At 35.8% G+C, this 140,784-nt stretch overlaps 17 protein-coding genes, 1 long non-coding RNA gene and 1 pseudogene across 30 annotated transcripts in view; 13 read left to right on the forward strand and 6 right to left on the reverse strand.

The window, feature by feature from the left end:
* Window positions 1–2,190: 2,190 nt before the first annotated feature.
* On the forward strand, window positions 2,191–4,803 carry LOC100263814 (RING-H2 finger protein ATL48-like). Its single transcript, XM_002283332.4, has 2 exons — window positions 2,191–2,388; window positions 4,279–4,803. The coding sequence occupies exons 1-2, from the start codon at window positions 2,313–2,315 to the stop codon at window positions 4,437–4,439; spliced, it is 237 nt and encodes a 78-aa protein (XP_002283368.1). The 5' UTR covers window positions 2,191–2,312; the 3' UTR covers window positions 4,440–4,803.
* Window positions 4,804–6,573: 1,770 nt separating this feature from the next.
* Window positions 6,574–8,616, reverse strand: LOC100258709 (WAT1-related protein At5g07050-like). The gene is made up of 8 exons (XM_059733962.1): window positions 8,426–8,616; window positions 8,265–8,327; window positions 8,045–8,161; window positions 7,555–7,628; window positions 7,408–7,478; window positions 7,139–7,225; window positions 6,895–7,043; window positions 6,574–6,787 (listed from the first exon to the last, which is right to left on the reverse strand). The coding sequence occupies exons 1-8, from the start codon at window positions 8,614–8,616 to the stop codon at window positions 6,574–6,576; spliced, it is 966 nt and encodes a 321-aa protein (XP_059589945.1).
* Window positions 8,617–8,689: 73 nt separating this feature from the next.
* Window positions 8,690–14,121, reverse strand: LOC100241594 (dehydration-responsive element-binding protein 1D). Its single transcript, XM_019226450.2, has 2 exons — window positions 13,691–14,121; window positions 8,690–8,733 (listed from the first exon to the last, which is right to left on the reverse strand). Exons 1-2 carry the CDS (start codon window positions 14,109–14,111, stop codon window positions 8,690–8,692), a joined length of 465 nt encoding a protein of 154 aa, XP_019081995.2. The 5' UTR covers window positions 14,112–14,121.
* An 11,971-nt stretch (window positions 14,122–26,092) lies between these two features.
* On the forward strand, window positions 26,093–28,308 carry LOC100241544 (protein RICE SALT SENSITIVE 3). 5 transcript variants are annotated; one of them, XM_059734130.1, is made up of 7 exons: window positions 26,094–26,387; window positions 26,514–26,564; window positions 26,645–26,819; window positions 26,905–27,010; window positions 27,107–27,148; window positions 27,527–27,583; window positions 27,698–28,308. In XM_059734130.1, the coding sequence occupies exons 1-7, from the start codon at window positions 26,321–26,323 to the stop codon at window positions 28,106–28,108; spliced, it is 909 nt and encodes a 302-aa protein (XP_059590113.1). In that variant the 5' UTR covers window positions 26,094–26,320; the 3' UTR covers window positions 28,109–28,308. The 5 variants fall into 5 exon arrangements, with proteins under 5 accessions (XP_010663201.1, XP_059590113.1, XP_010663202.1 ...); XM_010664900.3 differs by having other exon boundaries at window positions 26,655–26,819; window positions 27,098–27,148; XM_002283298.4 differs by having other exon boundaries at window positions 26,095–26,387; window positions 26,655–26,819.
* Window positions 28,309–38,666: 10,358 nt separating this feature from the next.
* On the forward strand, window positions 38,667–39,947 carry LOC104882395 (uncharacterized). Its single transcript, XM_010665548.1, has one exon. The coding sequence runs from the start codon at window positions 38,667–38,669 to the stop codon at window positions 39,945–39,947; it is 1,281 nt and encodes a 426-aa protein (XP_010663850.1).
* A 1,375-nt stretch (window positions 39,948–41,322) lies between these two features.
* Window positions 41,323–42,753, forward strand: LOC104882394 (uncharacterized). The gene is made up of 2 exons (XM_010665547.1): window positions 41,323–41,998; window positions 42,086–42,753. Exons 1-2 carry the CDS (start codon window positions 41,323–41,325, stop codon window positions 42,751–42,753), a joined length of 1,344 nt encoding a protein of 447 aa, XP_010663849.1.
* Window positions 42,754–49,780: 7,027 nt separating this feature from the next.
* On the forward strand, window positions 49,781–54,394 carry LOC132252828 (uncharacterized). Of its 2 annotated transcripts, XM_059734161.1 has the most exons (7): window positions 49,781–50,191; window positions 50,693–51,245; window positions 51,338–51,607; window positions 51,718–52,638; window positions 52,728–52,858; window positions 52,942–53,017; window positions 53,109–54,394. In XM_059734161.1, the coding sequence occupies exons 2-7, from the start codon at window positions 50,696–50,698 to the stop codon at window positions 54,326–54,328; spliced, it is 3,168 nt and encodes a 1,055-aa protein (XP_059590144.1). In that variant the 5' UTR covers window positions 49,781–50,191; window positions 50,693–50,695; the 3' UTR covers window positions 54,329–54,394. The 2 variants fall into 2 exon arrangements, with proteins under 2 accessions (XP_059590144.1, XP_059590143.1); XM_059734160.1 differs by lacking the exon at window positions 49,781–50,191 and having other exon boundaries at window positions 50,426–51,245.
* Window positions 54,395–55,350: 956 nt separating this feature from the next.
* Window positions 55,351–74,750, forward strand: LOC100250088 (ubiquitin-conjugating enzyme E2-23 kDa). Of its 7 annotated transcripts, none has more exons than XM_019226473.2 (8): window positions 55,351–55,549; window positions 62,402–62,507; window positions 62,608–62,678; window positions 65,319–65,398; window positions 72,823–72,937; window positions 73,265–73,317; window positions 73,549–73,677; window positions 74,320–74,750. In XM_019226473.2, the coding sequence occupies exons 3-8, from the start codon at window positions 62,635–62,637 to the stop codon at window positions 74,451–74,453; spliced, it is 555 nt and encodes a 184-aa protein (XP_019082018.1). In that variant the 5' UTR covers window positions 55,351–55,549; window positions 62,402–62,507; window positions 62,608–62,634; the 3' UTR covers window positions 74,454–74,750. The 7 variants fall into 7 exon arrangements, with proteins under 7 accessions (XP_019082018.1, XP_003634294.1, XP_010663198.1 ...); XM_003634246.4 differs by having other exon boundaries at window positions 55,353–55,549; window positions 62,402–62,479; XM_010664894.3 differs by having other exon boundaries at window positions 55,354–55,578; window positions 62,402–62,479.
* A 69-nt stretch (window positions 74,751–74,819) lies between these two features.
* LOC100255249 (probable inactive receptor kinase At2g26730) lies at window positions 74,820–77,942 on the forward strand. The gene is made up of 2 exons (XM_010664893.3): window positions 74,820–76,552; window positions 77,080–77,942. Exons 1-2 carry the CDS (start codon window positions 75,256–75,258, stop codon window positions 77,655–77,657), a joined length of 1,875 nt encoding a protein of 624 aa, XP_010663195.1. The 5' UTR covers window positions 74,820–75,255; the 3' UTR covers window positions 77,658–77,942.
* Window positions 77,943–78,022: 80 nt separating this feature from the next.
* LOC104882287 (RING-H2 finger protein ATL46) lies at window positions 78,023–80,892 on the forward strand. The gene has a single exon (XM_010664892.3). It carries the CDS (start codon window positions 79,683–79,685, stop codon window positions 80,775–80,777), a length of 1,095 nt encoding a protein of 364 aa, XP_010663194.1. The 5' UTR covers window positions 78,023–79,682; the 3' UTR covers window positions 80,778–80,892.
* A 327-nt stretch (window positions 80,893–81,219) lies between these two features.
* Window positions 81,220–90,539, forward strand: LOC100260325 (RNA-dependent RNA polymerase 2). Its single transcript, XM_002280063.4, has 4 exons — window positions 81,220–81,820; window positions 86,567–88,467; window positions 89,217–89,367; window positions 89,460–90,539. The coding sequence occupies exons 1-4, from the start codon at window positions 81,287–81,289 to the stop codon at window positions 90,255–90,257; spliced, it is 3,384 nt and encodes a 1,127-aa protein (XP_002280099.1). The 5' UTR covers window positions 81,220–81,286; the 3' UTR covers window positions 90,258–90,539.
* On the forward strand, window positions 81,830–85,911 carry LOC132252825 (uncharacterized). Its single transcript, XR_009464628.1, has 2 exons — window positions 81,830–85,616; window positions 85,727–85,911. It is a non-coding gene; the product is annotated as an uncharacterized LOC132252825 (long non-coding RNA).
* Window positions 90,324–91,213, reverse strand: LOC100246674 (uncharacterized). Its single transcript, XM_002283221.4, has one exon. It carries the CDS (start codon window positions 91,211–91,213, stop codon window positions 90,722–90,724), a length of 492 nt encoding a protein of 163 aa, XP_002283257.1. The 3' UTR covers window positions 90,324–90,721.
* A 3,266-nt stretch (window positions 91,214–94,479) lies between these two features.
* Window positions 94,480–95,817, reverse strand: NFD2 (nuclear fusion defective 2 protein / ribonuclease III). Its single transcript, XM_002280042.4, has 3 exons — window positions 95,673–95,817; window positions 95,381–95,469; window positions 94,480–95,119 (listed from the first exon to the last, which is right to left on the reverse strand). The coding sequence occupies exons 1-3, from the start codon at window positions 95,772–95,774 to the stop codon at window positions 94,714–94,716; spliced, it is 597 nt and encodes a 198-aa protein (XP_002280078.2). The 5' UTR covers window positions 95,775–95,817; the 3' UTR covers window positions 94,480–94,713.
* Window positions 95,818–96,311: 494 nt separating this feature from the next.
* Window positions 96,312–102,457, reverse strand: LOC100251811 (probable alpha,alpha-trehalose-phosphate synthase [UDP-forming] 9). Its single transcript, XM_002283179.5, has 4 exons — window positions 102,098–102,457; window positions 97,589–99,709; window positions 97,130–97,403; window positions 96,312–97,038 (listed from the first exon to the last, which is right to left on the reverse strand). Exons 2-4 carry the CDS (start codon window positions 99,577–99,579, stop codon window positions 96,715–96,717), a joined length of 2,589 nt encoding a protein of 862 aa, XP_002283215.1. The 5' UTR covers window positions 99,580–99,709; window positions 102,098–102,457; the 3' UTR covers window positions 96,312–96,714.
* A 4,001-nt stretch (window positions 102,458–106,458) lies between these two features.
* Window positions 106,459–110,316, forward strand: LOC100256944 (uncharacterized). 2 transcript variants are annotated; one of them, XM_002283163.4, is made up of 4 exons: window positions 106,459–107,745; window positions 108,553–108,633; window positions 109,509–109,648; window positions 109,773–110,316. In XM_002283163.4, the coding sequence occupies exons 1-4, from the start codon at window positions 107,431–107,433 to the stop codon at window positions 110,023–110,025; spliced, it is 789 nt and encodes a 262-aa protein (XP_002283199.1). In that variant the 5' UTR covers window positions 106,459–107,430; the 3' UTR covers window positions 110,026–110,316. The 2 variants fall into 2 exon arrangements, with proteins under 2 accessions (XP_002283199.1, XP_010663192.1); XM_010664890.3 differs by lacking the exon at window positions 108,553–108,633 and having other exon boundaries at window positions 107,279–107,745.
* A 38-nt stretch (window positions 110,317–110,354) lies between these two features.
* LOC100243226 (spermidine synthase 2) lies at window positions 110,355–114,215 on the reverse strand. Its single transcript, XM_002280025.4, has 9 exons — window positions 113,862–114,215; window positions 112,050–112,126; window positions 111,821–111,943; window positions 111,599–111,703; window positions 111,424–111,496; window positions 111,278–111,349; window positions 110,988–111,186; window positions 110,758–110,887; window positions 110,355–110,655 (listed from the first exon to the last, which is right to left on the reverse strand). Exons 1-9 carry the CDS (start codon window positions 114,145–114,147, stop codon window positions 110,596–110,598), a joined length of 1,125 nt encoding a protein of 374 aa, XP_002280061.1. The 5' UTR covers window positions 114,148–114,215; the 3' UTR covers window positions 110,355–110,595.
* A 9,750-nt stretch (window positions 114,216–123,965) lies between these two features.
* LOC100248354 (probable cyclic nucleotide-gated ion channel 16) lies at window positions 123,966–130,489 on the forward strand (annotated as a pseudogene).
* A 5,180-nt stretch (window positions 130,490–135,669) lies between these two features.
* LOC100253469 (cyclic nucleotide-gated ion channel 18) overlaps window positions 135,670–140,784 on the forward strand; it is a 7,109-nt gene continuing 1,994 nt past the window's right edge. The window contains exons 1-5 of the mRNA XM_010664889.2: window positions 135,670–136,153; window positions 137,516–137,728; window positions 137,883–138,193; window positions 139,276–139,387; window positions 140,659–140,784. The exon at window positions 140,659–140,784 is cut by the window's right edge and continues 111 nt beyond it. Of these exons, the coding sequence (XP_010663191.1) occupies window positions 135,752–136,153; window positions 137,516–137,728; window positions 137,883–138,193; window positions 139,276–139,387; window positions 140,659–140,784 (1,164 nt within the window). The 5' untranslated portion in view covers window positions 135,670–135,751. The remainder of the gene's footprint in view (window positions 136,154–137,515; window positions 137,729–137,882; window positions 138,194–139,275; window positions 139,388–140,658) is intronic.

Consider the following 140,784-nt stretch of genomic DNA (forward strand, 5'->3'; position numbering starts at 1 on the left):
ATTGGAGTTAGTGTATGTCAATTGATCACATAATAAGTGAGATCTACAACTCAAGGATTGTATAGGTAATTTTGATAGGTGATAACATTATCTTGTTAGATTATAGACATCAATTTATGAGGAGTTTAACTACAATGAATAAAAATTAGAGTCTAGTTAATTCTTTGTAGTGTGATGTTAAATCAACTTCAAAATTTGATTTCGAAGGAACAGGTACTGTCCTATGGGTCCCAATGGTACCCGTTTGAACTCATATACCTTAATGATATAGTTTATGAGGGTTGAATAAGCTCTAAGTTCTCTTATGTACATAAAGGTATTTTGATAATTACATAAAGTTGTACAAGGTCAATGAATGACATATTTGAATTAGGTTAAATGATTAATTAGATAGTCATATTGGATTAGATTAAGTGATCCAAATCCATGTAAGCTTAAGTTAAGTTACTTAAGCCCAATGGGAACCCTATAAATATCCCGTTAGAGGTTAGGGTTCCTATTAGTCGTCTTCCTATTTAAAAAGATTATATATATATTAACCCTATAAAAAGATTATATATTATAACCATGCGTCTTGATGTGAACACATTGAATTTAAATGTATGATGAAGTCTCTAAAATTGCTTAGCAAATTAAAAAATTCAAACCATTCTAAAGCTTTAAATAATAAAACCATTCTAGCAATGAAAATGCGTTATTGATGCCTAAATTGATATTTTGAATTATTCCATTATTTGAATAATATTTTTTTTCTCAAAATCAAATGTTAGATTTTTTTTTTTCAATACTTTCTTGAAACCAAATATAGTCTACACCATTAACACACCATGATTAATGCAAAATAGTAAGGAAAAAATGAAAAAGTTTTAGTAATTAGAAATTAATAATAGGTAATATACTAAGAAAACATTTGTTTTTTTAGCTTTTTGTTTAAAATAATTTGTTTTCAAACTTTTAAGTTATTTATTTTTCTATTTTTTCATGACTTATTATAAACTTTTTGTTGAATTTAAAAAAAAACAAAATATTTGCCTTTTTCTAACTGAAAATATTAACATGTTGGTTTTTTTTTTAATGTTTAATAGAAATAAAGTATTAATTTTTTTTTTTGATAAATACTATTAAACATTAAAGTTCTATTTAGAAGGAAGTAATAATAATAATAATAATAAACACCACATAAGTGATATATGATAGGAAATAAAAAATAAATAAATTCTTAAAAGGATTATGTGAATGCATTTTTAGTATTGAAAGAAGAAAATAATCATAAAAATTAATGATAATAATAAATGACATAATAAAAAGATTCAATGGTGAAAACAATGACAAATTAATTATTAAAAAAAGGTGTTGAATATAAGGTATGATTAAAAGAAAAAAGAAATAAGGTTTTAAATACGAAATACTTTGGATATTATATTAAATAGATAAGACATTATAAGATAGTATATATAATAAAATATATTACCTAATACTTATATTTAATTTGTAAAATAAATAAAAAGTGAAATATTATATATAATATTTACTATTAAAAAACTATGAAATTTCTCTTAAAATTTCATATATATAATATTTACATATATTAATATTATTTTATAATTCTTCTTTTAAACCGCAAAGTTAATTTTTTTAATCAAAATTTTTAATTTTAAAAAATTGATAAAAAAAAAATTAGAATTTGAAGATTATAATTTAAAAAGGTGGTGAATAGGAAGAAATGTTAAATATGGAAGAAGTAAATGTATGTTTGGATATAAAAGGAAAAAAATAGGAATATGAGAATAATATTTTAGGTAAAAAAAATTATGTAAACTCCTTACAAATAATTTTTCTAGAAATATTTGGTTAAATTGGATACAATAATTTTTAAATTATGAATTTAAATTTTCTTATATTTTCTTTAAAATAATTCATTTTTAACATAAATATCATTGATCATTTTAATTATTTATATATATATATTTTAAACAAAAAATTATTTTTATAAGAAAATAATGAGCATATTTTTGTCAAAATGAGATAAAAAAAGAAAAAAAGATTAAATTTTAAATTTTGGGTTTTTATTACTCTTCTAATCAAATAACTCTTTTATCTAAAGGCCACATAAAAAAATTTTAATTTAAAAGCCATTAAAAATTGAGTCTATTTTTATTTATTTATTTTTTAAAAATAAAAATCCAACAAAAAGGCTTGGCTGGCAGCGTGTTACTGGTTTTCCAAAAGACAGAGCACATGCCCAAAACAAATTTGGTTTAAGCTTGGTTTCGGTTGGGTGAATTGTAATACAGAAGAAGAAGAAGAAGAAGATGAGTACGTCGGAACCCCATATGGAGAATTTATTGAATCAGAAGAAGCGTATCAAGAACCCTCTCGTTCCCGTTGGTACTTAAGACTACCCACCTCACCTTGTATAAAATTTTCCATCTTGAAGCTTTTTGGTGAATTTATTTGTTGGTTTCTGTTCAATTTTATGCATTTCTTGGAAATTGATGGCTTCTGGAAATTAGGTTTCATTTTGAGAATAGAAATGGGTGTTGAATGAGCTTCAATTCGAGTATGCCCATATGCTGGTTTTGAGTTGATTTGATACATTTCTTGGAAATTTAGGTCATTTTGTTTTATCAAATTGGGTTTTGTTTGAAAGAAGGGAATGTGAATTGATGAACTTTAATTCAAGTGTGCCCATATGCTGGTTTCTGTGGAATTGGTCCTTTCTTGCAAAATTATACTCCATTTATGGTATCATCAAATTAGGCTTTCTCTTTGAAAAAAGAAATGGAAAATTGGATGAAGCTCAATCCAAGTGTGCCCATATGGTGAATATTTTGATTATTTTTGTAGGTCATATGAGATGATGTTTTAGGGTCCCAAATCACATAATCTATTTATGCTCTGTTTGGAGTTTGGAAAGGAAAATGTTATTCAAAATACTTCGTCTCTATCATGTTTGCAGCACATAAATGTTCTCGTTTTATTTGATGACAATTCTACACTTTTCCTCAAGACAAATGGAGGGTTGTTTCATGTCTCTTGGCTCATCCATGGTTAATAATATGCACCCTTGCTAAAGACACATAGATTCAGTTCTGTTCCTGTTGTGTTCTCTGCAGACAAAAATTAAGTTCTTTTAGATTTTGATGAGCGAATTTATTGGAATTGACATACAAAGATGGAAAATTTTGCTCATTGTTTGTGTTTGTTACATGTGCAAATGATACTCTTGTTTAAAAATTGGTTTTTGCATATAGGATGAATTTTTTTGTTAGATCATATGTCATGTTCTCTATATTGACAAACTTGGCCAAAATTTTCTATTCAGTTTTCCCCTTGTTCTCTTTCCCTCTATTTTAGTAGAAAAACTTTTGTAAGAGTTGGGAATAAAAGTGAAAATTTTCACTGATATTGTTTTGGCTGAAGAAGTAAACATATCCAGCATGAAGTTGCAATATACATCAGCGTCACCATAGCTGATGCAACTCATGGTGATTTCTCCTTAACTACTATATATATATATATAAAAGGAGTCCTAAAGAAGTATTATTTTCTAGAGGTGGCAGGATTTAATCTGGTCCTGCTGTAAGCAGCCCAAACCCTTTAAACAAATAAGTTTCAGTTAACCCATATAATAAACAGGTTGAGTTTCGGTCACTTGAATCCAAGCCAATTATAAATGCCCTGGAGTTGGGGCTAGGTCCCTAATTTAGCCTATCTAGAACCAACCTAGTTTGTATTTCTTTTTAAAAAGTTCATACATTTTATTGAATTGTTAGGTTTCAGGTTGAGCATTTCTTGATTTGACCTCATTCCAGTATAACATCCAATTAAACGTTATCCATTTCTAGCTCTGTTATATTTTGATATTATTAATGACTCTTCTTTCAGCATCTTGACTATTTACAAATCAGTTATATCTCCGTGTAATACTTGTTTCATACTTCTTTTGGCTTGTGGAGTTCCTGCAATCTGCTTTTAGATCATCATCTCTCAATTTATGTATTATCATATTTTTATATTTTTAGTTACTTATCCATTTACTGTATAGGTTATGTAACATTATCCTTGTCCGTTGCATTTTAGCTGTTGCCAAAGATATGTTTTCCTTCACCTTTCTGGAATAAAATACACAGATACTGAATTCCATTGTAGCTGTTGCACTTTACCTTATTCTTGGATTACAGACTCTGATTCTTCTATTTCTTTTAATTATCTTTGGTGAATCAAATTTCTGTTCAGAACTCAATTTCAGTTTACTTGATGGTTGCAATTTTTCAGGTGCACTTATGACTGCAGGAGTGCTGACAGCTGGCCTAGTTAGTTTCAGACAAGGGAATTCTCGGTTAGGTCAGCTTCTCATGAGAGCCCGTGTGGTTGTCCAAGGTGCTACAGTTGCACTCATGGTTGGCACTGCTTACTATTATGGGGAAAAGATGTAATGGTTGTGGGCAGTTGAGATAACGACTGTAAAAATGTTCTCCTGTTTCTTTTTTGGTCTTGCTCCATTATTTAATAGGTGGCTCTTAGATGGTAAAGTATCATACTCCTTATCAGGAAATTTGGATGTGACTTTTGCAACTTCATTTTAAGCAAATGTTTATTGCGCCTGTTGGAGCTCCAAACACCCATGCATATTTATTTGCTTTAATCCCATTGTTTTGCTATGGAAACGAAGATAGAATGAAGCAGAGTTTAAAAGGTACTGTGTACCAGGATTGATTGGTATGGATAAGAGTCCTTATTGTTATACTCCAACATATAGATCTTATTGTTCTGCTGAATAAATTGCTTGCTTTCTTGTTACTCTGGATATGCTCTTGTCCTTTATTTAAAGAAATACGAAGAAACATTGTTCTCTCAAATATGGGATTTCCTTTAGCAGGTCCAATTGTGCATGCTTTTACCATGATATTCAAGGATGATTGTTAAACTTTTGTTTTAGACTGCTAACGATGCTCTGGTTACCAGCAGAACCTTCATTCATAAGGCTGTAAATATGTTTGAGATGCCTTGTATAAAGTAGGTCAGTGATGATCGGTGCTGGTTGTGTTTGTGAAATGTATTGGATATTAAGTTCAAATTGTGATAGATGCTTACTATCTATCTACACAGGCACATAAATCTTCTTCTTCTTCTTTTTTCATGGCATTTCAAATGCGCCTACTTTGTTTCTTTCATTTGATGGGATATTAAGAAAAGAAGGATTTATGTGTTCCAAGCATTATAGGAAACAAAATGATAGTCTCCTCTGTGTGATGTCCAAATGAGGAATGTCTCGGGCCTCCTGAACATTAGGTGGTTTTCCAGTTTACAAATACTCCTACAGGTGCAGGTTTGGCCTGATTGGGTTCTTTTTTTTGGTTGTGCCTGAGCACTGGAAATCTAGAACTCGAACCTAGCTCTACCGGGTGATGCTTGGTAGGAACTAAGTTTGTGATTCTCTAATGTGAATGAAGTTATACAAGCTGTTATTCATATTCTCTAGGAATGTTACACAATCATATTTTCCAATATTAATTGAACCTTAAGATATCTATGTTTCATTTTGATTGTTTAGCCATTTTGAATTCCAAGTTTTCATGTGACTTTTTGATACACATAGATGTTGACATTGTTGGGATATATGTCCCCTAATGTGGCAACCAGCATCCTGAGATGATGACAGTAAATCTTTCTGGGTAAAGATCCATCAGAAAATGCCAAACCATGGAGGTTCATTCGAATATGGAGGAGAGAGTGACATTGCGGTGACACATCAAGACTAAAGTGAGTTGTCTTGTGTCAGAAACCATCCATTGTTCTGATGACCCACATCCACCATTGAATGAGGCTTAATTGAAGTTGAAGACCTGATCTTCCAACAGGAATAGGAGAAGAAAATCATGTGAAACTGTTAAGTTTGACGCCCACCATACAGCTGGCTCAATGAACCTGATCTCTCTAGGCCAGGCAGAGGAGAAAATCTCTCAATTCAAATGGTGTTGGACCACAGAAAATCATGTAAAACTTTAACTTTCATAATATATATATATATATATATATATATATCTTAGCAAGATATCAAAATAAAATTTTAATAAATAAATTAATTTTAATTATTTTACTTTTAAATTTTATTTAATTGATTGCTAAGAAGATAGCAAATGCAACTCATAATAATTCTTTAACACATTTTTCTTTATGTCTTTTGCATATTAATTAAATATAAAAGAAATAAAAATATTTTTAAAAAATTATTCATATATCATAATTTCTTTTACATAATTGAATACAATTAAATTACATAGATCATTATTTTAATACTAAATATATTCTCAAGTTTTACATATTATAATCAATTATTAAAAATTTTGTAATAAATATATTATTTTCTTGAATAATTTTTTAAAATATTTATATTTTATTTTATCATTTTTAAAAAAATTTCTAATATTTCTATAACTTTTGATTAATTTTCATCCTATATTCCAATGTATTTTTAAAAATCAGATAAATAAATCAGATGAAAATATCCTTCAATGATACAATGTGCCAAAGCATTTGGAGGGTAGAAGGGTAAAATCCAATTATCATTTATGTTACAGAATAAACAGGATTATATTCCTTGTATCCACAGTGAAACCCATCAAATTGGCTCATGCTTCCCTCTGGCTCATCCAACATTGGGGCCTTCTCAAAGGTTGAAGGCAGCATGACAACTTCACAGACTTTACTCTCTTCCTCTTCTCTGTATTGTAGCCATGCCACTACATAACAGCCTGTGGCAATTATAATTGCTCCTATAACACTACAAAAATTATTTGAAATTGTCAGCCATTTCTCAGGTGGTTTCATCCTATCCCAAGCAAGTCCTTTCCCATGGCAGAAACAGGAGGGTATGAGAGGAGAGATTACCTTCCAATGTGGAGTGTTTCGCCAAGGAAGATGACACCTATTATGGCAGCAATTCCCATGCCCAAGGGTTTGAACATTGACGCAAAAACAGGCCCTTTCCTCCTTATGCACCAATTTTGTACAAAAAATGCTACCACACCAATAATAGCCTGCCCATTAAGAAAAGGTTGCATAATTAAGGTCAGCAAAGCTTATTTCATGATATTGGTGCAACCCAGGAAAATGCAGATGCAAGTGTTCTTACTGAGTAGATTATAGAGATGAGTTCAATATCAGGCCTTAGTTTCCAAGCATTTGAGTCTCTCACGGCAATCAGAGAAACTGCTGTACTCTGAATCGCCCCAAACAATGTGATAAAGGAAATTACGGTGATATTTGATGGGTAGCAGCTTGACAGAATTGGTGCCTTTGACTAAGGTATGAACGTAGATCAGTCCCAAGTTCACCAAGTTTAAGGTAAAAATGAAAACATATGTTTGGAGTAAGTTTGTGATTGGTGCATGTATATACTACCTGGCAAGTGTTCCATGCTGAAAGTGAAAGACAAGCAGCTGCAAAAAAAAGGCCTCCAATGACCCAATTGTCTGCAGTTTTCAGAAGATGGTTGTTGGAGGATATTGAACCACCACCAATAATAGGAGGGCCCTATTAAAGGGTTACAATCAATGCTCCTGAGATCGATATCAGGGTGCCTAGGAGTTTTATCTGGCTTCTTGAGCTTCTCAAATCCAAATCTTCAAGTCTATAAGATAAAAAGCACGATACCTGAGTTTATTCGAGTGATTTAGTTCATGGTGAGAGATTTCACTAAGATTAAAACATAAGGATACTCATTTTCCGGATATTTGGTACTTTGAGAAAATGAAGGAAAGAGAAGGAAATGAAAGTTGAAGTTCTATGTTTCTGCTGTTGACTCAAGCAAATAACAATGAAAAGCAAAGATTTCGCCTCTCTCTCTACTATCTTTTCCTTTTTCAGTTTCTGAGCAATCAGACAGAACAAAGTACAAGAAACGATTAGAGCGATGACAACATTCAGTTTTGATACAGATGGTGTCTAAAAGGTAGAAAGACACCATGATTTTATTTACATTTGCCCAATCCCTCAATTAGCTGAAGGGTAGACACAATCTCTCTCCATTAATGTTTACCTGATAGCAACAGCAAGCAAGAAAGTGAAAGCAGGGATCAAGTTGCTCATAGCATAACAAAGTGTGGGTGAACTGTAACTTACGCCTGTGAATACCCAGTTCTGCATCACTGTAATCCTGCACAAAACCCACAAAAATTAACCAACTTCCACCACAAAAGAAAGTAAATCCACTTCAGAACCAACAAGGAGAAGCTGTATATATGGATAGAGTAACTGACCCAGGAAGTCCGAGAAGGAAGAATTTACAGAAGTGAGAGAAAGTGAGAGGGGGCCTCTTTGTTCTGCAAATCCAAAAGAAAGAGCTGAGAGTAATACCAAAAAAGAGAACTTAGTTTTGTTTCTTGCTTGGACAGAGATAGAGAGAGAAAGACAGAGAGACCTGTGGAAGATGAAGGAAAGAAGAAAGAAGATGAGGGAGGCAAGAGCGTTGTAGTAGACAACAAAGACAAAGTGATTCATTCCTCTGGACATGGCTGCTTTGCTGAGAGTGACCAACCCCACATCAAGACACTCCATCATCACCATAGCTGCAATTGGCACTATTCCTGACAACCATGCCTTCATCCCCATCTCTCTCTCTATTTTCGCTGGTCTTTTGGATTCCATTGATTTGTGATATTTCCTTAATTCTTTGATCAGATGATTAAGTGAACCCACGTTCCTGCTGCTTCTGCAATTCAACATTTTCTGTAAAAGAGAACAATAAAAATGGCATTAGGTCAAAGATAGTGCCCTTTTTTATTGCATGACATGCCACTCACGTAATATTTTTATATTGGTTGACTTGTTTTAATTATGGGGAAAAAGTGGGATGACGCCTAACAGAACTTTAGCTTTAGCCAAGCCAAAGCCAAAAACAAATTGGTTTGAGTTTTGCTTGGTTTTGTTTAGGGTGAATTGGAATACAGATTGAGAAAAAAAATATGAGTATGGTCGAACCCAATTTGGAGGGCTTCTTGAATCAGAAGAAGCAGGTCAAGAACCATTACTTCCCATTGGTACTCACCACGCGTTTCTCCTTGTACAAAAATTTTCTATCTCGAAGCTTTGCTGTGAATTTATTTGCTCGTTTCAGTTGAATTTTATGCATGGAAATTGTTGGCCTTATGACATTGGATTTCTTGTTGAGCATCGAAATGGGTATTGCATGAACTTCAAGTCAAGTATGCCCACATGCTGGTTTTGAGTTGATTTAATACATCTCGTAGCAATTTAGGCCATTTTGTTTCATCAAATTGGGTTTTCTTCAAAAAAAAAAAAAGTTTTTGTTAGGTCATATGCCATCTTGTCTATATTCAGAAACTGGATCAACTTTTTCTGTTCAGCCTTACTCTTGTTATCTTTCCCACTGTTTTAGTAGATTTGTGTCTTTGTGTAACCTCTAGGGATAAAAGTGAATTTTTCATTGATAAACATTTTCAGCATGAAGATGCAATTTGCATTAGCATCACCATAACTCAAACCAAATGTCCATATCAACAAAAGGAGTTGTAAAAGTAACACAAAAATGTATAATAGAATTCTTCTATCAATCCCTATAATCGAGGAATACAAATCCTATCTAGGGAAACTCTTATCTATCAATCCCTATAATCGAGGGATTTGACTCTATCATAATAAATACATCATATACAGCTTGTACACAACTCAATTTTCTTATAGAAAATACCGCAATTTCCAACACTCCCACTTAGGCTTATGAATAGATATTATCCATTCCCAACTTGTCTACTATGACATGAAACGCTAAGCCATTCAATCCCTTTGTGAGAACATTTGCTAGTTGATTGTTTGTAGAAATATAGGGGGCACATATCAAACTCACCCTCCAACTTTTCTTTTATGAAGGGCTTATCAATTCCAACATGCTTGGTTCGATCGCGTTGTATTGGATCATATACAATACTAATGGTTGACTTATTTATCACAATAGAGTCTCATAGGATTATCTCATTTAATTATGAGATCTCCAAGAATTTTCTTTATCCACAACAACTCATAGATGTTGTGTACCATAGCTCTAAATTCTACTTTTAAGCTTGATCATGCCACCACATTTTGCATCTTCTTCCTCCAAGTCACTAAGTTTCCTCCAAGAAAGGTACAATATCCTATTGTAGACCTTTTCTCCATAATCAATCCTACACAATGAGCATCATTATAGACCTCTAGCCTCATTTCATGGCCTTTTTTGAACAAAATTCCCTTACTCGGAGTACCCTTAAGGTAGTGAAGAATCCGATTGACAACTTGAAGTGAATCTCCTTTGAATTGTGCATAAACTAACTAACCAGATTGCTAGCATAAGCAATGTTTAGTCTTGTGTGCAACAGGTAAATCAACCTCCTAACTAACTATTGATACATCCCTCGATCTATATTCTTATCATTTGTTGCCTCTCTAAGCTTGTGATTATGTTCAATGGGATTTTCAACTACATTACAACCAATCTTTCTAGTTTCCTTGAGCAAGTCTAACCCTTTTTTTCTGATAAATAAATATCCCCTCCTTGGATCATGTTATCTTTATTCCTAAGAAATATTTCAAGTTACCCAATTCTTTTGTCTCCGTTTACTAAATACCACTGAAGCCTCTCATTTACTCTTAAATTATTACCTATCACAATTATATCAACATAAACCAACAAGATTATGACTCATCTTGAAGCTAAATGTTTTATAAACAATGTGTGATCTTCTTGACTTTGCTTGTTACTTTATCTCTATCATTGCTTCAGTAAACACTACAAAAAAATAGGTTTTTAATGACGAATCTTTAGTCACGGCCAGAGTAAAATTGTGACTTATGTGTTAATCAATGGTGGTGGGAAAAAAAAACATGTTTAGTCACGGAGATTTTATGAACCGTCACTAAAAGGATTGATGAGAGGGTATTTTAGTGACGGATTTATTTGAATCCGTGACTATTTGTAAATTTAGGGAGGGAAATTTTGGCGCCAATACTTTTAGTCACGGTAATTTTATCATTCGTGACAAAAAGTGTAACAAATGATGTTTTAATCACGGTTTTTGGTGAAACTGTCACTATATATATATATATATATATATATATATATATATTGTGATTTTTAATCACGCTATTAATTGACCGTGACTGTATGTGAACTTATAGTCACAAATTTCACATTGATCGTGACCAAATACATGGAGAAATATTTTGAACTTATGGTCATGGGGTTCACACAATCATGACCAAAGTCTATTATTTATTTTAAACCATTTTTGGGTTACCTATTATAATTTTTTAGATAATATTATATATATATATATATATATATATATATATATATATATATAATAGATATTATTATTAATAGTAATAATAATAGTTCTTATTAATTATAAAAAGTTTAAAGTTATATTATTATTATTATTATTATTATTATTATTATTTTAAGTTAAAGAAACAAATTAGTGTGTTACCTATTTTTCCTTAGTTAAAATTATTTAATTTCCTTGTTATAATTAATGTTTTAATGAGAAGTAAAATAAAGTTTAATATAATAGTGTGGACCCTGCATTTCAGCTCATGCGTTTCCCACTCGATGGCAAAACTCACTTTTTGTTTGAAAAATGATTTTATTGATTAGGAAAAATGACTTGGAGTAGCCACTTATTTTTGTTTTATTTTTAAAGGGCAAACAAAATAAGAAAGAAAACTCTAAGTGTGACTCCTTATTTTGGAAAAGGTGGTCTGCGAAAAACCGGATCGGGTTTGGGGGTCAGGTTACTTATTAGGAAGGTACGGTAAGGACCGTAACACCCCTCTAAGTCCCTAAAGTGGGTCTCTACTAATAAAATGAAACTGACGCGGCGATCAACGAGAAAGTCAATGGATACTCACTTAAAGCATGCATAATATGAGAATCAAAACACGCAATAGAGATTGACTAGAATGAGAGTGGATGCGTACCTCGGTCACGAGCCACAATGCGCTATCAAGAAACGAGATTAGTGCACAATTAATGAATACAAAGTATAACCCATGCATATTGGAGTGCAAAACGAAGCTCAAGCAAAATATATTAAGCACGACAATTGACAGTTAAAAGGGATCAAACATAGGACCCCCAACAAAGCCAATTTATTGTTCATGAGCTAATCTCACAAATCCCGTGTTTTAGAATTATGAAGGAATCATTATTGCTTATGTAAAATCAAGAAGATCAGAAGATTATTTAGGAACTGAAATAAGATTAAAACTATTCGAGTGAAAACTGGATTCTTGGAGTTTATTTGAAAATTGGAGTATTTGGAATTAAATTTAAAATATTAGAGCTCCGGTAATTAAATTGAAATTTGTTAAAGAAAATGAGAAATGGACTTTAGGAAATTGAATTGCGAGAACATAGACTTTTGAAAGTTGAATTTGTAATAATAATGATCATAAGATTTTGAAAGTTTGAATTGATAATAATAATAATAATAATAAGATTTTAAAAGTTTGAATTAATAATAATAATAATAATAATAATAATAATAATAATAATAATAAGATTAATAATAATAATAAGATTTGGAAAGTTGAATTAATAATAATAATAATAATAAGAATAATAATAATAAGATTTTGAAAGTGTTTTGGTTCCATCCCCATCACAAGCCCAAGTCTATGAGCCCAAGTCCATTCATTAAAAGAGCTTTGGCTCCATTCATTAAAAGAGCCTTGGGCTCCATTTCCATCAAGCCCATCCTAGGAGGCCCAAACAAACATTACCCATCCGGCCCAAACTAAAAGAAAAGGGCTTAAGGCCCACATGAACCTACTTAAGCCCACAAGTCAATGTCTTCCCAAAACCTACTTAAGCCCACCAACAAAACCCATTGCCTAAAATATCCACCCAAAAATCAAAAGATGGTTTCACTTTTTTTATAAAAAAAAAATTCCGGGTTGAAGATTGATGGTGGCAGGTTGGCGGTGAAGATGGTAGAACAAAGCTCCAAATATAAGAACCTAAATAAACTCATATCATCTTCACCCTATATGTCCATCAATGAGCTTAGAAAAGAAGTTAAAAAAAACAAGCATGGAGTGGAGAAAAGAAAGTACCCGGAGATGGAAAACAAAGAGAGAGGACGAGAGGTTGAAGAAAGGTCTATTTGGTGCCCGGTTTCCTCTCTTATCCCCAGATTTTTTTTCTTTCTTCAATGCATGTGCTGCCCAAAATCTCCTCCAATGCATGTGTTGCCCGTTTTTCCTCTCCAATCATAGTTCAAAGTCGCGGTATCGGTTATTGACTCGGGAGGTCTTGAGGCACATCTGTCTCGGTATCTCGGATTGGTATCGGGTGATACGCAAAAAATTCTAATTTAAGAGCTTAAAATAATTTTAAAAAATTATAAAAATTATTTTAAAAATTAAATACAAATAAGTAGAGTGAAAAATTAATAAATAAACTTCTATTATATTAAAATAATTCAAATTATAATAAAAGCATACTTTTGGGATGATTTAAAATAATATTAAAAATCTCTAAAAATATTTTAATTTAATCACTTGATAATATTTCTTGTTGAAGATGAAAATAATAAAAAGTAATTTTTTTTTATAAAAAATTGTTTAAATTAAATATTTTGAATTTTTAAAAAAATATTTTTAACTATTAAAAAAATAAAACCATGATTCATCTTTAAAAAAATAAATATAATTTTTCTTATAAAACTCCACGCAGAGTCAGCAAAATTCAAACAGGCCTTCCGGCCCCTAAACGCTAATGCAGCAACATCATGCGCCCGGGCAGCCATCTCGGCAGTTGGATACGTCCCCAGCCATATTCTCGACTTCTTATTGGGCTCCCGCAACTCGCACACCCACTTGTTCCCATTCCTCCTCCTCACTCCCCTGTACATCGGGTGCTGTGTCTCCTTAAACTTCCTCCTACCAGCGCGCTTCTTAGGCCGATTCGATGCCCGCAGAACTTCCTCGTCGGATTGGATGGTCCTCCGGGTCTGCCAGTCCGACGCTGAAGAACTCTCTGGGCTGCTGACAGAATGGGAATCCAACGAAAATGGATACGAATTACAAAATTGATTGAAGAAGTCCATTTGAATTTGCAGTGAGAGAAAGAAGTGTTGGTTATCCAACTCGGGTATCGGTCCGATACCGGCCATGGTCGAGGCGGATACGACTCGGCCGAGTCGTACCGGTATCGATCGAGATTTTGAACCCTGTCTCCAATGCATGTGCTGCCCGGTTTTCTTCTTCTCCCCTAGCTGCTGCCTATTTTCTCTCTTCAAGATCTTCTTTCCCATATTTTTTTTTTCCTACCCAAAAACCCCTCCTATCTCCCAGCTGCTCCCGTCCTCTCCATCATTTCCAATCTCACCCACTCCCCTAAAAAAAAACAATATTTTCTTCATCCCTCTCCAACCAACAAGGGGGTCTACAAATAGTTTAAAAATATAATAGTTCAATTTGATATTATTTGATAAAAAATTTAAATGCAAGTGACATTTACTCCCCAAGACTATGAGTTTAGCTTTAAAAAACCAAAACCAAAATCTTAACTTAGTCTGAGAAGGTGGGGGAGGGGCCTAATCTCTACTTAGCTGCATTTGACCTAACTTTTTTATTGGAAATGTAGAGGATAATATTGTTTATTGAGTGAATCCCCCCGTGGCCCATTTCTTTCCCATTAAATAAAATTGCCATGTTTTGGTGAACCCAACGACCCAATGCCAAAATAAATATTATTATTATTATTATTATTTGCTTCATTTTCCAATCTAGGTAAACTTCGGCCACCTCACCTACCCTTTAACTTTAATCCCTTCAAGCAAATTGTAACATAGCCCTTAACTTTGACCCTTTATCAATTATCGGACTTTTGATAAGAGTACGACAGTTTTTAAAAATAATGCCTAAATTATCGTGGTAAAAAAAATAATTCCAAATCTACGTAGTTTTGTCCAGCGAGGAGAGAGAAGAAATTTGTAAGTGAGAAATTGTCTCTTCAACAGACGATTTTCACAAAAAAAAAAAAAAAAAAAAAAAAAAGTGAGAAATTCTCACTTAAAAAAAAAAAACAAAACCTTAAAATTTTTTGTTCATTCTTTATTTTTATTTAATAAATAAAATTAATTAATTTTATAATATATATTTTTAATAATTGTATTATTAAAAACTATATATATATATATATATATAGCTTTATTAAAAGACGTTTTTAATCTATGATGTGGACACAGTTTATGCTTGGCCACAATTTAAGATCTTGAGAAATTTTTTTAATTCCTTTTGATGCCACTTTTCCTTGGCTGCTACTTAATCTATGAGTGGACATAGCTTATGCTTGGCCGCAATTAAGGTCTTGAGTTTTATTTTATTTTATTTTAATATTTTAATTAAAATTCTCATTGCATGAAGAGATGTTGCTGAATTTTCTAGCATATATTTTCTATTATATATAAAACTTTATTTGAAGCAACAAAATTTTAATCTCTAATAATATATATATCCAAACTATATATTCCAAAAATATATAAAACATATTTATATACATATCCAAATTGGATAATCTGATAATAATCCCCAATACAAAGTTTTTTTAATTTTTTTTAATTTGATAAATTATTTTACACGCTTCTTTAAACTCAATTCACTTATATGATAATGATTTAATATCTATTAAAAAATAAAATAAGACTAAAAATTTATTTTACAATGGTTTTAAAAAGCGTTTTTAATTTAAAAAGTATTTGATAAAATTTTAAAATATAATATTAAAAAATCACTTATAATGTTTTTTTAAAAAAATGCTTTTACTCGAAAAGCACCTCCAGTAAAAAGATTTTGAATAGAAACACTCCAATAAAAATATCACGTGTTTTTCTCACCATCTAATCATCGTTTCACCGTCACAGACGCTCCGGCACCGTCCCAACCACGCCTTTTTTCTTTCTCCGGTAGAATTCTACAACCGAGTATCACTCGCTGAAGCTACTGATCTGTTAACGGCAGAAGCTACTGAATTTTTTAGATATTTCGTTACTAGAAATTACTTGTCTCCGAGGTTTAAACCTTCTAAACTACACCGTAGAAGGACCATACAAATCTTTCTTTAACTTGGACACTTTATTTTTGCCTAAACCTATATTAAGACATAGTGATGTTTCCATATAAATTTCTTCTTCAAGATTTCCATGTAAAAACTCATTCTTTGCATCAAATTGTTACAAAACCCAATTAAATATGGTAGCTAAAGACAACAAAATTCTTATAGTATTCATTGTGGTCATTGGTGCAAATGTTTCTTGATAGTCAACACCATATGTCTATGTATACTCTTTTGCAATAAGTCTTACCTTATATGTTTCAAGTGAACCATCTGCCTTGTACTTCACCATGAACACCCACTTACAACCAATGTGTTTCGTCCCTCTTGGTAACTCCACAATCCCCCACATCCCATTTTTCTCCTACACCTCCATCTCAACTCTCATAGCCCGTTTCCAGTTCCCATCTCTTGGTACCTCAAACAAGGTTTGTGGAATGGTAATAGTGTTAAGTTGGGTGAGGAAGGCTTAATGAGAAGGTGAAAATCTATTAAAAACCACAAAATTGGAGAAAGGATGTCTAGTAAAAAATCTTATAGCTTTTCTAATAGCAAGGGGTAAATCAAGGTCAATATAACCTTGATATTCAAGTAAATCAATGTTAGTATAACCTTGAGATTCAGGTAAAGAAGAAGATGAAGCATTGATTACCTCATTACTTGGAGACAGATCGAACTCTTGAACTTGCACAGGATTAATTATGGTAGTTTTCCTCCTTCAATACATCGGCTATGGCTTTGTAGTTGCGGGTTCTGAAGAGTCTACTCCCATTGACTCTCTAAGGAATTTGGCTTCAGGGGACTCAAGTTCAAGTTCAAGAGGAACATTTACTATTTTAGGAGTTTCACCATACAAGGAAGAATAAGATGAAGAAGACAAAGACAGATCAAGCAAAAACACACTCTTATCTTCCATAGATGATGTCTCTCCTTGAAGATAAAGGCTAGAAAAATAACTTTCATTTTCAAAAAAGGTCACATTTGTCGAGACAAAAAATGTCCCAATAAAGCACTTGTACCCTTTTTGAGTGGAAGAATACCCAACAAAAACACATTTAATAGCTCTAGGATCCAACTTACTATGACTATAAGTATGAACATGAACAAATGATACACAACCAAAGACTCGAGAAGTAAATTTGTTTGAGATATAGAAGTTGAGAAAAAAATTCTAAAAAACATTACATTAGACTTTTCATTGCTAAGACTCTAGAACGTACCCTGTTTATGAGATGTGCATCAATAAGAACTACTTCCCCCCAAAAAGATTTTGGAACATTTTTCTAAAACAAAAGGGCTTAGGTAATGGCTAACAAGTGACCATTTTTTCATTCAACAATCTCATTTTGTTGAGGTGTGTCAATATAAAAGGACTCATGTATAATTCATTTTTCTCTTAAACAAGGGTGACAAAACCTTATTGCAGTATTTCTTAGCATTGTTAGTTCTAATTTTTTTAGCCTAATCCCAAACTGGTTTTTGATCATACTGAAAAAGGTTGGAAAAATTGTAATTACATCAAATTTTTGCTTCATCAAGTAAATCCATGATACTCGAGTGCAATTATCGATAAAAAAAACAAGTCACCGTGCACCAAAAATATTAGAGAAGAGATGGTCCCCAAATGTCACTATAAATTAATTTGAAAGAAAATGATGATTTTTTATTACTCAAAGGAAATGACACATGTTGATGTTTTGAAAATTCACACACATCACAATGAAAATTGTTCTCATCAACATTTTGAAATAAACTTGGAAATATAACTCTAAGAATACTAAAAGGAGGATGACCAAAACAAAAATGACAAAGCTAAATTTGGTCCTTATTTGAGGAGTTTTCAGAGAAAAATGACATAGGAACTCAGTTCCCACTACTTGTCTAAATATTTGGTGCTACAAGGTAGTAAAGTCTATGTTTTTCTCTAGCAAGTCCAATCACCTTCCTTGTATGCCTGCCCTGAAATAAACAAATACATAGTGAAAAAGGTTACATTACAATGTAGATCTCTTGCTAGTTGATTGATGGAAATAAGGTTGGTAGACAACTTTGGAACATGTAAGACATTTTTAATTTTAAGGTAGGGGGCACACTTATTTCTCCTTGACCAACCACTGAGGCCAGAGATCCATCTACAATTGTAATCTTTTTGCTGCAAGGACATGGGTTATAGGTAGAGAATTTATGAAAATAATAGGTCATATGGTCTGTAACCCCTAAATCAATAATCTAGGAGCTAGAAAAAGAAATATTAGAGGCACTTAAAGCATGAGAAATAGAAGTCATCCCTGATTGTGCTAAAGAACACATACCAGAGGGTTTTTTAGAGTCTCCGACAGGCTCTTCAACCTGCCAATGTCTTATTGGCTAAACTAAGTCTTTTCACCGCTAATGATCTCGTTAGAAGAGGTTTGACCATTAGATAAATGTGCTTGTACATGATGTTGTCCATTCCTGAAGCCTCCATTCTAGTTGTGTCCTTGTGACTGATTAGGATTTGGTGGTCTCCCATGGAGTTTGTGGCAAGTTTGCCTAGTATGTCATGGTTTCTTACAGTAGTTACACCATACAATGGGTTTTGAGCATTTAAAGAAACCTCTAGGCTCACTCTCATTACCTACTATTTGTCCATCATCGTTGGATTTAGCTTCTTTTCCACCTGTATTGATAGAAATCATTGTTGAGCCTTCTTCTGATTGTGGTTCAAGCATAACTACCCTCCTACTTTCTTCCACTTGGATGATAGATATGGTCTTGTTCATAGCTGACAACTCTTCTTTTCCAAGAACTTGGACTATAAATCAAATTCAACATTAAGGCCAACAAAAAACCAAACAATCCTTTCCCTCTCAACAAACCTTTGAAGCATGTCAGCATCTTCACTGCACTTCATTTGTATACTTGGATAATGATCCATCTCTTGCCAAATACTTTTTACAGTATTGGCATATTCAGTAACTGAACGTGAACCTTGTTTTGTGGCAGCAATTTTGGTCTTGATCTCATAACAGAGGCAACATCACGCATCTTAGAGTATGTTTGTCTTATATCCTCCTATATTTCATGAGCAGAATTCAGAAACATGCAGGTTCCCGCAATATTTGGTTCTGTAGAATTCCAAAGCTAGGACATAATCATCGAGTCTTCTCATTCTAGCTAGTGAATTTTCACTTGAATCCGGTCCTCCACCAATCAAATGGATAAGTCCTCACTAATTGGGACCATTGCAGGTAATTCTTTTCATTCAACCTATATACTGCCGATATGTTTTGAAACTCCCCTGAAGGATGATTCTACTTTGTTTCTATAGTAGAACCTTTTAGATTTTCTTGAGATACTTCAGACATCTCAAAGGAAGAAAAAAAACAAATAGGGAAAAGGGAAATTCTAAGATTTCCAACAAAAAGAAGTACTATTTTCTAGAGGTGACAGGTTGTAATCTAGGCTTCTAAGTAGCCCAAACTATTTAAACGAATGGACTTTGGTTAACCCATATAATAAAAGGTTTGGGTTTTGGTCACTTGAATCCAAGTCAATTATAAATGCTTCGGAGTTGGAGCTAGGTCCATATCCAACCTAATTTATGTTTCTTCTAAAAATATTAAACATTCTCTTCCATATATTTTTCTGAATTGTTTTAATGCAATTTGATAGGTAGGTTTGAGGTTGGGCGTTCTTGGTTTGAAATTCCAATATAATATGAACTCAATTTGTTAGAAAGTGTCACAAATTCCTAACTAGTGAAAATTCCTTTTTTGTAAAGAATATTACATGGAATATTTTCTAAGTTGATATATTAGTGTGATATTAAATTTCCTTATAAAATAAGGAAAGTTAGTTGGAATATCTCTAAATATTCCAAGTCATAAGGGAAAAAAGTTATGAGATGAAAATGTGTTTGTAGATATTATACAAGCTAGATAGAGATACGAGGAAGAATAGGAGACACCCAATGGAGCGAGGGGCTCGTAGTTCAAGGAGTAGGGAAATAGGATGTTTCAAAAATTCAATAATTGTATCTGGTTCTGTCCTCTGTAATATTCTCTGCAGTATAGTAAAATGATTCTCTTTCATCCATGTTGTAGTCATGGTTAGCCAAACAACGTTAAAACCTCATGTACCGATTGTTTAATCTTCGTGTTCTTTAACTAACATGTTTGCATTAAAGTTTCTGCTGGCACAACCCAATTAAACATGACCGATTGCTAGTTTTGCTATCTTTTGACTTTGTCCTCCAATGACTCTTCTTTCTGTGTCTTGACTATTTAACAAACCCGTTATATCTCTCTGTTATGCTTGCTTCATACCTTTCTTGGCTTGTGGAGTTCTTGCAATCTGCTCTTAATCTTTTAGTTTTCAGATTGTTGTCTTTTTATTTATTTATAATTTTTCATATTTTTACTTATTTGTTTATTGTAGAAGTTATGTAACATTATTATCTTCTGTAGCATTTCAGCTGTGTCAAACTAATAGATTTGTTTCCTTCTCCTCCTTCCTGTAATAGAAAGCAGTGATCTTGAATTGCATGTAGGGGTTATCTTGTGCTTTGATTACTCTCCTCTTCATAAGAGACTGATATTTCTATTTTTTTTTATTATATTTAGTGAATCAAATTTTTGTTCAGAACTCAATTTCAGTTTCCTTAATGGTCGCAATATTTCAACTACACTTACAAATGCAGGTAAGAGTGCTAGCAGCTGGCATAATCAGTTTCAGACAAGGGAATTCTCATTTTCAGATGCTAATGAGAGCCCATGTTGATGTCTAAGGCGCTACACTTGCCACTAATGGTTGGCACTGCTTAATATTACAGGGAGAAATTCTAATGGCTGCGGGTAGTTGAGATAGAGACTGTAAAAATGTTCTCCTGTTTCTTTTTAGTTCTTGGTTTATTATTTGATAAGTGGTTCTTAGAAGGTGAAGGATCATATTCTTTGTCAGCAAACTTTGATTTGACTTTTGCAACTTCATTTTAGGCAAATGTTTATTGTGCCTTTTGGAGCTCCAAGCACCTACATATTTATGTGCTTTAATCCCATTATTTGCTATAGAAGTGAAGACAAAATAAAGCATAGTTTAAAAGGTTCTGCTTACAAGGATTTGTAATGCAAAGGTTTGAGGATTGATTGAAATGGATCAGAGTCCTCATTGTTATACTCCAACTCCTAGATCTTATTGTTCTTCTGAATAAGTTGCCTGCTTGATATTCTTGATTCTCTTTAGCAGGTTCAAATGTGGATGACTACTAAATAGTTGTTTCAAACTCCTGACAATGTTATAGTTACCAGCAGAATGTTTATTTAGAAGGCCATAACTATGTTTGTAATCCCTTGTATAAAGCAGGGCAATGATGAACAGTATTGGTTGTATTTATGAGATGTAATGGATATTAAGTTCACATTGTGAGATATACTACTTATCACTATCTACACAGACATTTAAATCTCTCTCTCTCTCTCTCTCTCGGCATTTGAAATGGGTCTGTTGAGGCCTCGCGTCCCTAGTGATCCATGTAGTTGTCAAATGGATGGACGCACGATCTCAACCAATATAGATTCTTGATTCAATCGTACTACCTGCAAAAGGCGTCAGGACGGGGTGTCCGGACGCACCCTCCGATGGTTTTGTCAACCATGATAAGAGAGATAAGTCAGTTGACCTTTTACTAGGTGCAGCAAGCTTACCTTCTTCTTTGTGTGAAGGTTCATATATATATATAGTATCAGAAGCTTTGTTTCTCTCTTTAATGGTAGGGAGATATTTTGTGTTGTCATGATGACACTAGGTGGTGGCAGAGCCATCATCACCCTACGGGCGGCTGACAAAGATCGTGATAGGTGCTGCAACTGTCAGAAATCGTGATAGGTGATCGTGGGAAGTGATCGTAGGAAGTGACTTGCCGTCACTTCATTCTTGTCCTTTCACCCTGTAGGTGGCGGAACGTGGGTCATGACAGGCTGTTGTGATAACGTGTAAGACTTGCTTACTTCAGTCAATGATCCAGATAAACATACCCGGATAGTGTATGTCGGTCGTCCGGATGCGCTGTGGCAGTCGTCCGGATGTTATGTTTGTGAATGTCGTGTGCCTCTCCTTGAGGGAGTCCGGATAGGAGAAGCGCGCCACGTGTACTCTTGGGGAAATCCGAATGAGGCTAATCCGGATGAGAATGTGTGTCATGTGTCCTTAGGAGATGTGTGCCACGTGTGGGGAGGGGTCCCTACAGGGCCTACTTCGTTTCTTCCATTTCTTAGGATTTTAAGAAAAGAAGGATTTATGCCTCCCAAGCATTATAGAAAACAAAATCATCATCCCCTCTCCGTGTGATGTCCAAATTAGGAGTGACTGGGACTTCCTGAATATTAGATGGTTTTCCAGTTCACAAATATTCCTACAGGGGGCCAGGTTTGGCCTCATTGGGTGCCTTTTTGGTCTGGAAGCGACCACCAGATGTCTAGAATTCAAACCTTGCCCTACTGCTTGGTAAATATTAACTTCGTGATTATCTAATGTCATCCAGTTTAAATTTTGATTAGTTTAAATTCCAATATTTCAATTAACTTTTGATATACATTCAATGATGTTAAAAACGATTCAAATCCCCGATGTTGACATTGTTGGGATATATTCTGTGATGTATCAACCAGCACAGTGAGATGATCACAGAAAACTGGGTAACAGTCCATCAGATAATGGAAAATCATGGAGGTTCATGCAGATATGGAGAGAGGGTGATATTTCAATGACACGTCAGGATATGGATAATAAAGCAAAGCTAAAGTGAGTCTTGTATTCGAGACTACTGGACTCCACTGTTCTGTGACCCACATGCATAGTTGGAGGAGACCATGCCATGGTACAAGCACCATTGAATGAGGATTCAGGGCCTTATCTTTGAATAAGAATAGGAGAAGAAAATCATGTGAATGTATAAGTTTGATTCCCGCCATACAGTTTGCTAATCAATAATGATGGGTTGGATCAATGAACCTGATTTCTGGGTCAGGCAGAAGGAGAATACTACTCAATTCAAATGGCATTGGACAATAGAAATTCTAAGCCTCCTGGTTCTAGACAAATACCTCTCGGATATAAATGCATCTCATCTGAACTGCTAGGCTATGACATAGTGGGAAATTCTTTCTTTGAAAAGAATTGAAATACCAATGTACTGGTTTGACCTGAGAAGACATGGTTTGGATGAAAGTAGAAAAGGACAAGCTCCTAAAAACAGGGGCTACTTAGTTAGGGATGTAGTGGCCCCAAGAGTCAGAAGCCCTTTATTTTGAAGGTTTTGCTGGGATTTCACTTTCATGTTCTTTAGAGTCCTAATCTGAACTAGGGAAATCCACTTGTTCAGAGGCCTTGACCACCTTCGTTGGTGCTTGGTTTCAGTTGCATGAGAAATAAACCCCTGCTATGTAATGAGTTTAGTAAAGAGAAGCCACTAAAGATGACCCTGGCTTCTTATCTTTTTTGGCTTTATTTGAAAAAGAAATGATGGGATTAGGAAAAATGATGCTCTTTCCAAACTAGTTGTCTGAGTTGCTTCTACAGCATGCACAGCAAGCCCCATAATAAATAACATTTAGATATTATGTGTTGTCAAAGGATATACTTAGAGAAGCTAGCGTTACTCCCCATTGTTACTCCACAAGTTCCAGCTGAGCTGCAGGATTCTTGAACGTTTTATTATGTTCTCTCAAGAACTTAAATAATATTCTTGGTAGAACATAGTAAGGATTAGTGTGCATAATATGTGCAGTTTCTTTATGTTTTGGTTCTAAATCTTGGTCACTAACAAGAAACTTTCTTGGAATAACTGGTTTGATTTGGTTGCTAGCTGCAACTCAAACCCTATAACTGAATCTTTTTGCACCGACTGAATACGTGCCTAGAGTGAAAATGTGGTACTCAGGAATTTCTTCCTTTCATACCATTTTTGGATTATCAATTGGATTCTTGATGGGTTAAAGCACCAAAAAAAAAAACTGTACTTTTTATAATTATGAAGAGATTAAACTAATAAGTACATTTATGCCCAAAAACAATCTAGGGTTTACCATCTGTCTCATCATTCTACCTTCTCTATCCTTAAATTATTTCCAAAGCTGCCAAAGTTCCAACTGGTGTTATAGGAGACAAACCTGTTGGCCTAGTCGCTGACACTTCTGATAGATTTCATTCAATGGTTCAGAGAATCTTTTTTGGACCCTATCTTCTCACCTGCTTCCCCTTGTATTGTGCTTTAGAGTCATGCCATTCAGAACTAACATATATATGTATATATATATATATATATATTTATCAGACATTCAGAACTAACATATAACAAGGTACCTTCTGCAATTGTGGTATTTGATGTTTACTAGTGAAGGAGGTAAAGGATTATACCACTTATTTTTGCTAAATGGGGTTGATGATTGCATTGGGTGTGACTTGCTGGTCCATCCCCTAGTTTCCAATGGACATTTACTTCCTTGAGAATGTTAAATCAAAGGCTAGTATAAAGTTCATCACAAATGCATGCAAGCATGGTAAGAAGTGCTTAAGCTGGGGTTCTGTAGGTACAAAGAATCATTCCCCTCCTTTATCGGGAAACGTGATTCCTTCTCACCTATGTTAGGAAAGAAAGTGCAGGAAGTCCAGTCCTACTGGTACCAAATTCAATTCTGTTTACCACAAATTTTCTAGTGCCCCATAAGACTGAAATTTATCTTTTATGTTAGATTTCAAATGTATTTATTTCAATTTCCCAAAGCTCCACAAGATGCTGAAAGTTATATTGCATGTCATCCTGTTTATAAGCAAATCCCATTCATGGCTCTGTTGGATTTTCAGCAGAAAAGGAATGGTTTGTATCTTGTTTCCATGTCTCTTGTGACATGTTACATTTGTTCAAGCCTCTCCAGATGCAGTTGCCATGTCGAACAAAATGGACTAGTTTGACAAAATCTATTGAGGATCTTTTTGGCACATTTCTCAGTATTAGGTATTCCATGTTCTTTTTCTGATTTTGACTTTTGGTATGCTTGATTTGCTAAATAGAACTGGTTTCTTCTTTTCTATGTCTCTGTTTTTCTCCAATGTTAGCATGGCAAGCACACTAGAAAGCTTCTTTCAACCAGAAACACCTTTACTTCAATTGTAAAAGGCTAAAAACATAGTACTAAGCCCATCTAGTGCCTCTTTATATAGCAGTAAAAAAAACTAGAGAATCATAATTTTCAAATGCATCTCTGGGAGAAAGGGGTGAGCCCTTGAACAACCTACTATCTTGACTAAAACTATTGGCATCCTTTTCCCACCTCACCAGCTTGTGTAGTGGGGAAACTGCCCTGCTTTTAATCCAAGTAAAATGCTTAGGTGGTTACCTCATCAGGACATATGCTCGATCATTTAAAAATCAGTAAGGTTGAGAGCAAATCTCTATGAGCTTTTCTGATGTGGCTGCCACTATGTGTGACAGTTTCTATATATCCTGAACATATTCTGGCTCTTCTGCTCCCCCACCACTACCTCCATCAAGATCACTGCCACATCCACAGCTCATATAACTGCAGCCCTATACACTTCTGTTTACATCAGCAATTAATACTACAAATCTATGGGGGATTTCAATCTAAGTGAATCAATCACTAATAGAATATGATCAAGACAAGGAATACAGAAGCATATCCTATCAAACCCGTTCTCTCTCTCAGACGCACATACATGTGCGATTCTTTCTATATTAGGAAGAAGCCAAAGGGCAAAAATAATGATGATGCAATGCCTGTCACTGTCTCAACATGAAGACAAATGCAAAGTAGAAAAAGAATGGTAAATTTAGTTTAGTAGGGGCCTTTTACATACAAATTTTACTTTGTCCTATATTTTTCTTGGGGAGGATTTGGTTAAAAGTGAATTGTAACGATCTTTCAACCTATCCTAGTGTCAGGGTAAAGAAAGCCTACACACCAAGCTCTCTTATAGGCCATCAATCTCACCTCTGAAAGGTCCTCACCATCATGTGTAGAGGTGTGAAAGTGTGGAACTTCCTTCTTAGTGGCCTCAAAGTAAGTTATTAAATACCGCTTGTCCCTTAATATATCTAAAGATAGAGGCCTGTGTTTTAATCTCATCGACTGATGGAGGAACACTTCAACTCAATACCTGCTATTCATCTCCTTCAACATACCTTAAGAAGCTTGTGTATTCATGAAGACTCCCTGTGGGTATATGCAGTTTTTTGGAGAATCTTACCTAGAAACTATCCACCACCAAAGTAAGTATGATCATGACCAACAGTGATTGTTTTTGGCTCCAATAAGTAAAGGAGCCCATGATTTTAATTCCAAGTTAGGCAGATGTTTTCTTTTGCTGTGCTTTTAACTTCCTGAGTTTCTAACAGTTGGGATTTCCAAGGAGCTTTTGACAGGTCAAGAGGAAACAGGAGGAATTGGTATTCACTAGGAAGTTTCATTTTTCTAGTTTTCTGCACTCCCCAAGCTTTATTTCACTTGAATGGTCTTTCATGGTTAGTATGTCCCAGGATACTGGTATGGGAGGATGGCTTCTGCAACTTCATTCCTTCAACCACTGAGATTAATCCTGGAGCAGGATCCTCAGTTCACAGAAACTCTGAAGTTAGACTCCTCGAACTGCAACCAGAGCTATTTTTCAAGATGTCACATGAAATCTACAAATATGGAGAGGAGTAAGTAGAAGCTACCAGATGTTATTCATATGACTCGGGACTAAAACTGATTTCAAACTTAAACAAATGATTTGGTCTTTGGCAGCTTGATTGGAAAAGTTGCTGCAGATCATAGTCATAAATGGATTTACAAAGAACATAGTGATCCAGAAAACAATCTTTTCTCTGCATGGCAAAACTTGGGAGACCTTGTAAGTACTGCATATGCCAACATCATATTTTTTTTCTTTCCATTTGATCTGGTCTCGCTACTGTCTGCCTGTTTTTCTTTGAATTACTATTTGCAGCATCCAAGGACATGGAGGGCTCAGTTTCAGTCCGGCATAAAGGTTCATTACAAGAATCACTGTTTCTTGCTACTTTTCTTTGCTTAAAACTTCCAAGACCTAATTAATTCTTGTTTGAGTGTATAACACAAAGCAATCTTTTGCACCAACTGTTAAGTGAAGTTTAAACCATTTTTTTGTTAAGTGAAGTACTTTTTATTTTTATTTTGGAGAGGTGTGTTCTAAAATTTCCAGTAATCATCTTCTTGGAACAACAGTTGCAGGTATTTGATACCTATATGCAATCTGGAGGTTAAAAGCTAAGTGTCTAGTTTAATTTTCACAAAGTGGTCATGGGAAGTTTGATCCTCTTAAGTTTGTTCCTGAAGCAAGACCTATGGTCCAACAACTAATGGTTCTTTTTTTCAAACAAAATTGCAGACAATAGCTTTGATTGCAGTGAAGGAAGGCGTTCTTCAATTGGGATCTGTTAAAAAGGTCCAATGTCTCTTCTCTCCGAACATTGATTATATATAGATGTTTTATCATTTATGCATGTATATGTTGGACCTCTGTTTCTTCACCCACTAAATACTCTTCATAGTATTTTAGGTGACAGAAGACCTCAATTATGTTACTATCCTACAAAAGAAATTCACTCATCTCCTTAGTATCCCCGGTTTCCTCCTACCTCATCCAGCATCATGGTCATCGTCATCAATTCCATCCAAGACTAATTGTGGCAGTGACAACATTGTGTCCAACACCTGTCCTTTCCAAGCAGCTTGCCCTCCCCTGACAGCAATGAATTTCTATGATCATGCCAATCAGCCAATGGTTATCACTCCATCTATGAGCAGCCTTGAGGCACTCCTCTCAAAGCTCCCATCCGTTGAGCCAACACCGTCCACACCTTTGTCTGGCTACCATGAGACACCACCAAGGCTAATATCCATCCAAAAGCCACTGGAACTGGATATCGAGGTGGTAGCAATGGAGATAAATGAAAGGAAAGAACATTAGTGAGACTAGCAGTTTCATGTACTGGTATCATTACTGCTGGCTATGTAAGATGATATAAGATCAGGTGAGGTACCTTCTAACCTGTCAATTTTCAGTATGTCCCATTATTGATTTATCCTGTCACTGGTATATCATATGCAGTTGTCCCAGGTAGAATTTGACTGTGTTTGACTATTCTATGTGAAAAATTCTCATCTCTAGTCATTTTTCTACAATTACTTTCCTAGAAAAACAGGGCAAAACAAGTAGGGGTCTGTATTAAACCAGGAATCTGCTTAATTCCAATTGGGAAAAACAGGGCTGTGTATCCTAGAGGTCCATTTACATATCAAAGGTTTTGTGTATCCTCAATCTTCCCAGACCCCAGTTGGGTAAAACAAGGTGGAGATTTGTTTGGTAGCCAAAGCTCTACTCATGTAACTCGATGGAAACACGAAGAAAACACAAGAAAGATGCACGGTTTGGAGACTGATATATGGTAAAAGGATGTCCATTAAGGTTCCCACTATAGCCATACATCTTCCAGATATTTTGATGGTGAAAACATGTGACTGAAACGTGAAAAAAAAAATATGTAGTCCGGAGAGGGCCAGGATGTCTGTATGAGCCCTCTTCCTCCATTAAGGTTCCCAGATTTGTCTTGGAGATATTTTGCCACTGATTCGGGTAACAGTAGACAGGTAAATTGAGTGGCTCAAATACTAGAAAGCAAAGCCCCTGACAAGGTAATTACATCAGTCTTAATATTTGATTCCATCCGAGATATATTAAAAAGAAGTGACACCGAAGCGGCTGGCTCACTCGGCCCACTTAAGTGAGCCTGGGTCCAACCCTTTAATGGACCATGGCCCAAGGTCCAAGCCTGTATAGGCCGGACAAGGGTGACCACTGTGCCGGACACTGAATCGAAATAGAAAGAAGCTTGGCTAGAGGAAAGCCCACTACTTCAAAACCCGAGCACCAATGCCAAACTATGATCCATTTACTAGGCCAAGGCAGGATGCATTCTCTTATGCCATGAATACCTCTTAACATTGCCTAGTTTTGTTGACCTAAGTAATGAGTCCACCCAAAGGTAACATGAGGGGAATCAAGGAGTTGACTTGTAGGATTAACAAGAGACCCTTTCGATAGTTTGTCAATTGCCACATGGTCAAACTTGACAAGACAATAGCGATCGAATACAGTAGTCATGATGTCATCTAAAAGGGTAAGTTTGACTAGCCAATAACGACTTAACTCTTTTTTCATGAGGCATTCCAAACAATAGTTTAAAATGATAGGGTTGACTAATCAATAGTAGCTCGATTCTATTTTTGTACGATCATCCAAGTAATAGCTTGAGCAAGCAAAAGTGATAGAGGGAATTTGGGAGCTTACTTATACCCCTTGGACACTCTCAATCATTTGTCAATTACCACATGGGTAGATTGATAAGACGGTGGCGACCAAGATATATTAGTCATGGTGTTGTTGTCTGGAAGGTTAAGGTTGACCAGTCAATAACGACTCAATTCTATTTTCATAAAACAGTCCAAACAATACTTTAAAAAGCTAAGGTTGATGAGCCAATTGCAACTTAGTTCTATTTTTGTAAGGTCATCCGAGTAATAGTCAACCAAAATTTGGTTGACTATGGGTATACATGGATGACTTAGTTCCAAAAAAAACAAACTTGTTTTTGCCCATTAGATCCCTAATTCATTTCTCATACTCATCTTGCCAGTTATAGTGTATTTAATGGTGTTTTTAATAGAAATATTTATTTAAAAATGTTTTTAGGATAATCACTTATCAAGTGTTTCTTTAGAAAATATTATAAATGATTTTTCAAATTTTTATTTCATAAATTTTTTCAAACATATTTAAAAAAAAAAACACACACACACATATTTTAAGTTAAAAACACTTCATAAAATTACTGTCAAAGTACATTTGATAATAATTATAGAAAATATTTCTAATATTTCTAACACTCGAAAATTATTATTTTTTAAGAATTTAAAAAGTTAAAAATACTTTAAAAAATCACTATAAATACACTTTTAGAACTTGTTTGATACTAGAAAATTTTTATTACTTAATTATTAAAAATATTTAAAATGCTTTGTAGAATCCCTGGCATGTTTAGTCTTAAAATTGAGCTACTAACTTTGACCCAATCATTTGATGCAAACCTTTTTTGTGCAACTTCGCTAGTAACTTTGGACCAATCATTGTGTAAATTTGTACCAACCTGGTCGTTGGAGAGGCACACTCGAGAATTCCTTGATTACCCTTGCTAGCTTGTAGGAATTTGTGTTAGTGGAGTACCTGTTACTTGCTCGATCATTCATCAGACAGGGGGGCAAGGTTGTTTTTGGACTTGCCCATTTACCGACCCGCATTAATTAGAAGCACCTACTCCAACATGTTACAAGAGAAAATCCAGTAAGCATCAGCAATGTTTTGCTTAGTGAGTTCAAACTGCACCCAGAGGACACGTAAGATAATGCCTTCTACGTAACCTCCATGAATCAATATACAAACAGGGGGATGATGTATATCACAAATATTGCTATAGAAAATGACTGGTGGTACCATAAATTCCCCCTTGCTTCTCCCCAAAAGGAGGGATAAGGTCTAGTAATAGCAAAGGACGTGAGTAGGCCACCGACGCCTTTATATGGTGGTGGTCTGCCTTATCTCCATATCCCCATATGCTTGGTTGCAGGCAGCAGAAAGATATTTTGCTAAAGCGAAGGAAAAGCCAGAATACCTGTGGATGAATTTGTAAAAGCCACATGCGTTAACAGTAACTAAGCCCTTCTGAAACACACGGAATCATCACGTGTATACATCCACACCTGGGGCTGGGGCTCTTGATCTTTTAGGCCAAAAGCATGATTTGTCAGCCACGTACTGCCTTTGCTTTTGGTTTGCCAGCTAACTAACCAAACTAAGCCCTTCTGAAACACACGGAATCATCACATGTATACATCCACACCTGGGGCTCTTGATCTTTTAGGCCAAAAGCATGATTTGTCAGCCACGTACTGCCTTTGCTTTTGGTTTGCCAGCTAACTAACCAGTACTCTTCCCGGCAATGGAAATTAAGATCAGGATCTGACGTGGAGATCAAATAGAGGACGGGAGTTGGACAGCTGTCAGGATTCGAGGATTACGAGGACAGATATTGTCCAGATGCCAAAACTAGTGGCTAGAATGAGGGTGCGAGAGCTGTCAGGGCTGGTTGAAAGCCATTGGACTGATCATGAGTCACAGACTCACAGACTCAGAGACTCACAGGACTCACAGCCACCAGTGTTGGATAGCAGCAAATAATGGTACCTGTTCACACAGATTTCTCTCCACAAGTCTTAAGCCCACAAGGACAAAGCTAGCTAGCTAGCTAGCAAACATCACAACATGCTTACTCTCTTGACTACTCTTCTCATTTATATTATACTCCAAACCAACACAACCCACTACTCTTATCTCGGCTTTCTCTATTTCTCTCCATTCTTACATCATGGGTTCATACAAAAATGTATGTCTTCAAAAGAATACAAGGAGGAGGGGAGCGCCAAGAAAGGTTCTAATGAAGTTCCAGAAGCTCCAGAGGCTAGTGCCTGGTGGACATGGGCTGCAGCCGGACCAGCTTTTCCTGCAGACTGCTGATTACATTCTGCATTTGAAGTTGCAAGTTAATGTACTGGAAGCCATTCTCAAGCTGCATGGGCCATGAGTCACTGCATTTTTCCTACATATTATTCTCTGTGTGTAGTACCACAAATATGAGTTTTTCATGGTTTTTGTGCACTAGATTCAAATCGAAGTTGCCTTCTTGTAAATTGAATGATTTGTGTGTGTTATATATATAGCCTGGATATGACTCTTCTCTATGTTTATTTTTCCTCTAATTTTTCAACAATGGGAGGCATATTTTTGTGGCTATGAAGCAGGAATAGTGAAGATAAGGCTAGCTAAATGTCACAGTTTGACTAATAATATTACTCAAAAAGAACAAAATCTCAGTCCATTTGCACAGTTGTATGACACCTTATCCTACAGCCAAGAAACAGGTCATTTATTGAGAGAGTGAGACTAGGTTGAAATTCAACCCATTAGGGGGTGTTGAGCTGTTGAAGAAGAGGATACTGAAAGAGGTTAAGGCATGCATGTTCTTCTACCAGGCCATGGCACCTAATTTCATAATTAGTTTTGGTAGATCTGTTGGGGATGAGGAAACAATTAAGTACTGTATCCTGTACATCATGGGATTGCTGGCCAGAGTAGAATACGTAGCTACTGTTTCTGTGTGAGAAATGGGAAGCCTCAGCTCTTCACATGATCCCATGGCTTTCATGAAAATCTGAGGTAAAATCCAAGGCAAGGAAAATATAGAAGAAAATTAAAAAATAAATAAATAATAAAAAATAGATTTAAAGTTAATAAATTATTTTTATATGGTAATTCAAATTTATTTAACTCATTTTAACTTTCTGATATAAAAATTAAATAATATGAAAACCTATTAGTTTTTAACTAATTTTAATTATAATTATTATTATTATTATTTTTATATTTTTCATAATATAATTAAACATGAAAAAAAATATTTTTTTAATATTTTGTTCTTTACTTAGTACTTTTCGAAAACTAAACATAATCTTATGATATTTGAAATTAGTTTTTCATATGTATCTTATACACTTATCTATATTAATCTAAGCTTGAAAACTATCATGCATGTATGTAATATCCCTTACTCAGAAGGTTAAGGGTGTCAAAGGCAATTCACAGTTGAAAGGCCTAAACCTTCAAATTCACTACTACAAAAATAATTTATGATATCACTTTTAAAATAATGACACCATATGACTTAAAACTCATAAAGATGACACATCATATAAAAATTTTCAATTAAGATAATTAATATTAATTTTAAGTTTATAGTGTCAGTTTTTGAAAAGTAACTATATAAAATAAAAATTTTAAAATACTATAACTTAATGGGCCCACTTTGAGAATAATAATAGTATATAAAAAACTTATTGTTTCCACATACCCACTATCCAAAAAAATCTCATTCCATAACCCTAACCATAATTTTCTTATACCTCTTCTCACACCCATAATTAACACACAACTGCTATTCTCTATTTCGTGGACTCTGAGGTAACCCAAAATCTCTTAAATCTATCATTTTTTTTTTTATTAATGTCAAAATCTTTATTAGTACAATTGATTTATATTCATTGAAAATCTCATTCCATAACCTAACCATAATTTTTTGTCTACCTCTTCTCACACCCATAGTTAACACACAACTGTTCTTCTCTATTTCATGAATTCTCAGGTAACCCAAAATCTCTTAGATCTATCATTTTCATTTTTTTTTAAATTAATGTCAAAATCTTTATTAACATAATTGATTTATATTCATTGATTTGGTATATTTGTAATGTGTATTGTGTAAATAGTGTTTTTTTATTAAGTTATAGGAAAGTAAAAATTAGGTTTAACATTCCACCATATCTTCTGTTTTATTGTTAAACCCATAAACCCCAAAATGAATGAAAATAAGATGAAGGAATGATTTTTTTAATATCTTTCACACTCAAAATGAGGGATAAACATTTTATAGTATGGAATTTTCTTTTGATCTTACAAGAAATTTCCTTTGATGGGACTTTCTGTTTGTTTTCTAATAATATTATAGTATATTATGATGAGGATATGTATTGGTGATATTTGAAAAATAATTTTTTAAAAAGTTATTCTTAATATTGTCATCTCCCACAAAAGGAAAAATGAAACAATTTTCATATCATGTTGGAGTTGGTTTGGAATGTTGGAATTAACAATGAAAAATTAATTTGATTTTTTATTTATTAATGTAAATGAATTGTTTTTTTAAATTTAAATAGGAATGAAAATTTTTACAATTATAAAAATGATCAAATCTTATATTTTGAATTTTTTTTTTTATTCTTTTACATGGTATTATGGTTAATATCTCATCTTATTCTATTCATTTTTTTTTTATTCTTAAAATATGTTTTTTGTTTTTTGTTTTTTGTTTTTACCTTCTTTTCTTATTGTTTTTATATGCATTGACCAAAATTTAGAATTTCTCTTTCAAGGTTAGAAAATTTCTATAAAATCCTTTTATTACATAAATTTTTTCACTTCCTTCCATAAAACTCTTTTTTTTTTCTTTTTTTTTTAAGAAGATGTTTTATAATTTTCTTTTGATTTTCTATGAAATTTCTTTTAATCAGGCTGTTTGTTTATTTTCTAAGAATATTATAGTATGTTATGATGAAGATATTGGTTAGTCATATTTGAAAAATAATTTTTGAGAAAATTATTCTCAATATTGTCATCTCCCACAAAAGGATTCTAAAAATATGTTTTATTTTTGTCTTTCTTTTCTTATTGTTTTTATATGCATTGACCAAACTTTGGAGTAATTTGAAATTGATGATGAAATTTTCCTTTCAAGGTTAGGAAATTTATATAAAATCCTTTTATTACCAAATTTTTTCCAATTCCTTCCATAAAGCTCTTCCTTTTTGTCATTTTTTTTATGAAAAAAATGTTTGATAATTTATTGATCTAAAGAATATTAAAAGTAAAAAATTTAAAATATTGAATATATTTTCCTTTGATGTTTTTAATTTTTTATTATTTTTATTTGAACATATTTTTCTCATCCAAATTTTTTTATTAATTGTTTTAATTAGAAAAAAGAAATATCAATTGGAGTTATGGCAAAAAAATCAATAATTTTTATGAAAAGTTCTTTAATTCTTTCTCATACTATTTTTTCTCTTAACATTTGTCAATAATGATTTAGGTTTTTTGTCTCAATTTCATGCTTGTTATAATATCATGTCCTATCATATTAGTAGTTGAAAACATTTTTATATTTTGTTACTAAAATTTTATTTTATATAATTGAGATGAAATTTAATGGACATTGTTATTTCACAAAATGAACATTAAAAGAATATTGAAATTAAGAAAATCCTTCCAAGAAATAAAAAATATATATAAAAAGAATCAAATGTTAAAAATGATTTTTAAAAGCATAATGAAATATTAAAAAAATAAATTTAAAAAGTGCAGATTTTAAGTGGAAGAGTAGTATTTTTTAAAATTTTAGATTTATATTTTGATTTTATACTTTTGATTTATTTTTTTATTTTCTTAAATTGTTTTTATTTGAGTTCAAATGTAACTGCTTTGATATGAGATTCATTAAAGAGATAATTATTGATTCTACAGTTATTACATTAAAGGTTTTACTTATTTAATGAATTGTACATAGTTTCATACTTCCAATTATTGTGATATTAATGTTATTCTCATTTGATTTTAGTTTGATGATAAAAAAAAAAAAAAAAAAAAAAACATATTCTTAAGTAAAATTTGACGAAATTAGAGAAGAATTGACTACTTTTGTATTATAACGTACTAATCATGAATCATGTTGATGTATTGTGATCATGCATGGTGAGTCCCTTAGTTGTTATATGAATTTTCTATTAGTATTGTATGACATTACTTATTCTTTACGAACTATTTTTATATCAAAATGAGGAAAAGAAAAAAGAAAACATTAGTACTTAGCTTTGTTTATTTTTTATAACATTAATTAATTTTTATTTTCAATAACTCATCAAACTATGAAATGCAGGATACACTATTGGGAGGATAGTATGAAGAATAAAAAGAAAAGAGAAAGAGGCAACAAGATTTTGGGTTTTTAGATATGACTCTTATGTTATACATTATAGGACATAAACGTTACTTTATTTGGTATTGAGAATTTTTGGTTTTTGGATGCAACTCTTGTATCATTTTATGGTTAGCCAGTTTTAAACATATGACATGCAGAGGTATACATGAATGTTGGGATGCTTAACATTTCTAAATTGTGTTTTAGTGTGCATTCACATTTCTTTATTAGTTTTGGTGGGTTTGATATACTATCGTTTTGTGAACATTTGATATACAAATATTACTGGATGATGTAATGTTTTACAGGCTAATCCATAAGCATTACGAAAATATAAGTTAAATGTGATATGATTATTATATTTATGGACAAAATATGCACAGGTTGATCTTATTTATTAATAGGCTAATCAACCAAAAACAACCATATCTTCCATAATAATTTACAATGGTGCAACACCATAACTCAAAGGTGATGCATTTAACATGACACCATAACTCAAAGGTGATGCATTTAATATGACACCTTATATATCTCACACAACTCTATATCAAATTAAGCATCACTAAAAATATATGGTGTCGCTTCTAAATGTGTCACCATTTATCTGCTTTGGTGTTACTTCCAAATACGTTGCCAATTAATTGGTACCCTCTAAGGTGTTAGCGGATAAAGTGACACTATGTTGTAGTGACACCCTATGTTTATAGTGACTCATTATAAATATCACCATATATCTTTTTCCTTGTAATGTCAGAAAATCTATAATAAAAATTTTTGGATTCTTATGCATAAAAAACAACATACGTTTGTTTGTACCGAAGCCATGGTCTCGTGGATAACATTTTGGCTATGTTTGATTCTTGGAAAATTTGAAGAAAAATATGAGGAAAAATAAAATAAAAGAAAAAGTGAAGAAAAATAAAAAATAAATTAAAAATCGATAAATTATTTTTATATACTCCAAATTCATTTCACTTATTTTCCTCATTTATTTAAAGATTAAATCATTTTAAAATACATAAAATTTTAACCAATTTTAATTATTTAATTTCCTTAAGTGAGAATTTATACAACCAATTTCCTATTTGTTTTATTATAAGATAAGACAAAGATTTAAGCCTACCTACATGTATATGTTAGGAATTCCTTCCTTCAATACTAAGAATTTATTTGACAGTGATTTTAGGAAACATTTATAGTATTTTTATGACTTGAAAGTAATTCCTTTGATAAACAAAATTAAAGCCTTCTTTTAGAAACACTAACAAATGATGTTTAATTAATTAGAATAGGGGTGTAAATATATAGACTTAAGATTTCTAGTATTTTTATTTTTATTATTTATTTATTTGTCTTTCTTTATTTTTATTTTTATTTTTATTTTTAACAAAGTTCTCATTTTAGGTTTGAGATATTAAAATTTTTGCATTTTTAAGTTTCTATGTAATAAGGGAAATCATGAGAACGATACACAAAATGAAAATAATGGGGGAAGACACATAATGACATAAGAGAATTAAAATAATTAAGAAGAAAATGGAATCAAGTATATAATAAAAAGAATTCATTCGGATGGATATTTCTATAAATCATGGACGATCAAATATTAATAATATTGTATTCTCTTATGTGGTACTTGTAAGGACCCCTCCCCTACCCCTGATGACACGTGGCGCGCCTCGCTGTCCGGAGCGACTCCATCCGGACTCCCCAAAGAGGGACACGTGGCGCGCTCCCCTATCTGGACTTTCTCAGGAAGAGGCACATGGCACTCGCAAGCATCACGTCCGGACGATAGCATATCCTATCCGGATATGATGTCCGGATTGTTGACTAAAGTAAGTAAGTCTTACTATGTCATTTCGATAGCTTGCTACAGCCCATGTTCCGCCACCTGCAGAATGAAAGGACAGGAATGATGGCAAGTCACCTCCCACGATCTTTGACAACCGCGATGCCTCCCACAATCTCTAACAGCCGCCCGTAGAGTGATGATGGCCCTGCCACTACCTAGAAGCATCATGACGAGCCAAAAAGTCTCCCTATCATTAAAGAGGGAAGTAGAGCTCCTGATACTATATATATGGACCTTCACACAAGGAGAAAGGTAAGATTGTTATACCTAGTAAAAGGCCAACTGCTTAATCTCTCTAACCATGGCTGACAAAACCATCGGAGGGTGTGTCCGGACACCCTGTCCGGACATCTTTTGCAGGGACAACTAAACCAGAACTCTATCTTGGTTGAAAGCGTGCATCCATTTGGCAGCTACGTGGATCATCGGGACGCAAGGCCTTAACATTGGTGCCGTCTGTGGGAAGTTCGCTGATTCAGCCACCGGAAAAGATGGCCACACCTTCCAGAAGTCGCTCGTCTGCTAGGGAAGAGGAAGATAATTCTGAATGGCGCCAAGCCATCGAGAGAAGACAGTTGGCAAGCGAGCGACAAGTGCAAGCTCTCCTCTAGGAGACAGCGAGATTGAGAGAAGAAAACGTTGTGCTGCGCATCCAGGCTTCATCGACGGGGCCTCCCCGTCGTCAGCCTTCAAGAGGCCAGGTAGCAAACTCAAGGCCTGACCCAGAGTCAATATACCCTGGGACAGTAGGAACAATCCCCGAAACATGCAACGTTAGACCACATGAGCGACACACGCCCACGCACCAAGCTCCCCATGAGGAAAGCTCATACTCTACTCATTTCTCAGTAAAAAGACAACGCGACAAAAAACCCCAATTGTCAGACGCAATGTGCGCGAGGCTAGGCCCACACGAGACTGGGAGGCCAAGGTCGCCAATAGTCACAACCTAGGGAGCGCACCTTAACCCCATGGTCACCCCTATGGTGCAAAACGTTCCCTCGCACCCTGACCCTATGGTTAGACCTATGGTGCAGAACGTTCCCCCGCACCAAGCGGTACGACAAGTTGGGAGAAACCTCCCAAATGAGCCACCTAGTGGCTCCATCAGCAAAAGGTTGGACGACATGCTCTCCACGTTTTTTTGCTCTCATATTATTCATTACGAGCCCCCAAGGGGATTCCTCGTGCCTAAATTCTCCACATACGATGAGTCCAGCGACCCCTTCGACCATATCATGCATTATCGACAGCTCATGACTCTTGATATAGGAAACGACGCGCTGTTATGCAAAGTATCCCCCGCCAACCTACAAGGGCAGGCCCTCTCATGGTTTCACCGCCTACCTCCCAACTCTGTGGACAATTTCAAGGACCTGTCGGAAGCCTTCGTAGGACAATACTTATGCTCCGCTCGGCATAAGCAGAACATCAACACTCTGCAAAACATAAAAATGCAGGATAACGAGTCCTTAAGGGAGTTCGTGAAGTGGTTTGGTCAAGCCGTGCTACAGGTAGAGGCTTACAGCATGGATGTTGTCCTGCAGATCTTCAAGCGAAGCATCTGTCCAGACACCCCATTTTTTGAATCACTCGTTAAAAAGCCTCCTACGACGATGGACGACTTGTTTCGGTGTGCGAGCAAATACTCAATGCTCAAAGATGACGTGCGAGCAACCACCCAGCAAATCTTGGTTGCTGGACAAGCATCCAAAAGTGGTGCGGAAAGAAGTGTCAAACTTTCGGACTGGCCAAGGCCGTCCGATCAAAGGCAGGAAGGGCCAAGTTGCCCAGAAATGCCGCCCCTCACACTCCTCTTCATATCCTACGAGAAGCTCCTCCCTATGATCCAAGACCTGTCCAATTTCAGGTGGCCCAGACCCATCAGAACGGACCCGGCCCAAAGGGATCATAGTAAGAAGTGTGTCTACCATAAGGAGCACGGCCACACTACGGAGACATGCAGGAGCCTCCATTACTTCGTTGAAAAGCTCATAAAGGCAGGACATTTGAAGCAATACCTCCGCTCAAAGGCCAGAGGTAGAGACGCCTCCCGAAATCACAACTCTGGAACCCCCAGGGCTCCAGCCGCCCCCAAAGTCATTATAAACTATATTAACGGAGGCCTATTTGACGAGGAGTACGACTCCAAACGAAAGAGACAGAAGTTGTTACGGGTAGCATTGGTGCGTGAGCGTGTCAACTCCGTCCGGCCTGGGATAACTGGGGGGGAGCCCTCGCCCCATAGATGAGACAATCATTTTTCCACCAGTAGACCCCACACGGATATTGCGGCCGTACCGCGACGCCCTCATCCTGTCCCTAAAAATAGGAGACTTCGACGTGAGACGCATCCTAGTTGACCCGGACAGCTCGACCGATCTTGTACAAGCATCGATCATTAGCCACATGGGGCGTAGTCTCACAGGCCTCAAAAACCCTAGGCAAATCTTGCCCGGATTTAACGGCGCATCAACTACTTCCTTGGGAGATATTGTATTGTCGGTCCAAGCTGACCCAGTCACTCTCAACATACAATTTTCGGTGGTACAAGATTTATCACCCTTCAATGTCATCTTGGGGCGCACATGGTTGCACTACATGAAAGTCATCCCCTATACGTATCATCAAATGGTAAGCTTTCTTACCAAGGATGGACAAGTCGACCTATACGGCAGCCAATTAGTCGCTCGCCAATGTTACCAGATAGCACGAGAAGCAGGGACCAGCCAGGAGGATACACCCCTCCCTGAGTCCAGCCATGCACTTGACCAATAGCAATTATTGAGTCCGACGGACAAAGATCCCTCGGCAACGGATCCCTTGCAGGTGATCCAAATTTCGGAAGAAGGTACTCACCTTACATATATCAGTTCCCTTCTAACACCAGAAGAGACCCAGAACATTCAGAACGCCCTCCGACAAAGCCATGACGTCTTCGCATGGGCACATTCTGATATGAATGGAATTCATCCCTCCATCGCCTCTCATAGGCTTAACGTCTTGCCAACAGCAAGACCCGTCTAACAGAAGGTTAGACGTTTTCACCCGGACAGACAAGAGATTATGTGGGATGAGGTTGACAAGTTGCTAGAAATCGGATTCATCAGAGAAGTGGAGTACCCGGACTGGTTGGCAAATGTAGTGGTGGTACCCAAAAAGGAAGGCAAATGGCGAGTGTGCGTCGATTACACCAACCTCAATAATGCATGCCTAAAAGACAATTTCCCTTTGTCACGGATAGATCAAATTGTGGATTCCACTACTGGGTAAGGGATGCTCTCCTTCTTAGACGCCTTTTCCGGATACCACCAAATCCCCATGTCCCCGGCTGACGAAGAAAAGACAGCCTTCATAACGCCACACGGTCTTTATTGCTACAAAGTCATGTCATTCAGACTCAAAAATGTTGGCGCCTCTTATCAGAGACTGATGACGAAGATCTTCAAACCTCTGGTCGCCCGCACAGTAGAGGTATATATTGACGATATCGTGGTTAAAAGCAAAACCCGGGAGGAACATGTCCTCCACTTGCAAGAAGTCTTCCACCTTTTAAGGAAGTATGACATGAAGTTGAATCCTTCTAAATGCGTCTTTGGCGTAAGTGCTGGCAAATTCCTGGGATTTATGGTCAGCCAAAGAAGGATAGAGGTTAACCCAGATCAAGTGAAGGCAGTCATAGAAACACCACCCCCTAGGAGCAAAAAGGAATTACAGAGCCTTACAGGCAAGCTCGTCGCGCTAGGACGCTTTATAGCCCGTTTCACTGATAAACTGCGACCCTTCTTCTTGGCAATACGAAAAGCTGGAGCGAGCGGATGGATAGACAACTGTCAGAGCGCTTTTGAAAAAATTAAACATTGCCTCATGCAACCTCCCATCCTGAGCAGCCCCCTCTCTGAGGAAAAATTGTATATGTATCTGACCATATCGGAGTGGGCAATTAGCGTTGTTCTGTTCCGTTGCCCCTCACCCAAGGAGCAAAAACCTATTTACTACGTCAGTAGAGCGTTGGCGGACGTAGAAACTAGGTATTCAAAGATGGAGCTAACGACTTTGGCTCTTCGAAGTGCCGCCCAGAAGCTCCGCCCTTACTTCCAAGCCCACCCGGTGGTCGTGCTAACTGACCAACCCCTTTGCAACATCCTGCACAAATCGGACTTAACCGAAAGAATGCTTCAATGGGCCATAGAGTTAAGCGAATACGGAATCGAGTTCCAACCCAGGTTGTCCATGAAAGGTCAAGTGATGGCTGACTTCGTGCTAGAATACTCCCGAAAGCCTATCCAGCGCAAGGAACCAAGTGAAAAAGAGTGGTGGACTTTGCGGGTCGATGGAGCCTCCCAGTCATCAGGATCCGGAGTAGGGCTCCTGTTGTAGTCCCCAACAGGACAACATCTGGAGCAAGCCATCCGACTGGGGTTCCCCGCCTCTAACAATGAAGCAGAGTATGAGGCCATCCTATCCGGATTGGACCTCGCCCTGGCTCTATCAGTTTCCAGGCTCCGGGTCTATAGTGATTCCCAACTTGTGGTAAGGCACGTCCAGAAGGAATACGAAGCTAAGGATGCACGCATGGCGCGATATCTGACTAAAGTAAGGGACACCTTACAACGGTTCACCGAATGGACAATCGAACAAATTAGACGAACTGAAAATGGATGTGCCGACGCCCTAACAAGCATAGCTGCTTCCCTCCCCATCAAAGAAGCCATATTATTGTCTATACATGTGCAAGCCAACCCTTCCGTCGCGGAAGCCTCCACTTGCAATACCATTGAGGCAAGTCAAGCAGACGACCAAGAGTGGACGAAAGACATTATAAGGTACCTCCGGACAGGCACTCTGCCTGAAGAGCCCAAGCAGGCACACAAGATCCGGGTGCAAGAAGCCTGTTTCACCCTGATCGGGGGGCACTTGTACAAATGGTCCTTTACAGGTCCCTATCTCAGGTGCCTAAACCACTCAGAGGCCTTGTATGTTTTAGCTGAGTTGCATGAGGGGGTATGTGGGAACCATTCTAGAGGTCGGTCTCTGGCGCACAGGGCCCATTCGTAAGGATATTACTGGCCCGTGATGAAAAAGGATGCGGCAACCTATGTCAAAAAATGTTACAAATGTCAAAGGCATGCCCCCATACCACATATGTCGTCGGAGACGTTGAAACCAATTTTAGGCCTCTAGCCCTTCTCGTAGTGGGGCATGGACATAGTAGGACCCCTACCAACCGCAGCCGCCCAGAAAAAATTTCTGCTCGTCGCCACGGATTACTTCAGTAAATGGGTGGAAGCTGAAGCATACGCTAGCATCAAAAACAAAGATGTCACCAAGTTCATATGGAAGAACATCATCTGCCACTTCGAAATCCCCTAAACCATTATAGCTGACAACGGTCCACAGTTTGATAGCATCGCTTTCCGAAATTTTTGTTCGGAACTAAACATCCGGAATTCATACTCCACACCACGTTATCCTCAAAGTAATGGGCAAGTAGAGGCCACAAACAAGACCCTAATAAACGCCTTAAAGAAGAGGCTAAAGCAAGCCAAAGAGAAGTGAGTGGAGGAGCTACTCAGCGTCCTATGGGCTTATCGAACTACACCCGGACGTCCGACAGAAAACACTCCCTTCGCCCTCGCATACGGTATGGACGCAGTCATTCTTATTGAAATAGGGCTACCCACTATCCGGACCGAGGCAGGAAGGCAGGATGATGCAAATGTGGAGTTAGGAAGAAACTTGGACTAGACAGACGAAGTAAGAGAGACAGCATCCATCCGGATGGCAGACTATCAACAAAGAGCATCTGCTCACTACAATCGCAAGGTAAGACCCAAGAGTTTTAAAAATGGAACGGTGGTTCTTAGAAAGGTTTTCGAAAACACTGCTGAGACAGGAGCAGGAAAGTTTCATATAGTGTCCAAGACAAGTGAAAGTGAAGTCTATCATCTACAGAAGCTAGATGGAACCCCATTGCTCCGACCATGGAATATATCCAATCTAAAGCAGTATTACCAATGAAAGAAAGATACAAGTACAATGTGAATGAGTATGTTTTATTAATACTTGTGAAATTGTATACAAAAAGGTTCTTCGGACTACTAATACAGAAAGAAATAGCAGTAAAAGTTACAAAAAGAAAAGCTCTCATTGGGAGGGCTTGCGGCGCAAATTTTCTTCTTCGCCCGGGGGAATCGAAGGGACATCCCACTTGATACCATGCTTCTTCATGCAGCAACGGTAGCCAAAGAGATACATCTTGTCTACCTGCTTCTGGTAGTCCGTCTCGAGTTTCTCCTTTTTAGTAGCAAACTCAGCATCCAACTCTTCTTTTTGTGATGATAAGCGCAACTGCAAATCCTCTTTCTGTTTTTTCTCAATTGACACCTCTGTCCGGAGTTGCCTCACTTCCCCCCTCAGCTTGGCCGTCTCGTTTTCCACCTCATGCAGGCGGGCATCTGTAGCTTCCTCCCGGCTCTTTGCTTCTGCTAGCTCTATCCGGAAAGCCTCGTTGTCATCATAGGACTTCTTCAAGGCTTCAGCACTCTCTTCAGAGGCTCTCCGGGCAGCGGATAAGTTGGCTTCAGCCTGCTCCAATCTCGAGCGCAATTCCTCTTCACCGCTCATGAGTTGGGAGACGAAGGCCTTCATGTGATCATAAATCCGCAACAGGTCTATAAAAAGATCGTGTTGTCGAACCATGCCGCGAAAACCGCTCACCAGCTGCAGAAAAACCCACAACAAGAAGTTCAAATTACAAGCCATGTAAAAAGCACACCAGTATGGCAAGAAAAATCAAAGGAGGATAAGTTATACCATTTCCGTCGCTTCAAACATTTTCACTGAAGGCGCATCAACATCTGAGCCGGATGGAATCCTTTTCAACATCTCTCCCAACTCCGCATAGCTGAAAGGGCTAGCGGAAGTGCAAGCTGCATCATCAATGGGACTCCTCCCTGACAAGGCACTAGGTTGTGACTCCTCCCTCGGCTCCAGGCCCCCATCATTCACGGTCGGCTGGATCTCTCCAGGCGAACCCTCATCCGGGACCAGCACCGGGTCGGTTGGGTTCTCTTCCGCCATCTCCGTGTCACTCTCCTCCTTATGATCCTCCTAGGCGGATGAGCAGCTAACTTCGATGGTTTCCAGAAGAATATCCTGAACCCGCCCGCTGATGCCAGACTTTAAATCACGGGCCGGGCGAGACCTCCTCGTGGCTGGCCCTTTCACCGGCACAAAGGCAAGGGAGCTCGACTCACAAGGGGGCAAACCCTGCCTCTCAACCCCTGTTTCTTCCATTGGAGGCGTCGTAGGAGGCAACGCTTCAACACAAGAGGCCCCATCTACATCCGCGTCCAGAGGGGAAGAACCCGGTTGATATACTGAGGTTGCTTCCTCAGCCAAAAGAGCCAGTTGTTCAGCCGCTGGCATTGAAGGCCCCGATCCGTTTAGACACGCGATATGTCCGGAACCGTTTGAAACAGAAGGCAAGCCGGAGGGAGCTAGAGATTTTATTATTATTCCCTTCACAGGAGTTGGCGATTTTATTACTACTCCCTTTGTGGGAGTTGGAGCTTTTATTACTTTTCCATTTGTGGGAACCTTCTTCTTCTTTCCCGTTGGGGCGCCAGCAGGAGGAGAGGGTGCGGAGCATTTACCACTAGGGGCTCTTCGCAAAGTTCCCTCTTGCTTTTTTTCCTCCTGTTCGTTGAGAAGAGCTTTACGTGCCTGGGCGTCTATCTTACGCGCCTCTGTGTAGAATGGGAGATCTTTGAGAACGAAATGCTCCCCAAACACTATCTTTTTTGGCAACTTCCTAGGGAGAATATTGATGACGTACGCCTAGGGCTCCCGGACAACGGCCAGCAAGTTTCGCGCAATAAGCAGCGTTTGATGATGCCTCTCAGCGGCAGTAATCTCAAATAGCTTATTTAGTCGGTCGAAGGACGCTTTTTCCACCCACTCGACTACACGACCCCTCTTGTCCGGACCTGCATTATCAGCAACCAAAGATGTTAGCCATCTGATAACCCCAAAATAAGAAAAGCAAACAGACGAACACCGGACAAACCCCACAAGCTGCCTTACCCGGAAGCACCAGCGAACGGTTTGGGGAAAACGGTCTCTCCGAATGCTCCAATAGCCCAGCCCAGACACCCCGGACTAATACATGTCTCTTAGCTCCTCCCTTCGTCGAATCTGGAAGCTTAGTCACCAATTGGAGAGAAGGCAGGTGGGCAGCCAGGCTGAAAATGTCATTTTTTCCCTTCTTGAGAGAATAGATGAAAAGAACCTCCAGCAGCGAAAGGTCCAGGTTGAACAGCATGCTCAGAATGCTGCACCCCATCAATACCCGGACCATGTTGGGATGGATGTAGGCTAGGGGGATCTGAGTGAAGTGGAGAAATTCTTTGAATAGCAATGGGAGGGGGAACCGGAGCCTAGCATTAAATTGCTCCTTAGTAAAGTAGATAGCATTGTCCGCGGATTCCTCAGTTGATACGGCCTCTCCGTCCACAAGCTGAACGGACACGCCATTCAGAATGCAGAAGCATTTGCAAAACTCCCGCACGTTCAGCTTGTCCACGGATTTTTCCGTAGAAACCTCTTCGAATGCATCTTTGCTGCTCTGTCCGGCCGCGCTAGACGAAGCAGCGTCCTTGTTCGTAGACATTTTTTAGAGTGGGGCTGAAACTGAACCTGCACAGCAGAATGCCAACAATAAAAAACAAGGACCCGACCCCATAACCCTAACGGCAAAAACGCTTAGAAAACCTAACATCACCAGCATCCCCATCCCAACCCTTGGCTCTACCACAAACAAGAATCGGTAGCCCACAAAAGGCGTAGGGGGGCAACAGAAACCCTAACTCACCCAAAACACGATCAAAACCCCCAAAACAGCCCTAAAAACCAAGATCGACCCTCAATCGCAAATAGCTTGCCCAACAAGCAAACACAACGAGAAGGTAGGAATAGAGAACGTACCGAGTGTAAACTGGCAAAATGGAGATGAAGTCCGCGGTGCAATCACCGTCACTAATTGAGTATTGCTAGCAGAAATTAGTTCTCACTCACAGACGAAGATACACAGAAGGTTGAAGAAAAAGCACTACCAGTAGAAAATACAGAAGAAAAAATGCAAGTGTGAGGGACTCAGTCTGCTATTTAAAATGAGAGACAGCCCCTCGGTATTCTAACCGCTCAGTCGCGCCATTATTGAAAAGACACGCTGCTTGAGAAATCCCAGAGACGGCGGCTCATCATAAATGTTCTTGTTCCTCTTTGCCTCCGCGCACCACATGGCCCAATGAGCACAAAAAGTAACCTCAGTTTCAAAAAACAATCATTTTTAACCCGCCCATTCTGCCTAGGCAAAATCGGTAAGTTAAAAGGGGGGCATTGTAGGGACCCCTCCCCTCCCCCTGATGACACGTGGCGCGCCTTGCTGTCCGGAGCAACTCCATCCGGACTCCCTAAAGAGGGACACATGGTGCGCTCCCCTATCCGGACTTCCTCAGGAAGAGACACATGGCACTCGCAAGCATCACGTCCGGACGATAGCATATCCTATCTGGATATGATGTCCGGATCGTTGACTAAAGTAAGTAAGTCTTACTACGTCATTCCGACAGCCTGCCACAGCCCACATTCTGCCACCTGCAGAGCGAAAGGACAGGAATGATGGCAAGTCACCTCCCACGATTTCTGATAGTCGCGGCGCCTCCCACAATCTCTAACAGCCGCCCGTAGAGTGATGATGGCCCTGCCACCACCTAGAGGCATCATGATGAGCCAAAAAGTCTCCCTACCATTAAAGAGGGAAGCAGAGCTCCTAATACTATATATATATATATGGACCTTCACACAAGGAGGAAGGTAAGCTTGCTATACCTAGTAAAATGTCAACTGCTTAATCTCTCTAATCATGGCTAACAAAACCATCAGAGGGTGTGTTCGGACACCCTGTCCGGACATCTTTTGCAGGGACAACTGAACCAGAACTCTATCTTGGTTGAAAACGTGCGTCCATTTGGCAGCTACGTGGATCATCGGGACGCAAGGCCTCAACAATACTTGTTTTTTTAACTTAATACTAAATGTAATATGCTTTCAAATTTTAAATTATTTGTTTTCAACTTTTTTCTTTTTATTTTTTTTACTTAAAGCTTTTTTTTTTTAAATATTTTGATTGAATAAAAAATGTCAAAATATTTGATTTTTTAATGAATGCTAAAAATAAATTTTTAAAACAATCAAAACACAACTTTCACCCTATTAATACTTAATATTTAATATAAAAAAATGAATAACTTAATATTTAATATTATTAAGTTTTATTTAGAGTTAAATTAAATTAAATTCTATTTAGATTTAAATATAAAAACAAATTACACCTTAATATATAAAATATTTGTTTTTCTTAATTTTAAGATATTTATTATTTCTTTCTTTCTTTCTTTGTATAACTCAAATCAAACTCTTGTATAAACTTTTGAAAAGAAATAATAAAACTCGACTATTGAATTTCACTTCCCTTACCTCTTTTAATATTTATACATATTAAATATCACGGTGAAATTCCTTTATTTATTTATTTATTTTTAAATGTTATAATTATTCAGAAGGCCTTTTGATTGATGTTTCCCATTTAGTTTTCTCCTACATGACTTAGATGGCATTTGAAATATTGTTAAACCCAAGGGTGGATAAATTAAGTTAGATCTCATAGATATATCTTTGTGAGTTCAATTCAAAATTAGTAATAAAAAAGTTTAAAATTGAAATTTGATGCAATTTGAATGTTTTACATAATACCCTTTATTATTTTAAAGTCATGAATAGAATGTACCTTACTTGGGATTTTCTAATTGCATAGTGTCAAATCCTTACCTAGAAAGTTATATATGTCAATTAGAAAAAATTGAAATGTCAAAAATATAGTTAGACAAATATTAAATAGGAAACATTATTTATGATTAATTTGCACCCAATCATGTAGATATCATTTTTTTTTTTTACCTGAAATGACCCTTACATCTTTAAAACGTGTTTATGGGGTTAAAGAGACTCATATTTATACAATGTCAAAACTTCTCTTATCCGATGTAGGATATTACAAACACCATCATGCAAATACAATGTCCTCATTGTGTCCCATGAAATTGTGAGGGTCAAATATATAGACACTCCGCCAAACAAACTCTCACATCGGGATTGGGGATTGAGTCTTGATACCATTTACAATAATCTACACTCAATCGTATAGATATTGTCTGTTTTTTATTCAAATAAGTCATTGCAGTTTTAAAACATGTTTATAGGGTTAAGAAGAATTCATACTTATATAGCACAAATTTTCCTATCTGATGTGAAATATCACGTCATTGAGGTGTAATAATATAACTCTTAAATTTGAAAATTAATTACCCAAATGATGACTTTTAAAATAGGTCTCATATCTTAGAATTCGTCTATAAGACATGACATTCAATATCATAAAAGATTTAATTTATCCTTATAAATACTAATTGATTTTCAAATGAAATTGTCAAAATCCAATGCGACATGAAATTTGAAAACCACCAAGATTATAGACTTATAAATTAAGATATATTCGTTACATCCTCTAAATTGATAATTATAAAAATCATATTATTTCAATGAATTTCTACCACTTTTAATGATAAATATTATTTTCTCATAGGTGTTTATTTGCCACAATTAATGTTGTTACCATGCCACAATCGACACAATACAATAAAAGGATGGAGAACATGTCCTCCAAGCATGGATTGAAAAATCGGAAAATGTCGCCGATATTTCGGAGAAATATCGGTTATCGGGCGGCATCGAAACGATAATCGGCACCGATTATCGATTGACGGAAAAATCGGCCAAAAATCGGCAAAATCGCCGATATATCGACGAAATATCGGTGGAGGACCGAAAAATCGGCGAAACATCGGCGAGTGGAGCCACGCGCGGCGAAGACGACAGAGGACAGCAAAAAATCGGCGATTAATCGGTAAAATCGGCGATTTTTTGCCGATAAAATCGCGATAAATAGGCGATTTTTTGAAAAAATCGGCGATTTTTTTGAAGATTCCCTGCTTTTGATCTGACGGCCAATTTTGAATTTTTGAGGATCTGATGGCCCAGATTTCACCCGTGTATGTAAAGGCCTCCAACGGTCAGATTTGTGATCCAATGGTGGAAAATCAATCTTGACTTTATCCAAGGGCTATGGAGTGTTTCCAACGGTTATATGAAGATCTAATGGTGAAATTTGAACCAAATTTTGATCCAACGGTTAAAATTAATTTATAACGGCTAGTTTGACCATCCAACGGCTAGTTTGACCAAAAAAATTCCTATAAATACCCACATTCCATTTCATTTCATACATCAAAATTCTTATATGATCTAGCAAAAATTTTTTATTTTGAAAATTTGGTGGTGAAGGGGATTAACTCCAAGTCAAAGGCTAATTAAGGTATGTCTTACCTTTTATAAAATTTATTTTATTATGCATAATTAAATTTTATTTGTTATATATAGTTTAATTGATATTTTCTAATTCATATGGAAATGTAATTGTAATGTTTATCTATTTCATATATGCATAATTCAATTTTAATTTTTATTAGTAATGATTCTTATCAATTTCATGAATATGCAAATTTAATTTATTTTAATTTAATTTAATTCTTATCAAAATTTTATTGTAATGTTTATCTATTTCATATATGCATAATTCATTTTTAATTTTAATTTTTATTAGTAGTGATTCTTATCAATTTCATGAATATGCAAATTTAATTTATTTTAATTCTTATCAAAATTTTATTGTAATGTTTATCTATTTCATATATGCATAATTCAATTTTAATTTCAATTTTTATTAGTTCTTATCAATTTCATGCATATTAAATTTCTTACATGTTTTATCTTTAATAATTTTAAATTTGATATTAGTTTCATAATTCAATTTTAGAAAATGGCTAGTGAAAGCGGTACCATGGGTCGAGATCCTTGTTGGAAATATTGTACACCTATGGAAGGGAACAAAAATGGAACAATATGCAATTACTGTGGGTTGGCAATAAAGAGTGGTGGGATTACTCGTTTTAAATTTCACCTATCACATACAGACCCTAATTCAAATACAAAAAAGTGTCCTAACGTGCCTCCAGAAGTGAAACAAGAAATAAGACGACTTATAGAGCAAAGAAATAAGGCAAAAGCGAAGAAAGCTGTTGATATAGAAGAGATTCGAGCAGAACTGCGAGACACAATGGGAAGAAGACATAGGCATTTAATTGATGAGGACGATGAGGAGAACCTTGGTGGTGATGGTGGTGGTGATGATGGTGGTGGTGGTGGTGGTGGTGATGATGATGATGATGGAGATGATGATGTGTATATGTATCCGGCTGACATGCACCCTGATGAGCGACATGCTTATAGAGAGGCAGTTCGAGCATCAAAAGCTGCTGAATGGAATCGACAACAACAAGAACATTTTATAAAAGGCAAAAGAAAAACAGGTATAATATTAATTTGAATTATTACTGTTTCTTATCAACTTTATCAATAATATTAAATTAACATATATGTTTAATTTTAATAATTATAATAGGCGAGTCTTCACATCCAACCAATCCAACAACAAGGCAAATGCGAAAATCGCAAAGTGTTCGATATTCAGATGCATCACTGCCTGATGCACCCTCATTGTACAAATCTTCAGCAGCAAGACAGAAAACTGTAAAAAATCTTTTCAAAGGTGGTGCCATCAAGGAAACCATGGGACGTTTGATCAGTAAGTTCTTCATATATGAGAGTGTTCCGCCAAGTAAAGCAGACTCTCACCACTTCAAGAACATGATTGTTGGTGCACAACAAGCAGGTAATTACTATAATTTTAAAAGTTGTATTTATTTGAACAATATCATTACTATTTATATAGTATGATTGACACAAATGTTCTTATATGTTTTAATTATATATGGATGGTAGGTATGGGTATAGAACCGCCGTCTCCTTATGAAATCAAACACAAGTATTTGGATATGGAGTACAAAGACATGGAAGCTTATGTCAATATTCAAAGAGAAAAGTGGAAGACTTATGGATGCACGATTATGTCTGACGGATGGACTGGGCCCACGAAATTAAGCATAATTAATTTCATGGTATATTCAAAAGGTAGCACAATCTTCCTCAAATCCGTTGATGCATCAAATAATATAAAGGACAACAAATACATATATGGTTTGTTGAAGGATGTGATCAAGGAAGTTGGCAAACAAAATGTGGTCCAAATAGTTACAGATAATGGGTCGGCATTCGTGAAGGCGGGGAAGTTGTTAATGAAGAAATACAATCTTTATTGGACTCCGTGTGCAGCACATTGCATCGACTTAATGTTCGAAGACATCGGTAAAAGGACGAGTGTTGCAGATCTGATTACAAAGGCTCGAAAGATAACCAACTTCATTTATAACCATAGTTGGTTGCTTGCACAGATGCGGAAGGTGTGTGGTGGAGACATAGTTCGTCCTGGAGCAACAAGATTTGCAACCAATTATATAGCCCTTGACAGTCTTTTGAAAAAGAAAGCAAACTTGAAGAAAGTGTTTATCAGTGATGAATGGGCACAACACAACTTAAGTCGCACATTAATCGGCAAAGAGGTTGAATCACTTATGTTTGACCATGCGTACTGGGAAAGAGTGGGAAAGTTAGTGTCAATATATGAGGCGCTATACACAGTTCTTCGCATTGTCGATTCAGAAGTTGTTCCTACAATGCCATTTGTGTACGAATTGATTCGAGTTATGAAAGAGAACCTCATTCGACTTAATGCTAAAGAATGGGTGTTAGAAATAATTGCAGATCGTTGGGATAGAACTCTTAAACATCCTCTTCATGCAGCAGGTAAGTATTATTCATCTTTGAAATTTATTGGTATTTAATATGTTTCTTTCATAAAATTCTAATTTTACATTTCTACTTTACTATTGTAGCATTCTTTCTTAATCCAAGATTTCAATATAAACGTGGAGTTGGTACTGATCCTGATCTACTTCAAGCTGTTCATGAAGTCTTTGCGAAATTAGATCCTACATCAGAAGGTCTTAGTCAATTTGGAAATGAGGTAAATTATTAGAGTTATAATATAAATTAAATAATTGAATTTCATTTACTCAACTTTTTCACTTTCAATTATTTAATATGTAGATTATACTATTCCGAGATGCAAAAAGAGGATTCGGTGATCGAGCAGCGATTGCTTCGAGGTCAGAAATGGTTCCCGGTGAGTATTATTTGTGAAATAATAATTCATTTCATTAGCATATTATTGTAACTTTCCAATATAAGTATTGATATCATTTATTTGGTTGTAGCTGAATGGTGGTTCATGTATGGACATCACGCTCCTACATTAAGAAGGTTGGCCATCAAGGTTTTATCGCAAACTGCATCATCTTCAGCTTGTGAGAGAAATTGGAGCACGTTTGCCTTAATTCATACAAAACAAAGAAATCGGCTTGCTTACCCGATGCTCCAACAATTAGTTTTCTGTTATTATAACATGAAACTAAAGATACGTGACATGGAAGCAGAACAAGACAAAGTTGCAGAGAAAGATTACCTCGATTTACTTGACATTGCAACTGAGGTTGGTGAAGAAGAAGATAACCAATTGTTTCAATGGGTTAGACCTCTTCATCTAGATGATGAAGATGGAAATCCCGACCCACGAATTGCCGCACATGTCCGAGAAGCAGGTGTTGATGTTGATCGAGTGTTATCCGAAGAAGTTCATACTGATAGTTTCAGCCAAGACACGAGAGATTCATTTCAACAAGGAATTTCTCAGCCGGCAGTCACTTCTCGACCTTCTTTTGACTCCACGAGTGTTGAACATAGTAGTAGACCTAGTGCTACTGGTACTTCTGCTTCCGGTTATGATGGTTCAAGAGGAGAGGGGACCAATGATGGTAGCGACCCTGGAAATGATGAAGGGGATGTTAGACAACAACAACAAAGTGGACAACCATTGGCATTTACTTGTGAAGATGATTTCACACATTGTACTCAAGATGAAGACCACGGCTCTAGAAGAGCCGGTCCAGGTGTTGGAGCCATTGGAAAGCCATATAGAGGAAGACAACGAAGGATGATGCCATACAACGAGGACTCATTGTCGGCCAGTTTTGAGTCGATGAGTGTAGAGACTCAATTCAGTGATTCATCAAACGAAGCCAACATTTATGCCCCTTATGCAATGAGTTATGGTCAGCCTCCTCAAAATCTTTCAAGTTCCACTGATGAAGAGTATGAAAGGTATAACTATCCTTCTTCCACACAAATGCCATACTACCTTCCACATCAGCTGCAACAACAAGGATTTCAAACGAGCACATGGGAAAACCCTGGATTTCCTATCCATGGACAAGTTGTTGGTAGGACTCAAGAAATTTATGCATGGCATGTTCGTACATACAATCAATACTATCGAAACTCCATGTCCTGGTATGAATATTGTCTTCAACAAGATGGGCTCCCTTCATCTAACAATAACAATATGATGGAACCACATCGATCTTCATTTTGGTATTAAGGACCATTGCAATGTCATATGTATTATGTTTATGTGTAAATTGTTTTCATTTAATGAAATCAAATATTTCTTAACTCAATTCTAACTTTCTAAGTGTACAATTCCAAATTTCATATTTTTTATTCTTCAAATCCAAGTATCGTAAACTATTTACCGATATTTTTTTCTTTGACCATATTTATGTCAATTACACTTATAAAATAACTTTAACATGCATATTCTTGCTTATTTTATCATTCTTTGGCTTTTTTTAAGCATTCCCATCAATTTTGGATAATTTTTGTCTCACCGATATTTGATGAAAAATATCCACCGATATTTCTCCGATATTTCCGATATATCCGTAAAATCCAAGTACCGATATATCCGTGTTTACCGATATTTCAATCCTTGCCTCCAAGGGGTTTTGGGTCTGGCTATGAAGTATGGGCATTTTATGATGATAAATGCTAAAAATCTTATCCTATCCATCTCTTTATTACCTCAAAATCAAAGAGGATTTCAAATCCACCAAATTTCAACTAAAAAATCAATTATAAAAAATAAAAAATAATGTTAAAACATCTCCATTGAAACATCAAATATTATTATTTTAATATAAAATTTATTAAATAAAATTTACTTGTTAGGTAATCTAATTGGTCAAGATGAATATTGAGAACAGTGATTTCGCTAAATGACATATCGTCATAGATTTGAATCATATTATTGGTAATACTTTACATTTACCTCCTGATTGATGTAGGAGGATCAGCATATCGAGGTTTAGGTCTCCATAAAAAGTCTTAAGAACTTGGCATGAAAGTTTACTCATTTATAAATAAATAAATAGATAAAAAGAAAAAGAAAATTGTTAAACAAAATTTAAAATTGTGAGATTTTAAACTCATACAAAAGATAATTACTTCAAATAAGAGAAAATAAATTCAAAATATGTCGTGCCACGTAGCAATACTATCATTTCAACACGTACTCGTAAGAATGTCGACATTATCTCTACCCTATATATATTTCTCTGTGCTGAGATCGCCTTCTCATTTTCTTCTCCGCATTTTCTTCTCCTTTCTTTTTCTGTTTGGACATTGGGATTTCCCGATCGGACAAAAAACCAGGGTTTCTTTATAAGATAAAAACAAGTGAAGCATCGATCTAGGAAATTTGAGTGGCAATTGTGAGATTCCTAGGTTTCAATTGTTTCATTTTCTCGGCGGTCAAACCGGGGTGATTGTTTTATTTACTCGTTGATTTTGGTTTGCTTTCTCAAGCTGTAGACTCTGAAATGATTAAATTGATAAAGAAATGCTATGTTTTTTTTTGGAGTTTTTGAAATTGGATGGTGCTATGATGGATTTTGTATTGGTGCTTCCCCTTCTGTTTTGTTATGTAATGCGATAAGGAAATTGGTGGAAAAGGATAAGAGGACAGAAAAAATTGAAATTTTAGACTGTACAACTGATTGGGAATGGAATTGTTGTTGCAAGATTTCACATTTTTTTTTATCTCTTTTGTCGTCGATTGGATGCAATGTGCTGCTTTTTCTAACATATGATCGAGTACTCATTTGGTGCAATTGCTTTAACAGGAAGATAGAAGATAGTAGTTGTTGAATTTCTTCAATTTAAAATTATTTAGTTTGAATCGGTGTTCATATATTAATTGGGATTATATTTTGTACTTAGTGCCCTTCTCCGTTTCATTGGAAAATTTAGCATTGAATAAATTTTCTTCCAATTTTATGTGACATTTGAGATTTTGACTGCAATCTCCTATCATCCGAAACTTACAAATTGAATAGCTGTTGGTGAAATCATAGTATTATTTACTTCTGCAATATGGTATGGGAAAAGGTAGATACAATATGAATTGTTGTATTTATATACATGCCAATTTTTACCCAAATCTACAAAGCTATGATTGTAGTGGGTTTTATGCCCATGTAGTATTCATAATTTAATTTTGCTTAAGTAATAGGTGAATGAAAAATCAGGTCTAATGTAGATCCAAATTCTTTTGTGGAAACTTTCAGCAGGAATAAGAAAAGGTGTTTTATCACATCATTTATGGTTAAGTAAACGATATTTCCTGTTAGGATTTAGGATATGATTCCTTTGTAGAAAACAAAAAAAGCACCCCCTACATGTTTAGGGAAATAAGTGTTTTGGCTTAACAAGTTTTTTGATGGGAGCACATCTTACTTTAAAAGTGAAGTACTTTTAGTTGAGTCATTGCAGTGAGGCTAACAAAAACCATCAAAATAAAAGTTTACTCTTACCATTGCTATTATATGTACCATGTTGTGGCCTTACTCTATCTCAATTCTCATTGCTCCCTACACTTCTTCCGGGATTCACTTTATCTCATGTGGTGATATTGAAGTTTTTCTTTGAGTTGTTAGTTTTCCTATACTTAAGTGGTGACCACTTGAGAATGGTACTATGTTAGTTCAATCATTACCATGGGTCATAAATTCACAAATCCTGTAGTTATCATGGAAATATGTGGTAAAGTTAATTGGGATCATATATACATGTTTTGCAACAAAAAAAAGTTTTTTGTGTCATTATTTGTAAATTTTGTCATATAGGTTTAGATAAAAAATTTCATTTGTTTTTTTTCTTTAACTTCAGGTGCTTTATGAGAATGACTTTTTGATTCTCATTACTACAGTATACATAGGATCTACAATCATATTTATAGATACAATGGTTTAAATCTATTTAAGGGAATAAAATATCCTAATTTCCATCATTGAATCTCCCAATTTTTAGTAGCGAATCTGAACAATCTTTCCACACTCCCCCTCAAGCTGGCTTGAAAATGTCTTTCATACTTAGCTTACAAGTTATGCTATCGAGCTGCCCCTTGTGTAGTCCCTTGGTAAAAACATCTGCAAATTGCTTGATTGTAGGGATATAAAGCATGCAAATCAGTCCACCATCTAACTTCTCTTTGATAAAGTGTTGGTCAACTTCTATGTGCTTGGTTCTATGATGTTGGAATGGATTATGTGTTATATTGATCCTTGGTTTATTGTCACAATAGAGCTTCATAGGCTGAGGTCTTCAAGTAAATTTTTTCGCCATAAAAGTTCACAAATCCCATGAGCTACTGCTCTAAATTCAGCCTCTGCACTGCTTCTAGCTACCATGATTTGCTTCTTGCTTCTCCAAGTCACTTGGTTGCCTCTAATAAATGTATAGTAGCTTGATGTGGACCGTCGATCTGTCATGCTTCTTGCCCAATCAGCATCGATGTGAGCTTCGATTCGTTAGTAGCCATGATTCTCAAATGGTAAATCCACTCCTGGTTTCCCTTTTAAATACTTGAGAATTCGATCGATTCCTTTAAAATGTTCTTCCCCTGGTGAGTGCATAAGTTGACTCACAGCACTTACAGCAAACGCTATGTTCGATTGAGTATGAGCTAGATAAATGAATCTCCTAACTAACCTTTGAAACTGTTCCTGATTCACCACCTTATTTGCACTTGCTAGTTGTAGCCTAAAATTGGGCTCCATTAGGGGTTTCCACTGGTTTGCAACCAAGTAAATTGGTCTCTTCAAGTAAGTCAAGTACAAACTTTCTTTGTGTCACAAATATTCCCTTCTTAGACCTTGCAAACTCCATGCCAAGGTCTTTTACTTCTAATTCTCTTGCATGGAACTTCTTCAAGACCTTTAGTTCCCCTTCATCATCACCGGTAAAGATAATATCATCCACATATACAATGAGTATGACTATCTTACCCGTTGTTGAGTGCTTGTGGAACAACGTATGATCAGCTTGACTTTGTCAATATACACCTTTTGATAGCCTTGGTGAATTGATCAAACCAAACTCTAGTGATTGTTTTAGTCTATAGAGAGAGTTCTTGAACTTAAATACTTTTCCAGCTCCAAGCACGCTTCCTAAACACGATGGTAGGTCCATGAAAACCTGCTCCTCTAGCTCTCCATTTAGAAAAACAGTCTTCACATTGAGTTGATGCATCAACCATCTCAAATTTGTAATAAGAGATAGTAGTACTTGAATTGAATTAATCTTTGCAATAGGGGCAAAGGTTTCTTGGGAGTCAATTCAATTGCCCTCCACTTACCCTCCACTTACTTGGGGATGTCGTTGGGTGCTCCCTTCAAGTTTGTGGTAGCTTGGGATGAAGTGGAGGAGAGATTCCCTAAGATATTGGCTATGTGGAAATGTCAATATATTTATAAGGGAGGAAGAATTACCTTGATTAGAAGCACATTGTCTAACTTGCCTATTTATTTCATGTCTATTCTACAATTGCCAAGAGAGGTCAGATTAAGGATGAAGCAGATTCAAAGAGGTTTCCTGTGGGGAGGTGAGGCCTTAGGACAGAGAGCTTACTTAGTAAGATGGGCAACAGTGTGTCTTAAGAGCCTTTTTGTGCTCAATAAGGCCCTCCTTTGCACATAGAGTTGGCGGTTTGCGAATGAGAGAGGGGTTTTATGGAACCAAGTAATTAGGGGGAAATATGGGGAGGAAAAAGGAGGGTGGTGTTCTTGGGATGTTAGAGAAGGGTATGGTGTAGGGTTGTGGAAAGCAATTAGGAAGCTTGGGCACATCGTTAGCAGTAGACTCCTTTGTGGTGGGGAATGACCAAAGGGTGAGTTTTTGGAAGGATATTTGGTGTGGGGCTACACCTTTATGTGCTTCTTTCCCTTCCTTATTTGCCTTAGTTGATCCCAAAGAAGCTTGAGTGAAGGATGTTTGGACCAGGACAGTAGAGGGGAAGGTCTTCTAATACGCTTGTGTGGTCAGAAGGTGATCGTGGAAAAGGTGGATAGGGTGCAGTGAATGGAAAGAAATGATGGAATTTTCTTGACAAAGTCGCTTTACAAGGCCTTAGAGACAAACGCTTTAGTTTTGTTTCCAATGAAGATCATTTGGAAATCATGTGTACATCCAAAAGTAAGTTTCTTTGCATAGGAAGCATCATAAGGCAAAGTTTTAACCTTGGACCAAGTTAAAAAGAGGGGATGGGCCTTAGCAAATAGATGCTATTTTTGTCAAGCGGATGAGGAATTCATTGACCACCTCCTTCTCTGTTGTGAAAATACAAGGACATTGTGGGAGATGCATTTCACTCTTTTTGGGGTGTCTTTGGTGTTTCCTTTTCGGTTAGGGAAACCCTCTTGGGTTGGAATGGATTCTTTGTGGGGAAAAAACGCAAGATAGTTTGGAGAGCGGGTCCTCTTTGCATTTTTTGAACAGTTTGGAAGACAAGGAATAAAATCGCTTTTGAAGATGTGTGGACATCCAATGGCTAAAAACTTCTTTTTTTAACTCACTTTGATCGGAGACTAAATTGTCTACAAAAGATGGTCCATCAACCTTTTTTAAGTTCATTGATTAGGTGGGTTCCCATTGAGGGAGGGGTTGTTTTTTGTATATCTTTGTAGACGGTTTTTTTTTGTTTCAGATGTTAGGGAGTGAGTGTTTCCCTTTCTGTTCTGTACATCTTGAGTCGCTATTTTAGCACCTCTTCACAATACAATACTTTTTCTTATCAAAAAAATAATTTTGGGTGAATCCTTTGGCTGCAAGCCTTGCCTTGTACCTATGAATGCTTCCATTTGCCTGGTATTTAATCGTGAACACCTGCTTACAACCCACAATCCTTTTATCTTTTGACGATTTAATAATTTCCCTGAGTATCATTCTTCTTAATAGCATTCATCTCTTCCATGATTGTTGTCCTCCATTTAGTGTGACTTAAGGCTTCCTGTATAGTTTTAGGCAATGCAACATTAGAGAGAGTAAACGTAAAGGTTCTATAGTTCTGAGAAAGTCTATGGAATGAGACATACTTTGCAATAGGATGCATAGTGTAGGAACGTGCGCCCTTTCTAAGTGCAATGGGAACATTAAAGTCATGTGAAGCACCCTCTAAACTACTAGATTTAGGAATTGAACACGGGTTTGGCAAAGAGATACTTGTTTCATCTAAAGGGCCATCATTTGGAGGAGTTTCTTGGCTTATGTTCGACTGTGACTCTCTATTTCGATTATTTTTACTTCAAGAGTAGGACACAACTTAGTTTGACTTTGTTTCTATGGTGGTTATGCTAGTGAATTAGAATCTATAATGTTTGGTCCATTGGGTAAAGGCTGGACAATGGATAAAGGCTCAATAAGTAACACTTCTAAATGGGATTTTTGTGGGTGACATGATAATGACATGGGTAAGGGTTCCATCACTTCCCAAAAAGGATCTTTTCTCTCAATACTCTCTCCTTGATGATGATTTTTGGTGAAATAAGGTTGGTTTTCGAAAAATGTCACATCCATAGTCATAACAAGTTTATTTGAAATAGGATTCTAACATTTGTACTATTTTTGTTTAGGAGAATACCCAACAAATACACACTTTTTTGATTGAGAATCAAGTTTAGAAGGGTTTTGTTTATGGATGTGGACAAATGCAGTGCAACCAAAGATTTTCAAAGGTAGAGAAGTAAAGATGCAAATATGTGGGAAGATGACCAGTAATCTATTTGGAGGAGTGCCAAATTTCAAGACTCTAGTGGGCATCCTATTGATTGAGTAAGATGCCATGGGAAAAGCCTCACCCCACAAGTATTTTGGAAAACCCATATAGCGAACATTATAGACATAGCCACCTCAAGTAAATGATGGTTTTTCTCTCAACTATATTATTTTCAAAGCATGTGGATTGGTGGGTAATGCCTTTTTCTTTAATGTATCTACCAAGAATAGAGTTGAAATATTCCTCTCTATTGTTAGTTCTAGAGACTTGTATTCAAGTGTGGAACTAGGTTTTAATCATGAAATAGAAGTCTTTAAACATTTCCTCGGCATCAAATTTTTTTTTTTAAGAGATACACCCAATAGACTCTAGTATGACCATCAATGAATGTAATTAATCACTTGGTTTCGCTTATATTTGTGACTCAAGAAGGTCCCATATATAATTGTGAATTTGGTAAAATGGTTTGGATTCTTGATAAGGATGAGGCGAAAAATGAACATGGTGATATTTAGATAACTGGCAAACTTCACATTGAAATATCAAAGGATTCAAATTTTTTAATAGAATTGGACATAATTGTTTCAAATAAGAAAAGTTAGGATGACCTAACCTGTTGTGTTATACCATTATTTCATCTTTAACAAGAATAAAAATCACACTACTACTCGCAGCTTGAGCTTTTCCACCTTTGAGGAAGTTGTTATCAAAATAATAGAGTACATTAGCCTTCCTAGCATTACCAATCATCCTCCTTGAATGTTGGTCGTGGAATTCACAATTAGAGTCACAAAATTTTGCAAAACAGTTAGAATTTTTGGCTATTTTGCTAACTGACAAAAGATTGTAAGAAAGATTAGGAACATGGAGAACACATTTGAGAAATAGATTTTCTGAAATAAATATAGAACCTTTCCCTGCAACCAGAGACAAGCTACCATCCGCAATTCTAATTTTTAAGTGACCATAACATGGAGAATAAGTGGTAAATACATAGGATATCTTCAACTTCAGGTGGTTTCTTTATGATATTTGAACACAAAGACAAATTGAGAATGAATTTTTTATTCTCATTACTACAATGTACATAGGATCTACAATCATATTTATAGACACAATGGTCTAAATCTATTTAAGGGAATAACCTATTTACAGGACATAATTAAAATTCAAATTCAAATTCAAAGAATAAAATATTCTAAAATATTCAAAGAATAAAATATTGTAAAATTTCTAAATATGGACAATACTTCGTAATTTTCAGCAGTGAATCTGAACCAGTCTTTCCACAATATCTTTATCATGTATGCTTCTAGTGTGGAAATCTATCTTACTTGAAAGTTTTAGAAGAGGGACATGCATTAGGTTTGTACAAAAAATCCATTACAGTTTAAAGCTGTTGAAGATTTTTAGATGTGACAATTTTCTATTCTTTTTATTACATGGCTTGCATAAGCTGAACTTCTGTTTGAAGTTGCAATGTTGTGCATGATCTTGTTATTCAATGTCTTGCTTTTCTGATATTGTTCTTTCCGACTGATATATGCAATAACCTGTTTCTAGTTTTGGACATTAAAAACTGAGGCTATCTACTTCACCATCTCGGATCATCACATAATCTTGTGGATCTCTTTGAGGACAGTATGTTGTTGTTTCTCTAATCCCATATGTTGGTTTCTTTTATGCTCAACCATTATATTTCTAATTTCACATGAAATTTAGGGGAATATAGTGTTCTGAAAATTTTGATTTCTTTGATGGATTTGTAGCTGGTTGGGAAAATTTTAAGGATAAAAATGTCTTCTCCAAGCAAGAGGAGAGAAATGGATGTCATGAAGTTGTAAGCTTCTTATTGCTGTTTATATCTCCACTTTAAGTCATTTTTCATTGTTGTTACTATTTTAGTTTCTTTTTACATGTTTGATGACATTTGGTTGGAAGGAAGTTTGGTGATAACTTTCAATTGTTTTGGACACTTGACTAGGCCCTAATGTGGGGAGGTTCAAATGGATTGCCTTAGTCTTAGGGCAATAGAAAATTAGTGGGGCAGAGATGCCTAAGTCAAGTGCCTCACTAGCTTTGGAGAAAAAAAGAAAAAAGGCTAGGAAGTGGTCATAAATTGTATACATATCGTCTTTTAGTTTCACTAAGTTAGTCTGTCTATGAGTTTTGTAAAAGGAGAACTTATGTCCAAGCACATCTCGTGTATTAAAGGAAGGACCATCACTCATGCATCTGTTTTTTCCCCTTAATTGGTTAGGGTTTTGGGCTCCAATGACCAAAGAGAAGGAGGTAGAGGATATGATGAACAAAGAGGAGAAGGGGGGAGGTGGAGAAGTCTCATCAGTCATTATCCTGTTGATATATATTTTTTATTTTTTGACATGGGTTTGGGTGGTGCAAGTACATGTCTAGGTGTCGAATCCTTTGCATCCTAAAATCTTAGGACATGAGAATTCAAGTGAAAATGATTTCAACTATGGTTGCAAGTCCTCGGATATGACATTAATGAAAAGTGAATTAACACTAAATACAAGTATAGTAAGATAATAATTCATTTGTAATGCTATACCATCAATTGCAATTGGAGAATATATTTATTATGTCTTTTATATTTTAATAAGATTTGATGGTACATGAGAAAAATATTTAAGACTAATATAATTTTGATTAGTTTAAAATTTTAAAATTTTATGTTGAGTTTGTAATACAAATTTTCTAACAAATTAAATATTAAAAAATATAATCCATATTTAATTTTCTTATTATATGAATTTTTTTTGACTTTTTTTGTATTAATTATTATAATTTATCTATAGATTTTTTTTAAGATATTAATTTTGATATTTGTCTGTAATGTTATATAATGTTAATTATTACATTTATTTTAAAATTTGAGAAAAAGATAAAGGAACTATTAATTATTATATTTATGTTAAAATTTTATCTAGTATAATTTTTAAAAATTAAGAAAGATAAAAAGAGAAATAAATGTATTTGAACCAATACAAACATAATTTTAAAAAAATTAAAAGAAATAATGCAGTTCAAACTTCTGGTATTAGTTAAAGATGAGATAATGTTATATTATTATCTAGCATAACTTTTAAAAAATTTAGAGAGAAAATATAATTTAAAAAAAATTAAAGAGATAATAATGCAGCTGTATCTCCATATCATCTGGCTACATCGTTTGACTTGGGTATTTCAATTGAAATGAAAGTGTCCGTGTATTATAACCTACTACCATGGAATGACCAAAAGCTTTTTTTCATATCTTTTTTCACAAGAGTTTCTGTTTTGCTCGTCTTTATGTTTTGTCTTTTTACCTCCTACATCACCGCCCTAACCCCTTACCACTTGAGCTAAGCCTCAAGCGTGCATGTTTCCTTACTTCTTTCACTTCTTTGGCAATGTAACTCTCATTTTCTTACTTCTGTCTTTGCCCCTTATTTACCATATTAACCCACATTCTTGTTCAATCAATTGTTATTTTCAGGAACACTTTCTCTTCATAGCCAATTCTATGGGGCTTAAATACCATTTATTTTATTGTGCAGTATATTCTATCTTTAGTTTCCAATTACTACAGACTTGTTTTGTTTTAAACAAGTGGATAGGGTGAAACTTTTACATGCATATTGAAATAATAATAATAATAATGGAGAGTTAAATATTGGCAGGAAGCCAAAAAATATATTTTTGATTAAACTACAGAAAAAAATATCATATGACATGGGACACATTACTTTGTATATTTGGAGTGAAGAGAAACTGGACAATATGAGCCTTTTAAGGAGGAACCACGAGTGAGGCAAGCATAAAAAGGGATCAAACACTCATATATTGGTCTTCTGGTTTTATCTAGTAGAGATAAGATTTAGTTTTTACATTATAGAGAGCTTTAAAGTGATGATTGAGGCAATCAGACAATATGTTTGGTCATGAAGCCTCAATGTTACCATGAATTTGGAGTTCTACTCTGAACTTTGATCATCAATCCACTCCTGCCGGGCAAAATGTGTTATGATTTTTGTTTTCTGAACCCTCAGACCTTGTGACCTCCATGTTATAGCATGACACTCCAACCAGGCTATGATGCATTTCAAATATTGAAATTGTTTAATTTTATATTTTTGCAAACTATTTTTATAAGTTACCACACTGCTTTACTATGAGTGTCTTGCACATTAGGTAATATGTAACCATTGTGCCTCATTTATAGTGCCTATTTGCATTTAAATATTCTGAAATTGCATTCCTCCATTTGGTTTGCTAAGAGATTTTTATGGCTCTTAGTGGCACTATCATATCAAACTTATATTACTTTGTGTATCATACTTTTTTCCCATTCTTATTTTTGCAGGATATTTAGTTCCTTTAATCTAGATTTTGAGACTTACTTTGAGATATTGAAGCTGCATCAGTTCAAAATTATCTTCCTTGTGGCTCATATTACCACTTTTGTTATGTTAATTAGGATGATGAGTGATTACAACGTGGAGACGATAAATGATGGACTCAATGAATTCAATGTGGAATTCCATGGACCAAAAGAAAGTACTGTCTTTACCCTTCCACTTCTCTAGCATATAGTTTTAGTGTCTTTTTTTCCTTATCTTTGTTTTTATTAAATACTAAAAGACAATAAAATTCATTAGATTCATCTTGTTAAGTACAATGAATGCAGCGAAGGATGAAATTTTTTTTCAAGATTTACAAAGAAACTGAAAAAGAGCATTTATGTCTATGCCAAAGCAAAGTAAACTAAATATCTTATGAAGAAAACCGAAATAATGTACAAGCTAAGAGAATTATGCATGTCAAGCAGGTACAAAATCCCTGAGTCACCAAGGATGCCAAGTGTCTAGGCCCTCACTTGGCTAAGTGATCTGTTTCTTAGTAACATGCAGAATCTGTAGTTTTAGGGCAGCTTTCCATTTGTTTTGATGGATACAATCTGTATTTGAGATTGTACATTTGCACATATGTGTCTGTTAATATATTTGCTTATCCAAGAGTTGGTGGAATGGTGAGGAATTTGGGATAGATTTATTTGAGGACATCGTTTCACTTTGGCTGATTGAGTTATATTGATTAAGAAATTTGAAATTTTCAAATTTTTACCTAGCATACCAACAAAAAAAGAAATGTTATGAACTTTTTTTTTTCATCTTTCTTTTGGGGGGTGGCCTTGGTTGATCTTTTGTTTTTTATTTTTCTTTTCTTTAGGCTTTGGATGTTAGTCCAGACCAAATTGAGAGCTATGGTTTTGAATCATATGGACCCAATAGATTGTTGGTTTTCCAAATCTTTAGGTTACCTTTGTCAAGTTGAGTTGGAAAGAGCACAAATAGCTTGTTCTTCCTTCCCCTTCCTTTTCCTGTGGTTCATCATGAAGAGTTTTCAGTTAATTTTCCCCTCGTCTTCCATTCATTATTGATAGAAATATTTTTTGTGGACAAGTTATTCTAGCTAATCACTTATTTCTCTTAGTCAAATTTATTAGGTCACATTTCCTGAATGCTTCAGGAAATCAAACGGTAGGTATAAATTATTCCTTTGCCTTTTTATCAAAATTTTCCCTTCGATTGGAGTGGGTGCATTTACTTCTTGTGCGATGTTCATATCCTTCAGTTTCTGGTTACATCTCAATATTTTCTGGGCCACTAGATTCATGACTATGATTTTCTACAACTTATTACATTAAATGTTAAACTGCTAGATTTAAGGAGAGCCACATTTTGGTTAGTTTTTATCTGTTGTCCTGTGGCTGTGCAGAGATTGTTTGGACCAGCTAGTATCTTCTGGGTCAACCCTCACCCCTCAAATTCATCACAGACACAAGAAACTCAGATGTTATTATAAATGTGCCAGATTTGAAATTGTTGGGTGGTTTGTGGTTGGTGTCAGCACATTTTCCAAATTTCTTTTGATCAGACATTTACCACATATTTGGAGCTATGGTTCTTGAATATCAGGGAAAACATATTCTATGAGAAGCCAAATTTTTATATCTGTTGTGTTTAATACTCCTACTTGTGGAATAATGTAATTAGGAAAGATTATAAGTATATAATTTTCTAATAAGGAGAGGATCAAGACAATCCCATAATGAAGGGGATTTGATAGAATTAGGTGAGGAAAATTTCTATTTTTTGTGTTAGGAGTATTTGTATAAATATGTGGGATGTACAAATTGAAATGGAGGAAGAAATTTATTTTCATTTACCTTCCGATTCTTCTTATTCTACATGGTATCAAAGCCTTAGGCTCTTAAATTTGGAAAGAATTTTTTTGGCCTTCATTGCTAAATTGAACATCATAGTTGGCCTTCATTGTCAACTTGACGGTTTCCTTCTCATTTGAGTCAACCTTCATTGTTGACCTTAAGGTTTCCCTCTCGTCTAAGTTATGCCATTGCTGCAAACACAATCTCGGTACTCGCACTGCAAACCCAGATCATGAACTCAACAACCGGAGACCTCAGTCGTTGTCCTCATGCCGTTGTCCTCACGCTAACACCCTTGTTCACAAAATCAAAATCATGCCCTCGACTTCGCACTAGTATAGATCTTCCTTCTTGCAAGCCTCACGCTCCTTGTGATCAAATTTAGTAGCACTCTTACTAGCCCTATCCACCTCGGCTTTGCTCGTCTTCTTCGGCATCATTGATCTCTCTCACAAGTTTTCTAAGGCTCTGCCAATGATGACAATCCTCCTTGCACTACTGGAAACAACAAAGGATAGCGTCTGCTATCATTCACCGTCGAGGAGATCATGCTGCCAGCCCTTGCCATCAGCTTTGTCTTTGCCTTGTGTTGCTGTCGGCGTTGCCGTTGTCGTTGCCCTAGGATCTAGTTGTTGCCATCAGCTTTGCCTCTACCCCACGACAACACCTCTGATTGCCAATGAGGGCTCTAATAGGAGTATTTAAAGTTTGGCTATTATACTAGTTAAGTGTTTAGATTAGGTTATTTAAGCCTTATAGTAAAATAACAAAATAATAATAACTAAACAAAAAACAAAAAAAAAAAAAAAAGAAGGAAAAAGAGATATGTTAAAGGTATTAGAAACCACTGCTCAATTTGAAAAAATGACAACTGGTTGCAATGGAGGGCAACCAAAGGATATTGGACAAGCACACTTGTCTTTTGTTCAACCAATTGAAGAAAGATCCTTGAAACAAGGCAAATTCAACCAGGAGGAGATTGAAAAACTAAGAACTTTGTTGAGAACTCTTGAGAAACCTTTGCGGACCTCATCACCGATACTTTCAGGTAAGTTTCCTATTTCCATTGGATTAAAAGCTTTAGATGTGGTTTGAGGCCGCTTCGGGAATGAGAATTAACTTGGATAAGAGTGAACTTATTCCAGTAGGGAGGGTTGTGGATATTGATGATCTTGCCTTGGACTTTGGATGTAAAGTGGGTAGTCTCCCGTCCACGTATTTGGGTCTTCCTTTGGGCGCTCCGTTTAAGTCAATGGCAATGTGGGATGGAGTGGAAGAGCGGTTCCGCAAAAGATTGACTATGTGGAAGAGACAATACTTATCCAAGGGAGGAAGAGCAACCTTGATCCGAAGTACTTTGTCAAACCTTCCCATTTACTATATGTCTGTTCTAAGTTTACCAAGTTCAGTTAGAAGAAGACTAGAACAAATCCAAAGGGATTTTCTTTGGGGTGGTGGCAGTTTGGAGCGTAAACCACATTTAGTAAGATGGAAGGTGGTGTGCTTAAGCAAGAAGAAAGGGGGTTTAGGGATCAAATGCCTTTCCAATCTCAATAAGGCACTCCTTTCTAAATGGAATTGGCGTTTTGCAAACGAGAGAGAGGCTTTGTGGAATCAAGTGATTAGAGGGAAGTATGGGGAAGATAGAGGGGGTTGGCGCACGCGGGAAGTGAGGGAGGCGCATGGCATGGGGCTCTGGAAAGGGATAAGGATGGACTGGGATTTGGTGGGTGCGCGGATATCTTTTAGTGTTGGCAATGGGAGGAGGGTGAGCTTTTGGAGGGATAGATGGTGTGGGGATGCCCCTCTGTGCGATTCGTTTCCTTCCATTTATGCCTTATCGATTGAAAAGGAAGCTTGGGTGGCGGATGTTTGGGATCCCTTGGTGCAAGGGGGTAGGGGGGGTTGGAACCCTTGTTTTTCAAGAGCTCTAAACGATTGGGAGGTGGAGGAGGCGGAATTATTTTTGGGGTGTCTTCACGGGAAGAGAGTCATTGGAGATGTAGATGATAAGGTAGTTTGGACTGAAACAAAGAGTGGCATTTTCTCGGCTAAGTCTCTATACCTTGCTCTAGAAGCGGACTGCCCTAGTTGTTTCCCATCTAGCTGCATTTGGAAGGTGTGGGTACAACCCAAAATCAACTTTTTTGCGTGGGAGGCCGCATGGGGTAAGGCGCTTACCCTAGATCTTGTTCAGAGAAGAGGATGGTCATTGGCTAATAGATGTTACATGTGTATGGAAAAGGAGGAGACCATAGATCATCTGCTTCTCCACTACTCCAAAACAAGGGTCTTATGGGAGTTGCTTTTTTCTTTGTTTGGGGTGTCTTGGGTGATGCCGTGTTCAGTTAGAGAGACTTTGCTTAGTTGGCAGACTTCTTCTGTGGGCAAGAAACACAGGAAAGTGTGGAAGGCGGCGCCCTTGCATATTTTTTGGACGGTTTGGAAGGCGAGAAATCGTTTAGCCTTCAAGGATGATGATATATTAATACAGTGGTTGAAATATTCCTTTTTATGCTCGCTTTGGTCTGAGGCAAAGCTGTTTATAGTAGAATGCCCTCAAACTTTGGTGAATTTTATAGATTGGGTGAGATCATTGTAAGGTTTTGGGCCTTTTGGTTGGTGGGTCTCTTATATGTTTTTGGTCTCTTTTGGTGGCGGGTGTATAGGTTTGTATACCTTCCATAGGCTGTATACCTTGAGTCGCTCTTTTGGCGTCTCTTTATAAATGAATTTTCTTTACTTATCAAAAAAAGCCTTAGATGAAACCTTTGTTAATTCATGGGTTATAGATTCAGATATCATAGATCATATGACTCATTCGACACACCAATTTCACAATTATAACCCTTGTCCAAGCATTAGGAAAATAACCACAACTGATGGTTCATTAACCACCATTGTAGGTGTAGGAGATCTCCACATTAGTTCTACACTCACATTTAGAAAAGTGTTTCATGTTCCAAAGATATCTACTAATCTTGTCTCTATACAAAAGGTTACAAAAGATATGGGTTGTAATGTGATTTTTTACCATGCTCACTATGTATTTCAAGACTAGAATTTAAGGAAGATAACTAGACTTGCTAAGGAACGGAATGGGCTATACTACCTTGAGACACCAAGCAAATCAGAGGTGTTGTGAGTGTAGAACTAATGTGGATATCTTTATGCATATTCACAGTCCAAAAAAGGGAAAATTGGACCCAGGAGTAGTCAAATATGTTTTTGTGGGATATTCGTAAACTGAAAAGGGATATAAGTGTTACCATCCACCATCCAAATTTTATTTTTTTTGTCTCAACTGATGTTACTTTCAATGAAAGTGAGTATTATTTTCCCACTTCTTATATTTAGGAAGAGAATTCCATCGAGAAGACAAGGATCAAGACTTCTGTTTTAGTGATGCCTTTCTCATCGACCTTACTGACCTTCCTAAAGCGTCCGATCCAATATCTATACCATCCTTTGAACCCGAGTCATCCATTGAGCTTGCTCTTGAGAATCAAATGATTGGCAAAGCGTACTCAAGGAAGAAAGCTACAGTTCCTCGACTTATACGAGTCCAGAAATCTAAACCAACTTTTAGAAATGAGGTAACAATCTTTCATCCTCCCTTACAAATTAAGTTAGAACTTCAGTCTGAAAAACCCATAGACTAAAACCTCCCTATTGCCATCAGGAAGGGAATGAGAGAATGTACTAAACATCCTTTGTATCCACGTTCCCATATTGTATCATTCAAAAGGTTGTCTCCTCCCATAAGAGTTTTCTTACAAGTTTGAAAAATATTTATATTCTTACCGCTCTGTCTGAGACTTTATTTAATGAAAATTGGAGACAAGTCATGAATGTAGAAATGGAGGCCTTGGAGAAAAATTAAACTTGGGAGTTGGTAGATTTGCGTGCAAGAAAAAGACCAGTGAGACATAAGTGGGTCTATACTATTAAGTATAGAGCAGATGAGACATTAGAGAGGTGCAAGACAAGATTGGTGGCTAAAGGATATAGAGATTGGTGGTTAAAGGATATACTCATACATATGGCGTGGATTATCTGAAGACATTTGCCCCAATTGTCAAGATGAACACAGTTATAGTTTTGTTATCATTGGCAGCAAATTATAACTGGTATCTACAATAGTTCAATGTCAAAAAGGCATTTCTGAATGGAGATATGGAAAAAGAGATTTATATGGAAGTCCTTGTTGGATTTGGAAGTGATCTAGCCACTAAAAAGCTGTGTTAATTGAAGAAAGCTCTATACAGGCTGAAATAGTTTTCAAAGGTCTGGTTTGAAAGGTTTGCTAAAATAATGAAAAACATGGGATAGAGACAAAGTCAAGGAAATCATATGTTGTTCATCAAACATTCAGATTCAAGGGGAGTTATAGCTCTTCTAGTATATGTGGACAACATCATTGTGACAAGAAATGATGAAAAAGAGAGATAGACTTTGAGGCAATGCTTGACTAAGGAGTTTGAGATTAAAGAGTTAGGAAAGTTGAGATGCTTCTTAGGAATTGAAGTTGCACATTCTAAGTAGGGAATCTTAATTTCTCGATAGAATTATGTAACGGATCTTCTCAAGGAAATAGGGAAGTTGACATGTAAACCAACAAGTACACCAATAGATTCTAATCATAAGCTTAGAGAGGCTAAGGAAGATGTTATAGTAGATAGAGAGATGTATCAACATCTAGTAGAAAGACTCATTTATTTTTCTTACACAAGACCTAATGTGGTATATGCTATGAGTGTGATTAACTAGTTCACGCACAATCCAAAAGAGGTTCATCTGCAAGCTGCTAATTAAGTGCTACAGTACCATAAGGGGTCTCCAAGAAAAGGCATTCTATTTAAACAAAACTCAGGACTAGTACTTAAAGCATACACAGATGCAGGTTATGTTAGATCTGTTGTTGACAAAAGATCAACAATTGGGTATTGCACCTTTCTTGGTGGGAATCTAGTAACATGGAAAAGTAAGAAATAGAGTTTGGTGGCGAGGTCTAGTGCAAAAACAGAATTCCATGCAATGGCTCAAGGAGTTTGTGAACTCCTATGGTTAAAGATTACTTTGGAAGATTTGAAGATTAAATGGGATGGCCCAATGAGACTTTACTATGATAATAAACCTGAAATTAGTATTGCACATGATCCAGTGCAACATGATCAAACAAAGCACATAGAGATAGACAAACATTTTATTAAGGAGAAACTAGATAGTGAGTTGATTTGTACTCCTTATGTATCTACGGGTTGCCAACTTGCAAATATTCTTACCAAAGGTTTAAGTAGTATAGAGTTTCAAGCAAGTGTATCCAAACTGGGAATGGAAAACATCTATTCACCAGCTTGAGGAGGAGTGTGGAAAAATGTAAGTAGGAAAGATTATAGCTGTATATTTTTTGTAATTAAGGCGAGGATTAGGACAATCCTGTAATCAAGGGGATTTGATAGAATTGGTAGGGAAGTTTCTATTATTGTGTTAGGAGTATTTGTATAAATATGTGGGATGTACAGATTAAAATGGAGGAAGAAATTTATTCCATTTACCTTCCAATTCTTCTTATTTTACACTACTTTATTTATTTTTTTATACTTGGCATTTGATATATGACTGAGAAAACCTTGTAGGAAATTTGAATTTCTATGACAGCACTTTTCTTTTCAGAAAGGCCACTTGGCTGTTTAAGGTTATATTCTTTTGTATTTGATATTTAACTGTGATCTGGCTGTGATGGCTGCAGGCCTCTATGAGGGTGGGGTGTGGAAAATTCGTGTTGAACTCCCAGATGCTTATCCTTACAAGTCTCCTTCTATTGGGTTTGTCAACAAGATTTTCCATCCAAATGTTGATGAGTTGTGAGCATTCTTGCACCCTTAGAAAGCAGATTCATCTCTGATTTCAGTATACTAAAATTTTCTGCTTTTGGAACTCCAAGCCATGGAGAATTAATTTCCAGAAATTGATCCCCAAAAAATTGAACTTTTACTTTGTTTTGTTCTTCAAAATATTGTAATTGGCTCTCTCAGAGAATATTTTTTGTTTGTGATGAGAGTATATAATTGGTTTATTGAAATCTCTTTACGCTGTCAGATTTGACGACTTTGTTTCCATTTTTAATTTTTTTTTTGAAGTAGTTGGCAAGTCCCAGCTAAACTGGTTGCATATTTTTTTATGAACTGCAGGTCAGGTTCTGTATGCTTGGATGTCATTAACCAATCATGGAGTCCAATGTTTGGTCAGTATTGCTTGTTAGTCCTCCATAAAAATTTTGAGTATCATATGATTGCAAAATATGTGCACATGTCTTCTTATATTTCCATGTCTTCATGTTCACTTATGCACAATTACAGTCTCAGATCTTTTAATCTGAGTCAGCCAAGACTTCTTTTTTTTTAATATTTTTTTTGTTTTATATCTTTCAGTTTCTGGGCATTATTTATCTAATTATGTTTCCTGCTTGTCACAGATCTTTTAAACGTCTTTGAAGTCTTTCTTCCACAGCTCTTGCTTTATCCAAATGCTTCAGACCCACTTAATGGTGATGCAGCATCAATGATGATGAAGAACAAAGATCAATATGAGAAAAAAGTAAAAGGTAAAAGTTTTTCACACATATAAATATGGATGCATCTAGGAGAGTATAACAACTTGAATTAGAACTTCACCGAAACTTTCCATTTGATTGGAAGTCTATCAGCACATCACTGCTCTTACAGTACTTGGACAAACTGTTTAGCAGGGGACCCATATAACATATAAATATGGAGTACTTTTGATTGGCAAGATAATTTGGGCCAAGTCTTCATACAAAATCCAATAATTTTGAAACCAAAAGTCTTTTGGGCAAGGCTAATTGGAGACGGGTCCACAAATGAACTTGAGGTGTTTAACAGTTACTGTGCTCAGGGATCCATGCCCTGCTAAAGGCTCAGATATGAGATGCTTCCCTAGAATTTTAGTTGACCAAACCAGCTCTGCTATGAAATTATTTGCACTAGAAGTGGATAGCATCTACTTCCTTTTCTTGTTAGTAGGAGCATCTACTTCAGAGGAGCTTTAATATTTTAAAATTTTGGTTATTATTGTATGTTATTGAAACCCATTCTTCCATGAGATTGTTTCTCACAATACCCTTAGGCCTTAAAGTCTGAAAGAAGTAGGGAACATGTGTGGATACTGAGCAAGTTTGGGTTAAGGATACTGAATTTAAGTTTTGCCATTTTATGTGTGGAAACAGAGTACTGCGAGCGATATGCAAAGAAGGAGAACATTACCAATGAAAGACTTGAAGAGGACAGTGAAGATGAGGACTTCAGTGATGGAAAAAGCGCATCAAGCGACGAAGATATTGCCGGACATGCAGATCCATGAGAACATTCTTGGGGGATTTGTCATCTTGGCACAAATACCCCACATGAACACCTGTTTGTCCTTCCCATGATTGTATTACAATTTACAATTTCTCATTTGCCTGTAAAATCACAACTGTTTAAGAATTATGCCCTGGTATACTTGGTACAGGGGATCAAATGAAAATTTGAAAGAACAGGAAAATCCATAAGTAATTTCAGTGATAAGTAAAATCAATTACTTGTAGTTTTACCTACATGTAAAACTGTAAGAAATTAATGACTAAATTCAGTAATATATGTTGTCTTGTATTTCTAATTTTTCAAATTTTATTTAATCTCCTCTAAGCTTGTTTTTCATTTTCTCCATTTGTATGTACTTGTCAGAGAAAAATGCATGCTTGAATTAACTGATGAAGAATTTTGGATGGAAGATGGACAACCACTTTCCCGGCCGGCCAAATCTTGACCTTCCAATCTATCTTCAAATTTGTATTTTGTGGCCGCCTGTTGGAAAGGTCTGAATCAATCCGCAAATTCTCAGTATTAGTATAATGTTCTTGGAACCACCAAACACTCAATCTGCTTGGATTTGGTCCTGTTCTATCTGCCGGCGCATAATATTTAAATGCTGGTTTCTGCCTTTTGGGCCTATTTCTCTATTCACAAGTTACAAACCGTCATTGTAAAATCAGCCAAATGGCATTCAAAACTGATGAAGAAATCATATCAACAATGCTGGTTCCTTCTTGTTCCACAGTTCCAATGATTCAAGTCTACCTCATATACAAGAGCTCTGCAGAAACTGATCTCATTTACGGGAAATGGATCGAATTCCCATCTGGGTTCTTTCTGGTTTGGTTTTACTTCTCCTCCCAGTGGGAAACTCAGAAGAAGATGAGGTTAACCGGTCTTTGATTCAATTCATGACAAACATTTCACCTGGAAATGCAGGAAGAGGCTCGAATTGGGGTTGGAATATGAACTCAGACCCCTGCACTGACAAATGGGAGGGGGTGACATGTGACTCCCAGTCGAAATTTGTGAGGAAAGTAATTCTTGATGGACTCAATCTCGATGGAATTCTTGATGCAAAGTCTCTATGCAAAGTGAAAACACTTGCAGTATTGAGCCTGAACAACAACAGTGTTGTTGGAAAGTTATCCGAAGGGATATCAAGCTGCAAGCGATTGACCCACTTGTATGCAAGTGGAAACCATTTCTCAGGCGAGCTTCCCCAGAGTCTTTCCCGGTTGAGTAACTTGAAAAGGCTTCACATATCCAACAATAACTTCTCCGGCGTGCTGCCAGATTTGCCACGAATTTCAGGCTTAATATCATTCCTTGCTCAGAACAATCAACTCAGTGGGGAAATACCAAAATTTGATTTCTCCAACCTCCAGCAATTCAACGTCTCCAACAACAATTTCAGTGGTCCTATTCCAGATGTCGATGGACGTTTCTCTGCCAGCAGCTTCTCTGGTAATCCAGGATTATGTGGACCACCGCTTTCAAACACATGCCCACCATCTCTACCTTCTAAAAATGGATCAAAAGGTTTCTCCAGCAAGCAGCTTCTCACCTACTCAGGGTATATAATCCTTGGCCTGATTATTGTGCTCTTCCTTTTCTACAAATTGTTCAGAAAAAAGAGGCCGAAAGGTGAAAAGGTTGAGGTTATAAAGAAGGGAGTGAGCATGGAGTCTAGTAGCAACAAGCCCAGCAGTGTTTCCAGCCAGCTAAAAACCAGTGACAATAGATCGGAGTATTCAATAACATCTGCTGAAGCTGGAATGACTTCATCATCGCTTACAGTTCTTTCAAGTCCGGTGATAAATGGGTTGAGATTTGAGGATTTGCTCCGAGCTCCTGCTGAATTGATTGGGAGAGGAAAGCATGGAAGCCTCTACAAGGTTGTGCTGGAGAACAAGATGGTCTTGGCTGTGAAGAGGATCAAAGATTGGGGGATTTCTAGTCAGGATTTCAAGAGGAGAATGCAGAAGATAGATCAAGTGAAGCATCCAAATGTATTGCCTCCCCTCGCTTTTTATTGTTCCAAGCAGGAGAAGCTCCTTGTGTATGAATATCAGCAAAATGGCAGCCTCTTCAAGCTTCTCTATGGTAACTTCATTTCCACTATGTTCATTGTAGAATTTCATCACAGCTTACTTTCTGGTACTAAAAAGCAATCTTAGGGGGCCTGAGAGAGGGTTCAAACAAAATGGAAATAAAAGTTGAAAAGGAGAACTAGAAAACAAGGCTTTTCAGAAATCATACTTTTGTGGTTATGTCCACCGTCATGAATGATGCTGAAGCGCTTGTACTAGAAAAATGACCCAGTAAGTAATCATGAGCAGAAGCATATACAGTCTAGAACTGAAGTCATTAAACTCAAACCCCACAACTGGCTAGCTGAAAAACCTAATTGATTTCTATGTTGGGGAAAAACAAATTACCCAACACAAAAATTTGTCCCAGAACTTTGAATATTCCCCATATTTGAGTTATCAGTACTGCTCCACTCCCTTGATCTGCCCTTTTTCCTTTTTGATTTTTTCCTTCTTCTATCCTTTTTTTTATCCAAGTGTCTAAACATTCGAATGTAAAGGAGATAATAGCACAAGTATCCTAATGCATCTTAATTTCAGGAACCCAAAATGGCGAAGTATTTGAATGGGGAAGCAGACTAGGTGTTGCAGCTAGCATTGCTGAGGCATTGGCATTCATGTACAGTGAGCTCCATGACGATGGAATTGCTCATGGAAACCTAAAATCCACAAACATCTTGCTGGGAAAGGACATGGATCCATGTATCAGCGAATATGGGCTAATGGTGGTTGAAGACCAAGACCAACAATTCCTTGCCCAAGCTGAGAATCTCAAATCCAATGGTCCAAGTGGATACACTGCATATAGCACCTTCAAGGTAGATGTTTATGGTTTTGGAGTGATTCTTCTTGAACTGCTGACAGGGAAGCTTGTCCAGAACAGTGGCTTTGATTTAGCTAGATGGGTGCATTCAGTGCTTAGAGAGGAATGGACAGCGGAAGTTTTTGACAAGGCCCTGATTTTGGAAGGTGCAAGTGAAGAGAGGATGGTGAACTTGTTACAGGTTGCACTGAAGTGCATAAATCCTTCTCCCGGAGAGAGGCCAACCATAAATCAAGTTGCTGGAATGATAAACACAATAAAAGAGGAAGAAGAAAGATCCATAGTCTCCATATGATGAAGACTTCAGCCATATGCTTTAAAGAAACAGAGAATATGAAAACGCCGGTTATAGAAAATACTTCACCACTGATCCATTTGTATCTGGCAATACAGTTGGTTTATCAAACACAATTTTTTTTCCCAAGATTATCATTGAATTATTGTATTTTTCTTTGATGTATCCTACATCTTTCATCTTAGGTATCCTGCACTCTTTTCTTGTAATCCTACCACATTCCTCATGAATGTGTGGTCGCTCACTCACCTAATTGGGAAAGATATCTGCTCCAAAATTTGTCAAGTTTCTATTAGAAAAGTCTCATGAGAACATTTCTAGCAGTGTGTCCACTTGGAAGGGAAAAAAGAGAACAAAAAAAGAGAAGTCACAAAAAAGAAAGGAAAAAAGGTGATAGGAATCACGAATATCGTTCCCTACTTTCCTTCAAATTCAAGCAAAATGGACTGGTTTTATTTTCTATGGAAAGTTAAAGCAGGCTCTAAAAGATGTCACTGGATCCAACTCTGTTCATTTGGAGAAAGGATAAGATGGTTCCAACTTCACTTTTATACAGCTAATGTGCATTTCCACATTGTAATGATCCCTTTTGTGCTCCACAGAGAACAGTTAGGAGATTGCACTGTACAGAGAACAGATTCACACTTGCCTCTTTGGAAGTAACCTATTGGGAAGGAATGCATTTTTCACTTGGAGCTTACTGCTGATTTCTTGTTATGTAAGTAGACATCAACAACAACATTAGTTCACAATGAAAACAAAAGTGGGGTTGAATTTTGGAGCAGTACATTTTGTTTGATGTGAAGAAGAGAGAACATCAAAATCCAAAGAAACAGAGGAACTTTCCAACTTCCTTCTTGGTTGGGCATTAACAAACATCACTGCAACCAGGATAAACTGTCAGCCACTACAAGCATGAGGCTAAAAGTGGGCACAATCATCGGTTTAATGAGGCGCCATGCGCTGTACAGGGAAAGGAGAATGGGCCTACCATTAGGTTTTGTCTACCTCATGGATTTCTCTTCTGTCATCATATCTACGCGTCGGCGTCCACTTCATGTATGATATATGAAGGGAGGCACTAGTGTCTCTAGTGCTCACACTCGAAACTGCCAAGAGTTTAAACATTTGACAGTCTAGCTAGCTTGACATATACTGCGCCACTGGATTTGTAGACTTTGGTTTCATTTCTCATCCATGGATTTTTGACTAGCATAAACAATGGAAACTGCCCGTACCCGAGATTGATGGAAAGTTTCAGGGATTATTAGTAGGTAATGTTGTGGAAAGTCATCATGGGTAGACAATTATTTTGATAAATCCTGATGAATAAAGAAGTCACAGACACACAACTGTAGACAGTCACACACACACAACTGTAGACAGTCACATTGTCTATGGTGGGGGGCCTCTTAATCATTTCTCATTTTCTTTGTGGTCTCCTCCCTCTTATTTTTTCTCTTGAGAGGTGTTTGAATTCAAAGCCTATAGATTAAAGGATCCACATGAGATACAGCTCAACCACCTTACACCTTTCATACTACATAACAGAAATTGAAAATCCTTTTAAGAAGGCTGCTTTATTTGGGGTGAAGAGAACTTAAAAGCAGAACCAATCATCATCATCAACCAAACACATTGGGATTCTGTCAATGGTGTCATTGAACTGAGAGGTAGGTAATCTGCAGTTCAGTATCTCTGAATCTCCTAGCTCATCCTCTTCTTTAGTCTTGCACAATTGATCACCAAGCTTTCATGTCAAAGCAACGAAACTCAGAAGTGAACATTTTCTAGTACAGAATCACCTTCTTAAAGCAAAGGCTTTTCTCATACATGTAAGGAGAATTTTACATTTATTCAGCTATCAAACTCAATTCCCAAAGAGAAAAAAGACTGATTCTTTCCTCTTTAAGCCAGCAAGATAGGATGCCTTTCAGAGGGCATGTAGTAACTCCTGAATGAAGGAGTGTTTGATCTCATAAAGCTGATGAAAAGATGTGTTGTTGAGCATACTCATCTTCTAAAATGTCTAGAATTCCATCTCAACTCAAGCAAAAAGATGATATATTGATCCACCCACCCCCTCTATCTCCTGTCTCTTCATTCTCATACCCCTATAGTAGCACTATCTATGAAAAAGGATCAACCCCATCACCATCATCATCTGTTAGCAGAATTAGTCCAACACTTCTTCTGATTATAGTGATTCTAGCTATCATATTTTTCATCTCTGGCCTTCTCCATCTCCTTGTTAGATTTCTCATGAAGAGGCCATCTTCATTACTTTATCAATCTGGTAGGTACATAGAAACCTCTGGGTCTAATGCTTTCCAAAGACAACTGCAGCAACTCTTTCGCTTACATGACAGAGGTCTAGACCAAGCCTTCATAGATGCTCTACCTGTATTCACCTACAAGGATATTGTGGGCTTGAAAGAGCCATTTGATTGTGCAGTCTGTCTAAGTGAGTTTTCAGAAAATGATCAGCTGAGATTGCTTGTGATGTGTAGCCATGCTTTCCACATCAACTGCATAGACACGTGGCTCCTATCAAACTCTACATGTCCTCTATGTAGAGGGACTCTTTTAAGCTCTGGCCTTCCTCTTGAAAATCCGGTGCAGAATGGAGATGATCCCAGAGAAGCATCAAACACGTTTCCTAGTGAAGGAGATCATGAAGGGTGTTCCTCTAGTCAGAAGCCAGTGACTATGGAAGAAACTGGCAGCCAGAGGAGGGTCTTCCCTGTGAGACTTGGTAAGTTTAGAAGCTTGAATAATGAAGGAACACAAAGTGGGGAGAGAGAACAAGAGGGGACTAGCAGCTCCTATTTGGATGCCAGAAGATGCTACTCAATGGGGCCATGCCAGTATGTGGTTGGCGACTCAAACCTTCAAGTGGCTTTGTCTCATGACAATGGTGCTAGCAGTGAGGAGAAGCATGCCAAAGCAAGAGACCAACATGGGAATTGTTCAACTGATCATGAGGATGCGGAAGGGAAGAAAATCAGCAGTAGGATCAGAGGTGAGAGTTTCTCAGTCTCCAAGATCTGGCTCTGGCCCAAGAAGAACAAGGTCCCAAGCTCTTCAGACCCCCATATGAGTCTTCCATTTGCCCCATAAATATGGGTTTGCCCATGTGATGAAAACTCTCTGTATTCTTTAGATCAATCAATGCATAAATTAATTACCAAAATCTGTTGATGTTTTTGATAGTTGAATTCAGGAAATCTGTGTCTTTTAAGTCCCCTGTCAGCACATCCACAAAATGAATTATGTCGAAGAGACTTTCACTATATTCTTAAAATAAAAGATAAAAAATAAAATAAAATAAAATAAAAATTTTCATTGACACAAACAAATTTTCGAACTTAAGAAAGCTCAAATCTAAATATCTTTTAACCCCATTAATTTTAAGAAATTTTTGTTGATGCCCTGTTGAGTTCTATGAATTTATTCCAATTTTAGGTAAATATTAATGTTTAAGATAATCGATAATAAAATAATAATAAAAATAAAAATCTCAGGGTAAAAAGGAAAGAAATAAAAAGGCGAAACTTTTCTTTTTCAACTAAACCCTCATACAAAATTTCATGTCCAAATCATAATACTCCTTTCTTTTTCCCTCAACAATGGCCGTAGGGGAGAGACCCACAGTGAAGGTCTCAAACATCCCTAAAACAGCAATAGCCAAGGAGCTCTGGAGCTTCCTGGAGTCCAAGCTGGGACCCAATACAATCTACGCTTTGGAAATCGCCACTGAGCACAAAAACTGGAAGTCCAGAGGCTTCGGCAGAGTTCAGTTCGAGACCCTCCAAGCCAAGCGCGCTGCCGACCTCCTTTCTCTGCAAGGGGACCTCGTTTTCCGGGGCTCAAGCCTCTCCATCTCTGCCACCTTCGATGACATTATTGTTCGACCCGTTGAGCCCAGAAACCAAGTCGACTCGGGGGTTCTCCATGTGGGCTTCTTAGTTGAAGACGATTGCATGTTGGTTTTGGAGTCGTGGGAGGGTGTGAAAACTTTGGTTATGCCTGAGAGGAATAGGGTGGAGTTTTGGGTGGACAAGGATGGGGAGCGGTACAAGTTGGAGGTTCCATTTGACGATGTGTTGGAGAGCTCTGCATGTTGTTTGGGAGGTGGGAAAGTTAATGCGCTGCTTTTGAAGGTATACTTTCTTATCATGGTTGCTTGATTTTGATGGGAAATAGGAAGTAAAGCCCTGTGTTTTGAACTATTGATCAAAAACCCTTGGTTCGTCCAAGGTAAGCTACTATTGGGTTTCTAGTTATGTGTGGAGGGTTTCTCTCCACTTGTACTCCCCAAATCAAAAACCCTTGGTCCGTCCAAGGTAAGCTGATGATCCGTCTGAGATCAATCCGTCTAAACCGAAACAAGCTCGGTCTGGCGCAAGAGAAGAGAGATTTCCTTCTCTCTGAATGCCAAACAGAATGGACAAACCAAACCAACTGGGATTTCGAAACGGACCAATCAACACAGCTGGAGATTCCAGACATTAAACAAATGGATAATTACACTTAGTGCCTGAACGATGGTTTAGACAACAACATTTGCGCCTAAAAGTCAATGTCTAGTAATTGCTATGTGCAATTCGGGACATTGACAAACGTAAATGCATAGTCAACTACATGGTCTAAGACTCTTGCTCGACAACTAGTAAATGGCACTAGTCAACGGATTTTTTTTGTTGTGATTGCCCAATCCGCGCAGAGATGATGACATTGACTCTCTTGCTAAGACTTGATTTCCGCCCTAATGGCAATCATCATTACAAAAAAGGCATGAATGCACCATCAGCGCTATGGCGATGGTGTCATTTGCTCTATAAAAACCCCTCGAGAAGCATGAAAAAGGTACGCTCGTACAGAACCATTCGAAATAATTGGATTCATTCTCATTACTTTCTGACTTAAGCTTCGGAGGAGCGTGCCCGGACCACTTGTCCGGACATCCTTTTGTGTAGGGAAGAAGTTTGTCTGACTCTAGGGGAGCTAGACTAACCCAAATCCGGTTGGCACTACACCAACATTGGCGCCATCTGTGGAAACCGAAGAAACTAAGGATGTCAACACCCTCCAGAAGCCAATCATCAGCTATGGGTGGCAAGGATTATTTTGTATGGCGTAAAAGGATGGAGAGACGTCAACGAGAAAATGATCGGCAGATATAGACTCTGCTCTGTCAAATGAAATGACTCAAAGAAGAGAATGAAGAATTGCGGGCTCAAGTATCAACAGTGGGTCCATCTCAAAGTTGGCACACTCAAAGTCGACAAATTACCTCGAGACAGATTGTTGAGGCATCTTACCCCGGGGACACAAAGTTCTCCTCTGGCAATTATTCAAGACAATCCAAGGAGGAAACTTTGCTAGGTCACCAACTGCAATCGGAGCTTGCCTCAATGTCCCTTCCTGACGTTTTCTCTCCCAATCCTCTAGACGAGCCTGGCGTGCCTCAAAATCTGCTAAACGAGCAATCTCATAGAAAAGCAAATCCTTCAGCACGAAGTGTTCACTAAGCACTAGAGACGGAGGAGCTAGCCGGGGAAATACGAGGATGATAAACGGTTTAGGATTGTTGATCAGCGCTAGCAAGTTCTTGTCCGATAAAAAAACCTTGTAAGCTCGTTCGACTGTGTCTATCTCGAATAGCTTGTTGAGTCAAGCGAATGAAGCTTTTTCCACCCACTCTACAAGGTGTTCCCGCCTCTTCTTGCCTATATTGGACAAACAGAAAGATCATGAGTAAATTTACAGCAAGGAAGAAATGACAGTAAGATATAAAGAAAGTGACAAACTCCTTGCTTATATTACACAAACAAAAAGATCGTGAGTAAATTTACAGCAAAGAAGAAATGATAGCAAGATATAAAGAAAGTGACAGAAACGTGGCCTACTCGGAATCTCCAACAAACGTTGTGGAGAAAAAACTCCATCCGGTCCCTCGGATGAACCACTCCAAGGACGGGATACTAGAACATGCCCCTTGGCCCAGCTTTTGCATGAATTTGGAAGACCAATCATCAGTTGGAGGGAAGGAATATAGGTAGATAAGCTGAACCTTTCTTTCTGGCTCATCTTGATAGTATAAATGAACAAGACTTCCAGTAGGGAAAGATCCAGCTAGAAGAGCATGTCCAACACATTACACCCCATTAACACCCAGACAACATTTGGATGAAGAAAAGCTAGAGGGATTTATGTGAAATGAAGGAATTGTTTGAAGAAAGAAGGGATAGGTAAATGGAGCCCAACAGCGAATTGCTCCTTGGTAAAATACATCATGTTACTGGTAAAGTCAGCAAAGGATAGAGCCTCGTCATCTGTTAGTTGAATTGGGATATTGTCCGAAATATGAAAACGGGTCTAGAATTCCCTTTCAGATAGGACACCAACTGGACGCTCTGATCTGAGGCGCCCGACTCTAGTGTTTTTCCATCCACTTTGTTGAGGTTTTCGCTAGTAGACGCGACTCCTCTTCTTGCCATTATGCTAAGTGGATTTGGGTCATGTGGAAACCTGTGCAGGTCAACGCAGTTATCAGGACCAATCACCTGACCCATCCACCGTTTAGTGTTGCCTCAGCAATACAAAAATGAACCTAAATGGACCACAAGCCCGAAACTAGACAGATTTGGCTATCAAAACTTGCAGAGCAAGTCTCTTAGCCAATGACTAAGGAAGAATTGCTCCCACCGCCCCAATGCAATGACAACGAAAAACATGAACCAACGACAAAAACACAAATGCACTAACAACACAAGAACAAAAGAGGAAACCGAAAAGCCCTAAATCCGGCCGTTGGCACATCCATCCTCTTTCAAACAAAGCACCCAGAACAAGCAAAGACATTGAGAAACCCTAAATCTGGACGCCAAGGTGTCCATTTTCTCTCTAACCAAACAACCGTCGACACGGTCCAAAGAAGAACAACAAGCATTGCAAAAGGAAAAGTGAGCGATGGAAAACTTACCAGAGTCAGGAATGAACACTCTCTAGTGGGAAAGAAATCCACCGGAAGCAAGTCTAAGGCCGGTGAGAGCAGCGACCGATGGGGCGGCGGAGGTGCAACGCAGGTAGGAAAACTCCAAAGCAGGAAAAGGCCAAAAGGTGACCCAAAAAGTATGGAGCTCCGCTATTTATAGGGATCCAAAAACCTAGGTATTCCAAAGGACAAGCCACTTGGAAACGTTTTCCAAAGCCAAATGAAGAGACATGCTACCTCACAACCAACCTTGATTGATGTGACCCATCATTGCAGCCCCAAATGACACGTGTTCCTAGGCACCTAGATAACTTGAAGAAACAAATAATCTGTTCTACTTCAACCTGCTAGCTACCCGACCGGATAGAAGCAGACAGATTAAGGGGGCATTGTGGGGGGTTTCCCTTCACATGTCCTCCCCTAAATCAAAAACCCTTGGTCCGTCCAAGGTAAGCTAATGATCCTTCTGAGATCAATCTGTCTAAATTGAAATAAGCTTTGTCTAGATCAAGAGGAGATAGATTTTCTTCTTTCTAAATGTCAGACGAAATGGACAAACTAAGCCAACTGGGATTTCCAAACGGACCAACCAACACAGTCGGAGATTCCAGACATTGAATAAATTGATAATCACACCTAGTGCCTGAGTGACGACATTTGCACCTAAAAGTCAATGTCTAGTAATTGTTACGCGCAATCAGCGACATTGACAAATGTAAATGCATAGTCAATCACATGGTTCAAGACTCTTGTTCGACAGCCAACAAATGACACCAATCTGCGGATTTTGTTTGGTGTGATTGCCCAATCGCGCAGAGATGATGGCATTGATTCTCTTTCTAAGGTTTGATTTCCACCTTGATGGCAATCATCATCACAAAAAAGGCATGAATGCACCATCAGCGCTATGGCAATGGTGCCATCCACTCTATAAAAACCCCTTGAGAAGCAAGAAAAAGGTACGCGCATACAGAGCCATTCAAAATAATTGGATTCGTCCTTATTACTTTATGACTTAAGCTTCGAAAGGGCATGCCCGGACCACTTATTCGGACATCCTTATGTGCAGGGAAGAAGTCCATCTGACTTTAGGGAAGCTAAACAGACCCAAATCCGATTGGCACTGCACCAACAATGTGCTAATATTTTTCCTATGTATGAAATTTTTATTTGTTAGTTCTTATCTGGGATCATGTTTTGGAGGTATTTGTGTTTTTTGGAAAGTGAGAAAAGTCAATGTAGTTCCTTCTTCTTCTTGATAATTTTTGTCTAGAATTAAGGGGGAAAAGAAAGAAAGCTGTGTTATTTGAACTATTGGGCTGTCTTCTTTTCATTACATTTGTATCTTATCTTCTTCTATGTCTCAGTCTTGTTTGAATTCTAGGTCTTGATCTGATAATATTGATATTTACTTTGGGCTGGTTGCTAAGAAACTGCCCTCCACTAAGCCAAATAGTTCTATTTGCCTCAACTCATTGGGATTCAAAAAAATCCCTTTTTGATTTATGGGAATCACACTCACTTAAGCCAGGCCACAGGACGACAGAAGCTTATAAGTTTTATGTTGAATTATTCACTTAGGAAATATTAAATTGGTATCCATGTCATCCTTGCTCCATGGCAAACTCATCTGATGTCATGAAAATGAAGGACACATTGTTATTTAGATAGTATATAATGAATCTTCTGAATCAATGTTATTCTCCTTCACCCGGGTCGAAAATAATGGGAAATGAAAAATTAGAGTGAAAGGATAAAGCTGCATATAAGATATGGCATTGGGGTGAAACTTACAAGTTTATGTGATTTTTTTTTTTTTTTTTTTAAAGAGTTAGGCTTTGGATCTTATTTATTTGTTTGGACTAGATCTTATCTGAAAATTATCTCACATTAAACTGTTGTGTTCCAGCTCAAGTATGCACCAAAGATCTTCCAAAAATTTGCAGGCCCTAATATAGCTTCAAAGTTCAGTGCTGACCGGTACCATATCTCTAAGGAAGATGCTGAGTTCCTTTGGCTACGGACGACAGATTTTTCGAGTATAAAGTCACTTGGACAGTCAACTTCATTTTGTTGGGAAATTAAAGAAGGATTTCCAGCTTTAGATATTTTTGCTAGTTTTCCATATTATAAAGATCTGACTGAGCTAACTTTAGAACAAGGGGAAGGATTTTGTTCAGATTCTGGGCTAGTTCCTCTTGTGAAATGTGAATCAGGTCCTAAGTTAGCTTATGAAATCCTTTTCCAGCTCAACTCCCTTGTCCATGCTCAAAAGATTAGCCTTGCTGCAGTTGACACTGATTTGATTGAGATACTTAGCAATTTACCTGTAGACACTGCTATTATGATTCTTCAGAAGTTGCATAAACGGAAGTCTACTCGTTATGATCCCATATCATTTATTAAGGCTCAGGCACATATCATCAACATGAACATTAAGAATCTTCCACCATCATCTCACAGCAGGTTAACAAACAATAATGTAATGAGTTGCCATAGAGTCCTTGTTACCCCGTCAAAGATTTATTGCTTGGGTCCTGAGCTTGAGTCTTCTAACTATGTTGTAAAGCACTATGCAGCATATGCTTCAGATTTCGTGAGAGTTTCTTTTGTTGAAGAAGATTGGAGTAAACTTCCTTCAAATGCCCTTTCCATGAGTATTCGTAAAGCTTTCTTTGCCGACCCTTTCAGAACTGAAATATATCATCGAATATTATCTATTCTCCGTGAGGGAATTGTAATTGGAGCTAAAAGATTTCAGTTTCTTGCATTCTCTGCTAGTCAACTCCGTTCGAATTCTGTTTGGATGTTTGCTTCTAATGACAAAGTAAGAGTAGATGATATTAGAGAATGGATGGGCTGCTTCAAAAAGATCCGCAGTGTGTCAAAATGTGCAGCAAGGATGGGTCAATTGTTCAGTTCTTCTGTACAAACACTCCCTGTCCCGGTACAAGATGTTGAGGTTATTCCTGATATTGAAGTTACCTCTGATGGTTTTGGCTACTGCTTCTCAGATGGAATCGGAAAAATTTCACTCTCTTTTGCTAAGCAAGTTGCTCAGAAGTGTGGGTTGCATCAAACACCTTCAGCATTCCAAATTCGATATGGTGGTTATAAAGGTGTTATAGCTGTTGACCGGAATTCCTTCCGGAAGCTCTCTCTACGCAGTAGTATGTTAAAATTTGAATCACAAAACAGGATGCTTAATGTCACTAAGTGGAGTGAGTCTACGCCTTGCTATTTGAACCGGGAGATTGTTTCCCTCTTGTCTACCCTGGGAGTGGAGGATGAAAATTTTGAAGCATTGCTAAATGAACAAATGCATCTTCTGGACAAAATGCTGACAAATAGGCAGGCCGCTCTGGATGTTTTAGAGAGCATGGGTGGGATTGATAATAAAAACATTCTAGCAAAGATGCTGCTTCAGGGTTACGAGCCAAATGTGGAGCCTTACCTTTCAATGATGCTTCAAGCTTATCGTGAGAGCCAATTGTCTGATATAAGAACTAGATGCCGGATTTTTGTCCCAAAGGCCCGTGTTCTAATTGGATGCTTGGACGAGACAGGAATTTTAAATTATGGCCAAGTTTATGTCCGAGTAACCATGACAAAAGCAGAGCACAAATGCCGAAATCAGAGTTTTTTCCAGAAGGTGGATGACACGACCTCTGTAGTAATAGGGAAGGTGATTGTAACCAAAAACCCATGTCTTCATCCAGGAGATATCAGAGTTCTTGATGCAGTTTATGAGGTAGAATTGGAGGAGAAAGGTTTGGTGGATTGTATCCTTTTTCCTCAGAAAGGGGAAAGGTATGAAGCACATCTCCCTCTCTGCCTCTGTCCCACACACCTCACTTTATACACACACACACTACATCTTTTCAGTGAAATATTTTCATCAAGGATTGAAGGATATAATTTATGCTTGGATGATTAGACAAGAATTATATGATGAGTCATTCTATTGTACTGCATTGGAGCCATAGCTCCCAATTCAAGTTGAACAATTAAGGACTCATTATAGGTTCTGATATTTCAAATTTTGTTCTTTTACTTTCTCAACAGATGAAATTGATTTTTCAAACATACAACAAATGAATAATACTGATTCGGTAACTTAGAATTTTTCCTTACAGGGCTCATTGCATTTCTCTGCATATTTTCCTTCCTTCCCCAACATGATATGAGATGCTTGTCAAATTCAAATTATCCAATTAATAGATCCATAATATGAGATCTTTCCCTGAATGATTTGATTAGATAGTGAAAAGAAAAAGAGAGTTTATTTCATGTTTTATCATATAGGCTAAGTTTTCTAATGTATTATTACTGCTACTGCTATTGATTGATGGAGAGCAGAGTGCTCAAATATGTCTCGTATATTTGAATTCAATGATATGCCCTTTTTTGCCTTCTGAGTAGTCTGGCTTCAGCATTCTCTGTTCAAGAACTCTAATATTTCATACCGAGAAATAGATGCTTCTTCTAGTTCATTCACCGATTTTCTGCATTTACCATTTCTGTTTTGAATAGTAACAATGATAATCACAAATCTATAGGCCTCATCCAAATGAGTGTTCTGGTGGCGATCTCGATGGAGATCAATTTTTCATATGCTGGGATGAAGGTCTCATCCCAAGCCAAACTGAGGCCCCCATGGACTACACCAGCAGAAGACCTCGCATAATGGATCATGATGTGACCTTAGAGGTAATTTTAACTGAACCCATTTTCTACCAGTGTGGAACTGAGAAGAACCCCATAATATGTTGTGAAAAGTGTTTGTTTGCTGAAATTTGCAGGAAATCCAAAAGTTTTTTGTTGATTACATGATCAATGACACTCTGGGTGTCATCTCTACTGCACATTTGGTACATGCAGATCGCGAACCAGAGAAAGCCCGGAGTAAAAAATGTCTTGAGCTGGCAACCCTTCACTCCATGGCCGTGGACTTTGCAAAGACGGGAGCCCCAGCAGAGATGCCTAGGGTTTTAAAACCAAAGGAATTTCCGGATTTCATGGAGAGAGTAGACAAACCCATGTACATCTCCAATGGAGCACTGGGGAAGCTCTACCGTGCCACCATTGCCTCAAGAGTGAATGAAAAGTCCAGCTTTGTTTGGTCAGGGACGATCCCAGGCGCTGCCTATGATCATGATCTTGAAGTGGACGGCTTCGAAACCTTTCTCGAAATTGCAAAACTTCACAAGGAGATGTATGCAGAGAAAATGGCCACATTAATGAATTTCTATGGGGCGGAGAGTGAGGATGAAATGCTGACAGGTAATCTGCGAAACAAGTTGATGTATCTGCAGCGGGATAACAGGAGATTCACAGAAATGAAGGATCGAATACTGATATCAGTTAAGAGCCTACAGAAAGAAGCCAAAGAATGGTTGTATGGTAGCTGCAAGCCACACCAACATCAGAAAATGGCCTCAGCTTGGTACCATGTCACTTATCACTCTACTTTCTCTTCACAGACCCCTAATTTCTTGAGCTTCCCTTGGATTGTGGGAGAGGTTTTGCTGGTCATTAAGTCTGCAAATAGCAGAAAAGCTGAAACTTCGAAAGATAATTGTATTCAGCAGAATATGTAAATTGGATGTTATTTACTAAGAAAAGAGAATTGATGAAGAAAACAGCTCATATAGAGAGAGAGAATATGCTTCCAATATGTGTTTCCACTGATTTCAAAACCAATTTGTATACCACCAAAGGTCCTTATTACCAAGCAAACAAAAAACAAATATTTTAATACGAAAAGCCAACCTACACCCTTTGCTTCTAAAGGATTCTTCTATTCGATGATTCGCCACTGTTTTGTACACCACAGCTGCTTTCGGAAAACAAACAAAACGACTATATATTTTTTTATTTTTTTTTAAAAAAAAAAATGGAACAGAAACTTGTTATGATGAGTGATGACTGGGATCAAAAGCCTGTTCACGTCACAAAGTCAAGCTTTCAGCTCATACACGATTCATGACGTTGACGCTCCTCCCCCACCACATCGACCTACCGGCGCTCCTTAGCCCCACGCAGCCTCCTCCGCCCAATCCGGTCACGTGAGTGTGATTGCATCCTTATCTTCCATTGACGACTTTGACGATAATGATACTGAGGCGTACCGGGCGGTAAATTCGTAGCCACGATCGTCGTCCGAACTACCGTTGTGTCCTGCGCCTTCGTCGAAGTTCAGAGAGTAACTGAGCGGATCGTACTGGAATTTCCCGTGCCTGGCCCCTCCGCTTCTGGTCTTGTTGAATCGCCGGATAAAAGTCTTCCATCTAGGCCCGGCAGCAAGCTCCGACCACTCCCGGACTTTCTTGAAACTTCTCAGGCTCCGTCCCCACCAGGTGTCTTCGTTCTGGGCCGTCCGCATCTTCTCCCACCACGCCAGTCCGACGGTGGATGATCGGCTGGAGCCGAAGCAGGGGATGCAGAAGCAGCAGCTTCTACTAGAAAAGAGACCGGTGGTAGCGTCCATAGGTGACTCCGCTTCCGCTTGCGCTTCCACTTCTTTGTGAGCCATGTTTGAATCCTCCGTCGGCATCGGAGAATTGAGTTCCGTGGTTCACCGGAAAACAAACCCTAATTCTCTTCGATCTCCATAACTTCCAGTACCACGCGTATATATATACAAGGAAATTTGGATGATGGTAACGGAAACTAAGAAGAGAGAGAGAGAGAGAGAGAGAGTGATATGTAGTGTGGTGACCGGATAATCCCGGTAAATTTAGGCATTATTCACCGGTTGGCCCCGGTAATAAACATTTGCATAGTCGGGGGAGAGGGGTGATGTGGGAAATTAACATGGCGTATGAGCCGTTGCTAGCAGGTAGGTGGTGGGTCAGGGCCTACTTGGAATCCATCTAATAAAAATATAAATAAATGAGGGAGATTATGCCAGGCTGGGAAAACCCTCATCAGATGTTATATGATTCTTCTTTTTATTGGGTGATTTCATTGAGGAAGTGGTAACACCCTCTGTTCGAGTGAAATCCACAAAATTTTCTCACCAAATTTTCTGTGTAAACAAACAAGGAAATGCATTTGGCTTTTTATTATGTGTATAGCTGTGAGTGGTTGAACCAAGTGGCAAGTGGTGGGCAACAAGTTGATCCAAAATCTAGATTGGGGATTGACCAAACCATTCAAGATACCTAGTTTTGGTGAGTTCAAATTGACCAAACTTGTTCTCCTAATTGAAAATGACAAATGTTTCCAAAATTTATTACCAACTTCACTCCTCCACTCAACACTCAAGACTCAATCCACACTACCACAATATTGGTACTCAATTGCCCCATCCCATGAAAAGTCAATTAGGCTTGGATAATGTCAATACAATTCAAATTTCATCTTATAATTGAATCAAGGATTCAAATCTTTAGGGAAATACCAAAAATATCTAACGAAAATTTGAAAGAAAAAAAAAATGGACATTCAAATGTTAGAAAAACGGGAAAATATGATAAGATAAGCAATAATCTATTTATTGAAATGATTCGATTTCATTAAATATTAACATTTTCTATAAATTATATTATCTCTAGAAAATTTTGGGAGAACCAAAAAATATTTTGGAGCAATTGTGAGTCAAGGAATCGTTCTAATGAATGTTGGATCAAGCTACATGAAAATGAAATATTTATAAGGAAACTTTGAACGGTATAAAACATTTATGACTATTAGATTGTATCCATATTTAAATCTAACCATTGAATTGAATTTTAGAAAATGTTTCTAATAAGTGTTTTTAGCTGTTTAAAGATAAGCAATCGATTATCTCCCAAAATCCACTATTTATCACCAAAATATCATGATAAATTGAGGTGACACTCTCTTGTGTCCTTCCATCCTTTCCCCCATATGTTAAAGATTTTTTTTTTTTTTTTTTTTTGTGAAATGAATGATTTTCCATCTTTACCTCCATTATTCCTTTCCCTTCCCTGGCCAGCTTTATTTAATTTTAAATTAAATTGTTTTTAAGTTGTTAATTTATTACTTATTTTTTATTTTAAGTATTAAGATTTTTCAATAAAATTAACTTAAAATTTATTATAAATTATTAAATTAACATATTTACCCATTAATTGTCATTAAGGTTTATTATTAAAAAATTAATTAATATTTATTTTCATTAATTTTAAGTAATAATTTCATTCATTAAACATATTTTGTAAGATAACATTAAAATATTTACTACAAAAATTGAGTAATGGATTTGGAGTCAAATTGTTAAATATATTGTGGACAAAAAATAAATAAATAAAATAATTATTTTAACAAATAAAAAATAAATTAGTTAATTATAATTATTTTAACAAATAAAATATTTATTATAATTATTTTCAATAAGATAAAAAAAATAAAAAATAAAACCAATATAATCATTTTGACTTAATACTTAAAATCATATTTAACTTCAATTTGTACTAATAATTTATTTTAACAAACTTGTTTAATATACTTAATAACTTAAATTATTAAATTAGTTTAAGTTATTAAGTTGATACATCAAACACCCTCTTAGTTAGCTTCTTGTCCAATAGAAGTTGAAATAAAGAATAACTAAAGCTACTTATTCATGGAAAATATAAAGACAAAAAATTTTAAATTTTGCTTGTCATGTTTTAAAAATGTATTCACTAGAGACAAAGGACAATTGTGGCATTTTGAAAAATTAAATTAAATTCAAATTCACTTCCAAGTGTTGAAGAGATTTGAAGCATAAATAAATCACTTTAAATTACTTGAAAACTATGTGGCATCCTTTTAAGCAAATCTCCTTCTAGGAGGGAAAAATGGGTTTTGACTCGTTGATGCAAACAGTAAAGCTCTCATTAGTTTGGGCAGTCAACCAGGATTGGCAGTTTGGGGCTTCCCTGGAGGCCAGCCCAGTTGGGTTCAGAGGCCCCCTGTTTCTGTTGTGTGGTCCAGTCTTGCAGCACCCGTGGCTACTGCCTCCCATGGGTCAACCAGGCTCTTTCTTGCCAACTGGCCTTAGTCTGAAATTCCAGGCAAACCATGCCCTTTTGAGTATGTAAGATTAAATTTTTGTTAATATTCAGGGCCAATCGAGCTGGAGTTCTGACTGTTTGGAATTGTTTAATGCACTTCATTTTACCCCTTTGGGATTGTTTGACACTATTTCTCTCAGTTTGAGCTCCATTTAGAGACTAAGAAACTCAAGAGAAATTCTTCCTAACATTAAATACTTTTGAGAGCTATTAAAAACCCCCCTACCCAACATTCCAAACTTAGATTTCAATAACATTCTTTCAGGGAACTTTCTTAAGCCATTGTGCATTAATTGCATCATTGTAGAAGAGTGAGGATCTGAAGTTTGATAAGAGTTATTCTTCATCAACAAGGTGCTAAGGATAGGTAGCAAATAGTTGATAGCTTCTAAGGAAAGTCATTCCCATTTTGGTTTGTGAGCTTGTGCTATAAGCTCTAGTGGGTTTAGTTCTCTTGTTTAGTTCTTCACAATTGTGGGTAAACCAGGAAACCCTATTTTGACTTGTAGATGGCATCAGAAAGGACATCAGGAGGGGATGTATGATTGACACAAACCCTTGAACATATGTTCATAACTTGCAATTGTGAAGACATTGTTGTTATCAATGGACTTGATTGATCTTTGGTTAGTTGATTCTTTTGTACTTGGTGTAAAGACAATCGTTAACACAAAATAATGATGAAAAGTCATATCCACCTCCCTCTACATAGTATGCTACAATCTTAAATATCCTTGAGACAATTTCAATCCACAAGCACCATAAGACAAGAAATCAATTAAAAACCTCAGCAAAATACAAACCAAATCAACAGACTTCCATTACAATATTCCCCAAACATAGCACTACAAAGACTTGATGCAGTCTCACAGAGACATGTTCCCAAGGATCGGTTTGTTTTAGAATAACCATAGGCAATATATAGAGGTATTTACTATAGAATAACATAAGCAATAAACAGACAGTTCCTGCAGCTAGAAGTGAGTCTAAAGCACAGGTCATCTAATGCTAGATAAACTAAACTACTGACTTACAGTGCAGCAGCTCCTCCAACCTCACTACCATGGACACTCCAGAAAACCTTTCCTGCATCATCCGATTTCCCGGTATCCATTGCGATGGCACCAAAGATTGCTCTAAAAGCACCACAAACCACTGCAGGGGTTGAAGCATTGGTCTTGGGGGAAACTCTGATCACCTTCTGCAACCCCAACCGCATTGCATCAACAGCACAAGAGGATTCCACTTGGGAAATCTCTGAAATGCGGCGGTTCAAATCTTTTGCAGAAGCTTCAATGTCTTTCTTTAGATATTGGAGAGAAACCGAAGTTTCAATAGTGCTGGCACCCAGAATGCTTAATGCTTTGTTGTTTTCTTCGGAGAATGAGGAGTGAGTCATTGCCCGGCGAAGAAGACCAATGCTCTGAAAAGTATAGCTGGAGATAAGAGAAAAAAAAAGACACACACACAATTAGCATCCATTTGGATGGTAGGAAAACTGAGGAAAAGAAAGAAACGAAGAGAAATTCCATAGCAGCATATGTTTTAGGTTGATTTGGATTGCAGAAGATGAAAACCCAATTTAATCAAACAAGTAACAAAAGCCCAATATTTCAAAACTTTATATTCCTTTCTTTTCCTTCCTTTTCTCAGCAACCAAGCAGAGTCGGTGCGAGAGAGAGAAAGAGAGAGCTTGCCCGATTTGTTTCTGCAGGGTTTCAAGAGCCAACGAAAATGGCGACGAGGGTTTGAGGATCGGATCACGAACTTCGTTTCCTGCGTGTGCCTGCGCTAAACCAGCAACATAAACACAGAATGAAAACGTGAACTCCACCCACCCTCTGCTTGGTAGCAAAGAAAACAATATCATCTTTTCTGCACTGTTTACCATCAAAACTTACATTTTCTTTCCTTTTTTTCCTACATTTTCTCAGCAACCAAATCGGGATTTACAGTTTAAATTTTATAAATAAATAAATAATGACCTACCTGAAAAGCTGAAAATTTTGCTAGAAGGAAAAGGGTGAGAATAATGAAGCGACCCATTTCTTTCTTCTTTTTTCCTCTGTGTTTCTCTGATGAGAATATCATCAGATCACTTTACTTAGGAGTGAAGGTTGCGTCCATGGGTCAACGACCAGTTCAACCCACATATTGTGGGCTAGTTCAACTGGGCCCAAGTGAACTCAGTTTTTGTTTTTGGGTCCTCGACAAAGCCCACTCAGGCCCAGGCCCCAGGGATGATAATTAAGCCATTTAAACAAGCTTGGCAACACGACTTCAAGAATCAAAATGACAACCTCGAGTTTAATTTATTCATTTAATGTGTTAAAACGAGTCCTCTGTTACCCATTTAAATTTATTAATTTTATATCTTCAAAAATTAAAATTAAAATGTATAAATTTTTAGCTAATTTCTATGGGATTTTCTTTTTCTGGGCACAAGTAAACATAATTCCCACCCTAGGGGGCTAATGCCTTTGTTGGCATCTGTCTGACCATATGAAAAGAAGAAAAAGGAAGAAACGATTTCATAGAAGAAATAAGAGTAAGTTCCCTGTAAGAGCTTAGAAGTGTACAAACCAATGATGCCCACGTATATATCAGTAAGAGTGTGGAGTATAAACATGAGAAAATCTGGAGTTCTAATATTAATCTGCTCCAAAACAAGATGACATTTACATGCAGTGCAACCAAGGAATTGATTGATATATAAGTGAACCACTTTCATTTTTCCATCAGATTTCGAAAAAGAAAAAACAAATGTGTTGTAACTTGTACGTACCCTCCACTCCACTTCTTTCCTTTGCCAAACTCACCCCCAGTCCCCACTGTGTCCACCACCTACCTTTCCATCAGCCAGGCCCCCACATGTATTTGAATGCGTTAATATCAGTGAACAAAAAAGTTAATCCCACTTCCTGAAAGAGAATTTTTCTGTAGAAAAACTATCCAACCATGTATCTAGTTTCCATCAGGGCGTTCTGTTTTTCAACTCTACTTCGATTCAAAGAAAGACCAGTGCTGCATCTCAAGCAACACTTTCAAAGGAGAACTGTATTTGTGTGCTACACTTGGGCTTCATACTAGAAGCTCTGGCCAGGCCCTGGAGCAGTTTCAAAACATCTGCAGAATCATCAAGGTAGTACCTAGCTTTGCTTGGTTTTTGGCCGACCGTGCATGCAAAGATCTCTGGGGGTGCAGGCAGTGATGGACTATAAATGGTGCTTGATATGCTCTCAAACATGTCCTCATCTGACCTATCGTCCCCAATGCACATCACAAAATCTGGTGGTTTCCCATCACTGATCATTGTGGAAAGAATTTTCTCTGTAACCTGACCTTTACTGACTCCCTGCATGTTATCATGCAACTATGAGGCCCAGCCCCCTTGACCACAATAACATCAGAAGTGTAAAAGAAGAGCAGAAAGAAAGCATGTATACCTGTGGCTTAACCTCAACAATATGATGGCCCCTCTTAACTTCCACAGGTTCATTTGCAAGAACATTCTCAAGATGATCCAGCAACTCCATTGCCTGGCAGGATCCAAAATCAGGGTCAGCATCTTGGTGGTGCCATACCAAGGCACTCTCCTTAGTCTCTATGTAGGAGCCATCAGTTGCCTCAGTATATAATTGCATTACAGGATCTGCAATTCTTTTCCAGTCAAAGTCCATGAGTAAAGGTCTTGATTCCCAATTGGAACTCTGACTCCACCTGCACGAAGAATCAAAGCAACCCTTATTTCATGTGGAATTAATTAAATTTACAGCCACTTATAGACAAGGAAAGGCAGCATTTTTAAAATTTCTCTCTTTCAATTCACAAGGAGTCTCATTATCACAAAGACCAGCTGCAATACCAGTGGTCAAGAAAATATTAAGCATTAGACAAGAACATACCTAATGAAGTATCCATGCTCAGCTGCTATTCCCAAATTCTGACATTGAGCGAACCAGTCACTCAGAGAGTTTTTCCCCCTGCCACTAACAATAAACACAGTGTTCTTAGGGTCATTGCAAAGGTCATTTAGAATAGAGATAACCTCAGGGCTAGGAGTTTTAACAATGGAAGATTGCGGAACCACTGTTCCATCATAATCCAAAAATATCGCCCTTCTATTCGCCCTCTTATATGCTTTGACAATATGGTCAAGGGAAAGTTTCCTAAAATTGGGAGAAAGAGCAACAATTCTGAAACTCAGACCAAAACCAATGCTCCAGCAACGTTTACTGTAGTGATCTTTGCATGCCCGCTCCAAATCCTGCATAAAACTGCATGCCCAATATGCCACATCATGAGAGCTGACGTACCGATAGTGCTTCTCATGCCGCAACTGCTTCTCTAAACCAGGCATTGTGATGGCTATGTTTAGTGCATCAGCCACAGCATCAATATCCCATGGGTTGACTCTTATTGCACCACTAAGTGACGGTGAGCAACCTATGAATTCTGAGACAACAAGTGTACTAGTACGAGAGGACCCAGAGGTAATTCCCAAAGCTTCATCTATTTTTGGAGTCCCCTGCCTGCAAACTATGTAATTGTATGGCATTAAGTTCATTCCATCCCTCACAGCATTTACTATGCAACATTCAGCCAAAGCATAATAGGCAGTCTTCTCATAGAAAGGCACAGGATGATCAATCAGGACCACCGGTTCATAGCCTGGAAAACCAAAATTTGCATTTATCCTTTCGGTAATAGCATATGTCTCCCTTTTTGCTTCCTGAACATCTTTACCTGTGCTCCTTGCAGGATTTACAATTTGAACCAAGACTAGTTCACCCCGCAACTCTTCATAATGCTGCAGAAGGTGTTCCATGGCTAGTAATTTTAGACTTAGTCCTTTAAATATGTCCATATCATCAACACCCAGAATAATCTTTTTTCCCTTGAATTGTTCTTGGATTTCTTTGACCTTGATGGATGTAGAGGGGAGATTTAGTGCGGATTCAAGTTGGCCCATATGAATTCCCACAGGCAAAATTTTGACATAAACCGTGCGGCCAAAATACTCAAGTCCAATGTGACCTCTCTTGGATTCATAGTTCAGGCCTAGCATTCTACTGCAACAAGACAAAAAGTGGCGAGCATAATCAAATGTATGAAAACCAACTAAGTCTGCATTCAGCAATGCTTTTAGAATATCATCTCTGACTGGCAGAGTTCGGTAGATTTCTGATGAGGGGAATGGACTGTGGAGGAAGAATCCAAGCTTAACTCGATAGAAGCGCTTTCTTAAAAAAGTAGGGAGAATCATAAGGTGATAGTCATGAATCCATACATAATCTTCTTCAGGATTGATCACCTCCATGACCTTATCTGCAAATATTTTATTGGCTGAAACATAGGCCTGCCAAAGAAACCTATCAAAGCGATTGCAGTGCTCTGGTGACATGGGGAGCATATAATGGAAGAGAGGCCACAGATATTGTTTGCAGAACCCATGATAAAACTTTTTCTGAAGGTCAGGAGGAAGAAAAGTAGGCACACAATTAAATTCTGCTAGTAGTCTCTCAGCAACTTCTTCTTGCTCACTGGTATCTACATCAACCTTCAGAGATCCCACATAAACAACATCAGTTTCAGATGAGAAACCATCCTTCATTTGTAACAAAAGCGCATCTTCATCAAAACTGAAGCACCATCTGCCGGTGTTTAAATCTTTTTGAGCAAGCAGAGGAAGAAAATTTGCCACTATAATTTTCTTCTCACGACATTTGGATGAGAAAATGTCTGAATCCTCATCGTTACTTCCGTTTCCATCACCATCAGAAATAATTCCTGGAACTGTCATCACCCTTGGGAGGGTTCTAGGTGTTTGAGGGAAATTCAACAGGTCCCCAGATGCCGCATCCAAGAAACTTGTATATGATGATCTTGACACCATCACTACCAAGAAGAGTTTGTATAGACGCTTATCAAATTATACGAGGACAAAATGATGTACCACCAACTCCCTTCGTACCAAAAAAAAAAATGTCTTGAAGGGATGCTCTCAAGTAAAGGTAACCAACTACCTGTAGAAAAGGCAAAATTAGCTGTCATGTCTGGGGAGGGCAAAAAAAATTCTATTATGAAAAATTCAAAGGATAATGCAGACACAAAAATATGGGCATATCTAAGGTTCATCCCCATGGATCATGGATTTTTTTGTTTCCGATTCAGTTAAGACCCTAAATCCTAATACAGGAGTAAATGTTTGCGCTATAGATAAATAGAGGAAAAATGAAAAAAGAGGGAAAAAATCAAAATGATCTTTTGAAGTTTCACTTGCTACCCCTATGACTTTGAAAAGTGAATTCTCCAAGTGGCACTTGAAGAGTGCAATTCATTGGAAACAAAGTGCCTCAGTGATATATTTAACAAGTTAATACATACTCTTTCATCCTTTCTAGATAGATCTTACCACCAATCCGGGGTAGATGCAGAAAAACCTAAGAAGAAGGACTCTGTCCACATGTAAATAGGACCGTCAAAATCTTGTCCATCACATCCTTTATTCCAAACATAAAGGATTTTGTTTATTCATTGATATTAGAAATCATCTTCAATTCAACATGATATATATTCTAAAAAATTCTAGGAAGAAAAAGAAAGTGCTTGCTTTTATATGTTTAACAAAACCAATGTCTAATTAAAAATAAAAATAATCACATCAACAGAAAAGGAAAATATCATAAACATATCAGGATAGCAACAGTAAGCAACTGCATGAACCAAACATTAACAAGCAGGTAAAAGTTACCATGAAGAAGCCATTGTTCTCAATATGAAGATAATAAATGATCATTCTAAAGAAAAATGATGGGATCATCAAGGCCCATTGAACCTCAAGCAATTTATATGTTGAGGCATATTCACAAGTTGCCCCATCTATTCTAACCTAATTCTTTGGTCATCTAATATTAACCATGTAAAGAAATTTAAAAGTCACTTACAGAATCATGATAATAATATTAGCGATAAGAAAACAGAATAAAATGAGCAGCACCCGGCACGCCCTTTTTAGTTTTCACAAGCCACAATGAAAATGAGGCTATGTGAAGGCAAGTGTGTGTGTGATGGATTACAAAGAGCTATATCAAGAAGTGAACCATGAACAGCACTACTATTAGTGCATGCCTACCCAAGTACCAAGGAACTTAGCTGGCCTGGAAACATGTGATTAAAAATGCTTTAGGGATTTTCATTACTGCATGCCTTTTATAGGCAACTGATATATGAATGCCTGAAATGCTATCTTGGAATTAAATCTGTGAAGCCAATAGAATAAAAGATAATCCCTTCCCATCCAGAAGGAAATCGGCGTAAATTGCATGGGTGCGTGTATACACAAATACACATGTGTAGATGCATCAAGATGTGAATCGTGAATAGCACTACCATATGCCTACATCTCCCTAGCACAACGGAAGTTTGCTAGCTTGGCAAAGAGTAATATGAGCTGCTTCAGGGATTTTCATTGCCCTCTGCCTTTTATGGGCACCTGTTTTTGTAGGCAACTGATAAAAGGATGCCTGAAATGATATCTCAAGTTTAAATTTACAAAGCCAATCGGATAAAAATAATCCCTTCTCATCAAGAAGGAAATCGAGTTAAGTGCCGTAATCCCCACAAATATCCTCGCAAATCCCTTTGGCACCAGCAAAATCATATACTTATCTTACCTGTCTTTCAATTATGGGCACAAGGAAGATTTTCAATCAATGACACAGATTCGGGCCGTATGAACATTAATGGAGTTCATCCTTATCTTCATCATTTATATAAAACCTTACCCCAAAACTAAAAAATACCTGAATTTTAATAGAAAAATCCTTTTGTCCCCACATCTCATTCATTAGGTTCACTTTAATTTTCCTTCGCAACTATGATTGTTTTTAACTCAAAAAACTCTACATCTTTTCTAACCCCCAAGGCCCTCTTTATCTCCATGGATACTTTACTGTGAAGATTGGGGTAAATTCATGGGAAAGATTTTCTGCCCAAACAAACAGAGCTTCACAAAACTCAATTTCTCAAATACAATCCCTGCTTCTTACACTTTTCAAACGTGAAATTCGAATACAACAAAATCGATTGCTAAACAAAATGCCAATTCACCACCCAAAAAAACAGAAAACGGAAAACAAAAGGGACAAAAAAAAGGAGAAGATGAACTGACAGTTGGAAACCCAGAAGTGAGATTCATGAAAACTGAAATCCACTTCCAAGTTTCAATGACAAAAGCGAATGCTTGCAACCCATACAGAGAAAGAAGCTAGAAAATTCACAAACACACCACACCCAGATCTCAAAAACCCCACAGCTTCACATTCCCAAACCTTAACCCACACCCAGAGATGAAGATCTCCACAATCACGACATATCCACACACATACGGAGAGAAAGAGACAGAAGGGTACCTGAAAAGAAACTGATCCCAGGAAGAGCAGAAGCCTTAAGAGGGCAGCAAGCAAGAATCAAGATACGTCAACACACAGTTGGAGAGAGATTTTCCTGAAAGGGGGAGAGAGAGAGAAAAAAAAAAAAAAAGAGAAGAAGGAAAGAAAATAGGAGAATTCAGAGGGTGAAGAAAGGGAACCAAGAGAACACCAACAATGTCATAATATCATGTATGTAAAGTCTCTCTACTGTTGTTGAGATTATAATCAGGGACTTTTATGGATTATATGTGTTAGGTTGGATATTGTTGAGATTTTATGCGTTTTATTGAATAAAATCTGCGTTTTGTTCAACAAAGGAAGCTTAATGGCTTCTCCAGATTGACTCCAAAAAATATTATGGATATACTTTGAGATTTTATTATTATTATTATTATTACTATTATTGCCATTCTATTGCAGAATCTAACCATGGTTGGCCTTAAGTCACGTTATGGTTCTCTGATTTTTATTTTTTATTTTTTTCTGGGCTTCTTCTTTAATGCCCATTCATTCCAACTTTATTACGTAACTGCCCCTATTTTATCCGTTTATAATGAAGGGATAAGGCAAAGAAGAAAAAGGAAAGTCAAATAAAAAATAATAAAAAAATCAGTTTCAAATAATTTGCCCTTTTTATTATTTTTATAGAATTTATGGATTTATAGGGAGATATTTTTGGATTTCGAAAAATTACTGTAAATAAAAAAAGTTCCTTTTTTTTCATTGTAGAAAATATAAAAAAAATAAATCAAATATAATTAAAATTAATTTTAAATTTATATATTTAAATAAATATATAAAAATAATTTATTGAATTTAAATTTATTTTTTAAATTTTTTACCTTTTTTCTCTATTTTTTTTTTTTTATATTTTCTCTCAAATTTATAGATACCAAACATAACCTAAAGCTTATTTTTTCTTTTCTTTATGATTTATCCTTCATATTTTTTTTTTTATTTTAGAAAAAAATATCTGTATAAATATTTTCTTTTAAGAAATTATTAAAAAAATAATCATATTTCTTGCTCCAAAAGAGTGGAGATTTTTTTTTTCCAAATACGAAATTATTTGGTGAAATCCAGCCTTTTTCTTGAGATTTTCTTAAAAATAATTTTGGTATGAATTTTTTTGGCATCTAGAGTTTTTGAGGTGATATTTCTACTAGAAACATATATTACCAAAAATAAAATAATATTTAAATATAAATAATTTTGGATATTGTTTTTATCCACAAAAAAAAAATATTTTTGATTAAAACATTAATCTAGCATCATCTAATTTTTAAATTTTTACCATATAAATTTAAATGCATTATTTTCTAGAAAGTCGAAAATATAGGTAAAAAATTATTTTTTCAGATTTAAATTTTTAACTGCATAAGGTAAATTAATTTATATTGCTTAACAAGAGTTTATACATTAAGTTTCTATTTTTGAAAAATAAAATATATTGAATCAATTGGTAATTGTTTCTATTTAAAAAAAAAAAATCAAGAAAACATGTTTCACAACTATAAACTATTTTTTTAGAACTATTTTAAAAATAATTACATAAATATATAAAATGATTAAAAATAAAGCACGAGACATAAAAATCATTTTTAAAAATATTAAAAACATTTCAAGTTACCAAACCAATTTTTGTTTTATAACACATTAAAAAATTGTTTTGTAGAGCTATTTTTTAAAATAATTATAAATAAAATAATAAATATATCTATATTTTCTATCTAATTTTAATATTATTATTATTTATTAAATGAACAATTCCAATGTGTCACCATTCAACCATTATGTGACCATTTTGCTAAAGCTTGTAGGAAATTAAATAAAGATAGCAGTCGCTTTGGGTGACCTAAAACCTAATTGTTTAGGTATCAGAAAGTGGATGTCTTTAATTAAAAATAAAAACATAGGAATAAAGAATATTATCCTACAATAGTGTTCTTGGCCTGACTACCTTCTTATATTCTTTTCCCATGATAAAAAAATTGACCCATTCCTCTTTTTAATAATGCCTTATATTTGGCATGTAGATAACCATAGACTTCCCCCACCAACTCATCTTAGGATTTTTTTTTATTTTTTATTTTTTATTTTTAAGACTTAAAGAATTTAAGATAATTTTTTAATTGGGGGCAAATTGCAGACCAAAAAAGGGGATTAATGGGTTCTCATTTGTGATCTTAGTCATTGTCCTCAATTAATTACTTTCATGTCTTTTATATTAAATAATCATTACTATTATGATGATGATGTTGAGGATTTGAGGATATGAGTATTTTCAGGTTTATCTTGTGCATTTATATCATTATTAATGTGTTAATGGTATAGAATTTGAAATAAGCTTCTTGTCTTTTATTTTCAAATTTGAGTATGTGTAATTTAACACATTTTTAGCATTGCAAAATTTTCATAAAATGTTTTTTTAAAAATAAAATATGATATAATAATTTTCTAGATTTTGTTTTAATAAAAAAATCAAAATCTAAAATCAAAATCCCCTGATATTATAAAATTTTTATTAAACATTTTGTATAAATAAAATTAGTGTTTTCTTAAAAGCTCGTTTGATAATAAAAAAAATATGTTTTTAAGAAATCATGTTTTTGTTGTTTTTATTTATTTTTTTAAAGTTGTTTTAAAGTTTCGCGATTGTTAGATCCAAATAAGGATTTAGTTAAGTTAAAGAATGTTAATATAATATTATTCCTAAATATATTTATTAATTTCTTAATTATAGTGAATTTTTAAAATTAATAATATTTATGGAAAATAAAATACATATGAGTTGTCGATAAATAACAACCCTAAAGAAAATAAGGAAGCAAAATAATCTAATATTTTAGGTAAAAAGTAAAAGGATATTTAATAAATAAATAAATAAAAAGGTGTAAAGAGGTAAAGATAGAGGTGAGTAAGAAGATATGGATAAGTTAGGTGAGATGAAACAAAGGAACACTTTAACGGGTGGGGCAGGAGAGCGTGAGCGTGAAGAACACACGGCACGCGGCCGCTCGACACCGCCATGATCCAACCTGGCGCTTTGGATAAGACAGCTTTTATCTTATCCTGTCATTTATTTATTTTTTGCCCTTTCTGTCCAAAGTCAAAAACTAACCACGGTTAACTCCTGTTCCTTAACAGTAATTATGATTGTGTTCCCTTCTTCTTTTGCTCATCACCAGCTGTTTCATTCATTCCATTCCATTCCCACCTTACTTCAATTATTAATTGGATTTTAGTGTCCGTTTGTTTCATCCACATTTTTAAGTTTCATTCTTCTAAATTTTTTTACTGGATGACGCTAAACCATAAGCACCGACAAACACTCCGTTACAGTGCCCATTATCTCACTTCTACGCATACAAATCTTTTTTGATTTCTTGCAATACAAGGTAAGGCCGGTTTTCAATAGTTACCAAAAAGCTCATGAAGTTGAAAAACAGGGGTAAACTCGGTTAGAAAAATCGGTTGCTTCCAAGGAATTGATTGGATTGAAAACAACGTTGGATTGTGAAATTCAACGATTGAAGGTAAGTTCAAGCAAGTTAGTTGGGAAAGTTTTCTGCAAACAACTTCTGCCAAACAGAGAAAGAAAAAAAAACTTAGGCTAATTTCATGAACCACAATAATTCGATGGGTATTTTAAAAAAAAGGAAAGTCAGCAATCCGTATGGCTTTGTTGCATCATGGCTGCCGAAAAGTCTGACTGGGGTGACGGGAAATTTGGGGGAGGGTGCCACGTAAGGGAACGAGGGGAGGGAGTGGCAGGGTCGTCATTATGAAGGGAGGGAGGGGCGAAACGGAGTAGCGGAGTCCGATGTGGATAAAATCAGGAGAGGGGGTGGGGAGTAGAGAGTAGGGCCGTCTTTTTCGGTTTTCCTCGTTCAATCCAAACCCCACTGTTTGCCAATTCCCAGCCACTTTTCACACAGGGGTGGGTGACGTGGGTGTGGGGGCGACGGTGATGTGGGTCCCAAGCGAGCGGGTTGATTGGGTGGATGGGAGCCACGTCGGACAGAGGGGACGGTGGGACCCGCATTATCTGGAAAGGCGTGTTTCGCGGCGGGTGTCGTGTCGTGTCGTATCGTATCGGAGAGTGTCGTGGTCAATGCGTGTGGAATGGGCGTGCCAATCTCACTCGTCCTTATCCTTTAAAAGAGAAAAGCGGGGAGCGGGTGGGGCCCACACGCGCCTCCCCCCGTCTCTGCCTCTTATTGGAATGTTCCCTATCGCTTATCCTGTTATTTCTTTCCTGCCTCCCATCTCAACTATCCCACTTTTCTTTAAATTTTAAATATTTGTTGACGATAATGCTTAAAGACTTGGTTAGAGGGAGAGGTGTGAAAATAATGGTATTATGGGCGCCGGGTCAAGGATTGTTCAAAGAAGCCTGAGTGGATGTTTGTGGAATCTTCTACCTTTGTCTCCTTTTATCAGACCCATCCCCCCTTTCTTTTTTGAGATGATTTGGGATTAGGTTGAGGAGTTGGCTCAGGGATAAGTCCTGAAACTTGACAGTAAGACCGAGCCGCAATCTTGGACCCTTCATTTGAAGTGTTGCCGTATTGGGAGTGTTAGGGGTTTCCGTTGGTCATCAATCCATCTCATTGGGCCCAAGAATGAAAGCCTTAGATTATCTTCTTGCTTGTAACCTTTGATTTCCGCCCAAGAATGACTTGTATGCTTTGGGCCTATATAAGCCTGATCTCAGCTCTAGGCCCAATATGATCATGATTTTGACGAGGTCTATTTCAATCACTCTCATTAAAGATGAAGCCAAGTCACTGCCTTGACGGAACATCAAATCGACACTTATTTGGTTTTATCTTCAACTAGAATTTTCTTAAATCGAAAATCAATCTTTGTAGAGATTTCCATGTCCTTTTCATATCTTGGATTTGACAAGTATACCATTAAAATAGACTAAATTGTTAAGCGGTCAAGCCACATGTCACACAAGGAGGACAGTAAAAGGACCAAGCAAACTTTTGGGTTAGGTTGGGCCTGCTAGTGATGGGCTTAGCTGGGCTCAATTGTTCTCAAGTTTAAAGTACGGTTAGTTCCACGCAAAACTTTAAGGCCCAATCTACCTAGGTCAGGCCCACATCCATGCTAGAATGATCAAGGCTAAAACCCAATAGACAAGACTGTACAAATATTTCTCGTACAAATTCCAGGCATAAATTATCATATGAAAAAAAATTGTTGAGTATTGAGGATGTGAAAATATCGTGGAGACTGAATTAGACTGTTACTGAAAAAATGATGAATCTCTTGAGCTGATCAGAATCAGGGGGGTGGGCGCAATGCCAGGACCAGGTCCGCACATGATGTACGCGCTGGGGTCGAGCCTAGGGCTCATGTCCACCTCCAATGGCCGGTTCAGCCCTCACCACTCTCTTGCCTACGCCATCAACGCCTTCTTCGGCCCCGACCTCGGCTCCTTCTCCGAGTGGCTCACTTCCACCCTTGGCTTTGGTCACTCCTTCGGCTCCGCGCTGGCCGATGTAATCCACGACCCCTTCTTCTACATCGTGATTCTGGGCCTTCCTCTCTCTTTTCTCTACTCTTGGCTCTCCAGGGTTCTTCTCCAAAGGGGTTTTCTGGATTCCGTTTCAGGGGTCTGTTCTTTTCTACTTAATTGGAAGTTTGTTTTCTATCTTATTTTATTTCCTTGGTAGGGGTTTGGAAAGTTTGAATTTGGATCATTTGGGTTGTTTTGGATTTTAGTTCTGTTGTTTGAGTTCGGTTGACGAATATAGAATCTGGGTTTTTTGCATTTTTCCATCTCAGTTTGTTATTTCATATTGTTGATTAAATATCGGGGCTTTGAAATATTGGATTTGGAGTATCTTATCAGGGTTTAGGGTTTAGGGTTTGGGTTGTTCGTGTTCAGTTTAGGGATTTGTGATCTTGGTTTTCCAATTTACGGACCAATTTGTTTTCTTATCTTTTTTATTAAATATTGGGGTATTGTGATGTTGAATTTGGAGTTTCTGATCAGGGTTTGGGAATGTTGGATTAGTTTGGAAATGGTAGTTGAGTTCTGAATTTGAATGTAGTGAATAAGCAAAATCACAAATAAGTATCAGTTGAATGTTCTTAGAAGTTGGAGATATTTTAATTGCATAATGTGCCATGAAGTACACTTGGAAATCCATGAACAGATGAGAAGGGTTCCAAATTGGCCAAGAAAGTATAAACCCAGATTCAGCCTAATACAACTAGTAATCAGTTTGATTCAGTTTCAACTTTTCCTATCTATGCATTGACAACTCTACTCTTCATGCACACAGTAGCATTCTCATCATGATTTTAAGAGACTTATTAAAATGTTTCATCACCATAGTAGTATTATTATGTGTATACTACAAGGGTTGAGAACTGCAAATGTAAGTTTTATTACTTGTGTGGGTGTTATGGTCCAGGTACCCCTTACTAGAAGGCAATGCTTGTTGTTGATATCGGCTGGTTCTTTATCACACTTTTTCTTGGACCACTTGTTTGAGGTAGTACACAGGGCTATTGTCTAAGTTTTTTCGTTTAGAATTATGATCTCATGATTCTGTTCTATGAATTTTATGGATATTGCATGTGAGGCTGGTTGTGTTAAGATGAGGTGGGTTGTTTTCAAATGTTTTTTTATCTAAGACATAGGTGACTCTTGATGAGAATGAAGATGATGGATACTTATGCTATGCTTGGTTCTTGGAAAGATTGAAGGAGAACTCTATTTTAGGGAAACTCTATTTTGTTTCCCTCACATTTTCCTTCAAACTTTCCAGGAACCAAACATAGCCTTAAAAATGGAACTAGAGAAGCTTTGAGAATTATGAGGACATGTAGTAATGTTTTAAAGGTGGGTGCTATTCCAATTGAGGCTAGGAAAATTTATGAATTATGTTATGGCATATCTTGATGAACTAAGCTCTTTGTGCCATGAATTGAACAATTTGGCATCCTTTGGTCTTATAACTCATTAATGCATTTGCAGAAGTTTAAGAAATTAATTTTGATGCTTTAGGCTTCCAACCTATACTATGAAAAGCCTGTACAGCTCAAGCAAAAATGCCATTTGGTTCAACCTTGGATCAAAAGGGCACCTCAACCTTTCTTAGCGATGATATCTGGAAGTTTCAATAAAACAATTTCATGCTTGTACGGGAAAGATTTCCTTCATTTTGAGATGGATCTTTTTATTGGAAAGTAGGTATTCTGGCTAGGGAAATAGTTGAGGATGCGTAAAGTATTTAAATGCAGCACAAAGGCATTGCATGGAGATGATCACCAATTCCGTAGAGCCTTCTGTTTTCTTTGCTAATTAATGAATTTGCTGACATGAGCTTCAAATGGATTGATCATAAGTTGCTTTCTAAATGTATAGGAAAATGGACATTCTTCCATGTATACTTGGATATTGAGCACTGGTTGGTGGAAGAACCGTGCACCTGTCAATCCTGACGCTGTTGTAGTAGTTGGCTTCTTATGTGCTTCTCTAATTGGCGGCTTCATGTACATCAACAGGTGTTGTTTCTGTGACATTAAATATTCACTCTTGCCTAGCTTTATTTCAGGCAGTAGTGTCACATTTTTTCATAGGATCAATGTGATTAGCACCCTCATGTTGCTTAAATTTTCTATCCTGCAGATTGAAGCCCTCGAAGTCCATTAAGAAACAAACGAGTCAATCGGTGAAACTTATTGTGATCATTGCAACCCTTTACTGTTTATGGTGTGCTAGCCAGATATACTGGGTAAATCCCCGTCGGGCAGCAGTTGGTGAAGAGGCTGATCTAGGAGTCCTTGTATTTTTAGCTATTTATTTCTTTCTTCCACACACTTTCTGCATAATGTCCATGAATCCAAAAGATCATTTTGACATGGAGCAACTCCCAATTTGACAACATTATCATTACGACATTTGGGAACATCACACTTCTGCCTGAGGTACGATGACTTGTGAAGCAATGGTTCCCTTGTCCATTGGACCTGGCCTCCCATGATTCGTTGTCTAACCGCTTAGAAGTTGTAATTGATTATTTTTTGTTTTTGCAAGTTTATACATCTGTAAAGGGACTGAACCCAGGTTCTAAGCCATCATGATAGAGTGTGATATTCTTTTTTTTCCTTTTACCCTTGTTGAATACTGCATTGAAGAAATAATGACTTTATTTTCCTTGTTGCTCTTGCCAGTGAATGAGATTTGCTATTTAAGCCGTTTGAGATGAGATAGTCCCTTTGTTTTTTTTAAACTTTTGAGTCTACTCTTGACAACATTTCATGTTCCTCCAAAATGAACAAAATGGAGCTCTAAAGCTATCAGTTCTGACACTGAATTAAAGATCATAATCAACTCAAAACTAATACTGAGCATTTTATTACATGTTCCACTGCCAACCAATTCTTCAATGGAAGAATCTGATAAATTACCGTAGTTACTGCAATTTCCTGGCACTCTTATAAGCTGGTTGTTAATTCTTGGAGCTTCCCCCTTTCAGAAATGATGGAAGACAGAATGCAGCAGTATGGACCTAACGGAAAAGAAGCAAAACCACAGCAACTTCCTTAAGAGATCAAGACTCGGTATACATGGTAGAATGTACATGAAATCAATCTTGGATGTCAAAGATCACCTCTGAGTTGTAAAATTTAGGGGGCCCTTTTGCTACACCATGATTCGGCACTGCATCTATTGGGTTTATCGGGTGCTTGAAGTCAACCGGTGGCCCCTCGGTGGCGCAAAGAATGAATCCAACTACCCCACTGAAAATGACATTTACAAATAAAATTCACAAGCGTGATTTCATAGCTAAACCCCATGAAAAATAATCCAAGGAGGCCAAAGGAGCCCAAAGGAGCATACCTTGAGTACACAGGAACTGTTGTCCAGGCATAGTTGACAGAGCCTTTGAATATCTTGCGACAATCTGCAATGATGTCTTCGAGGATGAAGTTTTTATTCCACATGCTTTCTGCCTGAGTAGACAGGACTCCCCCCGGCCGAAGAGCCCTTGCAACCGACTCCAAGATGTGTTTATCAGCAAGCTCTTGTGCACTAGGCCCTGAACACAACTTTGATGTCAGTAAGAATTGAAGTATATAATTTCAACCTCAATAAGTGAACTGGACACAGGAAGTGAGAGAGAGAGATACCCATTTCTTGGAATGCATCCAATATGATGGCATCATAAGTAGCTTCAGGAACAGACTTCAGAAATTCAACTCCTGCATATTTCATAACAACACAGAATGAGCCTCGGAGGACTACCGGAATCACTAGAATAGGAAATTGAACCTACCATCACCAATGTAGACAGACACCCGGGGATCCTCAAACCCAACTGCTATGTCAGGGAAGAATTGTTTATAAACCTAGAAGACAACACACAAGCAGAGAATATGATTAGAATTAGTGCAATCTCTCTATGAAAAGAAAAGGACAGGGATAAAAAAAAGGGTTGACAGTCGACTTACATCAATCACCATTTTGTCTATTTCACATATATCAATCTGCTCAAGGGAGGAATGACGAGAAGCCTCCCGTAAAATGCCTCCATCTCCTCCTCCTACGAGCAGTACCTGAGGAAAAAAGGTTTGAAAGAAAGTTCTTTATCCGAAAACAAGATTAAAGGTGAGCACATGAACAAAATCTATATATATGCCTGAGGATAGTGAGATAGTAGAAGGAGAAGAAACCTTCTTGGGGTTGGGAATGGAGCAAAGGGCAAGGTGAGTGAGCATCTCTTGGTATACAAACTCATCCTTTTCTGAGAGTTGGAGATACCCATCCAAGATAACAATCTTCCCTGATGTTGCTGACTGTAAACATAAACAACAGGTCATAGTGATAAGCATCGGGAAGTGTATGATTCCTGGAGGAGAGTAGCTATATATGGAAGCCAACTCAAAAGACCTTCAACTTCACCTCAAATATGAAAAGCTCCTGGTATTCAGATTTTCCTCGAAATAACACCTTCTCCACCTTATAAACATGTGCCTCTCCTGCAGAATTTTAGATGATTTCTCATAAGCCATAGCCAGGATATACACCAAATTCTCAGGCATTGGTTCTGAACAATGGAAAATGATCATACAAGGAACTGTGAATAATAGGCCCCTATCCACCGCTAATTAATGCAGCCATTTCATATTAAAAAGGTTTATTAATCACATGAATATTAGTGTAGGGAACACGACAAGGACAACGAGAAAGACAACAATGATTCAGATTGCGATGGTGATAGCAAACATGATTATTGTCATACCATTTGGAAACAAAGTCAAAGGTCCATGATTAAAAGATCCCCACAAGTACCAAATTAATATGACTTTGAGTTGCCCTTTTCTTATGATTATAGATCTGTATCGGACTGGTCCAGTGACCTCTGGATGGATTTTTTCCCCTCTAATTGTTGATGAAAACACCACGGAGCCATTCAATTTCTAATGGATCAAGTTTCAACAAGATGGTGAGTTAAAAGAAATGGGCTGTCTGCAGGGGATCCTACTACGTAACTTTTAATTAAACTTGTCATTTATGATAGATCTGTCTTTCTCAGGTTGGACAGTAGGTGCTCAAGATGGTGGTGGCCTCTTGAAGAGGCTCACTGCTGGGAGATTCCAACTTTGACCCATGGAACCAGTCAACTCATAGTAAATAAATGAAAATTAATTTAAAAATTAGCTGCAAAAGAACATAATGAGCCTGTTTGGCATTGCTTCATGTGTAAGTGTTTTTATTGAAATTGTTTTCTTCTTGAGCACTTTTGTTAGAAAAATGATTATAACGGTGTTTTTTTCATAATATATTGTATAAGTATAAAAACACTTTTAATAATAATAAATTATTAAAAAAGGAAAATATTATAATAAACTGAAAACTTTTATTACAAAAAAATATATATAAATTTTATATATTTAAAAAAACTTAAAAAATTATTTTAATGAAAGTAATGTGAAAGAGGAAGAGAAAAGTGAGAAAGATGCGAAAAGTGAAAGGGAAATAAAGGATAACGGGAAATGATATTTAAGGATTATATTAAATTTGTTGAAGTGTTTTATTTTTATTTTTCTAAAAAATACCTCTCAAATACTTCTCTAAAAAACACTTTTAAGTGTTTTTCTAAATTTTCAAAAAATATTTTTTAAATATTATCAAATACCTATTTTTTACCTTAAAAATATTTTTAAATGTTTTTAGTACTAGAAACACTTTTAAAAAATGCTGCCAAATGGACTCGAAATATTATTATATCATTTACGTAAAATAAAACAAAATGGATTTTTGTAACTTGAAATGGTATGGTTAAGAACTAAATATAAAGACTATGAGACAATGGAGTTAAAATTGCTTTGGGGATCCAAAAAATTGTAAGAATCATGATCACTCCAGAAGATGGGTGTTTTTCCTAGTTTTCATGATCCAAACCATAGGGGTTAGACTGGTTTCAGGAAAATTCAGTCAATTTCAAACCATAGGGGTAAGACTGGTTTCAGGAAAATAATTCAGTCAATAATGATGATAAAAAGATGACAAAGAAGTAGTTTTGTTTTCTGGGAATTTTATAAATCTGCACACTTTGATCTCAAAGCTGAGAATATTTGGCATACAAACCTTGGGAAATCGGGCCATTAGGTTACTTGAACCCAGAAGAAAATACGATAAAATACCAATGTTATGCTTAGGAAAGAAAGGAAAAGAAAAAAAGAAGGTGACAAGAGTTGAGGAGAAGCAGACCTGGCCAGAGTGGGGGAGCATCAGCATACCATCCAGGAATTGCAGACGAGAAACAAACATCCCCATTGCTGCTGTTCTCAGTTTCAGGAGGCAATAAAGAAACTGATGAGACAATGGTGTTTCCATGCTCAGCCATAACCCCATCTCCCACTGTCTCCTTTCTATGCAAATTTGCATGGAACTCAGGTGAACCATTCCCATTAGCCTTGAATTCAGCAGAGGCAACACCATTACCATTTGCCTTAGCCATGAATACAGCGGAGACAACACCACTAACTTTGGCCATGACCTTTCTCTCTCTCTCTCTCTCTCTTTCTTTCTCAACCTTTACTCCTCTCAGTAGGAAAATCTCGGCTGAAACGTGCCCTGAAAAGATCAGGATTGATTTGGGCAATAAATAGGCTATCTTTTTGGACACGAGTAATAGAGGAAGTGGACCTTCAAGCTCAGTGTTGTCTGCCAAGTTGCAAGCTTAAAGGGTCAAACTTCTTTTACCTCAACACAATTTCAAGTTTGATTTCAATTTTAGTATAGTAATTTGAGTATGTTAAAGCTGTACTTTGAGTAATATCTGGTTGGTGGATTCTGTCTTCTCAAGAGATAAGATTACCCTCATCTCATGTATGATTAAACCTACCTCATGTATGATTAAACCTACCAATTCACCTCTTAATAAATTCTATGAAGTGTGGATGATATCTTCTTATATAAAAAGGGTTGTTATATTTAGATTTATTTTTATTTAAATACATGGATGAAAAAAAAAGTAAGTTATAGTCTATTTGACCGTATGATTTAAAAATATATTCTTTTTAAATAGAAAATTGTTTTTAAAAACTTTTAACATTATTTGACCATTGTTTTTTAAAAACAATTTTTAAGAAATAAGTAGAAGTTGTTTTCACCGGTTTTTAAAAACAAAAGGAAAACATAAGTCATTTACCATGTTTTCTTAAACTTATTTTTAAAAATCATTTTTAAGTTAAAAAAATAAAAAAAAATAGTATCTAAAAATAAATTTCACAAAACATGGCAAAACGGGCCCCTAATTATTTTAATTTTTTTAATCATCACTTTCCTCTTATATATATCTTGTACTTTTACCATTATATTATTTTAAAAATAAATTATTTTTACCTTTTCCTTCCCTTCCACACATGATTCATGTTTTTTCTACTATTATTACTCAAAAACTTAACAATTCGATTTCAATGTTATTCATCATATTGTTTGTCACATTCAAAAAAGGCAGAGGTAAAAAAAAAAAAAAAAAAAAAATTGAAGAAGAAAACCTAAAGTTTATACTCGACTCTCTCTTGAATACGACATTCTTGAATCACTTGAAAATTTTAAAGAAAAATTAAAAGTATCAATATAATGTTGATCGAACCCCAAAATTTAGTTTAAAGGTTGATCGAAAACCTTTTTCCTTTCATTCAAGACTACTTATGCCTTCAAATCAACGACCAAAAATTGGCCCTCCCAATTCTCAAAAAGTTCATTCATAGCTTTCACATTAAGATAAAATAAAAGAACAAGGTGACAAAAACAGAAAGGTAAAAAAGGAAAAAGAAAACTTCAAAGTTATGACCAAATATAGTATTCTTCAATCACAAAGAAGATTTAATAGAAGCTTCCATAAAAATAATTTCACATAGCTTGGGTCATAAATTTGCAATAGTATTTGAATCACAAGCTTGAGTAAGAGGGGCTTGTTGTATTTCAATTGAGAGCAAGTATTCAGATGGACCACTTGTGCCTCCAAATCAAGGACCAAAAAATTTCAAATTTTCCTACCAAAGAAGCCATCCATTGAACTTGCTTGGCTTTAAATGCACTAAACCACAAGAGGGCCAAGTGCAAAGAAACATGGTAGGTGGAATTTTGCATTCATTTTTATCTAGGGTTTCAGTGAGACATATTATTATTATTGTTATTATAGTAAGAACCCGTGACTCAAATCAAATTATTTGTGACCTTTTTCTTCAATGGTGAGATAATTTAATTGGTCCAGAGAATCAGGATGCCCAATGCCCATTCCCACTCAAACAATGTGATTTGTGTTAGAGACGAGTTTTCAACTGTCTAATAATCACTGAGTGGTGTCGCCAAGTGTGAAAAGCCACTGAATTTTCTTCAAATTTGGTTCATTTCAAGTTTCAAGTAATGGGGTTCATCATTTGATTTGGATTTCCAACTTGTCTTATTATAACTTTCCAAATGGCATCTCCAAAAGATGAGATTTCAGGTGGTCTTAAAGATCAAACCAAGTGTTTTTTTCACACACAAAGGGGTTTGTAAAAGGTCCATTACTGCGCATTTGTTTCTTCTCAATGCCAGTGTGAACGCGTACATTTGAATAGAAATAAATTAAAAGATTAAGCTAAGTCATTTGGATTTCAAACCTTACATTAAAACATACTATTTTAACCTTTTACATCTGGTCCGCACACGATATTATGAAATTACGATCATATTTAAAATGTTAGAATCTAAAAGAGGAAATCTCATTTTCGGTAAGAATTTAATTTATCTTTTCTACATCATCATTTATACTTTTATTTTCGTTCTCTCAATTTTTTTTATATTTGAATCATAATGAATTAAAATATTAAACTATGAATAGGGTCATTTGGATTTTTAACTTTACATTAGAGCATACAACTTTAACCTTTTACATTTGGTCCGTACACGATATCATAAAATTACGATCATATTTAAAATGTTAGAATCAAAAAGGGGAAATCTCATTCTCGATAAGTATTTCATTTCTCTTTTCTACATCATCATTTATACTTTCATTCTTGTTCTCTCAATTTTTCTTATATTTGAATCATAATAAATTAAAATATGAAAATATGAATAAGGTCATTTGGATTTCAAACTTTATATAAAAGCAAACAACTTTAACATGTTACATTTGGTTCACACACGGTATCATAAAATTACGATCATATTTAAAATGTTAGAATCAGAAACGGGAAATCTCATTTTTGGTAAGAGTTTCATTTATCTTTTCTACATCATCATTTATACTTTCATTCACATTCTATTTATATTTTTATTCCTATATACCAAATAATCTTTAAAAAGACTTAAATTTAATTGATGTTGATCAAATAGAAAAATGGATTTCTATATTAATACTATTAACAAAATTTTACTTTTTCACAAATTTGATTGCAATTTTACATGTTAATTAAAATGGAAATAGAAGTAAGACATCTAAATATTTAGTTTTCATGATTTATTGTGTTTGAATAATTTATTAGAAATGATAATATGAATAAAAAATATTCATTATCAAGGGAGTTAAGATTAGCTTGTTGTAATTTTATCATAAAGGTTTAAGCTTATTTTATTTTATTTTTATAATTGTCGTGACTCTTTTAAAGCTATGTATCGTATTTATCTGAAAAATCATAGTCGAGTAAGGTAAAATTGGGGTGAATGAGTGTAATTAAAAATTATAAAATAAGGATTGAGAATTAATAACCCAATTTAAATAGGAAGTAGAGTTTTAAACCTAATTAAATTTGCAAGATATTAAAGATTAACAGAATTCAATGTAAGTCACTTTATAATTTTTTTTAAAAAATATAAGATAATTGAAACAAAATTGTCAACATACAATATCGACTCATTATCTTAATACTATCAATTCTAAGTCATTTGAAAATGTAAATCAAATGTTTTTGGATTCAAAAAATTAATTCATTTGAGAACATCAATTTGCTAATCCTATTTATTCCTTAATTCAATAAAACTTATTTGAAATGTCTTCTTATTTATATTTTTATTAAAAGAAAATTTTGGTGGCAAAAATATTTATTGAATATCTTATTGCTTTAGAACCATCATTTCACCCTTTTGAAAATATTATTTTGATCAATTAAAATATATATATAAAATTTAAGTTTCATTTTATACTTAATAAATATTTATCTAACAATAAACTCATTTCATCATTCATATATTGATATTTTATGATTTAATTATAATAAATACTAATAGAAAATAAATAAAAAGAAAAATAAAATTTAGGGATAGAATAGTTTAGGATTAACATATAGAATAATAATTGATTTTCTTAAATACATTTTTAGATAAAATACTTTTACTTTACAGGGTTTGATCAAAACATTATCAAATATATCTTGCGATTGTAATTAAGATCCTAATTGAAAATTTTAAATAAATAAAAAAGTGGAACTTACATAATCAAATGTTACTTTCATATTTTAATGATTCATATTATAATATTAAAAAATATTTTTTACAAATAAATTTTAAAAGTTTGGTTATGATATCGAATGTAATTTTTTAATATTTATTGAAAAGATTGAATACTTTTTTTTTTATATCATTTTTTTATCATTATATCTTTTTTTATTTGTTTGTATTCTTATTGAATAGTTTAAATCTTATTACACATTCAATAGATAGAAAATATTATTTGATTATTACCATTATAGTACCTTAGCATTTTTGAGCCGACATCAACTCGCTTTAGTATCTTTTTATATCTTGATTTGATTTATTGGTAATTAATGTCATTAAGGACTTAATTTTTTTTACCTTAATTTATCCGATACCTGAATCAAAGAGTTGGTAGATATACGAAACCCTAGCATTCTCCGATGGCAACGGTTATTAGAGCCAATGATTTCTGGGTCATTTAACTGACAACGACAGTGACAATGACCAAATGTCAGAGACCACAAAGTCACGTGAACCCTTTGCATTCATGTCTGAATCCTACGTTACCAAACACAACTGCCACTCATGTACACACAACTGCCAAACATTAAAGTTTTCAATTTTTATAAAATACTAAATATATAATAATAAAATAATTCTTTTACCTCATTAAATAAAAAAAGAAAAAAAAGAAAAAAAGACATTCGAGTCGTGGGTGTTATTTCCCATTTTGGAAATTTAAAATTTAAAATTAAAAAATTAAAAATAAAATTGGGGTGATCGATGTTTAGGGCACCTAAGTGGTGGAAGGTTGTACAGAGCAAAGAAGCAAGGAAATAAAACGTGCCCAATATCATTCACCTACCAAGCGCGAAGGGCTTTTAATTTTCTCCTCCGACATGAAAGCACTTTACCTTTTAAGACTTTTTCAGGAGAGGAATCTTACCTTTATTTTGCGAACATGCGGTATCACAAATTTAACTTATACAAACTATGGGCTATCTCATCTTCTGACAACCATGTGGAATGTAAAAATTATTGTACTCCATGAAAAGCTCCACCTTTTGCGGCTCTTAAAAAAAAATTCTTGTAAGGGTTTGATTGTGATATCAAATTGATATACTTTGAGACACAATCAATCAACAAAGTCTTACAATTTTTTTTTTGAGAGGTTAGTAATACATTGAATTTTCACCTAGAATGTTTTTGGAACATTTTTTGGTTTTTATTTGGATCCACGTGTTGCCTATTGATCGCTTGGGATTATAATTGTTTATAATAAAATAATATTATTTGAAATTTTGTTATTGCGTCATCAAGAACACAGTCATATAACTGTGTTATTGTGAAAATGACTATATGGTTGTATTATCAAGAACATAACCATTATAAGATTAACTTGTGTTGGTATTGTAAGACAGTTACCCTTTGGCTAATTATGGTGCCCACTTCGGTATTAGATCACAAAAACAATTGATCAAATGTTATATATATTGATAATTGATTAATTAGGTTTTACTGTGTTTGCATTTAAGTATTTTTGTTTTTTTTTTTGTATTATATCTCCATTCTATTTTTTATTTTTTATTTTTATCTTGATCTTATTATTTGTATCAAATCATTTTTTTGGTACATTGATTTTATTATTTGTATTTTTATTTATTAACCAAGATTTGATTATGCATGTTCGATAACTAGAATTACATGTTAAGTAGATGCCATTTCGATACTCTAAAATTTAGAGAAAATTTAAAAAATTTCTAGATAATTTGATTGAATTAATAAAATGGGAGATCTGATTGATGAGAGTGAATAAAATTGAATGAAATAATCATGTAAAGAAGAAAAAGAAGTTTTCATTGGCATAATAGAGTAAAAATAGGCTTCAAATACATTGAATAGCAAAAGTCGGATGAAAATAATACACATACAGTAAAAAAAAAAAAAAAAAAGGGAAAATAAAAGTAAAAAAATAAAGATTGAAAATAATAATAATAAAAATAAAAAGATGGCCCATGAGACCATTTATGGCAAATGAAGTAGGTTAAGAAAGTACCCAAAATACAAAAGAGGATAGTAGAATTGTTTTTTTACCACCGGTAAATGTTTCTTTTATATCCGACAACCCACATTTAATACTGTTTTTTTTTTAATTTAATTTCAAATAGAACTTAATTTTGGCATAATTCTAAATATAACTTAAAATTAAATAGTACTTAATAGTGTTAATTAATATGTTACTGATAATATTAATATTTATTTATTTTATTCAATAAAAAATTAAGAAAGTAATAAGTCAACAAAAAAATTAAAAAAACACGAACACCATCTTATATTTATTTCATTTTTCAACTTATTTTTTCCTTGTGAATTATAATTTTTAATCTATTTCCTTTATGGATGAGGAGTAGTGTGAATTTAATTCACCATCTTTTTCTAGGAAATTGAATTTTATAGATGAGTGGGCCCATGGTCCAAAAGTCCACAAGAATTTAAAGTTTCATATTTTAAACTTTTGAAATGTGTAACACATAAAATGGTCCTATTTTGGATAGAGCCTCTATCCATGCCCACCACCTTTTGATCCACGCATTCCATGCTCAAACCCTTCTGTTGAACGAACAATTAATATAAAATATAAGGATATTATTATTGTCTAAATAAAGAAAAATAATAAAAGATAAAGTCGAAATTAGTGGAGTGAGGAACATTATTTATATATATATATATATATATATATATATATATATGGAATAAAAGCACAATCACAAGATTCACTACTTTGAACAAATTTATAACATGGCTTGAAAGCAAGAACTGTTCACATCATAAAGTTTAGAGAAGCCCGAACTATCGTTTTTCTCCCCACTTGGCCTCTTTGAGGCCCGGGCATAAGCACTCTACCTGGCATCCTTCCCCTTCTTTGCCAAGAGTGACGAATTCAGTCTAGGCTGAGCTCAATCTTCCCTGCCTGCAAGAAAAGTAGTGGTTGTGCAAGAGAGTGCCTCGATGCGCCGCCAGCTAATCGTAGACCTCCATAGAACTGATCCGTTCATTACCCACTCAATATTTAGTGACTTGATAAAAGAATTGAATTTAATGGTGTGCTTAAAGTAAAAAATAATTTTAAGTGATAGATAAAAATAATTAACTTATTCTTAAGTTCACATCTTTATTTTATCTTTTTATCTTCATTTATCTTAATAATCTTCACTATCTTCTTTACTATTCTATGGCCTACATTGTTATTGAACCTTCTTTGCCCTAATTATAATTTATGAGGATATAAATATGTTTTTGATAATTTAGAATAATTTTAAAATTAATTTTATCTGACAATCTTAATACTTAAAGTAAGAATAAAGTAATAAGTTTTAAGTTAACAACTTAAGTATAATTTAAACCTTATACTAAAGGTGTCAGTAGCTTCTTCTTCTTATTATTTTTTATAATCAAGTCCAAATAATTTATTTATTTTTAATTGAGAATTGAACAAATAAGCTCGTTTCTCATCATAATAATATTAATATAAACTATAGAAATTTGGGAATTACATTCACAATCCTAATATCTAGAGGTCATATTAACCATGTTAGTAGATTTTTAAAAATTTTATTATGTGATTAACTATGTTATCAACTGTTATATCATGTTGATTGTTTAAATAAGCTTGTTTTATATGGATTATTTAGAACTCATTTAGCAGTGATTATAATTAAAGAATTTTTTAATTTATTGTGCTTTTGTTAGCAGTATTTTTTTTATATACAAAAAATGTATTTATTAATTAAAAGCATTTTAAAAGAGAATTCCTTGGTATTTAATTCAAAAATTATAATAATTATATTATTAACTCATTTAATTATACCATGACATTTATGCAAATAAACTTAATTCTCGAAACTTCATTGTATGATAGCAAATTTTTAGAAGGGTTAATCAATAATTAATTGAGTTTGATGATTGAGAGTTTTGATTTGACATTAACTTGTTAGCACCTTGGAGTGGGCCTCATGGAGGATATCTTTTTTTAAGGACAAGAAGATTAATGAACTGGATTTCATCATAAAAATTGTGTGACCCAATAATATTTTTAGAAGCCTTTGGGCCAGACCCACTAGGTGGATAGAGTAGGCCCATTGTCCAAAACCCTCACCACTACCCCAACAAAGAAAAAGAGTAAAAAGTAAATAAAAGAAAGATAATTCAAGGCAGCTGGATTGGTTATAAATCTTAATCATATATATAAATTTATAATGCAGTAATTTTTTATATAAATATTTTTGAAAATTTTAAGATAAATTATAGATTGCTTCTTAAAAATTATATAAATTTATTCATGATAAGATCATTTAGGTCATGTTTGGTTGTACTTTCATTTCAAAAACTTTTAACTTAAGGGCGTATTTGGTCATGCTTTTTGAAATTTCAAAAACTATTTTTTATTTTTGAATTTAAAAATAATTTTTTAAAAACAAGTTTTAGAAAACATGGTTAGATGAACTCATATTTTTCTTTTGTTTTAAAAAATCGATAAAAACAACTCTTACTTGTTCTCTAAAAATTATTCTTTATTTTATTTTGTTTTTAAAAAATGACAACCAAACAATATTAGAAATTTTTAAAAACATTTTTTTGTTTTTCAAAACAAAAAACTATTTTTAGATTACACAGTCAAATAGATTCTAATTTTGAAAATAACATTAGCTAACTTGTATTTTTTTTATTACAATTTGATGGGAAATATTTAGAATAATAGAGGTCAAGGATTTTTTTTTTCATTTTATGCAAAAAATAATATTTTACAAAGAGGAATAAACATAAAATAAAATATATAAAAATCATTTTAAAATATATATATTTCCAAACTTTCATTTTCACAAAGGGGATAAAAGCAGAGGAAAATTTCCATCCATATAGAAGAGCTAAAACTATTTGTATAGAAATTTTTGGGTTAAAATTTTCAATTGAATTACTAAAACAACCTTGACTGGTAAGCCCAAATGACCAAAACACCCACACTTCTCACTCCACATTGGCCAACTACCATTTCCATTTCCCTTGGCCCCAAAGCCCCCAACCTTCTTCTTGGTTTCCCGTGAGTTTCTCAAAACCACCACCCTCCAACGCTCTCTCTCCTATGGTTTTGCTATCTTTCCACCACAACCATCCTCCACCCTCCTTACCGCCATGGACGAATTGACTACAAAAGGAAGGAATTGACTACAAAGAGACTTTTTTTCCTGTATCTAAGAAAGATTCTCTTTGAATCATTATGACATTAGTTGCACATTTTGACTTAGAGTTGCAACAAATGGATGTGAAAACGACATTTCTCAATGGAAATTTAGAGAAGAGGTTTACATGAAGCAACCAGAAGGATTTTCCTCTAGTGGTGGTGAGCATTTGGTATGCAAGCTTAAGAAATCCATATATGGATTGAAACAAGCATCACGTTAGTGGTATTTGAAGTTTCATGATGTTATCTCTTCATTTGGTTTCGTGGAGAACATTATGGATCAATGTATATATCAGAAAGTCAGTGGGAGTAAGATTTGTTTCCTTGTTTTGTATGTGGATGACATTTTACTTGCAACCAATGATAAGGCTTTGCTACATGAGGTGAAACAGTTTCTATCTAAAAACTTTGACATGAAGGATATGGGTGATGCAACTTATGTCATTGACATTGAGATACATAGAGACAGATTTTGAGGCCTTTTAGGCTTATCTCAAGAGACCTATATCAACAAGGTTTTAGAGAGATTTCAGATGAAAGATTGTTCACCAAGTATAACTCCCATTGTGAAGGGCGATAGGTTCAATTTGGACCAGTGCCCGAAGAATGATATTGAGTAGGAACAAATGAAGAACATTCCTTATGCTTTTGTTGTTGGAAGCTTGATGTATGCTCAAGTCTGCACAAGACCTGACATTGCATTTGCTGTTGGGATGTTAGGAAGATATCAGAGTAATCCAGGTATAGACCATTGGAAAGCTGCAAAGAAGGTGATGAAGTACCTTCAGGGGACCAAAGACTACATGCTTATGTATAGACGAATTAATAATTTGGAAGTGACTGACTACTCTAATTCAAACTACGCTGGCTGCATTGATTCGCAAAAATCAACTTTAGGATATGTCTTTATGCTAGCTGGTGGAACTGTTTCTTGGAGAAGCTCAAAGCAAACTTTGACTGCAACTTCCACTATGGAGGCTGAGTTCGTGTCTTATTTTGAGGCTACCTCGCATGGTGTATGGTTAAAGAGTTTCATTTCTAGGTTTCGAATTATGGATTCAATTTCTATGCCATTGAAGACATATTGTGACAATTCAGCTGTAGTTTTTATGGCTAAGAACAACAAAAGTAGCAGTCAAAACAAGCACATCGACATCAAGTATTTAGCCATAAGAGTACGTGTTAAAGAGAAAATTGTGGTTATTGAACACGTTAGCACTGAATTGATGATTGTTGATCCTTTGACTAAAGGCATGCCACCGTTGAAATTTAAGAATTATGTAGATAGATTGGGACTTGGTTCCTTTGTGTGATTTTCATTGTAAGAGCGAATGTTATTTTCAGTGAAACTCTATTTGTGATGTTTTTCTCACATTTGATTTTCTTTGTGTACACTTTTATTCATTTATTGAGAAATATCATTAATGTTTGGACCTAGAATAAACATAGGGTTTATTCATTAAGCTATATGGGCTAGTGTTTAAGAGACATGATGCATTGTGATACATGGAAGATAATACTTGATTTTAGAGCACCTATCGTCATGATTCATGTGTTTTGTTTCTTGCTATGATGAATGATGGAATATATGGGCCAAGTGGGAGAATGTTTGGATTTTATTTCTCCTGGATCTTCGGTAATAAACCGAATACGTGATTCGGAATGTGGTACACATCATTCCATCAATTTAGGAACGAGGATTCATACTCGGAACCACGTTCGCATCACTACCCCATGTTTTGTGCACGCTCCAAGCAGACTCGGTGATGGAGAGTCTTTAAAAAGAGGCAGAACACTATCAGTTTTTTAAAATACCATCTAAGTGGAAGTTGAGAAAGGTTTAGAAGCACTTGAAACTTGAAAATTGAAAAACATGTTTTAACATGTAGAATGACATTGGCGGGGAGGTGCGTTTTTGATATGTGATTTAATTGCTATTTAATGATTGTTATAGCATGTTTAGATTATTTTTGTCCATCACAACAACATCCGCCTCTTCTTCTTCCGCCAAAAGTCTTGGTGGACCCAAGTCCTCGACCCCGGCGGCCACCTCGTCACTCAATGGAACCACATTTTCCTCATCTCCTGATTGCTAGCTCTCTTTTTGGACCCTCTCTATTTCTATCTTCCTGTGATCGCCGGTCTGGCCTGTATGCGGATCAACCTGGGTTTGGGGATTGTCGTCACGTTTTTTCGGACGACGGCTGATATGTTATACTTGATCCAAATGATCACGAAGTTTCGGGTGGCTTTTGTGGTTCCCAGCTCTCTAGTTTTTGGGAGGGGTGAGCTTGTGATGGATATGCAGCAGATTGCGCTGCGGTACTTGGAAGTCTTGACTTTATAATTGATTTCGCTGCAACACTGCCTCTCCCCCCAGGTGAGCCTTGTTTCTGTGACATACCAAACGAGAATTTTCATGATTCAGTTCTTTGTTATATTTTCTGGAAATTGGAACCAGATTAAGGTTGTACTGTTTTTTTTTTCTTTTCGAGTAGACTTCATGATGATTGATAAATAATCAAATTTCTAAGAACTATTCATGAGTCTTATAAAAATTCTAAGAACTATAAAAAAAAATTCAAGCGTCGATCGTTATAATCGAAATTATACTTTGCTTTAGTATTTCTCAAATTATTTCCAAAATCCTTGTTGAATTCTGTGTTGAATTCTGTGTTGTGATTGATAAATAAAATTTTTAAGTTACATCCATCCTCACTCCCACTCCCTCTTCCAACCCTACTTTTTGTTTCTAAAACTCAACCTTTGATCTTACTCAATCCTGGAGTTTTTGTGACTTATATTTGTTATTTTGCACTCTTGTAAAAAATTTTGATCAATAATTTTTCTAAGTAAATACTTGATTGGAAATATTGGTCATTTCCTTTCAGATCCATTGCTAATTTAATTTGCATATAATATTTTTCAATGAAACATTGTTGAGATGCCTTTTCTTCTTATGCTCAGATTATTTCCAATCATTTTGTGACATGCAGCTCATATGAACATAGTGTGGTCACCAGTACTTTCACTAGTGAAATGCATTGGGGGGCTAGTAACATTTTTTTATTTTTCTCTCAAGGATAGTACTGTTAAATTATTTTGTCCCGAAGTTCTTGAGAGCAGAGCCTCTTGTTCCATATCAACTTTGAGGGGAGCAATAAAGGAACAAGAAAGTTTTTTGTTATCGTTTATATCATATTTATGTACTTATGTTAGCTTCAGAATGGCCTTCATGCTAGACTATGTATTTTACTTTGCAACATAGTTCGATTTATGAGAATCAAATCAATTAGCTTAATTTGCAAGGAATATTTTAATATTTTTGTAAATTGCTTAAAATGAACCCTCTGAGCTTTGTAAGCTTGCATTCTACTAGCTGTAATCAGAATATTTCAAAAAAAAATTCTTGTTCGATGTACCATGACATGTGTATGACACATTGGTGCAACTCTAGAATTTGAGCATGGTTTGTTGAGATTGAGAAACAATTTTCTTGTCTAACACTGTCAAGGAAGAAAATATCGTGTATCGAAGGGTTTCGACACGATATTTCATGGAGAAATATTGGTCCGGTGATTTTTCGGGATTAATATCGAGAAATCGGCGATTTCTTGCAATATATCGGTGATTTTGGTGATAAATCAAAGATTTTTCCTAATATATCGCATAGTCAACGCGGGTCAACGAAAGTCAAACCCGCTACAGTGCTGTCAACGCGCTACAGTGATGCTACAGTGTCCTCCCATTTGTTGCTGCCGAGAGGATTTGAACCTACCACCTGGGCTAACTTGCCCTTTGATATATAACATGCAATAAATTTATATATACTTAAACTCATTATATAAAGAAAATATAAGAAAATTTTAAAGAGCAAATTAATTATAATTATTTTATAATTAAATGCAAAGTATTTTAATTAATTACCAAAAATATAAAAATTATATAATTTTCTTCATAGTGTTTTTAATATCATTAATAATTAATTAAATATTAAAAAATTATATATATATATCATAATTTATTTTATATTGTTTAATACAATTGAATTAAATGGATCATATTTTAATACTAATATATATTTTAAAATTAAACATATTATAATCAAATATCATAATATTAGGTGTAATTTAATAATAAATGTACACTTATAAAATTCATATTTTTATCGATGCATACGATATTATTATCAAATATGATAAATCATGTTATACATATATCAAAATTTTCAATAAAATAACTTTAAAATGTCTATTATACTTCTAATTATATTATTATGAGGGTTTTCTTATATTTTCATGAGTTTTTAGCAATTTTAAGCTTACCGATATTTTTTTCCAAAATATCCGTCGATATATCTCCGATATATCCGATATATCCGTAAAATCGAAGTACCGATATATCTGTGATTACCGATATTTTCATCCTTGAACATTGTGACTCTGATAACGATTTTTGTATCATTATTATTAGTACTACTATTACTTCTCTTATTATTATTAATAATATCTAATTTTTATTTATGTATATTATTTTGACAAAATTTTGTTTGAAGATCTATCTACAAAACATGGGAATTAGACTTGAAGAATGGAGAGTAAGAAGAGATATAGAGGAGTGGATGAGGCATCGTCAACTGCCTCTAGATTTGCAAGAGCACGTTCGCTGTTTTGTTCAATATAAATGGATTGCCACAAGAAGAGTAGATGAAGAAGCCATTTTGTGCGCCTTACCTTTGGACATTTGACGTGAAATTCAAAGGCATCTTTGTCTGGCCCTTGTCCATTGTGTAAGTCTTTTTTATGGCATTTCATTCTGTGATCAACATCTTTCCAGGACTCACATGATTTAGACCAAGGAAACATGGTAATTAGTCATGCCGTTTATTTAGTTTAACTAAAAGATAGTCTAGATGTCAGACAAACATAAGCAAACTTTCTAAGTATTAAACCATAAAGAATGAAAAACTTTCTATAAGTTATTTCTATTATTGAAATCTCAGAGAAGCATCTAATAATGCAATTTTGAAACCATTTCAAGGGAAAATGAATTCTTTTCAACAACATATTTGTTGATGCGAGGTCAACTGGAGTCAAATCCTTCCTTCGCTATGCTACTGAGAGCTTCTGCCCAGCAAATGGAATCTGGGCAAGCTTCCTCCCTGCACAAAGGATGTCTGGACAGGTTGTCCGGGCACGTCCCTCCGAAGCTTAAGTCAGGCTTAATTGGATTGGAATCCTTTTGAGAGGGGAGTAAAAATGGGAAAGCCCTTGTGTCGTGTACTTGGGTTCTGCTTTAGGAGGGTTTTTATAGTGCTTAGGAGGGAGTCACTATTGTGCTGAGTTGACACTTTGACTTTTGCTGTCATGATGGCAGTCTAGTAAATGACAAGGCAATCATCACAGTTTGAGCGGTTGGCAGGCGTCGTCATAGGTGTGTGATGATGCCACTGCTCGTCATTTCAACCTGCTGGAGGTATGGGGCAATGTGTGACAGTCCACTGACATGGACGTAAGGATTGGAGAAGATCCCATCAGTCATTCCTATGTCAGGTGGAAATAATTATATGTAGCAAAGAGGGTTCAGAGGCTGGGTGAAGGATGTTGCCCGTTCAGGTGAGGGTGCATACATGGTCCAAATAGGAAGGTCCGGGACTTACGGCCTCTATCCGGGCAGAATTGAGGATATGCGACACGTGGTCTGACACGTGGAGGAGAGCCCCCACAATATTTGTATGCAATTTTGTATTGCATTATGTGAAGAGTTCAATGTCCAGGAATTTTTTTCCCTTTTTTTTGTCAGGTGGGGGGTGGCAGAATAATTCCCTTGTCCAAGTTACAACTCAGACAAAGGACTTTCACTTTAAATGTAGGATATCTGCTAAACATTTCTAATATAGTACTCTACTTAGTAAATGAAGATGGCTTCGCAATGGAAGAGAGGACATTTTGATGATTGCACCATGTCATTCAGCAGCCATACTCAACACTTGTGATATGAGATAAATTACAGTTTTCACTCCTGCACATATTCGCTATCAGAAAATTCTTATCAATCATTTACACTATTTATGTTATTTTGAGAAGAGAGAAATATTTAAAAAGGTTAGTTCTGAATTCTATCAAAGAAATTTATATCAAATTTAAATTTTAAATTTTAGGGGTATTCAGGTTATATTATTCTTCATTATAAAAATGGGGTGCATCTTATACCAGTCATGTATCCATAAATCAATGTTGATGAGTGACCTCTTGATTGTCTGATTTTGATAATTAGTTTGAGACATTAAGCTTTGCTCGATTTAGTTATTGGATATGTCTATCATAGGCCAATACTTGTTGTGTAAGACACTTGAATTTGTCTAAGAATATTGCCCAATCTAAATCCACTTGATTGACAAATTGTTACATTTTCCAGGTTCCTTTCTTCTCACAAATGGATGATCAGCTCTTAGATGCCATATGCGAACGTCTCGTGTCATCCTTAAGCACTCAAGATGCATATATTGTTCGGGAGGGTGATCCAGTGAATGAGATGCTTTTCATCATTAGAGGCCAACGAGAGAGCTCAACGGCCAATGGGGGTCAATCAAGTTTCTTCAACTCCATCACTCTCAGGCCTGGTGACTTCTGTGGGAAGGAGTTGTTGACTTGGGCCTTAATGCCCACTTCAAGCCTGAATCTACCATCCTCAACTCGAACCATGAAGATGATTACCAAAGTCGAAGCATTTGCACTTCGAGCTGAAGACCTCAAGTTCGTGGGGAATCAGTTTAAACGCTTCCATAGCAAGAAACTTCAGCATGCTTTCAGGTACTATTCCCACCAGTCGAGGACATGGGGAGCTTGCTTTATACAAGTTGCATGGAGAAGGCTTAAAAGGTGAAAGTTGGCAAAGGAGTTGGCTAGACAAGAAAGCCTCTACCACATGCAATTTTCAGACCAAGAAGGTTACTTTAGTGAAATGGCAGATGCGGATTACCAAGCTAGCAGTGTTGAGAGCTCATCAACGGAAAATTCACATGGGGGTCATCATATTGGAGCCATACTCTTAGCTTCAAGGTTTGAAAACCAAGGTCGAAGTGGTAACATTTCCTGTCACTAGCTTGAAGATGCCCAAACTGTTGAAACCAGAGGAGCCCGATTTCTCCTCAGACCTCGAAAATAGTTGACTTGTACTTGTTCAAGACCCAAATTAGATGCTAAATGGAGAGATAATCCAATATTTGATTAGCTAGATTTCTTGTAAAATTTATGTAAACTCCAATATATGCTAACTATGAATTTTTTCCCTTTTGGTCATATAGATACACAAATTTTGAACTTCATACGTGTACCATAATCTATGACAAAACTTAATTTGAACACTGCATTCACTGACTAGGCATCAGTGATCCATTTTGTAAACCAATGATATTCTTCCCTCTCAATCTATGTATTACCTGAAAATAGTGTTGACTGTGGAATCTTTCATTAGAAAACTCAACTCAAATGCAAGTGCTGCTACAGATGAACAATTCAAGATGAGAATTCATCGAAGTTTGTTGTGTCTCAAGTGCATTAACCATGGACTTCTGGAGACAGGTACCTGAACAGGTGGTAGAGCATGTGATTTAATAGAACTTTGAGAGGAAACAGAAAAATCATAGTTTGCTCGCTCCCGACAAGTGGTATAAGGCAATCCTCATGAAACCACCGACAGGCATGTTGCCTACTAGCTCATCCATGAATTCTGGGTCGTACCCAAAAGCCACTTTTTGTGGTGCCACAGTGAAAAAGTGACACTTGACTAAAACCGGTTAGAGTTGTCACAATATTCTCATTTTTATTCTTTCCTATTCCAATTGTATACTCTTATTTAGGTATTTTTTGCTTTACTTTTATCCAACCATTTAGATTTACACCCATCAACAGCTCATATTAAAAGATATACCAAAAAGGCGTGAAGAGTTTTCCATAGCAAAAGTGAAAGCTTGAAAAAAAAAGGGTCAAAACTAATAATAATAATAATAATAATAATAATAATAATAATAATGATAATGATAATAGATGAAGTGGAATACTCTCTTTGCCTTTTAGGGTTTTAAGGATTTTCAAGTCTGTGTCAATGAATTTAAAAGGGATAAAGGGTTTAACAATTGAAGCTCATATAAGCATCATTAATGGTGTCAGTGGTACCGTAAAGCCTAGAAGGTAATATCACTTGAAGCTTGATATATGTGAACTTTGTCCAAGTTTGCTTCACCCCACTTGGCTTATCCATGTTTGCAGGATGACTCAATGGTTGGGCCCCAGGGGATGTGGGAAGACCTCCTTGTTATTAACACTCTCTGGGAATCTAGACAAGTCTGTTAAGGTTCTCTACATTGGTCACAAAAAGAATATCAAATTTATAAGAGAAGAAAACCCACTGAACTTCTGAGTTTTCATCCTTTGCTTACACCTGCTTTGATATGTACACTTGCATTCCTACTTCTTGTAGTTCTGGACACCCCACCTGTGTGTAACAATGATGAAAGTTGTTTGTTTTCTCCTTGTGAAGAGACTAGGATGGAGGTAAGCAGAAGGGAGAAGCAAACAACAATTATGCTAGTTCCAGATATAGATACTTATATGAAGGTACCTTTAGCTTCTCCTATCTGTTTTCCTTCATTGTTTATGGAGTACTCTATACTTTTGCAGAAGTGATGGATTATGATGAGTTCAAAATATCAAGAAATCATGGGTATTTTTGTATGAAATTCACTGGTTTTATAAGGAAGATGGCTCACCTAATTGCTTTAAGAAAAAATACCTCCATACCAATGTAGCTAAAACATTAATTAAACATCTCTGATCATGTGTATGATGTTTGATCAAACCATGCATATGTATTGAAATATATATTAAAAGAAATGTCTTACTCCTTAATATTATCAACCATATGCATCAAATCCTTAATATAAAAATACCCCAATAAAAGCATATTGGAGCAATATTATTAAACATCAAATATTAGTCAAACAATACCATACTAGTAAACCAACAAAAATGCATAAAATAACGTCCGAATGATCATCACCGGTAATGTTACCCTCAAACCCTCGTCCCCGGCATTGACATCTTCTCAATCCTCGCTATCATTTCCATCAACTCCATCGTCCTCCTCCCTACCATCGTCATCATCTGGGTGGAGTTGGGAGAAGAGCTTGAAAATTAATAGTCTTTGAAGCAGTGACAGAATGATTTGACTATTGACATAAGGCTTTTAATTGTTTTTTTTTTTTTTTCTCTTGGGTTTAAACATAGCCTAGACATCTTGAATACCAGAGGCTTATGTAGAAGACCTTTTTCCTTCTCTCTCGTTCACTCAAGATCCATACGTTGAAGTTAGGAGTTGCATGCAATTTACTACATATGTCCAAAAAATTTTTTATCATGCAATTTACTCAGGATCCACATGGACTCTAAAAGCTTCCTGATTTTAAAAAATGTTTTTAATATTTTTAATACTTAAAAATTTTTATAATTAAAATATTAAAAATATTAAAAACACTTTTTTAAATTACTTCTAAATATACTATAAAAGCATGTTTGAAAGTGATTTTAGTAACTATTTCTATCATTTTTAATACTTAATAGATAAATTTTTTCAAGTGTTAAAAATTATGAAAATATTTTAAAATCACTGTCAAACACACTCTAAGAATCTTATAATTGTAAAAAAGAACTTATCGTATAATGTTAAAGCTAGCCAATAGAATAAGACAATCAATAGTGTTGTTGTAATTTTGTCACCTATGGCATGATGCTTAAGGAGTAAAAGAGAATGATTTGTACCTATTCATTATCCTATGTACATCATTCAGGGGGTGTTTGGTACGTCGGAATAAGGAATAGAAATAATATTTTGTTTCCTTTCCTATTTTTTAGTGGAATAGAATGAATTTGATGATTCCATTTCTAGTATTTGGATGAACTTAGGAATGCAAGATTGGAATGATTATTTGTTTCCATTCCAATGTTTGATAACAATAGGAATGAAAATGAAAAAGAAATAAATTTACAATAACATCCTTATATATAATTTAAAATATTTTTTTATTTTTACTTTTATTTTAAAAAAATAAAATTTGAGAGGTTTTTTGTTATTAAATAATAAGACTAAAAAATATATATATACTCAATAAATAAAAAATTAACCATAAAAAATCGTATAACCCTAATGCACAAATATTCAATTATTATTTTAATGGTTTGTTTACCGTTAAATAGCAATGATATGAAGAGATCTTCACTGTGGCCCATGCTAAAGTTCCAAAATGAGCCGGAAACGCAGTAGATTTTCTGCGAGATGGCAGAATCCATAGCTTTAACTAGGAAAGGAAGACGCTGATAATAATAAACAAAGGGGGAAAAAAACCAAAAGTTTTGTTTTTGTTTGTTTTTTTCTTTTTATTTTTTTCCTAACCATTAAAAATTTTCAATATTGTAAACACGTGAAATCGAAAAATCTTTTTCCAACCATTTCAATTTTTCTCTCTAGTTTCCATTAATACAAGATAAAGAAACATCAAAGATTCCAAACATAAATTAATAAAAAATAATAATCGATTTATAGAGAAGAAGAAACACATATAAAGAAGTAGAAGAAGAAAGAGAAAATAAGGTAAACTTGATCGAAGATGTAGAAGGGAGTTTTCAAAACCTAGTTGCAGCAAACAATGACGAATCCTAGATCCAACAATCAAAATGAACATCCAAAACCCTATAAATTAGAAATTGATTTTTTTTTTTTTTAAATATCATGGAAGGTTTAATTGATTCAATTTGGAAGAATCACTTGTTGCAGAGAATTGGATGATGAGTGGGTCTCTAGCTTTGCAAAGAAGATAAGAAGTGGATGATGAATGGATCTCTACCTTTACAAAGAAGATAAACATCGGGTTTGAAAAACAAGGTAAGAGGGTAAAATAGTAATTTAGGTTATTTTATATTATCAAATAGGTTTAATGAATCAGAATACCACCTACTTTTAATGAATGCAAATCCGACTCATAAGTTGGATTTGATTTCTGCCGGAATAATTTTTTATTTTATTTCCGTATTCTTAACATTTATCCAAACATAGGAATAAGGGAGAAAAGGAATGAGATGTCTATTCCCACTCCCTATTCCCGTGTACCAAACACCCCCTTATAGTAAAAAGAATCGATACTAAGGTGGTATTTATTTTTTGACTGAATAGAAAAAGTCAAATATTTTGACTTTTTCTATTCAGTTAAAAGTAACTTGTTGACATCATCCAATATAGCTAAAATGAACTTGTTATCAATAGGTATAGTTTAGTTATGTTGGATGATGTCAACATGTTATTTTTAGCTGAATAGAAAAAGCCAAATATTTTGACTTTTTTTATTCAGCCAAAAAACAAACACCACCTAAATAGACATGTAATAAGTTACCTATACATTTAATGGAATATATATCAAAGGAAATGTTGCTTCTATATTAGGCATTGTGTGCATGCAACAAAATATATGCCAAAAGCCTTCACAACACATTCTAGGAGGGCATGGGCAAATAATGTCCATGAGTTGCCCGCTATACCATCCAAACAAAACATCTATATACATCGTTAAAACATAAAAAATGAGAAGGGTATGGACCGACCCTCAAAGTTGTTATTGCGAAAGCCTAAATAGCACCTTCTAGGAGGGCACAAGTCCATGATATATTTAAAAAACAATAATTTAATATTGTTAATTATGTCAAGATATTACATTTAATTATGGAAATTATTGAAAGAACAATAACAAAAGTGGTTAATAATATTCACAAACAACAAATCTAAGATACCCTTTTTAAAAAAAAATAAATAAATCAATTTGATATGAAATAAATTATGGGTGAATTTATTTTAAAACTAATTGATTACTTATATGAAATACAAACAAACAAACCCTTAATTTAAAATCATTATCATATTAATTAGTGAATTTAAATAAGGACAAAATATAAAATTATATAAAATAAACCATGCCAAAAACTATTTTTACAAAGCAATTGTTTACCTATTTAAGTAAGAAAACAAACAAAATTAATTTAATTTAAAATAATCTCGGATTCATTAGATAAATAAATAAAGTAAAAAAATAAAAATAAAAATAATTGTGCTGAAGTTCTGGTTTTTTCACATGAATTACTAAAACAGCCCTGACTGGTAAGCCCAAATGACTAAAACACCTTCGCTTCACACTCCGCATTGGCCAACTACCATTTCCCTTTTCCCACGTTTTTTCAGTTTCAAGCACCAACGGCCATCATAGGCCCAAGCCCCCCAACCTTCCTTTCGGTTTCCCGCGAATTTCTCAAAACCACCACTCTCCAACGCTTTCTCTTTCTCTTTCTCTTCTAGGGTTTTTCCGTCTTTCCACCACTACCACCCTCCACCCTCCTTACCGCCATGGACGATGAATAATAACATCCGCCCCTTCTCCTTTCGCCAGAAGTCCTGGTGGACCCAAATCCTCGACCCCGGTGGCCGTCTTGTCACTCAATGGAACCACATTTTCCTCATCTCCTGTTTGCTAGCTCTCTTTTTGGATCCTCTCTATTTCTATCTTCCGGTGATCGACGGCCCGGCCTGTTTTCGGATCGACCTGGGTTTGGGGATTGTCGTCACGTTTTTTCGGACGGTGGCTGATATGTTCTACCTGACCCATATGATCATGAAGTTTCGGATGGCTTTTGTGGCTCCCAGCTCTCGGGTTTTTGGGAGGGGAGAGCTTGTGATGGATCCGCAGCAGATTGCGCTGCGGTACTTGAAGTCTGACTTTATAATTGATTTCGCTGCAACACTGCCTCTCCCCCAGGTGAGTCGTGTTTCTCTGACATACCAAAGGGGAATTTTTATGATTCAGTTCTTTGTTCTGTTTTCTGGAAATTGGAACCAGATTGGGGTTGTACTTTTTTTTTCATTTCGAGCAGACCTCACGATGATATGTCTTAAACCATTGAATGAATGAATATTGAAGGAGACAAGTAACGAATTCATATTGTGGTTCAGAGAACTCTAATCTGTTAATGCTAAATGTAGACTCTGATGTTTATCATCTCGAAAACGTCTCTTTTTTGGGGGTCTCTGCTACAGTTGTAGGCTTTCCAAATTATTTTGTGCAGTTTTTGGGTTTTTGGAGAAATACATTTTGTTAAACCCCTAAGACATAATCCATCTCAACATCCTAATATTAATGAAGATTTTGCTACTGAGATGATGCCTCTTTATTCCTTCTTATTTTTAGTCATATAGCATGGCTGGTCTTATGCTATCTTATAGTTCTCCCTCTTTGATTTGATATGTATAATGGGATTAAATAACCAAAAACACTTTTCTGCTGTAAGCCCCTGGGCAACATTTTCCTCAGATACTCCTTGTATCAATGATAATGACAATGACAATTCATGGTGCCTTCTGTTAATCAGTCTTGACTATCACCTTTATCAGGGGATTTTGTTTTCCTTGCACTTCTTTTTGTTAAACTTGAGGCTCAAGGACATGGAAAATTAAGTACTTATGTCTCTTGGATTATATTTGATTATACTTAAACTGATCATAGCAACCACTGTCTGATGGTAGATGACTGAGGCTGCCAAGCATGAATGTGCAAGTTTGAGTCCTGAGAGTGGTCAGTTGTGCAAAAGTGCTAGATTGTAGGGGCATATCCAACTCACTTTCCCAAGACCCAGCTTTGGCAGGCCCAACACTGGGTAATGACCTTTCTTAGTTTGAAGGAAGCTGAAAAAAAAAATGGTGGAATTACTGGAGCACATGTTGACTAATAGAAGTACAACATGAAAATTCAATGCCATGAAAATACATTATAATTCCTAGTTTTGAGTTTGTGTTAAGAAAAATGAATTTCAACATTATTTTCTTCTTGGGTTTTATTCTTTTCTACATTGAGCACTAAAGCATAATTTGGTTTTTTGAACTCGAAGGATATATTGATTTGACTTATATTTTGGTAATTTTCTTTGATTTTAATTTATGAACTTCCATTTATATCTTGTGTCATGCTTAATTTGGCCAGTGATTTGGTTCCTAACAATTTGAAGATGTGGGATGTTATCACAGCAAGTCATTTTTAGAGTTGATACCCTAACATAGTATATCATTGTCATCCTCATCATTTTTGTTAATAATATTGTTGTTGTTGTTGTTGTTGTTTTTGCAGACGGTCATCTGGTACATAATTCCAGCAGTGAAAGACCCTATAACTGATCATGCTAATCATATTCTTTCATTGATTGTTCTCATTCAATATATTCCTCGATTGTTTCTCATTTTTCCTCTGTACCGGCGGATTGTTAAAATTACTGGGGTTGTGGCAAGAACTGCTTGGCTAGGGGCAGCATACAATCTTCTTCTCTATATGTTAGCAAGTCATGTAAGGGACCATGCTCCATTTTCACCTACTATCTGTTATATTGTTTAGTCACTCACTTTGTGGAAGGAGGGAACCTAATGGCAACAGCATGACCTAGTCGTTGTAAAATTCTAGTCAAGTGCTAATCTGTTATTTTTGTAAATTGTCAGTGCAGGTTTTAGGAGCTTCATGGTATTTGTTATCCATTGAGCGGCAGCACTCATGCTGGAGCAAAGAATGTCAGAAGGAGGCAAATTCCATGCATTTCCCAACTTGTCATTCTTCATTTCTTGATTGTAGCACTTTGGAGCAGCCTGACCGCCGAGTTTGGCTGAACTTCAGTCATGTGCTCACCAATTGTCGTCCTGAAAATAGTATTGGGTTTGAGTATGGCATGTATTCTGATGCTTTTATTAATGAAGTTGCTTCCTCAACTTTCCTTGAGAAATACTTTTACTGCTTTTGGTGGGGTTTGAAGGGTCTAAGGTATGGCTTATTTGAGTTCATATGTTTTATTCTAATTGAATCCATACAGTTATTTTTTGTACCCTTTTGTCCATCTTGCATCTTAAAGGAACTCAGAAGGGAAAAGAATTCTCATGCGGCATTTAAAAAAGTGAATTTAGTTTTAACTTAAATAAATCACAAAAGAAGTATTGATTTATGAATTACATGCTTGACCCACAAGAGTCAGGCTAGAAACACTTGCGACAATTACATTATATCTGTAACTCTCACAAATCATTCTTAAATCCTACACACAAACTATTGAAGGGTTGTGAACTATCATGAGTCATGCAGCTAGCAACCATCACACATTTTGATCTCTTAATGCAACATTAAGTAGTATTTTTTTTTTTGATAGGTAACATTAAGTGGTATTTTCAACTTTTATAAAAATTCTGAGAACTATAAAAAGTTCAAGCGTCAATCAATACAATCAAAATTATAGTATGTTTTAGTATTTCTCAAATTATTTCCAAAATCCTTGTTAAATTCTGTGTTGTGACTGATAGATAAAAATTTTTAGTTACATCCTCTCCTGGTAATCCCTTTGTTATTTCTTTCCTTGAACAATAAGGTCCTGAATCTCAACTATGTCACTATGTCCTGTGAACATGAAATCATACTAAATGAATGGTGCACTTTCTTTGTTTAATTTTCTTATAGAGATTACAAACTCATTCTTACATTTATGACAATAAAAAATTTATTTTTTGTGTGATCTGGCATATATTTTGGGCGATTTCTATTCCTAAAACATGAGCTATCAACTCCCGTTTCTATTCTCCCTCCCACTCCCTCTTCCAACCCTGTTTTTGTGTTTCTCAAAGTCAACATTTTATCTTACTCAATCCTGGAGTTTTTGTGGCTTAAATTTGTTATTTTGCACTCTTATAAAAACTATCAATCAATAATTTTTCTAAGTAAATATTTGATTGGAAATATTGGTTATTTTCCTTTTGGATCCATTACTAATTTGCGTATAATATTTTTCAATGGAACATTGTTGAGATACCCTTTTCTTCTTATGCTTATATGATCTCCAATCTTTTTGTGACATGTAGCTCGTATGGACAGAGTGTGGTGACAAGTACTTTCACTAGTGAAACATTATTTTGCATTGTTATTTGCATTGGGGGTCTAGTTCTATTCTCACATCTCATAGGCAACATGCAGGTACTACTTGCGCTTTATATATCTATATATATGTGTGTGTGTAATATGTATGGATATGTAAGTTTTTTATTTTTTCTATTTCCAACATATTTCAATGTACTCAAAATGATAAAAATTGATTTCAAAAGAAGAGGGAATTTGAAATTCCTTACCACTGTAGTAAAATACTTAGATTTTTGTGGTGCTTTTATGCCCTTTTTTTTTTTATTGTGGTATCAACTTGATTGATGCTTGATTATTATGTGCTCCTCCACAGAGAGTTCCCTGTTTGTATGTGTATACATGCATGACAATTTTATATAATAGTTACCCATGATTGGAACACCTCTAGTACTTCAATTTAACATTCATTGAGTTTCATAAATTGTGAAAAAATGTTTGTGATATTGTCTAGAAAAATGTTGATTCATGACATGAAAAGAATTAGCCTTTATTTTAATGAAAATCAAGCCTTGTATATTCTAGAGATTTTAAGATGATCAAACACACCTTGGGAGGATATATTGATTGATTTTAAGAATTAAGACAACTCCTATAAAGATGAGAAGAAAAAAAAAAGATACTCCTTTTCTCTGACACAAGAAGACAATGGATATTATTACCATGATCAAACTAGCAAGAAGGATTTTAGTTCCAGAACATGCATTGTGAAAGTAACCTAATATGTGGTTGTCACCTGCCTTTATATTCATGTACTATCATGCCAGACCTAGAAACATTTTTTTCTGTTTCTCTCAAGGATATTACTGTTAAATTGTCTTGTTCCAGAGTTGTCGAGAGTAGAGCTTTTTGCTCCATGTCAACTTTTGAGGCCACCTATAAAGGAGCAAGAAAGTTTTTTATTATTGTTTATATCATGTTATGTACTTATGTTAGCTTCAGAATGACCTTAATGAAAGACTGTATTTTACTTCACAGCATTCCACTTACCAGAATCAAATCAATTAGCTTAATCTGCAGTAAAATTTTAATATTAATGTAAATTGCTTAAAATGAACCTTCTGAGCTTTGTAAGCTTGCATTCTGCTAGCTGGAAATCAGTATATTTCAAAATAAATTCTTGTTCGATGTTCCATGATTTGTGTATTACATATAGGTGCAACTCTAGAATTTGAGCATGGTTTACTGAGATTGAGAAACAATTTTCCAGTCTGTGACTCTGATAGTGATTTTTATATCATTATTATTACTACTACTACTACTTCTCTTATTATTTATAATAATATCTATTTTTATTTGTGTGTATTATTTTGACAAAATTTTGTTTGAAGACCTATCTACAAAACATGGGAATTAGACTTGAAGAATGGAGAATAAGAAGAAGAGATACAGAGGAGTGGATGAGGCATCGTCAACTGCCTCTAGATTTGCAAGAGCGTGTTCGCCGTTTTGTTCAA

Source organism: Vitis vinifera, chromosome 17, assembly GCF_030704535.1.
Source record: "Vitis vinifera cultivar Pinot Noir 40024 chromosome 17, ASM3070453v1".
NCBI lineage: Eukaryota > Viridiplantae > Streptophyta > Magnoliopsida > Vitales > Vitaceae > Vitis > Vitis vinifera.

Excerpts from the sequence above, each read along its gene's own strand:
- LOC104882395 (XM_010665548.1), top strand. The coding sequence starts at position 38,667 with ATGGTCACCCCTATGGTGCAAAACGTTCCCTCGCACCCTGACCCTATG.
- LOC100258709 (XM_059733962.1), bottom strand. The coding sequence starts at position 8,616 with ATGGGGATGAAGGCATGGTTGTCAGGAATAGTGCCAATTGCAGCTATG. Across the intron at positions 7,479-7,554 it reads CGATCTCAGGAGCATTGATT|ACAATTGGGTCATTGGAGGC; the intron begins GTAACCCTTTAA and ends TGAAAACTGCAG. Across the intron at positions 7,044-7,138 it reads TCATCTCTATAATCTACTCA|GCTATTATTGGTGTGGTAGC; the intron begins GTAAGAACACTT and ends CTTAATGGGCAG.
- LOC104882394 (XM_010665547.1), top strand. The coding sequence starts at position 41,323 with ATGGTCAGCCAAAGAAGGATAGAGGTTAACCCAGATCAAGTGAAGGCA. Across the intron at positions 41,999-42,085 it reads TATCCAGCGCAAGGAACCAA|GACAACATCTGGAGCAAGCC; the intron begins GTGAAAAAGAGT and ends AGTCCCCAACAG.
- LOC100241594 (XM_019226450.2), bottom strand. The coding sequence starts at position 14,111 with ATGGACTTCTTCAATCAATTTTGTAATTCGTATCCATTTTCGTTGGAT. Across the intron at positions 8,734-13,690 it reads ATTTATTTTTTTAAAGATGA|AAAATGTTGAATTGCAGAAG; the intron begins ATCATGGTTTTA and ends TCTCTTTTACAG.
- LOC100256944 (XM_002283163.4), top strand. The coding sequence starts at position 107,431 with ATGCCAGGACCAGGTCCGCACATGATGTACGCGCTGGGGTCGAGCCTA. Across the intron at positions 107,746-108,552 it reads TTCTGGATTCCGTTTCAGGG|GTACCCCTTACTAGAAGGCA; the intron begins GTCTGTTCTTTT and ends GTTATGGTCCAG. Across the intron at positions 108,634-109,508 it reads TCTTGGACCACTTGTTTGAG|GAAAATGGACATTCTTCCAT; the intron begins GTAGTACACAGG and ends CTAAATGTATAG.
- LOC104882287 (XM_010664892.3), top strand. The coding sequence starts at position 79,683 with ATGTCTAGAATTCCATCTCAACTCAAGCAAAAAGATGATATATTGATC.
- LOC100263814 (XM_002283332.4), top strand. The coding sequence starts at position 2,313 with ATGAGTACGTCGGAACCCCATATGGAGAATTTATTGAATCAGAAGAAG. Across the intron at positions 2,389-4,278 it reads GAACCCTCTCGTTCCCGTTG|GTGCACTTATGACTGCAGGA; the intron begins GTACTTAAGACT and ends GCAATTTTTCAG.
- LOC100251811 (XM_002283179.5), bottom strand. The coding sequence starts at position 99,579 with ATGGTGTCAAGATCATCATATACAAGTTTCTTGGATGCGGCATCTGGG. Across the intron at positions 97,404-97,588 it reads GAGCATGGATACTTCATTAG|GTGGAGTCAGAGTTCCAATT; the intron begins GTATGTTCTTGT and ends TTCTTCGTGCAG. Across the intron at positions 97,039-97,129 it reads TTGTTGAGGTTAAGCCACAG|GGAGTCAGTAAAGGTCAGGT; the intron begins GTATACATGCTT and ends GATAACATGCAG.
- LOC100246674 (XM_002283221.4), bottom strand. The coding sequence starts at position 91,213 with ATGCCGACGGAGGATTCAAACATGGCTCACAAAGAAGTGGAAGCGCAA.
- LOC100243226 (XM_002280025.4), bottom strand. The coding sequence starts at position 114,147 with ATGGCCAAAGTTAGTGGTGTTGTCTCCGCTGTATTCATGGCTAAGGCA. Across the intron at positions 112,127-113,861 it reads TGCTCCCCCACTCTGGCCAG|GAGAGGCACATGTTTATAAG; the intron begins GTCTGCTTCTCC and ends AAAATTCTGCAG. Across the intron at positions 111,350-111,423 it reads GTCTGTCTACATTGGTGATG|GAGTTGAATTTCTGAAGTCT; the intron begins GTAGGTTCAATT and ends TGAAATATGCAG.
- LOC100250088 (XM_019226473.2), top strand. The coding sequence starts at position 62,635 with ATGTCTTCTCCAAGCAAGAGGAGAGAAATGGATGTCATGAAGTT. Across the intron at positions 62,679-65,318 it reads GAAATGGATGTCATGAAGTT|GATGATGAGTGATTACAACG; the intron begins GTAAGCTTCTTA and ends TATGTTAATTAG. Across the intron at positions 65,399-72,822 it reads ATTCCATGGACCAAAAGAAA|GCCTCTATGAGGGTGGGGTG; the intron begins GTACTGTCTTTA and ends TGATGGCTGCAG.
- LOC132252828 (XM_059734161.1), top strand. The coding sequence starts at position 50,696 with ATGGCTAGTGAAAGCGGTACCATGGGTCGAGATCCTTGTTGGAAATAT. Across the intron at positions 51,246-51,337 it reads AAAAGGCAAAAGAAAAACAG|GCGAGTCTTCACATCCAACC; the intron begins GTATAATATTAA and ends TAATTATAATAG. Across the intron at positions 53,018-53,108 it reads GAGGTCAGAAATGGTTCCCG|CTGAATGGTGGTTCATGTAT; the intron begins GTGAGTATTATT and ends ATTTGGTTGTAG.
- LOC100260325 (XM_002280063.4), top strand. The coding sequence starts at position 81,287 with ATGGCCGTAGGGGAGAGACCCACAGTGAAGGTCTCAAACATCCCTAAA. Across the intron at positions 88,468-89,216 it reads TTTCCTCAGAAAGGGGAAAG|GCCTCATCCAAATGAGTGTT; the intron begins GTATGAAGCACA and ends ACAAATCTATAG. Across the intron at positions 89,368-89,459 it reads ATCATGATGTGACCTTAGAG|GAAATCCAAAAGTTTTTTGT; the intron begins GTAATTTTAACT and ends TGAAATTTGCAG.
- LOC100241544 (XM_010664898.2), top strand. The coding sequence starts at position 26,251 with ATGGAGGAACACTTCAACTCAATACCTGCTATTCATCTCCTTCAACAT. Across the intron at positions 26,565-26,654 it reads AGAGGAAACAGGAGGAATTG|GATACTGGTATGGGAGGATG; the intron begins GTATTCACTAGG and ends AGTATGTCCCAG. Across the intron at positions 27,149-27,526 it reads AGTTTCAGTCCGGCATAAAG|ACAATAGCTTTGATTGCAGT; the intron begins GTTCATTACAAG and ends ACAAAATTGCAG.
- LOC100255249 (XM_010664893.3), top strand. The coding sequence starts at position 75,256 with ATGGATCGAATTCCCATCTGGGTTCTTTCTGGTTTGGTTTTACTTCTC. Across the intron at positions 76,553-77,079 it reads CCTCTTCAAGCTTCTCTATG|GAACCCAAAATGGCGAAGTA; the intron begins GTAACTTCATTT and ends TCTTAATTTCAG.
- NFD2 (XM_002280042.4), bottom strand. The coding sequence starts at position 95,774 with ATGATATTCTCATCAGAGAAACACAGAGGAAAAAAGAAGAAAGAAATG. Across the intron at positions 95,470-95,672 it reads CAAAATTTTCAGCTTTTCAG|GCACACGCAGGAAACGAAGT; the intron begins GTAGGTCATTAT and ends GGTTTAGCGCAG. Across the intron at positions 95,120-95,380 it reads ACCCTGCAGAAACAAATCGG|CTATACTTTTCAGAGCATTG; the intron begins GCAAGCTCTCTC and ends TCTTATCTCCAG.